The sequence below is a fragment of the Loxodonta africana genome, chromosome 21 (genome assembly GCF_030014295.1).
Source record: "Loxodonta africana isolate mLoxAfr1 chromosome 21, mLoxAfr1.hap2, whole genome shotgun sequence".
Lineage (NCBI taxonomy): Eukaryota > Metazoa > Chordata > Mammalia > Proboscidea > Elephantidae > Loxodonta > Loxodonta africana.
In genome coordinates, this window is record NC_087362.1 from 1,516,586 (window position 1) to 1,660,764 (window position 144,179).

Below are 144,179 nucleotides of genomic sequence, written 5' to 3' on the forward strand. Positions count from 1 at the left end.
GAAGGATGAAGAATTTCACATACTCCTTTTGAAGGACACGCTCGCACCTGTGTGTGTGTGTGCATATGTACATATTTTTTTTATTTAACATATTCTATTGCTTTTATTAAAAATAATAATTTTAATAAAAGCAATAGAATTTTGTATCGATGCTCCTAAAGCATTACCCTTAATTAATGAGAAATCTAATTAAATCATTTAGCGATTCAAACGCAATATCCTTTCTTTCCCGTTGTTCTCTGCCCCTTGTAACTAGTCCCCAGGGGATGATGGTACAATGGGCACAGCCTTCTCCCCTGTTCTAAGGGCTATGTGCTATCACCAGTGTTGTGATCTTTTCAGTTTATGGCCCCTAACTTCCTATCTTTGTGTCTCAGGAAAGTTTGAACTTCTTCCTTTGTGTAGAAGTCAGCCCAGTGGCTTTAATACACACGGTGGAGGCCAGAACCCCACAGACCATGAGAGTCAGCTCTAGACTAGGAGGAACTGAGAGGCGCCTGAACGCAGAGGCAGCTCTGGGAGCTTCAGTGCTCCCCCTGCTCCTGTCCCCAGACACATCCTAGCTCTCAAAGAGTTTCCACAGGAACCAGAACCCATTGCTGTCGAGTCCATTCCCACCCATAGCAACCTGCCCTCATAAATATAAGGAATAGAGCGAACTGCCTGGATTTTTTTTTTTTTTTTTAAAGCAGACTGGTCCCCAAACACTTTTTGGACTTTTAAATTCTGCTAAAATACATATTTCTCTTTTTGACAACTGTTTCTTACATAAAGATTTTAGCCTTGACAGAGAAATTTTCAAAAAGAAATCAAAATCTCAGTGTGTGACCCAAATGAATTATTTTTTAAAACTCTAGGTGTACATACAAAGAGAAAAATAATCTGAAAATCCTTACCCAATGTTGGCACCACTTACATGCCATATAAGCACTGCAATTACTCAAGGGGAAAGATTTAATTTCTGAGTCTCTACAGAACTTGCCTTAAGAAGGCACTCAGAGCTTAATTTAAGTTTCTTTAATCCATACTTTTTATTTTCATTTGGAAAATTTTTACCTCTATCACACCAAGATCACAGTGGGGAGACGTGTCATTACAGAGTGAAAGGGTTAATTTAGCACATGCTTTTAATTTGAAATATTTAATTAAAAATCTAAATAAAACTGAAAGAAAGTTTTCATTCAATGCTGCACCATGTAACCCCAACATATTCTGATATTAAGTTTACTCCCTGAGTCACTAAATTCGGAACAATTTGCTGCAGTCTGTTGTGGCTACTGCTGTACGAGGAGCATGGAGAGAGTCCTTCTTTTTTTTCTTACAAAAAGATCAAGCTGTAATTTTAAGTATGGGAAGCAATTTTTACAGAAAATGGAAAATAGAGCTCTGTTCCTGTTACAGCACAGTTAAAAACACTGTATGAATAAGTCTCCCTGATTGACCCAGAAGCCTTTTGAAGCACTGAACTCATGCATAGCAAAGTCTTGCAGAATGTTCTTTGCAGTCTGCTGAGTGTCTTCATTACTCTGTCTTTAGAAAGCTCCTTCTCCATGTTAGAATAATTGAGTGCAGAGAGAAGAGAACTAGGGAGCCATTTTTGAGGCACAGGCCTTTGAATGTGGTCTGAATAACTTGATCGGCTCCTTGGTTGGCAGTTATTGGAATCTGCATCTAAAGGCAACTTTCTGAAATCTCTCTCCACGCGCCGGGTACAGGGGTACAGGCAGTCCACTTGTGTACCGCCTAGCTATCCCGCACTGATCCATTCGGTGTAGCCGTTGTAGGCTGGTTTTTCCAGTACCAAAGCAGGGCTGTGGTCATTCTGTAAAGATGACCATTAAAAACCAAAAACAAACCCACTGCCGTCAAATTGATTCTGACTCATAGCGACCCTATAGGACAGAGTAGAACGGCCCCATAGAGTTTCCAAGGACCACCTAGGCGGATTCAAACTGCCGACCTTTTGGTTAGCAGCCGTAGCACTTAACCACTGTGCCGTCAGGGTTTCCAGATGACCATTAGGCAGGTGCAAACTTAACCAGTTCTGCTTCTCAGAATTTATAACCTGAGACACTCTCTGAAAACGAATATAAACCACCTATCTCAGAGGACAGACACATCACCTCTACTCAAAGAAGACATGATTCCGTCAGCTTGCACCATAAGGCAACAAAGAACAGAACATTTTGTCTAGAATGAGGTCAAGAACTGTTCTTCACTACCAGACCCAGGTCTAGGCTGATGGTTTCACAACTCCTTCGTTCTCTCAGGATTTGTCACTCTGGAGTGGGAGACCTGGGATTAAAACTATCCCCAGGGTAACAGGACTGGGGCAGTTGAGTAGAGAAGTCACCAAGAAGAAGCGGCAAAAGATGCAGCTGGTATCCCAGCTGGTGGTAATGGGGGCCTGAAGAAGCCACACACAAATTAGGGGAGTCAGAACTGGCTGTCTGCCTTCCACACCTGGGGTTTTTCTGATACCTCCTGTCCTCCTTCTTTTCAGATTTCTCCTGGACAGTCGATGTCCCCAGATTTTTCCCTCTATTAAATGTTAAAGAAAAAGGAAAAATAACAGTGGGGTTTCCCCAAAACCTTAAGTTCAGGGTGGCCTTGCCATTGATAGTGGTCTTGGTCAGAATTTGAAAAAGTAACACAGTTTTGCAGCACGAGTCAGAACAGCTTGATTTTGTAACTATCAGCGTTGCTCTTCTCCCACCTCCTCCCCAGCTCCCTCATACCCCAACCCTGAGCCTCCACCATTGCTCCTTCCCTACTGATGGTAGCCACCCTCAAGGGTATGGCGATGGAAGAACATCTGCTCATGGCCTTGGGAACCATGGTCTATTCATCACAAGCCACTGTTGTAATTCCTCCAAGATTTTCCTATTAGATTACGGAGAGGAAAGCTTCAAAACCTTAGCGAACAACTTAACAAATGATTTCTTCTTTGGGCTCTTGGTGTGATTTTACTTTTTGCCTTCCTTGGAACTGAGCAATTTTATTTTCACAGTCTGGATAGTCCTTAGGAGATTCTGCTCCTGGAAGGCGAATGAGGGGATCTTACCTCAAGTGCGGATTTGTGCAGTAAGTTCAACCCCCCTCTCTGCCTTGCGTGACAGGATGCTCTGTGCACGCCTGGCAGAATCCAGGACAACTTCCACGGCCTCCATTGTAAAATATGTATTTCAAACTTGATGTATCTTTCAGCTTAAGCCTTCATCAAAGCTGTAGCTGGCATCAAGAACTCCCCCAGAGGGCCTCACCCTGACACTTCCCTCTCCCACAGAGAAAGGAACCAACCTGCTCTTACCCCAAACTACATGCTCAATTGGCAGAGTGAATTTTTATCACATTAAAAGAAAAAACAAGCCCTAACCACCATTCGCTACAAACTATTACAAAAAGGTCAGCTTTAATGCAATGTTACCAAATGCATTTCAAGAAAGCCAGAGCTTGGCTAAATTATTCCTAAACTTTAATTTCATAAGACATCTTTGTAGTACCCAATCCACTTCAAATTCCAAATATATATATGGTTCTCTGAGAGAGGACCTGGTGGTGCAGCAGTTAAGAGCTCAGCTGTTAACCAAAAGATGGCAATTTGAATCCACTAGCCGCTCCTTGGAAACCCTGTGGGGCAGTTCTACTCTGTTCTATAGGGTCGCTATGAGGTTTTTTTGGTTTGGAGAGAGGGCCGTAGTGCATTGCGGGATGGCAGCCCACAGGCAGCATTCTTGCCTGTCGGAATCTAGAGGGGGATAAAAGAATGATAAATAGAATTCGCTGTGGGTACGTTTGGTGTAGAGGAAGCGTTGCTCCTTTTGTACTGTCAGAACAATCTCTATAAGTCACTACGCGCCTGAGGTGCACAGGCCTCGAGAAGCCTTACGCCCCTGAGAATGGTGGAGTTCTCATCTCCACCCAGCCACTGGACTCCTCAACGACCTCTCCGATTCCTGACCAATTAAAGGAAGAAAATAATAACATTTCATAAATTAGATTCCATTCTGCTTCACTAACAACTGCAAAACATCATGAGATTAAGTGCTCATTATATGTGTAGACACTTTCAAAATGAGAAAGTACATAGGAAATAAAATACTTACCAAAGCATTGAATGACCCAAGAGATTTACTTTCTATCCCTCAGTCCAGTAATTTCCGAACATATTTCCCACAAGAGATCTCTTGTAAGGCATTAATTGCAGTTATTTTACAGTCCATCCTTCAGTCATTATATACTGAACACACCTATAGTATGTAAGGCACCATGAAATTATTATCTGAGTTAAAGGTACTGAATGAGTCTTAAAGCTGTTATGGTAATACAATTATCTCAAAATAAAAATTTAAATTCAAAACAACAACTGAATTCCAAGATTCTAAGGAGACTCATAGCCTCATAAATCACAAATTTCATGGCAAAAATTCCTGAGGAAGATATTGTTGTTCAGTCCATCAAGTCTGTTCTGACTCATAGAGACCCTGTGTACAACAGACCAAAATCCTGCCCAGTCCTGCGCCATCCCCACAATCGTTGCTATGTTTCAGCCCATTGTTGCAGCCGCTGTGTCAGTCCATTTCATCGAGGGCTTCTTCTTTTTCGCTGACCCTCTACCAAGCATGATGTCCTTTTCCAGGGACTGGTCCCTCCTGATAGTATGTCCAAAGTATGTAAGATGTAGTCTCACCATCCTTGCTTCCAAGGAGTGTTCTGGTTGTATTTCTTCCAAGACAGATTTGTTCATTCTTCTGGCAGTCCATGATATATTTAATATTCTTTGCCAGCACCATAATTAAAATGCATCAATTCTTCTTCAGTCTTCCTTATTCATTGTCCAGCTTTCCCATGCATATGAGGTGATTGAAAATACCACGGTCTGGGTCACGCGCACCTTAGTCCTCAAAGTGATATTTTTGCTTTTTAACACTTGAAAGAGATCTTTTGCAGCAGATTTGCTCAGTGCAATACATCGTTTGATTTCTTGACTGCTGTTTCCATGGGCGTTGATTGTGGATCCAAGTAAAGTGAAATCCTTGACAACTTCAATACTTTCTCCATTTATCATGATATTGCTTATTGGTCCAGTTGCGCAGATTTTTGTTTTCTCTAAGTTGAAGTGTAATCCATACTGAAGGCTGTGGTCTTTGATCTTCCTCATAAGTGCTTCAACTCATCTTCACTTTTAGGAAGATAATGGCTCACTAATCCCTCCTTGGAAACCCTGGTGGCGTAGCTGTTAAGAGCTATGGCTGTTAACCAAAAGGTCGGCAGTTTGCATCCACCAGGCACTCCTTGGAAACCATATGGGGCAGTTCTACTCTGTCCTATGGGGTTGCTATGAGTCAGAATTGACTTGACAGCAATGGGTTAATCCCTCCTTTTTGGTATAATGCTATGCCTTGGGTTCAGCTCACTGAGCCCAAGAGATAAGATAATTAAAGCTGTGTATCATTTACCAGGCAGGTTTTATGTGGGAGTAAACCTTTGAAATGGAATGATTGCAATGACTCCCCCCAAAGGATCCCTGTTCTATATTATACACACACATGCACATGTATCTGTGTGTATATACACAAACCCATACACATGCATGTTAAGGAAAGCACACTTCTCTTAACTAAAGTTAACACATCTATTTTTTTTTTTCTGGGGTTCTGTCAGCTTGAAATTTCTAGGATTCTGCAGTGTGCTTGTCAGTGTCAAGCCTGGCCCTGAGGAAAAAGAACAAAGGAGAAGCCTTTAGAATGGAACATTCCAGAACATGAGATGCTGCTGAAGAAAAGAGCTCCAAGGAGGGAAGGCTTGAGTCAGAAAACGGACGGTCAAGTAGGAGAAGAAAACAAGCAGGGATGGTCAAGTAGGAGAAGAAAACAAGGAGGGACGGTCAAGTAGGAGAAGAAAACAAGCAGGGACGGTCAAGTAGGAGAAGAAAATAAACAGGGACGGTCAAGTAGGAGAAGAAAACAAGCAGGGACGGTCAAGTAGGAGAAGAAAAGAAACAGGAGCTGCCAAGGCAGCAAAGTCAAACTTGACCATGGCGACAGTTTTATCCAGAGCTAAGCCTATATCTGCAAAACTGGTTTTAATGCCAAAAGTGTCTGAAAAGGTGTCCAAAGAAAACAGCCTACTGACCTTCTCGGAAAAAAAACAAACACAGGATACAATGGGGTCAGTATTTGAGCCTTCATTTTAATTCCCAGAAGAATCTGCATTTACACAGTTGATTCTTCTCTACTTCAGAGTTAAACTTTTGACTTTCCTTTTGTTGAATCCTGGCAGAAAAGGAGCCAGAGGTTAATGGGCTCGGGAATCTGAGGTTCTATAATATAAGAACTGCACGTTGCATTATCACCTGAGCCTCTACACATTATCAGACTAGGTAAAGGCAGCAACACCTCACTCATCTACAATTTCACTACATAATGAATGCAAAAGTGGGAATCAGGAAAGCAGAAGAAGAGCCTCATGATGGGGCAGAGATCAGAGACATTGAAAAAAAACGTGCTTGGGTTAGAGAGAAAGGACAGAGAAACAGAGAGATGGACACAGAGAGCTGCAGCATCAGGCAGCAGCCTACATTTTGTAGAATATATTGGAAGGAAGCAAAGTCTTCTAAAGAAATCAGTTAATGAAGCTTGAATACTGCAAGACTTCGCTTTGAACAGGTACACAGAGCAGGGAATAGCGACAAGAGTCTTAAAGGAAAAGGAAAAATTCAATACAGAAAAGCCAGCAGCTGGGACAATGCAAGGAGGAGAGGCGCTCAGAACAGCAGGGACGGGGCTTGCCCTTCACTGCACTGGTGAAATGTTGCCAGCTTTTCTGCAATTAGGAGGACTTGGAAATCATTATCAATATCTAGAATTGTTTATATTCCTACCTAAAAGAGCTATAATGTTGTCTCATTTAATTAAAGGTAAGTTGGGAAATGAGACGGTGTATTGTGAGATCTCAGATGTCAAGGGCTGCCTTGACATCTCTGAGCCTCATCAGCTATGGCCCCTACCCAGTGGGAAAGCCTCCCCAGCTAGATCCCCCATCACCTGGACCAGCTGCACTCTTGCTGGTCTTTAACCTAATAGGTTTCACTTATCTGCCAACCTGTGGAATTATTCAAACAAGCCAATCATATCCTCCCACAAGAACCAGACGGCACCACAACACCCTGTTACTACAAAGGCTGCCTTCCACAGCTCTTTCTGGTTCATCTGTTTTCAAGTGTGGCCCTTCCTGGTCTCCTTCTTCACCTGACTGTGAGTTTATGTGACTGAAAACCGCTGTCCATCTCATCTGTCCAGGGTCGGATGGCGTGTGTTTGATCACCGCTTTCTAGTTATGGAAGAGATTCTTCCTTCACCAGTAGGGGAGGTCAGACAGGGAAAGGAAGGCAGCCAATAAAGGGTGCACCATCAACTGCTCACTATGTGGACAACTGGGCTTAATCCCATTGGAGAATTCTGGAAGTCAGTGTTGGGGTTATCCCACACAAGGGCAAGAGAGCTGGGGATTTTACACACCATTCCTACCAGCCAGTGGTTGAGGACTGTGTGGCTTGGAGGAGGGAGCTAATTGTTTTCCGCTTTTAGCTGGCCGTACTAGCATTCTTGGGGAGAGCAGGCTCTGGCAGCCAGAGAGAGACCTCAGGCAGTTGGAAGCACTACAGCAGTAAGGATATGGGTGGGACACCTTCATCGGCTGCTGTACTGATAACCTTATTTATTCTGAGGATAACTATCAGATAAAATAAATACTTAATATGCTGCTAAAAGAAAACAAAACCAAACCGATTGCTGTCAAGTTGATTCCAACTCAGCAACCGTACAGGGCAGAGTAGAACTGCCCACAGGGTTTCCAAGGAGTGCATGGTGTATTTGAATTACCTACCTTTTTGGTTAGCAGCTGTAGCTCTTAACCACTACACCACCAGTGCTAGGCCAACATAAATATTAGCCTGGAGTAGAAGATAAGTCAGATTTTGGAGTCAACCCAACTTGTGTTCAGTTATAAGCTCTTCTATTTACCTGCTTTGTGACCCTGAAATCATTAGTTAACTCCTCTGAGCTTCAGTTGCCTCATTTATAAAAAGATATAATGCATAAGATTGATATAAAGAATAAATATGATAGTGCCTGGCACGTAGACTAGAAAGGAAGAATTTTATGTCCCTTCCCTTCTCCTGGCTTTAAGCCAAAGCAATAAGTTACAGAATTTCAGGCACCAGTGAACCAGGAGGAATTTGTATGAAGGGCATGCACGAAAAGGAAGACAACTTTCTAGCATTCCTGACTTACAATGTGGAGAAAACGACTCTTCACACCACTTCCTGGTGTTAAACCTCAGTGCCCAGGCGAGTGGGGTACAATGTTGAGAAATGGAGAAACTGGAGAGAGAACTTGTATCAGCTCAAGGATGACTAATTAAGCAAGTCAGTCAAATATTTGGATATTTAGTGCGGAGAGGCCAAAGATCTGAACATTGTCCTAATTTATGATAAAGTATTAGGTTGACTTAAACTTTTTTAGCAAATGTATTTACTCTTTAATATAGATCACTGGAAACCCTGGTGGTGTAGTGGTTAAGAGCTATGGCTGCTAACTGAGAGGCTGGCAGTTAGAATCTACCAGGTGCTCCTTGGAAACCATATGGGACAGTTCTACTGTGTCCTACAGGGTCCCTATGAGTTGGAATTGACTCAATTGCAATGGTTTTTTTTTTTTTTTTATCACTAGATTTGGGTTAGAAAACCTGAGTTCAGACTTCAGCTGTGCCACTTATGGCAGCTGTAAATGGACAATCATTTGACTTTTGTAGGCCTCAGTTTTTCCTCACCCACAAAATAGAATTCTCTATCTCATAGGGGAATTAAATGAAAATTCCATGTAAACTATTGAGTGTTACTATAAAGACATGGAAATGATGTTAGATCATAAAGACATAAACATTGTTATTACCAGCAACATCAGAAAGTGTTTCTGAGAGATTCCAGTCAAGGCAAGACTCATGAAGCTCTCCAAATCTCCATAGCGATGTTGTTCTTGTTAGCTGCCATCAGGTTGGCTCTGGCTCATGGTGACCCCATGCACAACAGAACAAATTGTTGCCCAGTCCTACGCCATCTTCATGTTTGTTGATATGCTTGAGTTCATTATTGTGGTCACTGCGTTTTTTGAGTGCCTTCCAACCTAGGGTCATATCCCATAGAAATAGGATAGCATTATTTAAACAACCCTCAAACAATATTTTCAATAAAATTAAGTGACAGGCTTTCCCCAGAAGCTCCAGAATAAGGTAGGACCAAACCACAACAATCAATAAAATCTGTTCACAACCCCGTAGGGTTAGCAGCTGTGTGAGGAATCTAAGAGAGGAAGTAGGGAAGTTCTGATAGCACTACGGGCCAGTGATGCACTGGAAAAACTCTAAAAAAAAAAAAATCCCTGACTTGGAGCGTTTGCTGATTTCTGTGATATAAATACTCCCACTGTAGTTAATATCATTGATCGCAGATTTGGAAGAGCTACACACAATCAACTCTTGCAAGCCAGTGTAACGTGAGAGCTTTATAATCAGAGCTTTAGAGCCACCGTTGAGAGCCTTAGAACACAGACCTTGCCAATAAAAACTCACCTTCCACTCGAAAAGTAAACTGGGATGACCCAGGTCCTTAAGGACCTCACAAATACTAATAAAACTCCCTTCTAGAAGGACAAAGACTTCCCCTGAGAAAAAAACTTCCGGTAAAAAACCAAAAAAAAAACAAACCCAGTGCTGTCGGGTCAATTCCGACTCATAGAGACCCTATAGGACAGAGTAGAACTGCCCCAAAGAGTTTCCAAGGAGCGCCTGGCAGATTCGAACTGCCAACCCTTTGATTCACAGCTGTAGCACTTAACCACTACGCCACCAGGGTTTCTGGTAGTAGAACCTAAATTGATCAGGATGGGGCACTGGGTATAGAAAGAGAAAAAGTATGAAGGAAGATCTCAGAGCTGTGGAGGCAGATACAGAGAATGGCCATTTTGGCGCAGTGGTTAAAGTGCTGAATTGCTAACCAAAAAGTCGGTGGTTCAAAACCACCAGTAAGTCTGTTGGAGAAAGATGGGGCAGTCTGCTTCTGTAGAGATTTATAGCCTTGGAAACCCTATAGGGTCACTATAAGTTGGAATCGACTCGATGGCAGTGGGTTTTTTGGTTGGGTTGGGTTTTTTGAAATAACAATTGAGAAGGAAGCCCTCAAGCCAGAAAGCTGCCTTGGTCTGTCACCTATTCCCTACATGAAATTATTGTCCTAAAATTATAGGAAAACTCATCTCATATAAATATAAATGTTACCAAAGAAATATAATCAAACCTCATAAAAATATTTTTTTCTCTTCTTTTTTATTGTGCTTTAAGTGAAAGTTTACAATTCAAGTCAGTTTCTCATATAAAAACTCATACACACATTGTTATATGACCGTACGTGCTCTCCCTATAATGTGACAGCACACTCTTCCTCTCCACCCTTTATTTCCCCTGTCCATTCAACCAGCTCCTGTCCCTCTCTGCCTTCTCATCTTGCCTCTGGACTTGAGTTGCCCACATAGTCTCTTGTGTCTACTTGAGCTAAGAAGCACACTCCTTACCAGTATCATTTTATGTCTTGTAGTCCAGTCTAATCTTTGTCTGAAGAGTTGGCTTCAAGAACGGTTTTAGTTTTGGGCTAACAGAGAGTCCAAGGGCCATGTCTTCTGGGGTCCCTCCAGACACACAGTCAGACCATTAAGTCTGGGCTTTTTACTAGAATTTGAGTTCTGCATCCCACTTTTTTCCTGCTCCATCAGGGATTCTCTGCTTTGTTCCCTGTCCGGGCAGTCAGTGGTGGTAACAGGGCACCATCTAGTTCTTCTGGTCTCAGGCTGATGGAGTGTCTGGTTTATGTGGCCTTTTCTGTCTCTTAGGCTTTTATTTTCCTTGTATCTTTGGTGTTCTTCATTCTCCTTTTCTCAAGGTGGGCTGGGACCAACTGATGCATCCTAGATGGCTGCTTGCTAGCTTTTAAGAACCCAGATGCCACTCACCAAAGTGGGATGCAGAACATTTTCTTAATAACCTTTGTTATGCCAATTGACCTAGATGTCCCCCAAAACCATGGTCCCCAGACCCCCACCCCTGCTACTCTGTCCCTTGAAGTGTTTGGTTCTGTTCAGAAAACATCTTAGCTTTTGGTTTAGTCCAGTTGTGCTGACTTCCCCTGTATTGTGTTTTGACCTTCCCTTCACCTAAAATAATTCTTGTCTATTATCTAGTTAGTGAATAGCCCTTTCCCTCCCTCCCCACCCTAGTAACCATCAGAGAATGTTTTCTTCTGTGTATAAATCTTTTCTTGAGTTCTTATAACAGCTCTCATACAATATTTGTCCTTTTGCAACTGACTAATTTCCCTCTGCATAATGCCTTCTAGATTCAGCCATGTTATGAGATGTTTCACAGACTCATGGTTGTTCTTTATCATTGCATAGTATTCCACTGCGTGAATATACCATAATTTGACTACCCATTCATGAGCACCTTGGTTGTTTCCAGTTTTTGGCTATTGTAAACACTGTTGCAATGAACATAGGTGTGCATATACCTATTCATGTGAGGGCTCTTATTTCTCTAGGATACATTCCAAGGAGTGGGATTGCTGGATCGCCTATACAAACATATTTTAAGGAAAAAGATGAAACTGAACTGAATACTGTATCAACAAGAAGGTGCAACAAAAAAACATGGCCACAAGGCATATGAAAAAATGTGCCCTAATATAAAATGAACTCAAAATAATTTTTAAAACTGTAGACATAATGGAAATATAGCAAAACTAAGAAATAGAAACGTTCAGAAATGAGATAGCTAAACAACAGGAGTGTATGAAATAAGAGCTGATGAGCTCAGAAAATAAAAATTATTTTGTAGATAAGGAATAAGATAGAAGTTATAGAAGAGCAAACGGATACCACAGAAAGCATGGCAAAGGAAATGAAATTAGAAAGGAGGTAATGTTTTTAAAAATCAAATAGAAATAGAGGGGGAAAGGATTTTTAAAAGAAAGATACAGAAGCAAGGCAAGGAAAAGCCAACAATGTGTAATTGTAGTTGCTGAAGAAGGAAACCAATTGAATAAATCAAAACAAATACTAATTCAAGAAAGCTTTCCCACAATAAAAATACATTTAAACCACCTTACCTGGGCTAAAAAGGCGCTGATAAAAACATTTAAAAAAAAAAAAAGAGACAACAACAAATGTTGGCTGAGATGTGGGGAGATTGGAATCCTCATCCATTGCTGGTGGAAATGAAAATAGTAAAACCACTATGGAAAATGGCATGGAGCTTCCTCAAAAAACTAGAAATAGAGCTACCTTATGATCCAGCAATCCCACTCCTAGGTATATGCCATAGAGACCTAACAGAAGTGACACAAACAGATATACGCACACTTATGTTCATTGCAACATTATTCATGATAGCAAAAAAAAAAACGGAAACAGCCTAACGGTCCTTTGACGGATGAACAGATAAGCAGAATGTGGTACATACATGCAATGGAGCACTACACAATCATAAAGAGCCATGATGAGTCTGCGAAACATATTATAACATGAACGGATCTGGAAGACATAATGACATAATGAAATAAGTGAATCACATAAAGACAAATACTGTACGACCCCACTTTTATAAGAAGACAAGAACAGATATATATAGAGAGAAAGCAATGATGATTGGTGGTTACCAGGGATGGGTGTGGAGGAGGGGGGAAGGGGTTCGTTCTCTAGATCGCAGATATTTATTATTTTTGGTGATGGGAAAAGCAGCACAGGATGTGGATGTAATGAGCACAGCATGACCAAAGTCAACGATGCCACTAAGAAGTGCATGAAAAAAGGATGTTTGTGCTAAAGAATATGATACATATAATTTGGCAACAACACAAACAATAACCAAAAAATTGAATGTATGGTCACATATGTAGTGTATAGGCATGTATGTGTATGGGTAGGTACAGGTAAGGGTACGTATGTGTGCACAGATAGAGTATATGTACATGTACATATAGATATGTGTTTGCATGTACATATATTCATTAAGGATACAGTTACAAATACTTCTTAGACATAACCAAAGCACCTTGTGAGAATGGTTTTCTGGGATTGACGGCTTTCATGGATTGAATTGTGTCCCCCCAAAATATCTGTCAACTTGGCTGGGTCCTGATTCCCAGTATTGTATGATTGTCCACCTTTTTGTCATCTGATGTTTTTTCCCTATGTGTTGTAAATCCTATCACTATGATGTGATGAGATGGATTAGTGGCAGTTATATTGATGAGATCTACAAGATTTGTGTCTTAAGCCAATCTCCTTTGAGACATGAAAGAGAGAAGCGAGCAGAGAGACAGGGGGACCTTATACCACCAAGGAAGCAGTGCTGGAAGCAGAGCACGTCCTTTGGACCTGAGGTTCCTGTGCAGAGAAGCTTCTAGACCATGGGAAGACTGATGACAAAGACCTTCCTCAGAGCTGACAGAGAGAAGAAACCCTTCCCCTGGAGCTGGCACCCTGAATTTGGACTTCTAGCCTACTTGACTGTGAGAGAAGAAATTTCTCTTTGTTTAAGGCATCCACTTGTGGTGTTTCTGTTATAGGAGCACTAGATGACTAAGACAAAGGCTTAGGTCCTAAGTCTCATGGGACAACTCTCAGTCAACTGGCAACACAAAGTTCACGTTCAGCATCCTAGTGTGGTTAGTGTCTGGGGTCTTAACAGCTTTCAAGCTGCCATCTAAGATATTACTATTGGTCTCTACTTGTTAGGAGCAAAAAAAAAAGAAGTAGGAAACCAAAGTCTCAGAGAAGAAACTAGTCTACAGGGCTAATAGCCACAGCCTCATCTACCCTGAAATCAGAACTAAATGGTGCCTGGCTACCAGTACTGACCGTTCTGATCAGGGCCACAATAGACAGCCCCAGACAGAACAGGAGAGAAGCACGAAACAGAACTCAGATTCTTAAGTCCAGCCTTACTGGACCATTTGAGACTGGAGGACTCCCTAAGGCAATTACCCTGATCACTCTTTAAACTTTGAAACAAAACTATCCCCTGATGTTATCTTTTAGCAAAATAGCAGATTGTCACACAAAATAAAGGATATTACCAGTGAGTATAGGCTATATTAAAACACCATCTATATGAGATTAAAAGGTCAACAATTACTCTAAAGCAAAGTTGAGAAGACAAGGGGGGCAGGGAGAATAGAGTACCGGAAGTGAAACAACCAGAATACAATTAATGAGAATGTTGGTTGACACACTGTGAAAAACGTAACTAATGTCACTGAATACTTGTATAGAAATTGTCAAATGGGTAGCTAACTTGCTGTGTAAACTTTCACCAAAAAACATTAAAAAAATACACTTGAACTTACATATTAAAAGGGCACACTGTGTAGCTGGGAAAATCAACCAGATTGGTCTACATGAAGACACAGTATAGTTGTTGTTGTGCCATCAAGTCGATTCCAATTCATAGCAACCCTATAAGACAGAGTAGAATTGCTCCATGGGGTTTCTGAGGGTGTAACCTTTACAGAAGCAGATCACCAGGTCTTTCTCCTGCAGGAGTCGCAGAAAGGGTTCTAACCACTGACCTTTCATTTAGCAACTGAGCACTTACCCATTGTACCATGCGATGGTTAAGTTATGTGTCAACTTGGCCGGGCCATGATTCTCAGTGGTTTAGCAGATATTATGTAATCATCCTCCATTTTGTCATCATATGTGAACAGCCAATCAGTTTGAAGAGGAGCTTCCTTGGGGGTGTAACCTGCACCCAATTCATATGGATGTTCTGGCAAAACTTTCTCTCTCTCCATCCCACACTCGTCTCCTGGTCTGACCTCTGGTTCTTGGAGAAGCCTTCAGTTTGGATTTGCCAGTTCCCACAACCCCATGAGCCAGCAGCCTACTACCTGACCTGCAGATTTTAGGTTTGTCAGCTCCTGTAACCATGTGAGTCAGGAGAAGCCTCCAGCCTGATGCCTGGTCCACAATCCACGATCCACGGATTCGGGACTTGCCAACCTCAATAACTGCAGGAGCCATTTCCTTGAAATAAATCTCTTTCTCTATATTTATATATATGCTTCACTGGTCTTTCTGCTCTAGAGGATCCAGCCTAAAACACACCACCAGGGCTCAAGATAAAGAAAAATTATTTGGATAGCCAACTCTGGCCAAAAAAAAAACACAAAACACAATTATAATGAAAAAAAGATGAAATTTGTGTCAGACTTATGGACAACACTTCATAATAGAAGACAATGTGGCAATGCCTTCACAATACTCAAGGAAAGAAAATGTGAGCCAAGGATTTTATATTCAACCAAACTGACCATCTAGAAGAAAGGCCACAAACACTTATAAACATGCAAGACCTCAGACAATATTGTTCCCATGCACCCTTCCAAGGAATCTATGAAAACGAGCTCCAGACAACCCGCCAGAGCAACCATAAGACGCTTCAGCACAAGGTCTTTGATGAGCTTAAAATACATTTGTCTGTAGAACTAAGACAAAATGATGGTCATAAAAATGGCAGAAAGTATTTCAATATTATATACTCTGACAATATGGTATAGTACAACTAACAGAAAATGGAAGAAAGAAACAAAGTACTTGGAAAGTAAAGTAAGGTCAGAAAGTAACTCATAGATATTAACTGTGAGCAGAAGGCTGTCTCTTTAACTTGAATGACAAGGGTGAGGGAAACGAGAGGAAAGAAGTGGTTATCAGTTCATTTCATTATTACTCGTAACTGAAGAGCAGTAGACAGTACATTAAAAAAAGGGAACTAAAGGTCTTATACTAAGATACTAATACAACAATAACAATTAGAACAAAAATATAGACCTTCATAAATATTAAAATATGCCAAAAACAAAGAAAAAAAAAGCACCTTGTGCCATTAGGTGCCATTGAATCTATTCCAACTCATAAAGACCCCATGTGGCAAGTGTAGAACTGTCCCCATAGGGTTTTCTAGCTGTAATCTTTACAGGAGCAGATCTCCAGGTCTTCCTCCCACAGAGCTGCTAGGTGGCTTTGAAAAAGTTTTGGTTAGCAGCTGAGCGCTTAACTTTTGCTCCATCGGGGCTCCTTATATATGTATATACATATATATAATGTATATAAAAAAAATTATAATTCCTTGGAAACTCTATGGGGCAGTTCTACTCCATCCTATGATATTATATGATCATTAAGTAATATGATAGAACTGATAACTTTGTATAAGAAAGGATATAAATATAATCAGATAATGGCTTAAATTTGTAAAATTAAAAAAAAAAGGAAGCAATAACCAAAAACTAGTAAAGATGGTTACCTATGGAGATGTGGGGCAGAAAACTGAAGACAACTGGAATGAAAGCAACACTTGAGTGAAACTTACTGTGTTGTACAGTTTAGGCTTCAGACACATGAAATGGTTTACATAGAAAATAAAATTAAATCACGAATGAAAAGAAGGCAAAACCAAAGTATGGAAAACAAACTGAAACCTCTGAGCATAACCATGTAAAGAAAGGAATTATTCAAGTGAGACTCTGAAACAGATTTTTACTGTACATCCTTAGAGGGATATAATCTAGGGACACAAATAACCCCAAAGAAATATGAAAAAGCACTTAACAGTAGTACAGTAATATTGGTGTTTTTATTTTAAACTATTATATGTATTCTGTCAGATAAAGCAAACAAGTAATTGTGTTAATGTTGCTAGGAACTAAGATTTTCAGCATAAAAGAGAAGAGATACCACTTTAAAATTTTTTCAAAAGTAAAAACCCTGCAATCTTACATCTGAATTAGAAATACCAGCAAGAACTCATGATTTAAAAGCAAGTATAAAAAGTATTTCTGCATTTTCCTTTGGAATTTCACCTCAAAATGGATCACAGACTTAAATGTAAAATAGAAAACAATAAAACTTTTAGGAAAAAACAAGGAGAAAATCTTTGGGCTCCAGGGCTAGGCAAAGAGTTCTTAGCCTTGACACTACAAGTGTGATCCACAAAGAGAGCAACAGACAAACTAGACCTCATCAACGTGCTCTATGACCCTGTTAGAGGATGAAAGGCAGGCTGTAGGCTGGAAGATATAAACCACATATCTGACAAAGGACTTTATGTAGAATATATAAAGAAGCATCAAAATTTCCAGTTACAGAAAGGACAAAAAACATGAACAAGCATTTCATGGAAGAATATATACGGATAACATAAACAAATGAAAAGATGTTAACACCTTTTGCAATCAGGAAAATGAAATTAAAACCCCAATGAACTATCATTATACATCTGTCCAATTAAAAAAAAAACAAACCCTGTTGCTGTCAATTCTGACTCATAGCGACCCTGTAGGACAGAGCAGAACTGCCCCATAGGGTTTCCAAGGCTGTAAATCGTTACAGAAGCAGACTGCCACATTTTTCTCCCATGAAGCAGCTGGTGGATTTGAACTGCCAATCTTTTGGTTAGCAGCTGAGCACTTAACCGCTGTGCCACCAGGGCTTTGCACACACCTATCAAAATGACTAAAATAAAAAATAGTGACAATAGCAAATGGTGGCGAGGATGCAAAGAAACGAGACCACTCACACACTGCTGATGGAACTGTAAAGCGGTACAGCTACTCTGGAAACTGTTCGGCAGTTTCTTATAAAACCAAACATGCAAACATACGACCCAGCAATTGCACTCAGGAATTTACTTCAGAAAAACGAAAACTATGTTCACACAAAAACCTGTACACAAATGTTTTTAGCAGCTTTACTCATAATATTAAAAAACTAGAAACTGCCCAGATGTCCTTCAATGGTACATCCTGACCATAGAGTACTACACAACAATAAAAAGGAACAAACTATTGATACACACAACTCAGATGAATCCCCAGAGAATTAAGCTGAGGAAAAAAAAAACACCAATCCCCAAAGATTACATACTGTATGATTCCATTTACATGACGTTATTGAAATGACAAAATATAGAAATGGAGAAACCAGTGATGGTTGTCAGAAGTTAGGAACAGTGGGGGAGGTGGGGAATGCAGGATGGGAGGTGGGCATTGTTATAAAACAGCGACAGGAGAAATCCTTATCGGAAATGAATCCCTTCTGTATCTTGACCGTGGTGGTAGATACATGAACTACAAAGATAATAACATTTCATAGAACTAAACATACACGCACAAGCAAATAAAATGGGAAATCTGAATAAGATTGGTGTATTGTATCAATGTAAATTGTACATACGAGCAAATCTTTGTAAGATTTTGCCATTGGGAAAAACTGGCTAAAGAGTAAATTACATCCTTCTGCAATATTTCTTACAAATGCATGTGAATCTGTAATTATCTCAAAATAAAAAGTTTAACAAAACGTCCTTCTCTGGGCTAATCAAGGTTTTAAATCAATATTTAACACAGGGAAATTTCTCTGATTACGGTGGCTATGCTGATGCTAACTGCCATTTACTAAGCTATCACCATGGGTTCCGAGGGAGCTGGGACCTTGCCCGTCTTACTCACTAGCACACCCCAAAGAATGGAACCATGCTAGGCTCATCACTGGTACTGAACAAATATATGTTGAATAAATAAATGAATAACAATTCTGTAAGATGTCTACTATTCTCATGTTTCAGATGAGAAAACTAGAACTTAAATAGGCTTATATACTCAAAGTTCACACTACTTACAAGTAGAGAAGCCAGGACTGGTGGACCATAAAGTCTCTGCTATTAATAACTACATCACACAGGCTTCCAAAGTGCTAGTGAAGCTTCTAGTAAACCCACATGAATATTTTTCATTTTGGTAAGAATTACTTAAACTGCCTAGCATGTTTCAACTGACTCTCATGACAATTCTTACTTTGGTTCTTATTTATAGTAATGCATCATCAGCCCTCCTCCCATGCCTTATTGTTCTCCGAGCATCACTGTGAAGGGTTATTATTAGTGTCACCATCCATGGCGGGAAAGGAGAAACAGAGCTCTTTCTCGTGTGGTCAGAAAATCTACCAATGACTACATGAGAATATACTTAGGAATCTTACCGTTTGGGTGTGTATTATTTCAGTTTAAGATGGCCACATAAAATATGCAAATGGACCCACGGTCAAGCATGAGAGATTGTTTGAAAATAATAGGTTATTACTGTTTTGGGGGGAAAGACTACTTAGAAAATAAATGCTCTTGATATACAGAATAAAAACTACAAGGAAATTCTCTAGAATATTAAAGGTCTTTATCAATAGGTGTCTTATTTATCTAGTGCTGCTATAACAGAAATACCACAAGTGGATGGTTTTAACAAAGAGCAATTCATTCTCTTACAGTCTAGTAGGCTAGAAGTCCAAATTCAGGGCACCAGCTCCAAGGGGAGGCTTTCTCTCTCTGTCGGATCTGGAGGAAGGTCCTTGTCATCAATCTTTTCCTAGACTAGGAGCTTCTCAGTGCAGGGACCCCGGGTCCAAAGGACGTGCTCTACTCCTAGTGCTTCTTTATTGGTGGTATGAGGTCCCCCGTCACTCTGCTTGATTCTCTCTTTTACATCTCAAAAGAAATTGGCTCAAAACACAATCCAATCTTGTAGATTGAGTCCTGCCTCATTAACATAACTGCCACTAATCCCATTTCATCAACATCATAGAAACAGGATTTACAACATGTAGGAAAATCGTACCAGATGACGAAATGGTGGACAATCACACGATACTGGGAATCATGGCCTCGCCAAGTTGGCAGATACTCTTGGGGGACACGACTCAATCCATGACAATAGGTAGTGGGATTATAAAGCATTTTTATTTTCTTCTTTATATTCTTCTACATTTTCCAAAATTTCTACTATGAGTATATATTATCTTTGTAATATAACATAGCAAAGTAAGAAAAGGCATTATCTAGGTAAAATTTTCACACATAAATTTTTAAAAATTGAAAAAATAATTTAAACATATATTCTGTAATAAATTTAGCCTAGATTCTCTAGTAACTAGAAATAAGGACAAAGCCTTTCTGCTCATACTTCACTGCGGAAAGCAAGCTGGGCAGCTGCAGTAAGGAAAAAGGGAAGGAATGTGAGCAAATATAGGAGAGTGTGTCACTGAGCTGGTGACAGGCCCAGCTGACTTCTCAGTTTTTCAGGAGAGAGGCTGAATAAACTATGCATCTTGAAACAGGTGTGTAGGGGACAGAAGAATGTATACCCCATTGCCACCTCCCACTGGTCAAAGTCTGCCCCACAGGATGTCCACTCCTCCTCTTGGTGGGGTATCTTCAGATAGCTTTTGGGAAAGCTGGATGCCAAGACACTGGGGCAGCCACCAGCGTGAGCCAGGGCCTCTCCCCCTGCCCACCTGCTGCCTCCAGGGCCTGGCCAGGTGAGGCAGTGAGTACGAGTGGGCTCCAAGCGGTTCCCAGGGGTCTCTTGCCTCTGCTGCAACAGCGTGTGTCAAGCAGGAGTTGAGGGGCAGGCTGCAGGAGGCCAAGTACTATCTGGGGCCCGAAACTGCAGGAATGCCCATAGCACCTGCTGAGCAGGTGGAGCACCACGTGATAGTGCTGCCACCACAGGGCAGCGAAGGTCAGCAAGCCTCCTTCCAACAAAGGTGGAAGCTTCGTCTCTGGGGTTATCAGTTGTTTAGGAGTTATAGTTAGACTAGCTCCTTGTGCACTGCACCCGTACAGGCACTCAATACACGCTGTCAACAGTGGTGGCTCTTTAGTGCTTCAAAGGAGAGAACAGCTGAGTCAGAGTTCAGTGCTGTATCTCTGACTGATAATTCCAGTATGCCTTTGTTTCTGGTTTTCAATGAGAAAATAAAGCTCGTCCTACTGTTTGCTGCAGAGAAAAAAAAGAGCAAAATCTCACAGGTAGCTTTTGTTGAGATACAAAAATGATATTTGACCAGCAAGCCACAGCTCAGACTCGCTGGCGCCAGCTCCACCCACGAAGGCCATCCTCAGTGGGCACAGCAGGGGGCGCCAGTCACTAAGATCCAGTGTGAATGGGGTGGGCAACATGGCGATCCCATCCATGCCTCTTGCCATTTGTTGTATCAACACAGAGAAGACCAGGACTGCAAATGCAGGAAATAAAATCTTCTCACAAATTGAGGTTCTGGAGAAACAAATAAGAGAAGAACAGAAAAGAGGAAGGAGGATACGTTATATCTCTCAGGGCCACTCTCCCACATCTACTAGGACTGCCCTGCTGTGCTACCTTCAGGCAGGTGAGTTGATTCCCATTTTTGTAATTGGTGAAAAAGCCATATGGGACTTTCGAAGAAGTTTTGACAAAGCAAAACACTATTACTATCTGCATCATCCTTCACTTTATTAGAAGAGCCTCCCAAAGACACTATTTTCTACTGTCTCCAGACCAAGGAACTGCAGAGTTTTCATTGGGACACAGGGCACAGGAACACTCCTTGATAAAGACAAAAGATTGTTGCAAAGTGAAACAGGGCCAAACTGTCTGCAGCGTCTGACTAAACTTTTCATTCACATTTTGAAAGAAATCACTTATCCCGAAGGCACATTCCCACACTGTTGTTATTGCTGTGAGCTGTTTAGTCAGCTTCAAATCATGGCAGCCTCGTGTACAACAGAACTACATGTTGGCCAGTCCTGCGCCGTCTTCATGATCTTTGATGTGTTTGAAACCATTGTTGAAGCTATTGTGTCAATCCATCTGTTGAGGGTTTCCTTCATTTTAGCTGACCCACTTCCAAACATAATGGCCCTCTCTAGCAATCTGTCTTTACCATATGTACCAATCGGTACATTACCAAATGTCGTAGTAAATATCAAATTTACATGGAACTGTCAAGCAAAGGGAGTCAAGGGCACAGTTGTAATAACTTATGTTTTGGTTTCTGCTTTTAAATGCCTCAAGGCTTCATTTCAATGGGACATACAAACTTCTAGGGATTATATATGGCTGTGGACCTTTGGTTTTAACTTTCAGACAGGTCAATTTTTTCATGACTGACTGGATTGTTGATAGGTGAATGCAAATGTGTATGAGGTGAGGTGGGAAGGACTTATCAGGTATAGATGTAGAATTGGAGAAAAAAAGAAGAGGAAGTATAAGAAATAAGAAAGAAAAGGAAAGAGAAATCTAAAAACTGAGATAATTTCTGAACAGTAGATTTGTAGTTCATCTATACATGCAATAAATATTTACCGTACTTTCTAATGTGTCATCCCCCACATGTCTGTCTGTTTGTCGTGGGGGCTTGCATGTTGCTGTGATGCTGGAAGCTAGGCCACCAGTATTCAAAATACCAGTAGGGTCACCCATGGCAGACTGGTTTCAGCTGAGCTTCCAGACTAAGAGAGACTAGGAAGAAGGACCTGGCAGTCTACTTCTGAAAAGAATTAGCCAGTGAAAACCTTATGAATAGTAACAGAACACTGATATATTGCCAGAAGATGAACCCCTCAGGTTAGAAGGCACTCAAAATACGACTGGGGAAGAGCTGCCTCCTCAAAGTAGAACCAAAAACCAAAACCAAACCCAGGGCTGTCGAGTCAATTCCAACTCATAGCGACCCTATAGGACACAGCAGAACTGCCCTGTAGGGTTTCCAAGGAGCGTCTGGTTAGCAGCCATAGCTCTTAACCACTACGCCACCAGGGTTTCCTCAAAGTAGTCGACCTTAACGATGTGGATGGAGTCGAGCTTTTGGGATGTTCATTTGCTGATGTGGCATAACTCAAAATGGGAAGAAATAGCTGCAAACATCCACTAATAATCGGAACATACAATGTACAAAGTTTGAATCAAGGAAAATTGGAAATCATCAAAAATGAAATAGAACCCATAAATATCAATATCCTAGGCATTAGTCAGCTGAAATGGACTGGTACTGGCCATTTTTAATAGGACAACCATATGGTCTACTATGCCGGGAATGACAGCTTGAAGAGGAATGGCATCACATTCACTGTCAAAAAGAACATTTCAAAGTCTATCCTGAAGTACAAAGCTGTCAGTGACAGGATAATTGATACGCCTACAAGGAAGACCAGTTAATATGACTATTAATCAAATTTACGCACCAACCACTAGGGCCAAAGATGAAGAAATTGAAGACTTTTACCAGCTTCTGCAGCCTGAAATTGATCAAACATGCAATCAGAATGCTTTGATAATTACTGGTGATTGGAATGCGAAAGTTGGAAACAAAGGACTGATAGTGGAAAATATGGTCTTGGTGATAGAAGCGATGACGCAGACACATGATAGAATTTTGTAAGACCAACGACTTCTTCACTGCAAATACCTTTTTCAACAATGTAAACAGCAACTATACACATGAACCTTGCCAGATGGAATACACAGGAATCAAATCGACTACATACGTGGACAGAGACAATGAAAAAAAAACTCAATATCAGTCAGAACAAGGCCAGGGACTGATTGCGAAACAGGCCATCAATTGCTCACGTGCAAGTTCAAGTTGAAACTGAAGAAAATTAGCACAAGTCCACGAGAGCCAAAGTACGACCTTGAGTATATTCCACCTGAATTTAGAGACCACCTTGAGAATAGATTTGACTCACTGAACACTGAAGACCAGATGAGTTGTGGAATGACATCAAGGATATCATATATGAAGCAAGAAAGAGGTCAGTAAAAAGACAGGGAAGAAAGAAAAGACCAAAATGGATGTCAAAACAGACTCTGAAACTTGCTCTTGAATGTTGAGTAGCTAAAGCAAAAGGAAGAAATGAAGTAAACAGGCTCAACAGAAGATTTCAAAGGGCGGCCCTAGAAGACAAGGTAAAGTATTATAATGACATGTGCAAAGACCTGGAGATAGAAAACAAAAAGAAAAGAAAACACTCGGCGTTCCTCAAGCCAAAAGAACTGAGGAAAAAAATTCAAGCTTGGAGTTCTAATATTGAAGGATTCTATGGGGAAAATATTAAAGGACACAGGAAGCATCAAAAGAAGATGGAAGAAATGCTCAGAGTCACCATACGAAACAGAACTGGTCGAAGTTCAACCATTACAGGAGATAGCATATGATCAGGAACCGATGGTACTGAAGGAAGAGATCCAAGCTGCACTGAAAGCACTGGCAAAAAACAAGGCTCCAGGAATTGACAGAATACCAACTGAGATGTTTCAACAAACATATGCAGCACTGGAAGTGCTCACTCTTCTATGCCAAGAAATCTGGAAGACAACTACCTGGCTAACTGATTGGAAGAGACCTATATACATGCCTATTTCCAAGAAAGGTGATCCAACTGAACGTGGAAATTATTGAACAATATCATCAATATCACACACAAGTAAAATTTTGCTGAAGATTACCCAAAAGCACCTGCAGCAGTATATCAACAAGGAACTGCCAGAAATTCAAGCTGGATTCAAACGACAATGTGGAACCAGGGATATCATTGCTGATATCAGATGGATCCTGGCTGAAAGCAGAGAATACCAGAAAGATGTTTACCTGTATTTTATTGACTAAGCAAAGGCATTCAACTGTGTGGATCACAACAAATTACGGATAACATTGTGAAGAATAGGAATTACAGAACACTTAATTGTTCTCCTGAGAAACCTGTATATGGATCAAGAGGCAGTCATTCAGACAGAACAAGGGGATACCGCGTGGTTTAAACTCAGGAAAGGTGTGCATCAGGGTTGTATCCTTTCACGATACTTATTCAATCTGTATGCTGAGCAAATAATCCCAGAAGCTGGTCTATATGAAGAAGAACGGGGCATGAGGATTCCAGGAAGACTCATTAAGAACCTGCGTTATGCAGATGACACAACCTTGCTTGCTGAAAGTGAAGAGGACTTGAAGCACTTACTGATGAATATCAAAGACCACATCCTTCAGTATGGATTACACCTCAACATAAAGAAAACAAAAATCCTCACAACTGGACCAATGAGCAACATCATGATAAACGGAGAAACGACTGAAGTTGTCAAGGATTTCATTTCACTTGGATCTACAATTAACAGCCATGAAAGCAGCAATCAAGAAAACAAAAGACGCATTGCACTGGGTAAATCTGCTGGAAAGGACCTCTTCAAAGCGTTGAAAAGCAAAGATGTCACCTTGAAGACTAAGGTACGCCTGACCCAAGCCATTGTGTTTTCAATCACCTCCTATGCATGTGAAAGCTGGACAATGAATAAAGAAGACCAAAGAATTGACACCTTTGAATTGTGGTGTTGGAGAAGAATATTGAATATGCCAGGGATTGCCAAAAGAACAAATCTGTCTTGGAAAAAGTACAACCAGAATGCTCGTTAGAAGCAAAGATGCCAAGACTACTTCTCACATACTGTGGACATGTTATCAGGAAGGATCAGTCCCTACAGAAGGACATCATGCTTGGTAAAGTAGAGGGTCAGTGAAAAAGAGAAAGACCCTCAGTGAGATGAATTGACACAGTGGCTGCAACAATTGGCTTAAGCACAATGATCGTGAGGATGGTGCAGGACCAGGCAGTGTTTTGTTCTGTTTGTACATAGGGTCTCTATGAGTGGGAACCAACTCAATGGCACCTAACAGCAACAACATAGTGCTGGAAGATGAGCTCCCTAGGTTGGACAGCACTCAAAATACACAGTGGTTACAACGATAGACTCAAGCATGCCAACAATCATGAAAATGGCACAGGACTGAGCAGTTTCATTATATTACACACAGGGCTGCCATGAGTCGGAACCTACTCAACAGCAAATAACAACAGCAAGACTGAATCTAAAGCCTCCTTTTTAGCTAAGGCTTTGAAACTCTTTGGGTCACTTCGCATCATCCCCTAGGTCAGAAGCTTAAATCTAGATCTGCCTCCTATGTAGCAAGTAAAACCTGAGACACCTCGTAGTGTCTGCTATGAGAATTCCCCCTGGCCACACAGGACTGGGAAGAGAAGAGACTCAGTGAACTTGACAAGCAACAGATCACAGTCACCAACATTCTCAGGAATCTTCTGGAAATCCATGTGGGTGCTTCTGGGCGGCACATGGGTATCACTATGTGTACCCTGGACAGAGTGAGAGAATATGCTCAAGACGGTTTGTAACAACCATCTAGAAATCACATCCAAATATCAACGCGAGTCACAAATAGCTGACCTCTGATACACCACTATCCTATAGTCCAAAACGTTTCTAAAAGGATGGTGCAGAGATTAGGTAGATACACATGCATGAAAATGTATCCATGCTTCCCACACCACCCACAAATCACCTGTAAAAACCTGGATCTCAACGTGGCAATAGTGCAGAGAAACAATCTAGGGGAGGAGTGATGGAGTACCCACGAGAGCGTACAGGGGAGCTGGCTTCTCACCTGGCTCTGCCACTCCTCGCTGTCTGATCTTGGGCAAGTCGCTTCAGGTCTACCCAGAGTCTGACCCCTTCTCACCAGTTCCACCACTACACTCTCTCCAAGCCACTGGGAAAACTGCAACTTCCGCTTCTACCTTTGTACCCCTACAGTCGAGAATCAACACAGGGGCCAGAATGATCCTATGAAAACTGTCAGATCCTGTCACTCCTTTGCTCAAAACCCACCAATTGTTCCCTCTCTCCTCAGAGGAAAAGCCAAGTCCGAGTACCTGGAAGGTTCTACTCTCTTCCTTGCTCTTCCTGTTCCCCACACTGATTTCCTCTAAGTTCCCTGAACCTTTTTTTCTCAGCAATATACAGTGGCCATTTTCCTATGTCAAATATTCCTCTATGACCGGACCTGTATATCCTGAATGAAGGCGGTTTCACCAGTAGAAGGACCCCGCTTACCAAGCAATGTCCGTCAGGGTTTCAGGCCTCCCTGGGCGTGGGCCCTCAAGCTCCACTGCCAAACTAAACAGAGAAAGAAGAGCGAAGGGGGGATTTTGGGTGGGAAGCATTTCAGGTCAGCAAGGCTTCCCTTCTGGGAGGGGAAGTACCCCTGGAGCTGAGTTTGCGATGAGGCCATTGCAACCCTTGCTGCTCTCACCCCCTCTTCTGGAAAGCAGTTTCTCCACTTTGTTCAATTAGGCATCTGAGGGGTGGGGCGGGCGGGGGCGGGGAAGGGGTGCGACGCCTCGGACCCCAGACACCGTTGGACGGCGGTGGGCTTCTAATCTAGACAAATGGTTCCTCTTTCTGGAAAGAAAAGGCAAATTTAAAACTGCTTCGCTTCCTAGGTCGGTTTTGCAAATTCTTAAAGGGCATTTTGCATTAAGCTTCGGGAATGCGGCTGGGCCCTTGCTGAGAATCGCTGCTGTACGGATTTTCAGGAAGTTACTTCGCCTTCCTTGAAAAGGTGGCCACCAGCCTTCGAGGTGTCTGGGCCTGCGCGCCCGCGGTTCGCCCTCGCGGCAGGCGGGCTGAGGGGCGCTGGCCTGCCCACCGTGCCACGGCTGCGCCCCGGGGGACCACGGCTGAGCCCCGGGGGACCACGGCCGGGCCGGCGCACCCCGGGGCCAGGTGGCCAAGGCTCGAGGCGGCCCCGCGGGTGGGGCCAGCACACACGTGGTGGCAGAGAAGGGCACCCCGGTGGCGCAGTGTGGGGCACCCTCAACAGCACGAGTTTCTGCAGGTTTTTTCAGCTAAGTACAAGAAAACTTTTTGTTCGTCACAGCTGGGTTCCTGTTTAAAAACATAAAGGCTCATTGTCCTGAAGTCACCCAGCCTGTCGGACCACTTCGTACCTTTCAGTCCCCCGCGTTGTCCCGAGCAGCGAGACTCGGCGTTATTAATGCCCGAGGCTTCCGTCTGCGTGGCTCTCCGAACAGGCAACGTCGGTTTTGTTTGGAAAGGGAGCCGACATTTTAAAAGGTTGTGCTTAGCCAGCACTCTCCGTCACAGTGACTGTAAGAACAGGAGACACTCAACTACCTGACAGAGGAGGAGGAATACAGCAACGAGGCTGAAAAATAAAATACCGTGTTAATAGGTATAAGTGTGAAACTGTGTGTGCGCCGTGCGCAGAGGTAAGATCATCGTTCAGTGATTACCTGCTTTTTAAGAATTGGCCCAAGATTCATTTATTAAAGTCTTTCCTCAATGTTAGGCTCTTGCACTGATTTCTAAAAGTAATCATTTCTGACATCATCAATTAACTCTGATTTAATTGTATGGTTTATAAAGGTTAGTGGAAGTGAATGTCTGGTATCAGTTAGTAGACGTTGTCTTACTGATTTCACCGTTACAGCCGAAGATTTGGTGTGAACAAGCGGACATACGTGCAGCCCCCATTCAGCTGAAGCAACGTGAAGGGCAGTGGGCCTCTTTTAGAGAGCTGCTATCAAAAATAACTACGGACCTTGATTTTATTATTTTAGAAGAGTGGGAGGAGGGAGCTAAAGGTCTCGAACAACATTAGAGATAGCTGGGGCACGGACTCATTACTCTGAAAATTATAAATAGAAAATAATTTAATAACAATTCTCTCTTTTCTACAGGAACTAGATTTCAGCATAATTAAAGACTTAAGAAATGAGGGAAAAAAGCTTTTATACAGAAGAATTCCAGTCAATAAATGCAAAGTAGCATTTTAAAATCGTAACTTCTAATGAAATAACTGATTCGGACCATTATTATTAACGGGTGTTTAGCTGAATAAAAGGATACACTGTCACCTCCTAAAACCACTGATCAGTCTTAGCACAACTAAAAGTGAAAGTACCAGACATTATGTGTGCAGATAGGAAGCGTACCACCCTACCTATGAGAGAATCTTCCAAAGAGAGAGGGACCTTGAATACAAGCAAGGCTTTAGTGCTAACATCCAGTCTATAGAAAATACAGAGCAAAGAGGAACAAGTTACATGACACCTGGTTAAGCAATCAGCCAAATCCAGAATGTGGCATATTTCACAAGACTATTGACCCCATGGAAACCCTGGTGGTGTAGTGGTTAAGTGCTATGGCTGCTAACCAAGAGGTCGGCAGTTTGAATCCGCCAGGCACTCCTTGGAAACTATCAGGCAGTTCTACGTTGTCCTATAGGGTCACTATGAGTCGGATTGGACTCAAGGGCAGTGGGTTTGGTTTTTTTGGATTAACCCCATATATAGTATAAGAGAAAAAAAAAAACAATTATCTTACTTTGATTTTAAGGGGTTTTTCTTACCCACAAGGCCAAAAATTAACCTTAAAAAAGTCTGACCCAAAGTTCAAAAGTATTGATTTGTTGTTTTCACCAGAAACTGCTCTGCAGTATTGTAAATTTGTCTTTTCTGGCTAGAAAAGGGTAGTCAGTAACAAACTCATTACTTTGTTTTAATGAAAAAGGCTGTGTGCTTCCTTGAGTTTCAAGAGGTCTCGTAGCTAGAGATGGGTAAACGGCCAAATTTTCAGGAGTTATTTTTTAATGTTCATTTAATAACCATTAAGTACTTCGTCACCATGGAAACTCGTATGTATTAAGAAAAGTACATTTAAGCTCCTGTCAAATCTCCAGCCCTCAGGAGCATGTTTTCCCCTTCATTTTTTTTTTTTTTTTCATTCAGGGGGACTCATGCTTCTCCAATTTGCAATTGTTTATTAAATCCTGAAAAAATCAAATATTACCTTATCGTTTTGAGCTAATTCAAAGGTTCATTTTTTAACATTTGTAACTAGCCCATTTTAAGCCACTTGTTTTTAGAAACAAAATGATCTCCCTGCATGAGTATAGATAGGATGGCTGCTTGGAATAAACCTTGTGTTTCAGTCTTTGTGTGTTTCAGTTATTTTTAACAATAGAAAGGGAGAACGGAGGAGCAGCCAACCAGGGGGAGGGAAATTGTTCTGCATTAAATGAAACTGAATTCAAAGACTTAAGAGACGGAACAACCACATCACACGCTAGACCTTGTCTAGATCCCGATTCAAACAAACCAACTGTAAGAAGGCTTCTTGGTCAGTTTTCAGGAATTGTTGTTCACCAAACCAAAAAACCAAACCCGGTACCATTGAGTCAATCCTGACTCATAGCGACCCTATAGAACAGAGTAGAACTGCCCCATAGAGTTTCCAAGGAGCACCTGGCAGATTCGAACTGCCGACCCTTTGGTTCGCAGGTGTAGCACTTAACCACTACGCCACCAGGGTTTCCTTCATCAGGTGCAATAATGCATTATGGTGATGTTGTTAAAGAAGTCCTGTTACTTGTGGGTGAACTGAGAGGATAGGTGATGGACAGCAGAATGTTAATGGCTGTTGAAGCTGAACTGAGAGTCTGCTTGACTAGAGAATACACTGTTGTGTAAGTTGGGAAATTTTCACAATAAAAAAATAAAATGAAATAAAGGATGTCAGTCAGAAGTGGAGAAGATATTGTAGTCTGACCAGCTGGTGGTCACCTCTGATAAAAAATGAGTCATTATGGCACTCCTCCCATCCTGTACTTAAATCAGTCAGTATTTCATCCCGAGTAGGGGCTTCTTTTCTTTTCCTGTTAAATTTGGCATTTGGGATTCCAGAGGCAAGCAGTTGTAGAATCATCTATGATCATTTTCCAAACCAAAATTTTTCAATCTGATAACCATTAAAAAGCTAAAAAGAACATAAGCCTGTCCTCAAATCCTTGAATTCCACAAGAAGTAGCAGAGGTGGCAGCAACAAGCCCTCTTTCAGTTTTTCCCTTAATTCTCGTATCACTGAATATAAACCTCTAAGGGAGGAAGAACAAGGCCACCTTTACTTTACACTGGCCAGGTTGGTCTGTGTTAAAAGCACTTGGCTGGGCGCTCTGCAGGGGTGGATGCCAGCACACCTTTTCATCACCTGGAAAAGCTCTTCCCTGATGTGTTTATTTTGCAAACTTATTTGTCCTCCCCAACTCAGCTCATGTGCCATTATGTTCATGGATGATCGAAATGCATCCCCATGCCTCCAAAGACAGTAATTTTATTATGAACATGAAAACACCATTTCAGTGTGGCTCTTGGGGGATGCCCTCCCTGGCAGCTGCTTCCCCACTCACACCCTATAATCACCTCTCCGTGGTTCCTCTTTCCCTTTTAACGGAAATTCTCAAACATACCGAAAAGCAGAACAGGTATCCATCAGCCAGGTACCCATGACCCATCATTAACAATTATCAACATTTGCAAATCTTGTTTTATCCATTTCTTCCGTACTCAGTGTTTTGCTTTTGTTTTCTGGAGTATGTTAAAGCAAATCCCAGACATGCCATCAGCTTACCAGTAGCTGTGCAGGTAGTGTAGTGATAAAGCATGCCGGCTCTGTAGGCAGGCTGCCTGGATTTGAAGCCCAGCTCTTCTGACCACTTGCTAGCTGTGTCACTGGGTGTGCCAGGTTCAAAAGAGAGTTCTGACAATATCTCCTGTTCCTCATGGTCTTCTAGGATGTAACCATTCCCCTAAGAAGAGGTAGAGTTATATTCCCTCCCCTAGAATCTGGATGGTTTGTGACCTCAGCAGAAGTGGTGTCATGTGATACCCAGGCAAGGTCATAAAGGCAATGCAACTTCCTCCTTCCCGGCTAGACCACACACTGGTGCTCTGCGCTACCACGGAAGCAGCCTGACCGCCCTGAGACTGCCATGCTGTGCCAAAGATCACGTGCAAAGTCTAAATGAAGACGGGTGCTTGGCTAGCCCTGAGCTGCTTCAGCTCCTCCTGTTCTAACAGACCCCACGACTCTAACTCCAGCTACCCTCTGACTACAACTACATGGGTGCCCCAAAGTCAAAACTGTCTGGATGAACCCTTCATGAAACCCTGACCAACTGAAATTGTAAGAGATAATAAAATGATTGCTTCTTTAAGCTACTGAGTATTGGCTGATTTTTTTTGCAGCAGTAGGTAACCAGAATATTGGGCAAGTTAATTATCTCTGTGCTCAGATTCCACATCTTTAAAATGGGATTGGTAACAGTACCTACACCATTTAACCCTTTATGAGGATTAAATCAGACAAGAATATAACAGTGTCTGACGCTTAACAGTACTCAATAAATGTTAGCAATTATCACTGGGAAAGATACGTAGTTTAGAAATTCTGACCAACCCAACAAGGATAATTTTTGCAGCTCCCATTTGCCATGTGATTTTGGATAAGGATGTATTCCATAGGCAAAAAACCGACTTTAAGATCGCTGTGAGCCTTTTGTTCTTTTAATGATTGAGGAGAAAAAAGAATTTAAAAATTGCTCAGGTATTGTTTGCATGGTGTATATACCCTGAAATGCCGAGTGCCTGGCAGTTTTGACTTTGGTCCTAATTTCCCCTCTGGTAAAACATGCTTCAGAAAGCAGAAACAATAAGGCCTTGTGACCACCGTGTCTGTCATGCTCCGTGTAAGTAAATTGAGTAAAAGGGCAAGTTTTGATCTTTGAAAAGAATCTGAATATAATTAAACTATGAATTTCTACTTTCATGAAAATATGGGGTTTTACACTCACTAGATCCCACGGTGAGTGGATTAATAGATGTCACTGGGAATGGCATTCTTTGCTAAAATAAAGGGAAGAAAATTGTTGTGGGACTTACCAAAGAATGGCATGAGTTTCAAAATAGGCAATAGTGGCCACAGGTGGACATGACGATGAACACATTTAATGTCACTGAACTGCACATGCAAACACTGTTGAAATGGCAAATGTTTTGTTATCTACATATTCACCACAATAATCATTTTTAAAAAGGTAAATAGATAAGTTCCAAGTAGAATTCAGAATAAGGATGTCCGGGAAAGATTCTAAATAAGATCAAGGACAAGCACAGCCTGTTTGGTACACATTCTCAGTAACATACCCCCGCCAAAATAACCAAACCCACTGCAATCGAGTAGATTCTGACTCACAGTGATCCTATAGGACAGAGTAGAACTGCCCCATAGGGCTTCCAAGGAGCAGCCAGTGGATTCAAACTGCTGACCTTGTGGTTAGCAGCCACGCGCTTAACCACTGAGCCATGAGGGCTCCCTACATCCCATCAGTGGATAATAAAATCAATTTAGCAAGTAACAGCCAGGGAACAGAACAATACATGTTGTTGTTATGGGCCACTGAGTCGATTCCGACTTGTAGCGACCCTATATGGCAGAGCAGAACTGCCCTATAGGGTTTCCAAGGCTGTAGTCTTTACTGAACCAACTGTCACATCTTTCTCTGGTGGGTTCAAATTGCCAGCCTTCTGGTTAACAGCTGAGCACTTAACCACTGCACCACCAGAACCCCTTATAAGAATGCACAGCATGTAGTATTCCATGAAACTTGTTTGTAGTTTCATCTATTTCCACACATACGGTAGGTGTGCACGTGTATGATGTCTGTACGCTCTGTGAACACAGACCCCTCAGCAGATGCACACAGTCTCTGCAGCCTTCCCGTAACAGGTAATGACACACCAATGACACTGTGTGAGCAGCAACTCTGGGTCAGGCACTGCTCCACGTTCCTCTCAGGTATTAACCTATATAATCCGCGTAGCAAGCTTATGAGATAGATGTTTATCGTTCTCTACATCTTAAAGATAGAAAACTGAGATACACGGAAGGTAAGTAACTTCAACAGCCACCTGGCTAGGAAGCAGCAGAACTAGGATTTGGTCTGAGACAGTCCACTCCCGGGTCTTGCCCCTGTGGCGTCACCTGAGCGGCTGTGATCACGCGTCTCATCACCTCCCAAGGCAGCCTCTTCCATTGTCTGAAGACCCCTGGAAGTGAGCAGAGCCATTCTAGGACACAGATCTCCCAACTTCCAATCCTGGAGAGCACTCCCTGCTTTCAGTGTTGTTGCTGGTGTTGTATGTATGTGTGCGTGTAGGTGTGTGTGCTATGTACACACATGTATGTGTAAGCACAGGTCTCTGACATTCAGGGTGGGAATGGAATGAATGCTCTCCATTATACTTCCTGGAACAATGTTCTCAGTTACAAGGTATTTCAGGAACCTGGAATCAAGAAAGCTCAAAATAAATAAAAGACAGACACAAGAAAATCTGAAAGAGGATATATTTATTTACATCACTATTTCCTTTTTACAAGTCCTGCACTTTAAATAATAAAAGTTTCCAGGTGCTTTTTAAATTATTAAGGTATTTGAACGAAGAAAAAATTCAAAATGTGATTTTATCTACATGAATTAAGAATTAAAAAAAATTTTTTAAACTGCACATCACAACCAAAAGCTCTTAGACCTTGTATCTTTTTAGAAAACTTTTAGTTTAGAGAATTATGCTCATAATCCGATCCTTTGAGATCAGAGTTTTGTTAACACACACGTGAGCTGCACCAGGATGCCGTGACCCTGGCTGTGAGCTGAGCCATCTGACGGGCTGTGGGGGGAAGCCATGCTGACAACTTACTTACACCACCTTGCTGAAAGCTTCCTGGACATTTTCTGTACCAGTCACACACAGTCCACAAAACGTTCTGTGTATATTCTCACCACACCTTATATTTATGAGGATGGATTTATTTCCAATTTAGCTAACTCTGAAAACAGACTCACAGGGGACTCAGAACTTGACTGGGGCAAATTTAGTGCATTTTCCTCTCCTTGTCCAGTCATTTTTGGGATGCTTAATTTTTCTCTTGATACTGTACGTGCAAATTGCTTATGTTTCAGAGAATATACTATTCATAAAATAACTTTCAATAATAACGGACTGATACTCTTTCCTGTAGCACTGACAGATTTCAAGTATTTATTAATGAAAATATAAGAGAGGATAGATTTTCCTAATACTTTAAGCATGAGTTCCTCTGAATAGCTGGTATAATACTCATTAAAAAATAGAAAAGATTAACACTTTACCATGAGCAGAGCTACAATTCACAATGAAAAACCTATATAGTTCTGATCAGCTTTGCGCACAGTCAAGGTCCGTCTTGAACATCAAGCAGCAGCAATTGAGTTCTCATCCGCAAGTCGACCCTGTGGCTGTAAAGTGGGAAAACAGGTTTACAAAGCGGTATCAACAAAAAAGCCCTATTAGCTGGAAAGGTTTTGAAACTCTTGGAAGTGTTTTACGTGAACAAAGTAGGTGTGCACAAGTACCAAATACAAGCAATTCTCTCTCCACCTGCACTCTCCCTTCACCTTCCCCTGGGATGGCGCTGCGCTGCAGGGGCTGCCGCTCTTCCTGCCACCATGGCCAGTGTCACCTGCAGTCATTCCTCATGACTCAGTCCCAATGCTCCTGAACTTGTGTTCTAGCAGCTACTGCCAATCTATCACTGGACGCACAGGAAATGAACCTACTGACCGCTCCTGCCTAACTCAGAGAGCTTTATCCTCTCTCTCACACTCAGCGCCCTATGTGTCTCAAGCTTTAAGTGGGCCAAAAAGCTGGCTTGACAGGAAAATCCCTTTTAAGGGATTCAAGGTCTCCCAATCTCCCTTTTCGGAAAAAAGATTTCCAGTGGACTGTGGTATCTCCCAGTGAACACTGCAAGGGGAAAAACAACAAATGCCCTTTCTCCAAGGTCATGACCAGAAAATGCAAAATAGCACATCAGAAAAGCCAAGGTCTCGCAATTATCTTTAGGTGTAAAATTCCTAACAGGTTAGCAACATCCCGGAGTTACCTAGTAACTAGAGAGTGAAATTCTTTAAAAGTATTATACAGCTGTACAACCGCAGAGGCTTATGGGGAAATAGAGATGGTGGTCAGGAAATCAAATGGAATAGTGTTACAACTTGACAAACAAAATCCATCTGCTGTGTTTGAAGCAGTGTAATTCCTGGGAGAATCCTGGGAAGAGACCACTCCCTGCTTCCAGTTCCGTGGCTGTAGGGAGTGTCTGTGTGCGTGTGCATGTGTGTGTGTGTGTGTGTATGGGTGCACGTATGTACATACAGGAATAGATCTGACATTCAGGCCAGGAATGGAGTGAATCAAGAATAGGTTCCCAGTCTTTACTTTTATACTTCATGTAATTTTTTGCCTTGATGAAGAATATTCAGTTTTAGAGTAAGAGTAATGGCTTGGCCTGGTTAATTCCTTGTCAAGCATAGTTTTACAAGTAGGGGCAGAAGGTGAGTACAATATGCAGTTAGAAAACTGAATTCTTTCATTCAGAGGAAAATACTGATCCCACCTTGTTCTAGAGCAGCAGACTTTCTGTGATGAGGAAAGTGTTGTACAGCAGCTTTGTCCAATATAGAGCCACTAGCCTCACGTGGGCATTGAGCACTTCAAATGCAGCCAAGGGCAACTAGTGAATGAATTTTTACATTTTATTCAATTTTAACTTAAATCTCAATAGCCGTATGTGGCTGTGACTACCACAACGGACAGCACCGCGCTAAAGTTTAATAACAGTGTGGCAGAACATAAAATTTCCGTCAGTGACTGCTCAGTAAGTGGTAATTTTTATCCACCTTACTTACTATATGAGTACAAAATTTTAATTATAAGTTTCCCCAGCTGATAAAGGAGATGGTTCTGAGGATTCTAGTTAGCTTTCTTGTCAACAGTTAAGTTACTGAAAGGTAGTACCTGCATTTAGAGAAAAGGGTCATCGCAGTTAAAAAAGGGCACGATCATTATGTTAAAACCAAACCGGCCGCTGTTGGATGTGTCAGGGCAGAACTGTGCTCCTCAGGCTTTTCAGTGGCTGATTTTTTGGAAGTAGACTGCCAGGCCTTTCTTCCAAAGTGCCTCTGGGTGGACTCCAACCTCCAACCTTTTAGTTAGAAGCTGAATGCATTAACTGTTTGCACCGACCAGGGAGTCCACAATGAAGAAAAATTATCATCTATCTGCAGGAATAAAAATCTCTGAAATCAGAGTCAATAAAATAATCGTAACTTTACAGAAATGAAAAGCAATATTGCCAAATTAATGTAAGTCCAAATTATCATTGTTACTTTCAAAATATTAGTGAAGTTTAAACAAAAGAAAGTTTTCTTTTGTTTGTTTTTAAGGCAATGATTTAAAAAGCACACCATTTCTATACCTTACCTTTACAAAAATACTGGTAGGTATGAAACGCCTCAGCAGCTGATTGGTGAAGCTTGGAAACCTCAGCAAGTTGATGTTCAGAGATGGGAGCTGCTGGTATCCGGCCATTAGGGGATAGAAATTATATAACATTTCCTGTTCGGTGCCAGGGAGGATACGTAATCGAATCTAAATCATAAAAAGTTACAGAAAAGGTGATTGTTCACACATACTTGCAATATCCACATGTTGGTATCACTCAATGATTTTTAAATGACTGTACATCCAACTCTTTCTGGTGAAACACTCGCTCTTCCTTCTGTTCCACTTCCCAGACAGATCCTAAATTGCAGGGCTGAATTAGCGTAAGGCTAGGATCAGGCAGAGAGTAAATGTGGAATACATGTATGTACAATTTCTCACTTTTTACCAAGATCTCAAAGGCAATTTGTATCGGCTTAAGAATGAGAAAGCTACACGGGTCGTTATTTTCCGTGTCTTAGAGCAGGGAGATTTCACATTCACAGTATGTTACGGCGTCATTTGTAGAAAAGATTCCATTTGTAACCACCATGTCCATACAATACGAACTAGTTATTTCTGGTGTTTTAGAAATTTTGCCTGCTTCATGCTGAAGTTAACTTTAGGGGAAAAAAAAGATGTTTGAAAATCTTTGGCAATGCTTTAGAAAAGAACATAAACTGTTAAGATTTTGTTATTTTATTTTCTAACTATTTATAAGTCAAGAAGCTCGAGAAAAGCTTACTCGTTTGCAAATGCATACACATATACGCACAGGACGTGTCAAAGGAAACATACGCATGTGTACACCAGCATATTATAGCCGGCATATTCAGTGTCATAGCTCATAAATTAAAAATACCACATAGAGCTACAGTAGTTTCACAGACAGTTCTATTTCACATTTAACAACAAACATAGCCCTTAGAATATGCACAGCACAGCTGGCTGATCAGGGTAAGTACTTCTAGTTGTTAATACAGGTTTGAGCCTCTAACTATGCCCCTGTTAATAAAGGATTTACTGACAATGAGTGCTGTCTGCTATCATCGTGACAGTAGAGGACAGTGCCCAGATTTTGCCTAACAGCATTAGGTTTGTTCACTAAAAACCTGATAAATTTTTCTACCTGTTTAAATAGATGAATCAAAAAACCCGAACAACCTATTCTAAACATACAAAACCTGTTGCCATCAAATCAATTCTGACTCATAGCAACCCTGTAAGACAGCGTAGAGCTGCCCCACAGTGTTTCCAAGGCTATAATCTTCACAGGAGCAGAGTGCCATATCCCTCTCCAATAGAGCAGCTGGTGGGTTCAAACCGCCGACCTTTTGGTTAGCAGCCGAGCACTTACCCACCACACCACCAGGGCTCCTTCATACCAAAGGTAAATAAATTCTATGCAGAATTAAAATCTATAAAAAATTTTCATTAATAGTTCAGAAGAAAAGCAGGCTTTAATACTGGTATAGCCATACCTCCAGGCCACAAAATAAAATCTAGAAGAATTTCTAAGTTTTTAATAAAAAACAAACAAAAAAATCAAACCCATTGCCATCAAGTCAATTCTGACTCATAGCGACCCTACAGGACAGAGTAGAACTGCCCCATAGGGTTTCCAAGGAGCACCTGGTGGATTTGAACTGCCAGCCTTTTGGTTAGCAGTCATAGCCCTTAACCACTATGTCACCAGGGTCTCCAGTTTTTATAATAATTCTAACATAATATAGCCCATGGACAAGTGAACTTATGCTTCACAGGGAGTAAAAACCTGTATGTCTGGTATCAGTGATGCGAAAAGAGGGCTGCCTATTTAATCTACCTCTACAGGAAATTGTATTTAACCATTAAATGTTACTAAAAATTCACTATTATCAAACCATAGGGACTGCAGTCAGCCTTACTCAGTTCATCTATAAAAAACAAACGGTCAACCCTCTATTTCCTGGCCACACTACTTGCCTCTGCAAGCAATTCCATGTACCTGCTTAAGCCCTGAGAACATGAAGGCATCGCTGGGTTCCACGGAAACTTCCACATCCTGCACTAAGCTCGTCTTGTTCTGCAGGTGGTACCTGACAGGCAACGACTCTCTGACACGCCCGAATGAAGGCAGGTCTGCAGAGCAAGGTGACACATTTTTCTTGGTTAAAAATAGCTCACCACTTACAGATTCCTTTTGTAAATGTACCCAATTCTATAAACATGGAATTATTTATATTCGTGAGATTACCGCATTCTTGCCAAATAGGAAAATTCTATGATTGGACAATTTCCATGTGTCTATGATAAAACAGGCTAAGAAAATCAGGCTCTTTATGAAAATAATTGACTTAAAAAGGGTCTTAGCTATCAGGAGCTGAATTATGTTTTAGTAACAGTTTTTTAAAAAATTTTTATTTTGTTGTTGTTTTTGAGAAAACATACACCTGCAGTTCAACTGCTCCTACACGTACAAATCAGTGACATTACATTCTTCCAGTTGTGCAACTGTTCTCACCCTCATTTTCTGAGTTGTTCCCCTCCCTTTAACATGAACTCACTGCCCACTAAGGTTCCTAGCCAATCTTCCGAGTTGCTGTTGTCACTTTGATCCCATATACGTAGTTCTTAAACAAGTACGATGTGTAAGGCAAACATTTTTTACTAGTTGAGCTAAACTATTGTTTGATTTCAAGAAGACTTCAGGGGATATTTTTGGTTTAAGGTTTAAAGATTATCTCAGGGCAATAGTTTCAGGGGTTCATCCACCTTCCATGGCTCCAGAAAAGTCTGCAGTCCATGAAAATTTGAAATTATGTTCAGCATTTTCCCCCTTTTGATCAGGATTCTGCCACAGAATCTCTAATCAAGATGTTCAGGAATAATTGATCTCAACCCACCTGGACCAAAGGAGAATGAAGAATACCAAGGATACAAGGTGATTATGAGCCCAAGAGACAGGAAGGGCCACAAAAACCAGAGACTACACATCCTGAGACCAGAAGAGCTAGATGGTGCCCGGCCACAATCGATGACTGCCCTGACAGGGAACACAACAGAGAACCCCTGAGGGGGCAGGAAAACAGTGGGATGCAGACCCCAAATTCTCATAAAAAGACCAGACTTAATGGTCTGACTGAGACTAGAAGGACCCCAGTGGTCATGGCCCCCAGGCCTTCTGTTGGCCTAGGACAGGAACCATTCCCAAAGCCAACTCTTCAGACAGAGACTGGACTGGACAATGGGGTTGAGAGGGATGCTGGTGAGGAGTGAGCTTCTTGGATCAGGTGGACACTTGAGACTGTGTTGGCATTTCCTCCCTGGAGGGGAGATAAAAGGGTAGAGGGGGTTAGAAGCTGATGAAATGGACATGAAAAGAGAATGTGGAGGGAGGGAGCGGGCTGTCTCATTAAGGGGAGAGGAATTGGGAGTACGCAGCAAGGTGTATGTAAGTTTTTGTGTGAGAGACTGACTTGATTTGTAAACTTTCACTTAAAGCACAGAAATTAAAAAAAAAGATGTTCAGTAATGATAGCTGGGCATCATCCATTTCTACTGGTCTCATGGTAAAGGAGGCAGTTGTTCGTGCAGGCAATTAGCCATACATCTACATCCTCCTCCTATTCCTTCCTCGTTGCTACAGGCAAATAAAGAACAAGTGTCGTGCCTTGGATGGCCACTTGCAAGCTTTTAAGAATCCAGGCACTATGCAATGAACTAGGAACTACAACAGAAGCACTGAACACATAATTAGGCCAATTAAATGGGATGTTTTATGAAACCATGGCCCTAAATCTCCAAACCAGGGAACCAAATCTCCTGAGGTGTTTGGTTGTACCTAAGCAGCCTTTTCAGCTATTTTTTTTTTTTTTTTTGGTCATTGTAAATATATCACACAACTTTCTACAGGTGTGTATAACTTAATGACAGCAATTGCAATAAGAGACTGTGCAACCTTACCCTTAATCAATGTGAATTTTCCATCACCATTAACACCCCTTCCACCTCCTTCCTGCCCCAGTAACCACTAATAAACTTCGACCTCTACACTTCTTTTTATGTAACTGTGAGGTCATACAATATTTGTCCCCCTGTGACTCACTGATTTCACAGTGTAATATCTTCAAGCTCCATTCATACCGCAGCATGTAACTTCATTTCTCCTGTTGGCTGAGTGATGTTCCATTGTGCGTCTGCACCACATTCTGTTTATCCATCTGCCTGCTGAAGGGCATTTAGGCTGCTTCCAGCCTTTGGCTACTGTGACTAGTGCTGCAGTGAACACTGCTGTGCACGTCTGCTTCAGTCTCTGCTTTCAAGTCTTTTGGGTCATGTACCCAGGAGTGGAATTGCTGGGTCAGATGGTAGTTCTATTTTTAGTTTTCTGAGGAACCACCACACTGTTTTTCACAATGGCTGTACCATTTTGCATTCCCACCACCATGGATAAGGGTTCCAATTTCCCCACATCCTCACCAAAATATTATTTTTCTGAGTTTTTTTTTTAAATCTTAGCTACCTCAATGGAGTGAAATGGTATCTCGCTGTGGTTTGGATTTCCATTTCTCTGATGGCTAATGATGAGGAATGGCTTTTCATGTATTTGATGTACAGTTTCTGATATTCTCCTATCTTGGTAAAGTCTTTATTTTATTGTGTTTTATGTGAAAGTTTACAGCACAAGTTAGTTTTCCATTCAAAAATTTATACACAAATTCTTTTGTGACATTGACTGCAATCCCTGCAATGTGTCAGTACTCTCCCCCTTTCCCTTTCCACCTGGGTTCCCTGTGTCTATTCATCCTGTTTTCTGTCCCTTGCTGCCTTCTCGTTGCTTTTGAACAGGTGTTGCCTATTTGGTCTTGTATACTTGACTGAGTTAAGAAGCACGTTCCTCACGTGTTACTCTTTGTTTCACAGGCCTGTCGAATCTTTGGCTGAAAGGTGGCTTCCGTTCTGAGTTAGCTAGTTGTCCAGGGTCCATAGTCTCAGGGGTTTCTCCAGTCTCTGTCAGACCAGTAAGTCTGGTCTTTTTTGTGAATTTGAATTTTGTTCTACATTTTTCTCCCACTCTGTCTAGGACCCTCTATTGTGACCCCTGTCAGAGCTGTCGGGGTGGTAACCGGGCACCATCTAGTTCTGGGCTCAGGCTGGTGGAGGATGTGGTTCACATGGTCCATTAGCCCTCTGGACGAATATTTCCCTTGTGTCTCTGGTCTTCTTCATTCTCCTTTGCTCCAAATGTGATGGGACCAATAGATGCATCTCAGATAGCCACTAAAGTCTTTTGATGAGCAGAAGTTTTTAATTTTTACGAGGTCCCATTTATTTATTGTGTTTTCTTGCTGTTTGTGCTTTTGTTATTATGTTAGATAATTCAGTTAAAAGGTAGACCCAAATGCATTGCCCCTGCAGTTTCTTCTAAGAATTTTATGGTTTTAGTTTGCACATTTAGGTCCTTAATCCATTTTGAATTTGTTTTTTAAAAATCTACAAAAAACTTCCCTAAATTTTGATTGGGTTTCCTAAACTAAAATAAACAAATGTTTTAATGAAACTATAAGTAAAACGTTTGTTTTTTTCCCCAAAATTATTATAGATACCTTGGTATCCGAACAATTGATAAAGGGAAGTTTCTCTTCATAAAAGTATTCCAGTAAATAAAAAAGAAATGGTAGACTTTATTTCCCTCCTGATGAGAGTACACACTATCAACTATTAAAGTATTCTTGCCAAAAACCTCAACCTGAATCTGATCACCAATTTACAGGGATAGGGAAACTTTTAAAATACATCATGCAGTCAGCAAAGCCTGTGGGAAGCTCTACAGGAAAAAACTCGGTTTATTCAGCAGATACACAGCAAGGGAGATGGGGGAGGCGGAGCTAGAGGTGGAGGAGGGAGAAGGGGAGGGAGGGAGAAGGGGTCAGAAGAGAGTGAGCAGGTGGGAGAAGAAAGGAAGGGGGAGGGATAAAAGGGAAAGTGGGAGGAAGGGAGGTAGAAAAAGAAGGGAATCTGCCTGTCTTTAGATTAAAAAGTATAAGAGATTTACCTGTCAATTTCAACATATAGACCTTATTTTCATCCTAATTCAAACAATTTAAAGTCAACTGGGAGGAATCTGAACACTGGAATTTGATGATATTAAGAAATTATTGCTAATTTTTAAAGTCACGATAATGGTATTATGACTGTATTTAGAAAAAGAGTAGTTATTTTTTAAAAAGATAACCCATTGCAGTTGAGTTGATTCCGACTCACAGCGACTGTATAGGACAGAGTAGAACCACCCCATAGGGTTTCCAAGGAGCAGCTGGTAGATTCGAACTGTGGACCTTTTGGTTAGCAGATGAGCTCTTAACCACTGTGCCGTCACGGCTCAAGATACCTACTGAATATTTATGGATGAAGTGGTATCTGGAATTTGCTATAAAATAACAGGGGCAGAAGGAGCATGATGAGGTACAGAGGTACATGTTAGAAAATTTTCATACTAAAACATTAAAAAATAAAAACTTTTTAGAAGTGAAAATAAAAATTATTATGAGATTGCTCTTCTCAAGTAAAATCTGAGTTCCTGTTACCTGCGTTCACATGGAGAGGGATGTTTTCTATGATCACGTGTGGCAGAGTGATGACAGTGCTTATGACAGGGGTGTCTCCCATGGCTGAAGTTCTACGGAGAAAAGGTCACCTTTCAAACTCACATTTTACGTAAGGAGTGAATAAATACAAACCAAACAGGAACACGTATATCCGCCAAATAGTTTCAAAAGAAGGAGAAGTAGTTATCCATTTCCCAAACCTTTATTAAGGGATAAAGTAGTTTTGTGAAGCAAGAGTTTTTAGAATCCCACTTTTGTTTTACCCCAGTGTTGCTGTTTGTCAGCAGTGGGTGATTTACGAACTAAGGAGCCGTGCTAGACTGTCAACCAACTGTCACGGAGCATGCCATTTTAATACAGCGTTCTGGCAGCAAGACTTCCTCAGTGCAGGAAGTGCTGTGGGGACTTACACTGTGACGCAGACTCCTTAATGCACTGAGGACGTGCACAGACAGGCAGCAGGCTTCAGACTCTGAAGAGTGCTGTTGCCACTAAAACTCTAAGTACACAGCAGAAACTGAGGAACTAAAAACACTTCACTGTCAATATGCAGTGGTGTCTCAATGGTGACTGATCGAGTAACATTAGGAAACTCACATACGTCCTCTTTACTCCAGGGAGAGTGGGAAGCAGAGGGTGGCCGGCCCTGCATCTGTGGGGGATCAGCTGAACTAGTGAGAACTCTCACAGACCCAGAGCAGCAGGTGAAGACATCGAAGCCTCCAACATTAATAAATCAATGTGTGTCTTTAGGGTTTTAAGGTTGCATGATGCAGTCATTAAGCAGTTCCTTCAAAATGCTGTTTTACTCTGATATAAACGTATAAATTAAACTAAAAAGTAAATACAGAATTAAACCCAGACCCAGTGCCGTCGAGTCGATTCCAACTCATAGCGACTCTATGGAAAATACAGAATTACACACGGAAAACTCAGAAGTGGGGAAAAGAAACGTAATTAAGTTTTTTCTTAATATAATTACACTATTTTTCTTTCATATTTTCAAATAAAATTATACTCCCTGTTTTAAAATTTATTATGAAATTACGAAGACATACAAAAAGAGTAACACAACAGATGCCACCCGTCTGCCTCCTAGCCTGAGAAGGGAACTCCACAAGCACAGCTGAACTTCCCCGTGTACCCCTTCCTGCCTGCACCACCCACCCTCCTCTCCAGAGGTAACCATGAGCCGCAACTATCCCCTACTATTCCCATGGATTTTGCCACTTTTCTGAATTAGATGCATAGCCCTAACCAACTTATAGTATTTTTTGTGTGTTCTCTAATTTTATATACATAGAATCTGTTCATATTCTCATCTGCACCTTGCTCTGTTCACTTGGCATTAAAGTGCCGATAGGTGTAGCTCTGGTCATTTTCATTGATACACAGTATCCCATTGTCTGAATGTGTCATATTCATTCTATCAATGGAGAGTTTCCAATTTTTTAACATTACAGTTGGTGCTGCTATGAACATCCTTATAAATATTTCCTTTGTGTACATGTCCGTGATCTTTTTCTAGGACTGTAGGATACAGGTATCTTCAATTTACCTGGGCTGCTGCATAGAGTTCAGAATCAACTGTTCTAACTTTGGCATTGTTAAATCTTTCTATTTTTTGAAACCAGTGGGAATAGACCTGAATCTCAGCATGGCTTTAAAATCTGTCATTCCCAATCACTAGTAAGCTATCTGGTCTCCTTTGGTAATTTAAGTTACCCACTCAAGTATCTTACTCAACTTTCTGTTAGGTGATCTGTCTTATAATTGTAGAAGTTCCTGATATGAACACTAATCCTTTGTCAGTTATATATGTATGTTATGAATATCTTTTCCCAGGTTTTTTTTTTTTAAAGCCATTTCTATGGTGTTTTTAAATGAAATCAAATATTTAATTTTAAGAAATCTATTTCAAAAATTTTAGCGGCTGGATGGATTGATGCAATGGTTGCAACAATGGGTTCAAACACAGCAACGATTGTGAGGATGATGCAGGACTGGAGAACGATGTTTCGTTCCATTATACGTAAGGTTGCTGAGTCAGAGCTAACTCAATGGCACCTAACAATCACAGACGACTGGAACTTTTTTTCTTGTTGCTTAATGAAATTCTTCCCCACTCCAAAGTTATAAAGTAATTCAGTTATATTTTCTATTAAAGTTCCAGTTTTGCTTGTTAACAATTAGCCTTTGTCACATCTTTAATCTTTAAGATATGTGGAATTACTCTTCATATACAGCGTACAAACTAGGGATCGGTTTACCAATTGTTCAGAAGCAATTCCAAAACAGTTCATCTTTTTCCAACTGATCCACCATGCTACTGCTGTAAGATACTGTCTCTATGGATGTGTAGATCCCTGAATCCGTTTCTAGACTCTCTTCTGTTCCACTGGCTTATTCAAACACTCCCACGGCAGCACCATCATGTCTGACTACCACAGCTCCACACTCAGTCCTGGAATCTGGAAGGATGAATACCCTTGCCTAGTTCTTCTGCAAGTGTTCTTTTGGCCTTTCCAAATACATTTTAGAATTAGAGCACCAAGTTCCACAAAAGAAAACAAGATAAAATAGAACAAAAAAACTGCTGCCATTTGGACGGAAACTGCATTGAATCTACAGATCAATTTGTGTATGTCTTCCATTTATCTAGGTATTCCTTGAAGGTTCTGAAGTTTAATAATTTTCTCTATAAACTTACTGTACTCCTCTCTTAGATACGTTCCTAGACATCTTATATTTTGTTGCTATGTACATGGTATCTACACTAAAAGTACCAGACATCTTATATTTTGTTACTCTGTACATGGTATCTGCACTAAAAGTACACTGTCCAGGGGTTTATTACTCATATACAGAAATGCAACTGATTTTTATATACTTGATGTCAGATCCTGCAACTTTGGTGAACTCTAGATTAATTCTAATAATTTGTTGATTTCCTTTGGTCTTCTAAATAGACAATCCTACTGATTGAACCTAAGGACATTTTTCTCTCTACTAACGTAGAAACTTATTCTTCAGATTTAGTTTTGCTAAAATTTCCTCAGCTTATAGGTCACAAATGTGAAAAACACAAATAAAAGTTTAATCGTCATTTTTAGTTTTTGTGTTTTAGACATATGGTTCACATATCCACTGGGCAGAATAGTGACTTCTGGTCTGCTCTCCAGAATGACAGAAGCTCTATTTAATGACAATGGCGAACACTGAAAGTACTAGAATAGCAAAGACATTAAAGAAAAGGTAGGACTGACATCACATTTACCTCTTCCAGGAGATAATATAACGCCCGGTTGCAACTCCACCTTCAACATTTCCAACAGATGGGCACCGAAGACAGAAGCATTCGCTAGCACTCTCTCCAGTCTGCAAGACAACTACAAGAAAGAATCTTTATCACCTTCATGCAATGGTTTCATCTTGGAAAGGAGAGTTTCGCATCCAGACAATGTCAGAAAAACAGACACCTTATCATTTATGCGTATATTATTTCTAGAGACTTGGAAACTAAAGCTCGAGGCAGGTAAGTGAGGCCACAAAACTGGTATGTGCTTGAGGGGATGAACCAGCTTCTCTCAGTTCTCTGGTCAGTTTTTTCTAACATATCAATATTTCATTATTATTTAAAAAAAAAAAAAACTAAACCAAAAAAACAGGTGAGTCATCTATATGTCTACAGCAAGTTCCTACTGAAAAGAATGAATAGAAGAAGTCTGAAGACAAAATAATACCATATGCTGATTATTTTTCTTTCTCCAAGTGAAAACATTTCAGGGTAGAAAAAAAGAACAAAAACTTTGGTTATCCCTTCAGGTTGCACAGGTACGTTCTCTAAATAAACGTATTTTATTACTGATGTCCCTCAATTACAAAGATAACACATATTGCCTCGTTACTGCCTAAGGTGGCTTCTTGCACAAGGATGCCTTCCTCTTGCCAGCTTTACAGTAAATTCCCTCATGACGGGATAACTGCTCGTCTAAACCAAGCCTTCCCTCCCTCCCCTTCGGCACTGCACGACCTGCGATGCCACTTCTTTAAATACAAGGGAGCAGCTGTGCCCATCTAGTGCCAACCCCAGCAAAGCCTCCAAGCATCTGGCAGTTGTTTTCCAGTGAAGAAGTCTGTGACAGATTAACAAAGGTCTGTTACCAGCAGGGAAAGGGAAAAAAGTAGGTCAATTATTACTTTAATTAATTACTTTTAAGTAGCTGGAAGGACTACAAAATGACAGTGTAGTCCAATAGGTGAAACTCACTTGAAGGAAAAAAAAATTATCAATTTAAAGCACTTGAGACAGCTTTTTAAAAAACCTGAACCATGCATATTAAAACTACCCAAAGTTCTCTCTACTTCTGGGAAGCTGACCAAAATGACCATGTTAATGAACAATTAATGTTAGGGTCAAATTTATGATACAAAAAAAATCTGTATTTCTTATTCTATAGTGCATTGTACTCCTGGAGATTCAAATCAGAGCACATTCATTAATAAACATTTATTAATGAGCTATTATGGTGCTGGCAGGTCCCTAGGTGAGGCAAACGGTTTGCACTCAACTGCTAACCTAAAGGTTGGTGGTTCAAACCCCCCCAGCAGCACCATGGAAGAAAAGGCCTGGCAATCTGCTCGCATTAAGATTAAAACCCAAAAACCAAACCCACTGCTGTTAGGTCGATTCCGACTCAGAGCGACCCTGTAGGACAGAGTAGAACTGCCCCATAGAGTTTCCAAGGAGCACCTGGTGGATTTGAACTGCTGACCTCTTGGTTAGCAGCCATAGCACTTAACCACTATGCCACCAGGGTTTCCTCCATTAAGATTACAGCCAAGAAAACCCTACAGAGCAGTTGTGCTCTGTAACATGGAGTCGCCATGAGTCAGGGCTGACTCCACAGTACTTAAAAACAAATGCAACGACATGATGTTGGCAATACAGAGATAAGTGACAGCTCTGGCTTTAAGGAGCAAATGGTCTTGTAGGGGAGCCAAATCTATAAATAATTACAGTATGATGGGACAGGTGTTACGGAAGAAAAAAGTATGTAAAAAAATACCACGGGAACAAGGAAGGAAGAGTGCTTAGCCCTGCTTGGCAGGATCAACACATCAAAGCTTATGTGAACCCTAAAGAGCAAGCAAGAGTTCTAAAATGAGGAGGGAGAGGATCTCAGACAAAAGCAGACGGGAGCAGTGCTCGGTGAATGCAAGAAGTTCAGCAAGGCCAAAGGCTGCGAACAAGCACAGGGAAGCAGAAAGACTGGTGAAGAGGAGACTGGAAGGCAAGCTGGAGTCTGACCGGGAAAGTCAGCTATGTCATGATGTTTTATTTTGTCCCTTTAATCATTATATAGTGTCCTTCCTTATCCTTTATGATGGATTTAACTTTAAAGTCTATTTTGTCAGAAATTAATATTGCCACTCCTGCTCTTTTTTGGTTGTTGTTTGCTTGATATTTTTTTTTTTCCATCCTTTGAGTTTTAGTTTGTGTCTCTAAGTCTAAGGTGTGTCTCCTGTAGGCAGCATATACACGGATCGTGTTTTTTAATCCATTCTGCCACTATCTCTTTATTGGTACATTTACTCCATTTACATTCAGCATAATCATGGATAGGTATGAATTTAGTGTTATCATTTTGATGTCTTTTTTTGTGTGTTGTTAACAGCTTCTTTCTTCCACTTGTTTTTATGTGCTGAGTAGATTATCTTTATATATTGACCTCTCCTCATATTTGTTGTTGTTGATTTTGTTTCTGCTGAGTCTCTATTTTTTTCCTTGTATTTTATTTTGATGTGTAGAACAGTTTGCCTCCTTTGTGGTTACCTTATTATTTTATTTACCCCTATTTTTCTAAATTTAAACCTAACTTTTATTTCTTTGTATTGCCTTATCTTCCTCTCCATATGGAAGAGGTATGACATTTCTTAGTCCCTCTTTATCGTTTTAATGTTGTCTTCTTTTACAGAATAACATCGCTGTTACCCTGTTTTGGGCTTTTTTTTTTTTTTTAATAAACTTGCTTTGTTTTTTTTATTTCCCTGTCTGGGTTGACTTCTGTTTGCTCTGCCCAGTGTTCTAGTCTTGGGTTGATACCTGATATTATTGATTTTCTAACCAAAGAACTCCCTTTAGTATTTCTTGTAGTTTTGGTTTGGATTTTACGAATTCTCTCAATTTCTGTTTATCTGGAAATGTCCTAATTTCACCTTCATATTTAAGGGACAGTTTTGATAGAGACATGATTCTTGGCTGGCAATTTTTTTCCTTTAATTTTTTATATAAGTCACCCTATTGCCTTCTTGCCTGCATAGTTTTTGCTGAGTAGTATGCCCTTATTCTTATTGACTCTCCTTTGTAGGTGACTTTTCGTTTATCCCTCGCTGCTCTTAAAATTCTCTCTTTATATCTTTGGTTTTGGCAAGTTTCATTATAACATGTCTTGGTGACTTTAAAATTTACCTCATGTGAAGTTCTATGAGCATCTTGGATAGATATCTTCTCATCTTGCACTGTATCAGGGAAGTTTTCAGCCAACAAATTTTCAACAATTCTATCTGTATTTTCTGTTATCCCTCCCTGTTATGGTACTCCAATCACTTGTAGGTTATTTCTCTTGATACAGTCCCACATGATTCTGAACTTTTCTTCATTTTTTAAAATTCTTTTATCTGATTTTTCTTCAAATATATTAGTGCCAAGTGCTTTATCTTCCAGTTCAGAAATTCTGGCTTCTACTTGCTCAATTCTGCTCCTCCGACTTTCTATTGAGTTGTCTACTTCTGTAATTTTATTGTTAATCTTCTGAATTTCTGATTGCTGCCTGTCTATGGATTTTTCCAGCTTATTAAATTTTTCATTATGTTCCTGAATAATCTTTCTAATTTCTTCAATTGCTTTATCTGTGTGTTCCTTGGCTTGTTCCACGTACTGCCTCATTTCCTTCCGGATATCTTGAAGGTTTCTGTATATTAAACTTCTGCATTCTGCCTCTGGCAATTCCAGGAATGCACTTTCATCTAGAAGATCCCTTGATTCTTTGAGAGCCTGTTGAGGTGATCGTGGTCTGTTTCTTTATGTGACTTGATATTGACTGTTGTCTCTGAGTCATCTATAAGTTATTGTACTAGTTTATGCTTGCTTACTGTGTCGTAGCTTCTTGGTTTTTGCTTTGTTTTGATATACCCAAATGGGTTCCTTGAGTGAGCTAGCCTGATTATTTTCACCTTTGGAGCTCTGACGTCCTGTCTCCAGATGGCTAGAGCTGTTATCAGGTATATCTATTAGTCCATTCAGTTTTCTTGTATGAATTCAGCTCAGGTGCCCAGGTAGCTGATCATCAAGTGTGCAGTTCAGGCTCTGTCCTATAGTCTTAGAGGGGCAGAGGTGATTGGTGTAGGTACCAGCATCTGGTTGCAGCAGGGAGTCACACTCTGAAGAAGGCAGGGGGCTGAGAGTCATCCCCCATGTGTCTCTGAGGAAAGCGTGTCCCTGTTCTCTAGAGTGTACAGGTGGGTGGGCTCTGCAGAGGGACCAGAGGCACCCAATGTTTTTGTTTGTAAGGACTGGGAGGTACCAGTTACCCTTGGACCCCTCTCACAGGTGGCTGGGTGACCTGAGTGGAGCTACCAGTCCTTAGGCCCCTGATGTGGGTAGGTGAGGACCCTGTTTAGTAGGCAAAGCAATGTCAAACATCAAACACCCACCTCTCCGCCACACAGCTTAAATGGTTGGAGTCTGCCAACAAGTGCCTATTCTCCCGAAATAGGCCCACAAAGGTCCATGCAGAGGGGAAAGGTACTCAATGTCCATGGACTGTTTATGCCTGGACAGAAGCCGCTTCTGTCCTGAGCTCCCTCGGTTAGTGGAGCTGACAAATAATTGCAAATTTACTCCTTCTCCAAGGCCTGGAGAATGGCTCTAGGTGCTCAACCGGGCCTGTCTCAGGTCCAGGGGAATGAACAGCCCCTGAAGCGAGAGCACCATTCTTCTCTGGTTCCGGAGGTGTGAGTAGGCTGTGTGGCTAGCTGCTTCTCCCTGAGGAAACTGCGGCTGAATGCTAATACCAGCCCACCGCCGCTGCTCTGGGAATGGTGCCTGAGGGCTCCCCACGATTCAGGTCCGGTAACTCCTCTCCGCTTCTAAACCGCCTCTTCCTCCCCCTACCCTTCAGTTCATTTTCTCAGCTTGCCTTTGATGTTCAGGGGTCCTAGCTTGTCATAAATATACTCGTTTCACTTGTTTTTTCGGGTTTTTGTTATAAAGAGGGCTCGCCAGAAGCATCTGTCTATTCTGCCATCTTGGCTCCACCTCTCGCCATGATTTTTTTTAAGGAATGAAAAGTTCTGATGAATTTTTTTGAGGTCAAACTCTAGCAGCAATATGACTGGTAAGGAAACCAGTTAAGACGACTTTATAGGCCAGGTGAGAAGTGATGAGGACAGCAGAGAGTACCACGATAAGCTGGATCCAAGAGATGTTTAGCAAGCAGAACTGGTGTCAGGCTGAGTGCAGGTCTGAAGAAGCAGTTTAGTTTTTCTCTGCATTTCTAGCTTAGAGTAAGTAGGTTTACAGTGACTCCTCTAACTGGATGAGGAAATGCAGACAGTCTAAAGTTACGGGGTTCCCAGGTGGTACAAATGGTTACCATACTGGGCTGCTAACTGAAAGGTCGGAGGTTGGAGTCCACCCAGAGGTGCCTACTTCTGAAAAATCAGCCACTGAAAACCCTACGGGGTACAGTTCTACTCTTGACACACATGGGGTCACCATGAGTCGGAGTCAACTCAACAGCAATTGGTGCTAAGGTTATGAGGCAGCTGAAAACAGATGGAGGATGGAAAGGGGGACCAAAGACAGGACCTAGAAAACGGCCAATACTTAAAGGGCGGAAGAAGGAATCAGCAAACAATGGACAGATAACCAGCTTTGAGTGAGCACCTGTTAAAAGATGAGCATTGGGCTAAGATATCTCACACACATTATTTCACGTATACTACCTACTTTTTATCTACTTTAACTGAGAAGTGATGAAACAAGATGAACCATCCTGAGGAGCATGAGATGGAACAAACTGAGAAGTAAATTCCATCCAGTCTGACTCTAAACTTCATGATTGTTCCAAATTAGCACAGTGAAAACACGAGGAAGTAGAGGACAGAGGAAAGCAGAAGGAGAGGCACTGATGTCCAAACACACAAGAGAAGGTCAAGCTTGTAGAGTGAGAACCACCGAAACTTATGAAGGCATTCTGAAACCATGTTTTTTGTTATTATTATACAGGATGTGAAACGTTTCTAGCATTTAAATATTAGAGAAGAGGCCCTGGGTGGTGAAGCACTTGATGACTAGCTGAAAAGTTGGTACTTCAGACCTACCCAGAGGTGCCTCAGGAAAAAGGATTGGCAATACCCTTCCAAAAGGTTACAGGTATGAAAACCCTATGGAGGAGTTCTGCCCTGCAACACATGGGGTCCCTGTAAGTCAGGGTCGATTTGAGCATGCTTCATTTTTATCTACTGATCTTACTCAAAGATTTGATGCCAAGATCTTATGGGAGAACCCAACTACACTACTATTCCAATGGAAAATGATAACCTGAAATGCACAGAAGTGAAGCCCAGAAGCTGCCTCATCTTTTGGTGTTTTCTTGGGAGCCTAGGTTGATGCTTTTTGGAAAAGCACTTGATAAATATTTATTATTTATCAACAGACATTGAAACTTATTCTTAGAGCAGATGAAAATTCTAAATATATTTGCTTTTGTGAGAGCAAGTCTCAAGTTCTCTCACTTAGCAAAGAGTGAACTCTGCCTTACACTGCAGACTTAGACCAACACACACCCTCTCCTGCTAATTCAGCGGCAATGTCCCAGTTCTCACCTCTGTCCACCTGGGACTCTAGCTGATCCACTGGGGTCACAGACGGAGCAAGCTGCAGCTCACTGGACACAACAGTGAGGGCCCACGGAGAGGCACTTAAAATGTCTGCCATCAACAGAAAGGGGATGTCAGCACAGACCCGTTCTAGGTGCTCAAACTGTCACAGAGAGAGACAAAAAGTCTGTCAGGACCTGCATTCAGTCCATTTCATTTTTCTGTGTGTGTCAATTTCTATAACCTAAATGATTTCCAGTATTCTTCTTAGGGACATACCTTTGTAGAAACAAATTTAACTGCAACATCAAATGGAAAGACAGTTTCTATTGTTACAGTTTCATCCTGTAAGGAAAATTTAAGAGTACATTCAATGTCTTTTCTAAATTTTAATAGTAAACAAAGTTTTAAAAATATAAGGCATACAACATTTATTGATTATTACTAATTCATAAATAATCCCAATTTAGATGGTAGGGTCTTTACCTTAGATAATATTTGTAAAAATCTACATAGAGAGCTCTAACTACTATTTCTAAGAAATTACCTTGCATTATTAAAACAGTTCACACTACAAAGTCCTTCTTATACATTATTTATCTCAGGATCTAGGGAGCACGCAAGGCAGGCATTACCACCATTTTCCCAAAGGTTAAGAAAGATCAAGTGACTTGCCTTGTTACTATGTAACTAGTGCCTTATACAGGCTAATACATTTAAAGGTAGTAACAATCCACTGGGATAGTTTCCATTACCCGTTTTATAGATAAGGTTAGTATTTTCAGCTGGGTCAGAGTCAGTAAGTCGCAGACCAAGGTCCCAGAGTTCATAAGGAGATTTAAACCCGGGTCTCCATCACTCCAAAGCTGATTTCCTGTGTATACCATTCCACTTTCCTTAACACTGTGTACATCTCTTCTCTCTCCTGTACAAAAGAGTTCCTATCTACAGCTCTAATATTAAAAACATTACAGTACCCTGCAACCTATGCAGACTCAAATACCGTGAAGAAGCACGCCACACTCCCCAGTAAAAGACTCTAATAGCGGACATTACACTGAACTTCTGGGATGCTAACATTTCTTCCCCATATGTTAGAGCTGGTTTTTCCTCTCTTAGGTAAGACAGTTTTTCTTTTTTTTCTATACTCATCATTTCTATAGCAGCTTTTCTCAGCTGGGGTTTCTCGAGAGAAGTAAGCCCTAGTGTCCGATGGGACCCTATTGTGTGGAATGACTTCTCTCCAATGCAACCAGCATGTGCTATCCCTGAAGGAACTGGAGGAAAGAAAAAGGCACTCATATCATTGTCTGCGTTCTGTGGCTGAAATGAAGAACCAGGTTGAGAAAGGCTGCTAGAGTGCTCCCTAGCTGTCCTTCTTTGGCCTGGATGAGTAGCCTTTGTCCTGCCAAAAAAATGCCTTCCGAATAACACTACAGCCTGTAAGACAGTCTATGAGAAAAATGCTTCTTCATAAAGTCAGTTTGAAGGATGACCACTCTGGCCATTTGGGAAGATTCTTCATACACATCAGCAATTTAAATGTTCTGCTAAGCTCTACAGTAACAGTGCTTGTTCAACATCTTTTAATCCAGTTTTTTACCAAACATATATGACCAATTATTTCCTTTCTGTGTAACATCTATTTCTATCCCTCAGACCTAGTTCCCTCAAAAATGCATCTTGGGAATGAGCTGACTGATGTTGTTGTTGTTGTTAGGTGCCGTCGAGTCGGTTCCAACTCATAGCGACCCTATGCATAACAGAACAAAACACTGCCCGGTCCTGCGCCATCCTTAAAATCGTTGCTATGCTTGAGCTCATTGTTGCAGCCACTGTGTCAATCCACCTCGTTGAGGGTCTTCCTCTTTTCCGCTGACCCTGTATTCTGCCAAGCATGACGTCCTTCTCCAGGGACTAATCCCTCCTGACAACATGTCCAAATTATGTAAGACGCAGTCTCGCCATCCTTGCCGCTAAGGAGCATTCTGGCTGCACTTCATCTAAGACAGATTTGTTCATTCTTTTGGCAGTCCATGGTATATTCAATATTCTTCTCCAACACCACAATTCAAAGGTGTCAACTCTTCTTCGGTCTTCCTTATTCACTGTCCAGCTTTCACATGCATATGATGCAATTGAAAATACCATGACTTCGATCAGGGGCACCTTATTCTTCAGGGTGACATCTTTGCTCTTCAACACTTTGAAGAGGTCCTTTGCAGCAGATTTACCCAATGCAATGCGGCTTTTGATTTCTTGACTGCTGCTTCCATGGCTGTTGATTGTGGATCCAAGTAAAATGAAATCCTTGAACAACTTCAATCTTTTCTCCATTTATCATGATGTTGCTCATTGGTCCAGTTATGAGGATTTTTGTTTTCTTTCTGTTGAGGTGTAATCCATAGTGAAGGCTGTAGTCTTTGATCTTCATTAGTAAGTGCTCGAAGTCCTCTTCACTTTCAGCAAGCAATGTTGTACCATCTGCATAACGCAGGTTGTTAATGAGTCTTCCTCCAACCCTGATGCCCCATTCTTCTTCATATAGTCCAGCTTCTCGGGTTATTTGCTCAGCATACAGATTGAATAGGTACGATGAGCGGATACAACCCTGACGCATGGCTTTCCTGACTTTAAACCAATCAGTATCCCCTTGTTCTGTCTGAACAACTGCCTCTTGATCTATGTAAGGGTTCCTCATGAGCACAGTTAAGTGTTCTGGAATTCCCACTCTTCACATTGTTATCCATAGTTTGTTATGATCCACACAATCAAATGCCTTTGCGTAGTCAATAAAACACAGGTAAACGTCCTTCTGGTATTCTCTGTTTTCAGCCAGAATCCATCTGACATCAGCAGTGATATCCCTGGTTCCACGTCCCCTTCTGAAACCAGCCTGAATTCCTGGCAGTTCCTTGTCGATGTACTGCTGCAGCCGTTTTTGAATGATCTTCAGTAAAATTTTGCTTGCGTGTGATATTAATGATATTGTTCCATAATTTCCACATTTGGTTGGATCACCTTTCTTGGGAATAGGCATAAATATGGATCTGTTCCAGTCAGTTGACCAGGAAGCTGTCTTCCATATTTCTTGGCATAGACAAGTGAGCACTTCCAGCGCTGCATCTGTTTGCTGAAACATCTCAATTGATATTCCATCAATTTCTGGAGCCTTGTTTTTCGCCAATGCCTTCAGAGAAGCTTGGACTTCTTCCTTCAGTACCATCGGTTCCTGATCATATGCCACCTCTTGAAATGGTTGAATATCAACTAATTCTTTTTGGTACAATGACTTTGTGCATTCCTTCCATCTTCTTTTGATGCTTCCTGCGTTGTTTAATATTTTCCCCATGGAATCCTTCACTATTGCAACTCCAGGCTGGAATTTTTTCTTCAGTTCTTTCAGCTTGAAAAATGCTGAGCGTGTTCTTCCCTTTTGGTTTTCCATCTCCAGCTCTTTGCGCATGTCATTATAATACTTCACTTTGTCTTCCCACGACGGTCTTTGAAGTCTTCTGTTCAGTTCTTTTACTTCATCAATTCTTCCTTTTGCTTTAGCTGCTCTATGTTCAAAAGCAAGTTTTAGAGTTTCCTCTGACATTCATCTTGGTCTTTTCTTCCTTTCCTGTCTTTTCAGTGACCCCTTGCTTTCTTCATGGATGATGTCCTTCATGTCATTCCACAACTCGTCTGGTCTTTGGTCAGCAGCGTTCAATGTGTCAAATCTCTTCTTCAGATGGTCTCTAAATTTAAGTGCAATATACTCAAGGTCATATTTTGGCTCTCGTGGACTTTCTCTGATTTTCTTCAGCTTCAGCTTGAACTTGCATATTAGCAATTGATGGTCTGTTCCACAGTCGGCCCCCGGCCATGTTCTGACTGATTGTGTTGAGCTTTTCCATCATCTCTTTCTACAGATGTAGTCAATTTGATTTCTGTGTGTTCCATCTGGCAAGGTCCATTTGTGTATATTGTCGCTGTTCACGTTGGTGAAAGAAGGTATTTGCAATGAAGAAGTCGTTAGTCTTGCAAAATTCTATCATTTGATCTCCAGCATTGTTTCTATCACTAAGGCCACATTTTCCAACTACTGATCCTCCTTCTTTGTTTCCAACATTCGCATTCCAATTGCCAGTAATTATCAACGCATCTTGAGTGCATGTTTGATCAATTTCAGACTGCAGCAGTTCATAAAAATCTTCTATTTCTTCATCTTTGGCCCTAGTGGTTGGCGCATAAATTTGAATAATAGTCGTATTAACTGGTCTTCCTTGTAGGCGTATGGATATGTTCCTATCATTGACAGTGTTGTACTTCAGGATAGATCTTGAAACATTCTTTTTCATGATGAACGCAACACCATTCTTCTTCGAGTTGTCATTCCCAGCATAGTAGACTATATGACTGTCCGATTCAAAATGGCCAATACCAGTCCATTTCAGCTCACTAATGCCTAGAATATTGATGTTTATGCATTCCATTTCATTTTTGATGATTTCCAATTTTCCTAGATTCATACTTCGTACATTCCAGGTTCCGATTATTAATGGATGTTTGCAGCTATTTCTTCTCATTTTGAGTTGTGCCATATCTGCAAATGAAGGTTCCGAAAACTTTACTCCATCCACGTCATTAAGGTCGACTCTACTTTGAGAAGGCAGCTCTTCCCCAGTCATCTTTTGAGTGCCTTCCAACCTGGGGGCTCATCTTTCAGCACTATATCAGAGAATGTTCCGCTGCTATTCATAAGGTTTTCACTGGCAAATGCTTTTCAGAAGTAGACTGCCAGGTCCTTCTTCCTAGTCTGTCTTAGTCTGGAAGCTCAGCTGAAACCTGTCCTCCATGGGTGACCCTGCTGGTATCTGAATACCGGTGGCATAGCTTCCAGCATCACAGCCGCACGCAAGCCCCCATAGTATGACACATTGATACAAACATAAATACATCCTTCTGAAGTAAAAGCGGCCTGTACCTTAATAGTATCACTGAGGAGCCCTGAGGGGAAGAGAACATCGCTCAAAGACAGAGCGGCAGGCTGCTTCAGCTTTATTCCAGGGTGGTTACCAGGCAGCAAACCACTATCACAGGAAGGTACATCCCAAGTCTTTCACGAACCTCACTGTCGTGAGTAGAAATGATCCTCAAGGCTTAGAACTGTACAACTGCAAAGAACTTTACATTCTTATCTTATGGATGAAGAAACTGAGGCCAAAAGAAGTTCCCTGATTTGCCCAAATTCACAGGGCTGGGGGTAGTGCTGAGGTTAGCACCCTTATCTATTTCCTATTCACCATCTTAAAAAAAAAAAAAATGAAACCCGTTGTTGTCAAGTCAATTACAACTCAGAGTGACCCTACGGGACAGAGAACTGCCCCATAGGGTTTCCAAGGAGCAGCTGGTGGATTCAAACTGCTTATCTTTTGGTTAGCAACTGGGCTCTTAACCACTGCACCATCAGGACTCCATTCACCATCTAGGGCTCTTTTTATTATACCAGGCTAAATGAAATTTCTGACAGTATCAGACCTGCCTTCCTTCCTCCCACTTGGGAACACTCCTAACTCTCTTGGGATGGGTTGTCCCTCCCAATAACCTGTGAACAACCCAAGGCTAGGCTCTGAGGAGTACCCAAGCCTCAAAGCACCAAACCGCCAGACCTTCTTCTCTGCTGGAATGGGGACTGAATTCCTAAGAAGAGCCTGAGACAACACTGTACAGAACTAAGAAGATTTAAAATATACTAACTTTGCACTGAAAAAAGAGGGAACGAGCATTACATACAACATTATTAAATCTATATAAATATGTGCTTAAAAAATCCTATAAATAGAAAAGAGACCAATAAGAAGCAGAGTTAATGGCAGCTGCCTTTGAGTTGTTGAATTGTGCTGTACTAGCTTTCCTATTTTCACTCCCTTCTATGTGTGCTCACCAAAAAAAAAAAAATTTTAAAGCATCTTTTTCAATAATAAAAAGATATTTCAAAAAGGGAGACCTCCCTTCCTCCATAATCTTCTGCCAACTTACAGATTTCATCTAATGTGTGATTTCGTAAAGAAGTAGATTTAGAGTCTGAAGTATCTCACAGGTTTGCATGAGATCTCAAACCTGTTCATTCTATACACAACAAACCACGTCGGCTAATTTCACAGTCTAATGTTGGCGTAATGAATGCCAGGCTAAACAAATCTAAATATAAATGAGAAAAAAAGCAACAGATGTTTAATTAAAACTTATAACAAACTATAAGCACCTAAGCTGCTTATTTTACAAGTAAACTAAAATAACACAAAGTAAGGGAACGCTCTATACATGGAAGCTTTGTGATGTAGCTAAAAAATAAAAAAATACCTTGTGACACTTGCAAACAATCTCTTTTCCTTCAACAGTTGTATTGATCAGGTAAGAAACATAGACCAGAAACATTCTTGAACCCACCGTTCCACAGCGAACATACAACATTTTCTCCAGCTGTAACAAAATAAAAGTTCCAATATAACAACGATTTCCTCCTGAGATATGCTCTAGAATAATGTTCCCACATTTCACGAGTTTACTGCACCAACTGGTTAGATTCTTTCAACCCTTTTTTAGGCTGCTGTGCGTAACTAATCAAAGATCCCACCATGGAAAATACCCTGAGTATATTCCTGCCACCGCATAAGAATGGGTTATTATTATCCCATTTTTTTTTTCATCATTCTCAACTTCCCAAGATTTCTTTGTGTTTGATCTGGAAATAAAAGCTGACTGAGAGGTTATTTCACTGAGTTATGAACAACTGTTATTTTCTCAGGCAACTAATTCTTCATATTAGGATCATTTGTTCTTAAAATCTCTTTTGTAAAAATTGCTTAAAACATTTTTTACATTCTTATGTGTTAAATGTTCATTAATGAAGCCACTTTTTTTAGTCCCAGGACAGGAAGCTGTTTACAACACACATTTAAAACCACAGGCTGACAGAGTTCCTCTCCAGCCACCGCTGCCCGAGCTCACCTGTTCCCCTGGGTGCAGCTCTCCAACAGGAACATCCGTGAGTAAAGCGGGCTGAGACTCATCGCACAGCTCTGCTCCGTGAAGAGTCACGTGAGTTTTCTGAGTTAAATTGGCATCCTGTCCTGAAAAGGTTAACATTTGTGTTTTAAAATACAGAGGATTCAGACATTAGGATGACAATCAATACTTTATTTTAAACAAACGTCCTGTAATTTACACCTCTGTTGTTACATGTGAATTAACACTGATTAACCTTGAAGAACGCGCACCTGGTTTTAAGCCAGCAGTGAGCTTCACATCTCTGATTTGGATCTCTTCATGGGACTCAACAGTCACCACCAAGCAATACATTTCATTGGTCAGGGCGGGAGGTTCATGTCGCAGATGTACAGAAATGTTTGGAACTCTGGATATGATCCTTTGAAAAGAAACCTTGGCTAAGTAACTGATTTTTTAAGAAAACAAGGAAGTTATTTAAACACAGTATTTAAAGAACAAAGCAGATGACCTTCAACAATCTGCCTGGCAAGACAGACTTACATTGTGCTTGCCTGAATGACTATGCTGTCCCAGTGAGGCTCGTTGTCAGGTAGCTTAGGTCGCCTTTTGAAGGAACGGGATGCCTGTAATGCTTCCTGGGAGGAAGCAGCATCTCCTCCTCCTCCCTGCCAGTTTAAAACCACACATCTTCCCGTCTCATGGCCTAGAATCAGATCCACTGAAGTAATCTAGAAGAAAAAGGCCTGTCAGAAAGGCCATCTCATATTTGTCTGTCATCATCCCCTCTCAAAAAAATTACACCTTAGATTGCTAGCTGACAGGGTTAATCCAGAGAACCACACTGCAACAAGTCGAACACCTGCTTTCTGAGTCTTGTTCTGGTCACCCGCTACCTGTGACATTGGCTAAATGTACTCTGGGTTTCAACTTCTTCATCTCAAAAGCAGGGATAATAACCTTCCTAATCTAAGGGATTACAATCTACAGCAGAGAACACTGTTCTGATTTTAGCACCTGGCATTGTGCCTGACATAATGGATACTCAATTAGTGGTTGCTAATGAAATTTTTTTTTTTTGGTGGATGTTTTAATGACAATGTATTTTTACCCTAGTTCCTAATTCCCCACAAATATTCTTCCTGAAAACATTTAGAGTATTAGCAATGAAATGCTTTATTAATTAAAGAAATGTTTTCCTCAATTAGATTCCTTAACAAATAGATCCCACATAGGATTATTAATTATGATTTCTGTCTGGCAGGCTTGCTCAAGTACCACATAAAGAATAAAATACGCAATTAAGGATTTACACAAAAGGAATTAGCACAAAACTCCAGATTCTGGTTCATATTAAAATCAATAGATTCACAGAAGTTATTATTGGAATATTGGTATAACCACCTTGTATTTCTATCTTAGAAATAATCCAATGATAGTTTATAATAGCTAATCTTTTCCATTCAGGTCATAGAAAACAAGTTTACATGCTTTGTGCTAATCACTACTCTAAGCAATTTACAGTTAACTGATTTATTCTTCGCAGAACTTTATGAGGTAGGTACTATTACTCTCCCTATTTTACAGATAAATAAACTGGAACATGAAGAGGTTAAACGACTGCCTAGGGTCACAAGCTAGTAAGCTGAAAAATTGGAATTTAAACTCATGTATTTGGCTCCAGAATTTATACTCAATAAAAATATTTTCATCACATATTTCTGAAAGCCATTTTAATTATCTATATTAAATCAAACTTTAACAATATTTATCTTCATTTTTCTCTAAAAATTCAAAATGTAGCAATGTTTAAACATCAAAAAATAGATTTGTGGTTTGAATTGTTATAAAAAATATTTAATGTATATCATTCAAAATGCCATAATTGATTACGTACAGTCATTAAAAATGAGATTACTCTTATGTACTTACATGAAATGACTTCTAATATACACTACTCAGTGAAAAAAAGCCAGTTACAGAATATTATGTATAGTATACTCTCAATTCTTCTAATTGAAAAATTTCAAACCTATAAATATGTTCATTGAAAAATGTCTGGAATGGACGGCTTCTCTTCGGAATTCCAGCTGGATGATTTTATTTTTCGCTTAAACTTCTGTGTTATTTGAATCTTTTCTGACATAAACATACTACTTTTATAAATAGAAATATTTTTTAAACAAGTTGCATAACTAACCTCAATTTTCTTTCCCACGTCTTCAGTTTTTGCAACAAATTTAAACAAATATTTTCTTGTTTTACCAGGAACAAAGCACATTTTCTCCTGATTCAAATTTTCTAGAACTTCACCTGCTTTGGATGCTTCTTCTATTACACAGAACTGGTTGTATTCCTTAAGAAAGAGTTTAGTGAGGGTTACAGTTTATAAATTGTCAATGTCAGATCTTCTAACACTAAATACCAAGTGGTTTGGAGCTTGTTACTCCACTTAAATTTTCAGCAAAAAACGAAAGCATTGTGAAGGGTTACTGATAAAATGAAGTATTTGCACAGCAATTAAAAAAAACCATTTGCATCGAGTTGATTCCGACTCAGGGTGACCCTCTAGGACAGAGCAGAACTGTCCCACAGGGTTTCCTGGAACCCAGGTGGTAGATCCAACTGCCAGCCTTTTGGTCAGCAGCTGTAGCTCTCAGCCACCGCACCACCAGGACTCCAATTAGAAGTGCTCATCAACTCAGCTGGAAACCCTGGCGGCGTAGGGCTTAAGTGCTACGGCTGCTAACCAGAGTCAGTAGTTCGAATCTGCCAGGCACTCCTTGGAAACTCTATGGGGCAGTTCTACTCTGTCCTATAGGGTCGCTATGAGTCGGAATCGACTCGATGGCACTGGGTTTGGTTTTAGTTTTTTTAATCAACTCAGTGCTGTCATCAGACAAGGCGGCTTCTGAAAACGTGCTCAGAGGGGGAAACAAAGGTCTGCTCTTTGTTCCACTGGATCGTGCTATCACCCCCTTCTCTTGAAGCGCTCTTGTTCTACTCAGTGCCTGTGACTCTATAGTAGATCCTGTCCTGTTTCTCAGCCTCCTTGGCTACTTACTATTTTTCCATCAAAGGATCTTTTTCTTCTTCCTGTTCCCTTAATTTAGAGGTTTCAGCCCTCAGCCTTCTATTCTTTTCTCTTTGTGGTGGTCACTCACTGGAAAGTTTATCCATTTCCACATATTCAGCACCTCTGTGCTATCTCCCACATAAGAACTTTAATTTTGTCCTTTTCCTTAAGTATAAGCTGATCTCCACAATTGTTGGGAGGACATTTTCACCGTCACCTCAAACTTGACCGTGTCTACCTTCCAGAAGAGTGCACTCCTTACAAATGAATAAACGAAGGCAGCTTGCACGTACGAATCTACAGGATCACCATTCTCGCCCGTTCAGTGAACAGTGAGAGCTTTCCAAGAGTTATCTTCTATACCAGCAGATGAATTACTGTCATACAAAATTCTCATACAGCTCAAATTTTAGAATCCCTCTAATTTTCATTTCCATTCCATGCTGATAAAACCTAAGTACTCTCTATTTTTTACTTGCATATCAAATGATATATTCAGAATAAATACAATTTTTAAAATTAGCTGCTTTATATCCTTTTATCATTTTATTTTTTAATTATAAAAGTAGTATATGTTTGTTGGAAAAAAAAAAAGGATAGTAGGATATGAAGGGAAGAGTAAATGTAACGACCCTCTAATTCCAGACTTAGAGCATTTCATGGTGAGCAAAAAAATGACCTGTCTGCATGGAGCTTAGATCCTCGTAAGGAAAACAAGCCATCTACCAGACAATCAGACACAGGCGAGTACACAGCGGTGCTAAGTGCTACGCAGGGAGTCGGCCCTGGCCCTGGCCCTCCGAACGCTTACATTTTAATGGGATTACATTGCTGCTTATTTTCTCAGGTTCACCATCATGCTACAAACATTTTAACTCTTAATAAATGCTTGTTGGTTAAAGGCTCAACATACCTTCTGGAAACCAGAAGATGAGTATTTATTAAGTGAGCTTAAAATTCCAAGAGTTGGATATAACCCAGTTTTTTGGTACTTGACTATACCACACTTCAAAAATGTAACAATGCAGAAAATACCGTATGATCCCAATTCTGCAGGAAAAAAAATGTTGCTTATATACGCTTGCACGGGGTAGTGGTGGTTCAGTGGTGGAATTCTTGCCTGCCACGTGGGAGACCCGTGTTTAACTCCTGGTCAACACATCTCATGGACAGCCACCACTCGTCTGTCAGCGAAGGTTTGTCTGCATGTTGCCATGACGCTGAATGGTTCTCAGAGGAGCTTCCAGACAGATGGATTAGGAAGAAGGTCTGGCAATCTACTTCCAAAAATCAGCCAAGAAAATGCTACGCATCACCACAGGGTCTGTTCAGTAGTGCACGGGGTCACCCTGAGTCAGGGGACTTGACAGCAGCTTGTAACGACGATATATGCTCGCACAACAGATGTCTAGAGTGCTCAAGAGTTAGTGATGAGGGCCTCTTGGAGAGTGGAATTGGGAGATCACATGTTTACTTTTCACCTCATATCCACTTTAGTATCACACTTTTATAATCAAATGCTAATAAAAATGTTAAAATAGAATACAAAGCCAGTGATTTTTAAAATCAGAATATATTTATTCTGAATACATCCTATTTAAAATTCAAGTTATAAAAATATATACAGAGTTCTTAGATATCACAAGCATGGAATGAAAACAAAAATTAGAGTAGGAAAAGCACACATCTGAATTACTGGTATAGAAGTTCAGAAATATAAAGACATTTACATTTAAGTAGGCCTTACCAAAATTTATTTTCTACTATGAAACCATCAAGACCTAAATTCCCTACGTTCGTTCTACCTAGTTTATATACCCATGGTAAAAACACATTAAAAGGTACCATTACCTGATTATTAAAGCTGACACGGAGCTTGGAAAACCGAATGGGATGTGGACAATCAGCCTTCAGATAAACATCAAACTGAACAGGAACATCAACATGAAAGCTCGGGGCGTGAAACCTGGCTTTGCATTGTACTAGAAGTAAAACGAAAACGCCTGAGTTACTACCAGGTACTTCAGGTGCACGTACGTTATTCTCTTAGAAGTAAAACGAAAACGCCTGAGTTACTACCAGGTACTTCAGGTGCACGTACGTTATTCTCTTAGAAGTAAAACGAAAACACCTGAGTTACTACCAGGTACTTCAGGTGCACGTACGTTATTCTCTTAGAAGGAAAACGAAAACGCCTGAGTTACTACCAGGTACTTCAGGTGCACGTACGTTATTCTCTTAGAAGGAAAACGAAAACGCCTGAGTTACTACCAGGTACTTCAGGTGCACGTACGTTATTCTCTTAGAAGGAAAACGAAAACGCCTGAGTTACTACCAGGTACTTCAGGTGCACGTACGTTATTCTCTTAGAAGTAAAACGAAAACACCTGAGTTACTACCAGGTACTTCAGGTGCACGTACGTTATTCTCTTAGAAGGAAAACGAAAACACCTGAGTTACTACCAGGTACTTCAGGTGCACGTACGTTATTCTCTTAGAAGGAAAACGAAAACGCCTGAGTTACTACCAGGTACTTCAGGTGCATGTACGTTATTCTCTTAGAAGGAAAACGAAAACGCCTGAGTTACTACCAGGTACTTCAGATGCACATACGTTATTCTCTTAGAAGTAAAACGAAAACGCCTGAGTTACTACCAGGTACTTCAGATGCACCTACGTTATTCTCTTAGAAGTAAAACGAAAACGCCTGAGTTACTACCAGGTACTTCAGGTGCATGTACGTTATTCTCTTAGAAGGAAAACGAAAACGCCTGAGTTACTACCAGGTACTTCAGATGCACATACGTTATTCTCTTAGAAGTAAAACGAAAACGCCTGAGTTACTACCAGGTACTTCAGATGCACATACGTTATTCTCTTAGAAGTAAAACGAAAACGCCTGAGTTACTACCAGGTACTTCAGATGCACATACGTTATTCTCTTAGAAGTAAAACGAAAACGCCTGAGTTACTACCAGGTACTTCAGATGCACATACGTTATTCTCTTAGAAGTAAAACGAAAACGCCTGAGTTACTACCAGGTACTTCAGATGCACCTACGTTATTCTCTTAGAGGTAAAACAAAAATGCCTGAGTTACTACCAGGTACTTCAGATGCACATATGTTATTCTCTTAGAAGTAAAACGAAAACGCCTGAGTTACTACCAGGTACTTCAGGTGCATGTACGTTATTCTCTTAGAAGGAAAATGAAAACACCTGAGTTACTACCGGGTACTTCAGGTGCACATATGTTATTCTGTTAGAAGTAAAACGAAAACACCTGAGTTACTACCAGGTACTTCAGATGCACCTACGTTATTCTCTTAGTAGTAAAACGCAAACGCCTGAGTTACTACCAGGTACTTCAGATGCACATATGTTATTCTGTTAGAAGTAAAACGAAAACACCTGAGTTACTACCAGGTACTTCAGATGCACATATGTTATTCTCTTAGAAGTAAAACGAAAACACCTGAGTTACTACCAGGTACTTCAGATGCACATATGTTATTCTCTTAGAAGTAAAACGAAAACACCTGAGTTACTACCAGGTACTTCAGATGCACATATGTTATTCTCTTAGAAGTAAAACGAAAACACCTGAGTTACTACCAGGTACTTCAGATGCACCTACGTTATTCTCTTAGTAGTAAAACGCAAACGCCTGAGTTACTACCAGGTACTTCAGATGCACATATGTTATTCTGTTAGAAGTAAAACGAAAACACCTGAGTTACTACCAGGTGCTTCAGATGCACATATGTTATTCTCTTAGAAGTAAAACGAAAACACCTGAGTTACTACCAGGTACTTCAGATGCACATATGTTATTCTCTTAGAAGTAAAACGAAAACACCTGAGTTACTACCAGGTACTTCAGATGCACATATGTTATTCTCTTAGAAGTAAAACGAAAACACCTGAGTTACTACCAGGTACTTCAGATGCACATATGTTATTCTCTTAGAAGTAAAACGAAAACACCTGAGTTACTACCAGGTGCTTCAGATGCACATATGTTATTCTCTTAGAAGTAAAACGAAAACACCTGAGTTACTACCAGGTACTTCAGATGCACATATGTTATTCTCTTAGAAGTAAAACGAAAACACCTGAGTTACTACCAGGTACTTCAGATGCACATATGTTATTCTCTTAGAAGTAAAACGAAAACACCTGAGTTACTACCAGGTACTTCAGATGCACATATGTTATTCTCTTAGAAGTAAAACGAAAACACCTGAGTTACTACCAGGTACTTCAGATGCACCTACGTTATTCTCTTAGTAGTAAAACGCAAACGCCTGAGTTACTACCAGGTACTTCAGATGCACATATGTTATTCTCTTAGAAGTAAAACGAAAACACCTGAGTTACTACCAGGTACTTCAGATGCACATATGTTATTCTCTTAGAAGTAAAACGAAAACGCCTGAGTTACTACCAGGTACTTCAGATGCACATATGTTATTCTCTTAGAAGTAAAATGCAAACGCCTGAGTTACTACCAGGTACTTCAGATGCACCTACGTTATTCTCTTAGAAGTAAAATGCAAACGCCTGAGTTACTACCAGGTACTTCAGATGCACATATGTTATTCTCTTAGAAGTAAAACGAAAACACCTGAGTTACTACCAGGTACTTCAGATGCACATATGTTATTCTCTTAGAAGTAAAACGAAAACACCTGAGTTACTACCAGGTACTTCAGATGCACATATGTTATTCTCTTAGAAGTAAAATGCAAACGCCTGAGTTACTACCAGGTACTTCAGATGCACATATGTTATTCTCTTAGAAGTAAAATGCAAACGCCTGAGTTACTACCAGGTACTTCAGATGCACATATGTTATTCTCTTAGAAGTAAAACGAAAACACCTGAGTTACTACCAGGTACTTCAGATGCACCTACGTTATTCTCTTAGTAGTAAAATGCAAACGCCTGAGTTACTACCAGGTACTTCAGATGCACATATGTTATTCTCTTAGAAGTAAAACGAAAACACCTGAGTTACTACCAGGTGCTTCAGATGCATCTACGTTATTCTCTTAGTAGTAAAATGCAAACGCCTGAGTTACTACCAGGTACTTCAGATGCACATATGTTATTCTCTTAGAAGTAAAACGAAAACACCTGAGTTACTACCAGGTACTTCAGATGCACCTACGTTATTCTCTTAGTAGTAAAATGCAAACGCCTGAGTTACTACCAGGTACTTCAGATGCACATATGTTATTCTCTTAGAAGTAAAACGAAAACACCTGAGTTACTACCAGGTACTTCAGATGCACCTACGTTATTCTCTTAGTAGTAAAATGCAAACGCCTGAGTTACTACCAGGTACTTCAGATGCACATACGTTATTCTCTGAACCACATTTACTCTTCAGAAAGAACGCAGCTATGTTGGTCATTCTTACTGACTTCTGCACTTGCATTTCAAAAGATGTAAATGTAGCTCATTTATTAAAAACAAACAAAATTCAAATATAACTCCCAAACCATCTTTAATTTTAAAAGAATAGTGCTCCACCACGTAAAAGATGGTCAACACCATTAGCCATGGGAGAGATGCAAATCAAAACCACAGTGAAATACCATTTCATTCCCACTAGGATGGCTAAAAGAACAGAAAATAACAAATGTTGGTGAAGATGTGGGGAAACTGGAACCCTTATCCATTGCTGGTGGGAATGCAGAATGGTATAGCTGTTATGGAAAACAGTATGGTGGTTCCTCAAAAAACAAAAAATGGAACTATCACATGACCCAGCAATTCCACTCCTAATTATATACCCAAAAGACTTGAGAGCAGAGACTCAAAAAAGAGACTTGTACACCAGTGTTCACTGCAGCACTATTTACAACAGCCAAAAGGTGGAATAAACCTAAATGCCCATCAACAGATGAATGATAAACAAAATGAGGAACATACATACAATGGAATACCACTCAGCCAGTAGGACAAATGACATCTTGCTGCATGCTGCATGACGGCATTATGCCGAGTGACATAAGCCAACTCCAAAGGACAGATATTGTATGACCTCACTTATACAAGAAGACAAGAAAAAGCAAGCATATAGAGACCAAAGCTTATTAGTGGTTATCATGGGCAGGGGGATGGTGGAAAATAGGAGTTAATGGTGATGGAAAAATCACAATAATTAAGGTCAGGGTTGCACAGCCGATTATTATAATTGCTGTCAACAGGTCGTACACCTGTAAAAAGTTGTGTAATAGATATATTCACAATGACAAAAAAAAAGAGTAGCTCCAGAGGCTGCTTATGTACAACCAAATACCTCATGGGATTTGGTTGCCTGGTTTCCTGGGACATCGCAGTTAATTGGCCAAGTAACATCTTTAGTGCTTTTGTTCTACCTGCTAAGTTCATTACATAGTGCCTGGGGTCTTAAAAGCTTGCAAGCAGCCATCCAAGACACAACTGGTCTCTATTTGCCTGAAACAACAGAGGAAGAAACAGAGTCAGGAATAGGAGGAGGGTATGGAGTGTGTGGCTAAGTGCCTCCATAAACAACTGCCTCCTTTGTCATGGGACCAGAAGAACCGGATGGTACCTGGCTACCATACTAAACATTTTGATCAAAGATTCCATAGAAGACTCCTGATCAAAAGCAGGAAAATGCAGGACATAATTTCAAATTCTCATGGACTCCAGACTTTCTGGAGCTATGGTAGATATAGGAACCTCTGGAACTACTGTCCTGAGATAATCTTTAAATCTTAAGCTAAAAATATTCCCTGAAGTCTTCTTAAAATCAAACAATAGTTTAGCTTAACTAGTAAAAAATGTCTGCCCTGAGCACTGTGTTCTTTTAAGAACTATCTATATGGAATCAAAGTGACAAAAGCAACTGCAAAGATTGGATAGGAACCTTAGGGGGCAGTGAGTTATGCCAATGGGGAGGAACAACTCAGAAAAGGAGGGTGAGAATGGCTGCACAACTCGAAGAACACAATCAATGTCACTGAGTTGTCCATGTAGAAACTGCTGGATTGCTGTACGTTTTGCCGTGTATGTTCTCAGCAACGAAATAAATAAAATTCAGGAGGAAAAAAAAAAAAAAAGCACAGTACCCCTATGTAGGTGACACAGGATTTTAAAAAGGATAAAGAATCATTTCGTTATTTTTAACTTATTTAAATATATCTGCCTAGACATTAAAGCATAAATCTTTTAAATAACTGATATTTTAACTGCATTTCAAATAATACCTGAACTACAATGAACAAAGTACATTTTAAACCATAAAACAAATTATTTAAGATCTTGATCATCTTTTTAAGTCAAGTGAGGAGCAAGGAAAAACAAAAGGCAAGTTATCCATAAAATGATTATACTTTGAAAGTTCTTTGGCTTTTACATTTATTATTCCACATCTATTCAATTTGTGGAAATAAGGGTGATTTCTCTGAAATACTTTAAATGTTGGCTACCCACCAAATGGCACAAAGTCTTGTACTCCTATTGTGAAAACATTGCTGCCAGCTAGAGAAACACGGTCCGCCCAAAGCTTCTGAGCAGTTTTCACAGCTAAGACATCACAGTCAGGTTCAGGTTCGGGGCTTTCATTCTGCACCAACACAGAGTTAAATATTTGTTCAATTAGTTTAAACAGCGTTCATACACACACACACACACACACACACACACAAATACACAAGCACACACACACACATTTCTAATCTAGGTATATATAATCCTAGAAAATATTTCATAAAAGGAATTTCAGCCTACCATTAAAACATTTATGAGGTTCTTTTCTATTCTTGATTTTTGTTCATCTTTCAGAGTTGAAGCTAATATGAAGAAGGAAAAAAAATTAGAACTATAAGATAAGCAAATAAGTTCACGTCTCCATTTAATGTTTTTAAAATATTAAAGAATAAACATGTCCTGTACGATAGTTAACTACAATTTCAAAAAATTTACAGATAGCATGAATTTCTAAAAGTAAGCCCCAACACCTTATATACTTGCATTTGAATCCTATGTGAAAAAATATTTTATGCCACATTGAAAGAAATAAAGCAAAAACTTTTGACCTTCATAAGGGTGTGGATACCTTTACCAGCACAGTGACCTGCACGTGGTGAGAAATGTTAACTATTTCAGAGAATGAATTATTCTTCACACTTTAAAAAGCTTAAAGATGCTAAATTATTTTACAGATTCAGAATTTCATGGAATAAAAAAATCAAGTTACCTCTTCCAAGGAGTTCTAGGGAATATGTAATGTAACCCTTTAACTGGGCCATGAGGTAGGCACACTTCAGGGCTGTGGTCAGTATAGATGTGAGCAGAGTCCACCACCCTTCACTGCGGTAATCACACATCACGTAGTCCAGCAACCTAAAAGAAGGCAGAAGCATCCGACATACTGAAGCGGCTTCACAGAAAAGGGCTTGAAGAGCTTAGGGAGAAAAAATAAAGAGCTTTCCTCATTTTATATAAACTTGAGCAAATCTTACTGAGATAGGTGAACAGGTGCTTTCAGATTTATCAAGTTTCCTAAGACCTTGAAAAAAATTGGGCCAGCAGATGGCACTTCAAAAAAAATACCACAAAAATGGAGTTTAGTGTAAGTACAAATAAATACGGTAACGATAAATCATTTGGTACAAATTTCTATTCTAAGGTAATCAGAACGCTTACAAAAATAGTGAATAAGACTCACTTCAAAGCTTTGGTATAATCCTTTGCATAATAATATTCCTCTCCCATTTGAACCACTATAAAGAGAAAAAAATATTTTATTAACATAATTTAACATTATTCAAAGTTGTATGAAATTATGGCATGTCATGAGTACATACTCAGATGACTTTTCATTCTTGGACACTTATACTTCTTAAATTGTGCAACGGCATTACTCAGAAGAGTTATTATTATTTCCTGTTAGAAAAGATAAAACTCTTAAACATTCGAATATTTCTTGAATATTATTAAAAGAAACATTTAATGCTGGGAAAAAAAACTCACAGAGTGAACAATACTTCTCTCCTTCAGCTGAATGGCAAGAACTCCCACCTTCTCTTTTTCAGGGTCAGAAAGATCAAAACCTGTATAAGACAAGACACAACCCATTTTAGATAGCTCATTGAACACAAATCCTTCACATCAACGTTGTATGTGTATACTCCTTGACTACACTTTAATGTATTTAAGATTTTCAAACATTCTAGAATCTTAAAGATTCTAAGAGACAGCTTTACTAACATGGAAACTTCTCTGAGATTCCTATTCTGACGAAAACATTACTGAGCTCAATGTTTTTTTTACATAGTGGAATCAACCACCTGAAGAATAATGTCAATATCTGTCTCTATACAGAATACACCCCTTAGAGAGTAAATAATTCATTAACACTTAAGGTCCAATTGTCAGAGAAGAGCCTTAAATTAAAATGTTGTTGTTAGGTACCATCAAGTAGATTTCAACACATAAGAATCCCATGTGACAAAGCAGAACTGCCCTATAGGATTTTCTTGGCTGTAATCTTGATAAACGGAGAAAATGCTGACATCGGCAAGGATTTCATTTTACTTGGATCCATAATCAACACCCATGGAAGCAGCAGTCAAGAAATCAAACAACATATTGCATTGGGCAAATCTGCTGCAAAAGACTCTTTAAAGTGTTAAAAAGCAAGGATGTCACTTTGAGGACTAAGGTGAGCCTGACCCAAGCCACAGTATTTTCAATTGCCCCATATGCATGTGAAAGCTGGACAATGTATAAGGAAAAGTGAAGCAGAGTTGATGCATTTGAATTATGGTGTTGGGGAAGAACACTGAATAAACCATGGACTGCCAGAAGAATGAACAAATCTGTCTTGGCAGAAGTACAGCCAGAATGCTCCTTAGAAGCAAGGATGACGAGACTTTTTCTCACATACTTTAGACATGTTATCAGGAGAGACCAGTCCCTGGAGAAGGACATCATGCTTGGTAAGGTAGAAGAGGGCCAGTGAAAAAGAGGAAGACCTTCAACAAGATGGACAGACAGTGGCTGCAACAATGAGCTCAAACACAGCAACGATTGTGAGGATGGCACAGGACTGGGCACCGTTTCGTTGTTGTTCATGAGTCGCTATAAGTCAGAACCAACTCGATGGCACCTAACAACAATAATCTTTAAGGAGGAGCGCTGATGGCACAGTGCTTAAGCACTTGGCTGCTAACTGAAAGGATGGTGGTTCAAACCCACCGGCCGCTCTGCAGGAGAAACAGATCACAACCTTGGAAACCCTACGGGGCAGTTCTACTCCGTCCTACAGGATCACTGTGAGTTGGAACTGACTCAAAAGCAATGGGTTTGGTTTTGTTTTTAATCTTTACAGGAGCAGGTCTCCATGTCTTTATTCTATGGAGCCAATGCGTAGATTTGAAGCTCCAACCTTTCGGTTAGCAATTGAGCAATTAACCAATTAATCGTTTGCACCACCAGGCCTCCTTCAAATTAAAATAAGTACGTACAAAACACAAAAAAAAAATGCAGAGAAATTATTTTTGAGGAAATAAAATTTAATGATGTTTTAAGATGTCAGCTGTAATAAATTATTCACGTTAAATGGAATTAAAATATTTAAATAAACCACCAAAACCCACTGCCGTCGAGTTGATTCCAACTCTTAGCGACCCTACAGGACAGAGTAGAACTGCCCGTTGCACTTCCAGGGCTGTAAATCTTTATGGAAGCGGACAGCCACATCTTTCCCCCTCAGAGCGGCTGGTGGCTTTGAACTCTGACCTTTCAGTAAGCAGCAGAGCACTTTAACCACTACGCCACCAGGGCTCCAAATAAACCACAAAGACATATGTATTTTGTTGTTTAAGACAAGAGATGTCCAAATATTTTAAACACATCCACATCTTTAACTGTAGCACTATCCTCGGACGTAGTCATACAAACAAAACATTCTCAAAAACTAAAGAAACTGCAAATCTTAAAACAGAAGTTTAAAAAGCATGCATTTTTACCTCACATTTTTTATGCCTAATGCAACCAATGGAAAAATTATGGTAGCTACCTTTACCCTTACTCCTTCAGATGAAAAGACAAGAAATGGGGAAGAAGCTATTTACTTAACACTCCTTGCCGCCAGGATCTTTGTCCATAAAAGTCAAGAACACCCGTTTGTGTTTCTAAGGGATCAGGACTGGGATATATCACAGTAGCCTGCAAATTAGAAACAGTGCCAATAAGAGTTTATGTAACACATGACAAATCAACTCTCCCCAAATCTTTGATTAAAGTTTTCATAAATACAAACCACATACATTCATATATCATAACTGAATATTTAACATAAAATTAAATTTTAACAAAAATTAAACTAAAAACGTCATCTCATATTTAAATGGTAGTCTCATAAAAATTAAATTGAATAAATCAACTTGATTCTGAAAAATATTTTACAGTACCTAACTTCTTTATATTTTCTTTTTTACATTCGCTATAACAAACCAGCACAAATATAAATTATACTTGATATTTATTCCCTATCCGTAAGTGCTCTTTGGGTAACTAAAGCAGTGTTACATGGAGTTTGGAAGAGAAGATGTGATTTGTCTCCTTTACTGACGCTGTGTAAGGCGTGGAGTTTTTGGAGCAGGGGTATGTTTCTGACACCAGAACTTCTACTGCTTTTTCTTCTTAGTAACTTTTTCCTTTGACATCAAAATATAATTGCAGTTGAGAAATACCCCAAAGCAAAAAGATAAAAATTTAAAGTACCTATAAGCCTACTGGAAGCCTGGTGGCACAGTGGTTAAGTGCTACGGCTGCTAACCAGAGGGTCAGCAGTTTGAATCTGCCAGGCGCTCCTTGGAAACTCTAAGGGGCAGTTCTACTCTGCCCTATAGGGTCGCTCTGAGTCGGAATCGACTTGACGGCCCTGGGTTTGGTTTTTGGTTTGGTATAAACCTACTACCACTGCTAACGATGGTAAACATTATCCTTCCAGATTTGCACGCAATTTATTTGTTACCAATTGGGATAATTTTTCACCCTTTTTTTATTTAAATATATCCTGTACATTTCACCATTATCATTAAATATGCTTCTAAAATACTATTTTTCACGCTGCCTGCTGTTCCATGTTTTAACAAATTCCCTGTATTTGTTCATCTCATTACTTTCCTCTTACATTACAACTGGTAAGTTCTGGTACTTATCGGCCTCAGGATTCCTGAACATAATATTTGGGGTTGAAAGACATGCACACTTCCACGGCTTCCAAAATTATTTGGCAGAAATATTATCTTAAATTCCCACCAACAATATTTGTTAATGCTGTTTCCTCATATATTTATAAAACCTAATTTTAATCACCTTTTAAAATACTGTGTTCAAATTACAATATGCCAACCTTTAAAAAAAATATAATACATGTAATGGAGTTATAATAATATACATAGTCAAAAATAATTCAGTTATATTATCATTTTAAAAAAAAAGCCACGCATTTAAAATACTAATATACACTCTATTTGTTTTTGGAAACAACTTTTTAAAATAGTTCTAGTGAAAATATTCACCTATCTTCACAGAAAGAGACTACAGATTTTAGGTGAAAAAAAAAAACTGATGGAACTTTATGAATAAAATGAACTTAGAAATACATACCGTGGTCTTATTTTAAGGTGCTATGGGGAAACTGGTACCTAAACGTAATCATTCAATAGGAAGGCAAAATGAAATGTCAAGTTTAAGAAACTACACAATTAACACTATGCCTCAGACAGATTCTACAGTGATTTCCATGGAGGAAATCTTTCATTTCCCCAGGAAGTGAAAGAAGTCAAAAGTTGTCCTCCTGGGTGGGTCAAAATTCTCACAGCAGTGAGCACAGAAACAAAACAGTGACTTTAGAGTACGGCAAATATTAACACGTGGTTCTTATTTTCTCCTGTCTGAATCATTAACTTATTACCAATTATAAATCATGTCTTCAAAAAAAATTCTGCTTAGTTCACAAACAAAATGGAGTACTCAGGCAAAAACTAAAAATAATCATAATTCCTGAAAACATAAAAGATAAAAGTTGATTAAACTCAAGAACGTAGGAAAAATTAACATCACCAATCAATCCCATTTTCTTTCAAGATGACTTAATTGCATACAGGCTAGGACACCCAGTAGTCAGGAACTCACTTCATGGTCACACAGGGTTTCTGTAAGCTGTTTCCGCTCCTGGGCGTAGTACGCTGCCTGCTGGTAATAGAAGCCAGGATTCTGAGTTTGAATGGCCGTCAAACCCAATTTAATAGCTTCATCGAATAAATCTCCAAAAGCCTGAAATCTTAAAAAAAAAAAAAAAGGAAAGGTTACTTCTAATTATTCATCCTGGGAGCCATAACCTCAGCAGACTATAATAAAATAATGCTATTGATGAACAATTTAATATTCGTCGCAATTTCACACTAATTTTGGATTACAGGTAAATTCTGAATTTAAATCAACTCTCCTGTGTTTAAAAAAAGTCTTTAAAATACACCATTGAACAAGATGTCAACATAGTTCTTATCTTCCACATAAATCCACGTTCCTGGAAACAGTGTCATTTTAGCGTTTTTTTTAAACATCAGTCTCCAGCAGTAAGTTCTATGACAGCAGGAATTTTGTTTTATACACTGCTGTATTCTTGGTACCTAGAGACACGGTGGAAACTAAACAAATATATGTTAAGTGAAAGAGATGGTACCATGAACTTAACAGCTTTCTAATAAGGAAACGTGAATCAGTATCTACTGTTATTGGAAAATGCTAGATCATTAAAAATCTATTACTGACCAAAAACTTAGTTCAACTTAGAACCAAAGTCCACGCTAACTCCTTCTTCCAAATCCCATGTGCTGTTTTTTAAACATACTAAAAGTACAACTTAAAACATACTGTTTCGACATCCACGCAGCATGCTCAAAAGACAACTCCGCGCTTCCGATTCTTTTCTTACATAAGTCGATGTGTTTTCGGAACTGAGCGATTGCATCCAATGGGGTGTTGTGCTGAAAACACAGCCTACAAATCTGTCACACGGAAAATCAATTCCAAAAGAAAGAAAAGGAAATCAGTGCTAAAAGGCATATTCATTTAAAAACGTGCAAAATTTAAGAATAACTTAGAAAAAAAAAAGACTATAGAATTTCCTTCTCTGAAATTCTTTATAACAGAACTGATTCTCCCCACCAGAATGGTTATGTTAAAGCCAAAGCTTATGGTCCTTCTGAAAAGTGAAATAAAGCCATTTACTATTTGTACTGAATTTATTCTACACCTTAAAAAAGCTTTTTCAAAAACGTAGGATAGAAATAAAAAAAGAATTATACATAATGAAGAACATGAAGATGTGCTAAAATATCTCCAATTATATTCTCCAACTGAGAAATGACAAATTAAGCCTCAATTTTACAACTGCCAAAGAGTTAAAGATTTTCTGCAGCACAGTGAGAGCACAGTAATAAGACAGTGAACTAGGAAGGGCGAAGAACTGACGCCTTTGAATTGTGGCACTGGCGAAGAATACTGGATGTACCACGGACGGCCAGAAGAACAAATCTTTCTCGAAGAAGTACAATTAGAGTGCTCTTTAGAAGAGAGGATGGTGAGACTTTGTCTCACGTACTCTGGACATGTTATCAGGAGAGACCATTCCCTAGAGAAGGACATCACACTTGGTAAGGTAGAGGGTCAGCGAAAAAAGAGGAAGACTCTCAGTGAGATGAATCGACACAGTGGCTGCAACACTGGGCTCGAGCATAACAACAATTGTAAGGATGGTGCAAGACTGGGCAGTGTTTCGTTCTGTTATACACAGGGTCACTATAACAAAGAATACGAGGATGGCGCAGGACTGGCAGTGTTTCATTCTGTTACACATAGAGTTGCTATGAGTAGGAACTGACTCGAAGGCACTTAACAACAACAACCTCTGTATCAAACAAGGATTTCAGAAATCTTCAAAAGCTTTTTGTCTGGGATGCTGTTTCAACAGTAATGATCTATATATATTTGAGGTAAAAGGAAAAACAAAAGGCACGAAGCCTAATTTACTTCTATATGCTTATTAAAATTTTTTATCTCATTTTATTTTTTAGGTACAAAGAGATATATACCATGAAAAGTAAGTTTCTTAACCATCCCCGCTCTTCACCCATCCAATTTTCCTTCCTAGAGGCAACCAGTTTCCGGTATATCTTTTCTGACACATTCTACACAAAGACAAGAATGTGTGTGTCGTTTATATATAAACTATTATTTTTTTATGCAAATATCTCACTAAATATGCTGCTTTACACCTTATTTTTTTCACCCAACAATGTATCTTGGATGTCACGCCATATCAATATCAAAGCTCCTTCATTCTTAATAACTACGCAGTACTCCCGTGTGGAGTTATCATTTATAACTTATTATTATAAAGTCACTTACTCCTGGGATGTCCCTAATCTTTTGCTAGTACAAGACATAATAAATATCCTCATATATGTGATTCGCAAGTGCTAGCATTTATGTCAGATAAATTTCCTGAAATGGAATTGACAGGTCAAGGCAACAAGCATTTTGTATTTGTATAGTCACTGCAAAATTATTCACCACTCACAGCCACAATGAATTAAGGGTCTGTCTGCCCACATGTCACCACCCGGTGCCAGACACCTTTAAGAGATGAGTGTAGGAAGATCACAGGCAAACCGAACCACCCGCACTTGCCTTCGGCAGCACCTACATCTACCATGTGTTGATGATGCTGTTGTTGTATGCCCTTGAATCGATTCTGACTCCTAGCGATCCCACATGACAGAGCAGAAATGTCCCACAGGGTTTTCTTGGCTGTAATCTTTACAGAAGCAGTCTTAAAATAAAACTCTCAAACAGAAGATATAAACGTTTCCTCTAAGGTGAACAGATAAGCCTCCTTTTTTATGGCTGTTTCGTTACAAGGCAGGCTTGCGTAGTTCTAACAATGGTACGTTTGCAAATTCCGTTTTCTACTCACTCTCTCCTGATCCCACTTAAAAATAAACTAAAGGAGTTTTCTAAAAGAAAAAATGTTCTAAGAAAGAACCCTGGGACCAATAAACTGAAATTCCAGCCAATACAATTAGGCTGCTAAGAGCCAAGGCCCTTCTTCAGAGACAGAAGATAAAAGGGAGAGCGTAATTGATCAAATACCAACTTTTCAGAGGAAGTAATTGATTTTAATTTTGAAATATTAAAAACAATTTCATATTGAATACAACCCCCCTGGACTTAGAAGTAAAACTCTTACCTTGTAGTTTATAAATCCTGCCATAGTCTTAATTTCCAGAATATTAGTTTCATGGGCTCTCAATTCATGTACAAGATTATAGGCAGTCCTGTAATTCCTGACGTAAACATGGGAAGGTGGTTAATGATGATATTAACTAATCTGAAGAAAAGATTCCTAAGGACAAACTTATTAAAAATAATAGAGACAATATTACTCAGCCCTTCCTAGTACTAAACAGCTCAACAATACATATCCATCTCCGATTTCCTGAAAAAGATGAACTGATTAATAACACGCCTGAGGAGGAATCAATGACTCTAAGTGCAGAACCACCACACGTGCACTGTTCTCTCTATCGTTAACACCTGGCAGTAACTGACAGAAAACAAATTGAAAAAAAAAGTAAACTGGACAACTGTCCAGAATTACAATGAAAAATTCAGTCTCCTAAGAAAAGTTATTTTCTTAAGTACCATTACGTGCTTCTCTAGTAACTTTTCTAGAGAAAATGTATTAGAATACAATGAAGCTGATATGAAGACAGGGCCCAGGTCAACAACTTTCTAATCCCAAGTATCTCTACAAGTCAAGTGGTTATCACCAATCTCAGGTACGGGCTGACAAGGAAGGAAAAATGTTCTTGGGGCGACCAGCACTCAGAGAGAGGGGCCCCAACAACAGCAGCAATGGCTACCTCACCAGCCGCTTTGCTGACTACCCTCAAGATGGAAGGTAACAGCAAAACCTCAGAACAGGCTTCACCACAGATAAATGTTTGCTCTTAACTTCCCCAAGTAAATTTTTTTCTTTTCAGAATTATTTTTGAGCAGAACTGGTATTGAAGGTTTCTAACTATTAAAAGCAAAAAACCAGAGCCATTGCTATCAAGTCGATTCCCACTCATAGTGACCCTACAGGACAGAGCAGAACTGCCCACATGGTTTCCAAGGCTGTAAATCCTTACGGAAGCAGACTGCCACAACTTTCTCCCACAGAGCAGCTAGTGAGTTCAAACCACCGACCTTTCGGTTAGCAGCTGAGTACTTTAACCATTGTGCAACCAAGGGATACTAACAGGCATTATAAACTAAAAAATACACATCAAAGTAAAAATAAAATTACAATTGAATTGAATAAATGCACTATAAACTTTTAAAAATACATAATCTGGTTTAGATAATGCTTAATACATATTATACTTTGGAAATCAGTCTCTTAACAAAAGGATTATGCTGAATATACAAACAAAAAGGACAAAAGGACAGAAAATATTTTAATACTGTATTTCCTCAGATCATGAAATTTTAATTAAATTAGCCAAACTAGAAAGCCTTATATGACAAACTAGAAAGACACTATGAAATTTACTTTGTTGTTGTTGCTGCTGTTAGGTGTCGTCGAGTCGGTTCCGACTCGTAGCAACCCTGTGCACGAGAGAATGAAACACTGCCCAGTCCTGAGCCATCCTTAAAATCGTCGTTATGCTTGAGCTCATTGTTGCAGCCACTGTGTCAATCCACCTCATTGAGGGTCTTCCTATTTTCCGCTGACCCTGATGTCCTTCTCCAGGGACTGATCCCTCTGACAATATGTCCACAGTATGTAAGACGCAGTCTCACCATCCTTGCTTCTAAGGAACATTCTGGTTGTACTTCTTCTAAGACAGATTTGTTCGTTCTTTTGGCAGTCCATGGTATATTCAATATTCTTCGCCAACACAATTCAAAGGTGTCAATTCTTCTTCGGTCTTCCTTATTCATTGTCCAGCTCTCACATGCATATGATGCGGCTGAAAGTACCATGGCTTGGGTCAGGCGCACCTTAGTTCTCAAGGTGCCATCTTTGCTCTTCAACACTTTAAAGAGGTCCTTTGCAATTTGAAATTTACTTTAGATTATAAAAAAGAATTTTAAAAAATCCCCAAATATTATACTCTATTCATCTCTGGCCAAAACTAAAGAAAATCTTAAATACCTGAATCTAATCAACATTTTTTTTTTTTAATCAACATAAAAAAAAAAAATTTTTTTTAATCAACATAAGCACATAAAAATTAAAGTTTTGTTGAGATTCAGAAGTTGCCATTAATGTTGTTATTCTTAACATAAATAAAATAAAATTTTAATTTGACAACCGTTAGAAACTTACTTCAAAGCATTTTGTGTATCCTGTTTTAACTCACTGAAGAAAGCTATTTTGAACTGATGTCTAACAAATAAAAGCTGAAAAAAAAAGAAGAAACTATTATACATATTTCCCTTAAAAATATGGAAATTATGATAATGTTTATGAAGAGGAGACATAAAAGTATGAAAAAAATATTCAAAAGAAAAGTAAAAGAATTGTTCTAGCCACCAATGATACAGTTAAGGCTATAAAAACCTATCTTTAAGAACTTTAAAGGCAAAAATTAAGGGATACTTTTAACAAACGTTAAAACAAAAGTTTAAAAACTTATCTCTATTTTTAACAAGAGTTAAAAATACAGAGATAAACTAGTTTTTAAAAGCTTAAAAAATACTTTAAAAGTATTGAAGCCATTCAAAAACATCAAAGCGTTAAAGACATTCAGTAATCTCCTCAAATATAGTCAATGATGAATAATCTCCTCTAAAATGCTTATAACCAAAAAAACCAAACCTAGTGCTGCCGAGTCGGTTCCGACTCATAGCGACCCTATAGGACAGAGTAGAACTGCCCCATAGAGTTTCCAAGGAGCGCCTGGTGGATTCGAATGGCCAACCCTCTGGTTAGCAGCTGTAGCATTTAACCACTATGCCACCAGGGCTTCCAGAATCCTTATATCATTTCCTTATTTAGGAAAAAACATATACCTGGTGTGTTGTTTTATTCAAAAATTCCTTATGGGATTTCACTCTTCTGATCTCAGTGTAGTAGTAAGTCTGTGCATGTTCATAAAAGGCATTTTCTAATCTGTAAAAAAACAAAAAGCCAGTATTTGAATACTAAAGTTATTTTAAGCCAAACAGTTTCCAAGAATCACATCTGTGAGGCCTGGAAGTAAAATCCTGACAGAAAATATCTGTTTTACCTCATGACTAAGATAAAAAGTGAAGCAAAATATAAACTGAATTCCTAGGTAAGATGTCTAAAAATAAGAACCCCAAAGCCATTTAAAACTGCTTACAATCTGAGGTATAGCTGACAAAAATAACTCTTTCTAATCAATGTAATCTATCCCACAAATAAAAAACCACCTGATTTTACCAATTGATGCAGAAAAGGCACTGACAAACTCCAATGCCCACTCACGGTAAAAACCACCCACAAAACAGGAACAGAAGTGAAATTCCCTGACATAATAAAGAGCATTTACACAAAGCCAACACCTAACATCATCCTAAATGGAGAGAATCTGAAAGCACTCCCCTTAAGAACAGGAATCAGACAAGGATGTCCTTTATCACCACTCTTATTTGACGTTGTGCTGGAGGTCCTAGCAGGAGCAATAAGGCAAGAATAAGAAATAAAGGGCATCTAAATAGGTAACGAAGAAGTATCCATATTCGCAGATGATATGATCTTATACACAGAAAACCCCAAAGAATTCACAAGAAAAATACTGGAACTAATAGAAGACTTCAGCAAAGTAACAGGATACAAGACAAACATGAAAAAATCAGTTTGATTCCTCTACACCAACAAAGAGAACTTCAAAGAGGAAATCACCTAATCAATACCATTTATCATAGCCCCCAAGAAAACAAAGTACTTACGAATAAACCTAACCAGAGATGTAAAAGACCTATACAAAGAAAACTACAAGGCACTACGGCAAGAAACCAAAAGAGACCTACATAAGTGGAAAAACATACCATGCTCATGGATAGGAAGATCCAACATTGTGAAATGTCAATTCTACCCAAAGTGATCTACAGATACAACGAAATCCCGATCCAAATTCCAATGGCATTTTTTAATGAGATGGAGAAAAAAATCACCAACTTCATATGGAAAGGGAAGAGGCCCCAGATAAGTAAAGCATTACTGAGGAGGAAAAAAAGTTGAAGGCCTCACACTAGCTGATTTAAGAACCTACTATACCGCCACCATAGACAAAACAGCCTGGTACCCATGCAACAACAGATACAGAGACCTACGGAACAGAATTGAGAACTCAGACATAAATTCATTCACTTATGGCAGCTGGGAAACCCTGGTGTTGTAGTGGTTAAGTGTTTGGCCACTAACCAAAAGGTTGGCAGTTCAAACCCACTGGGTGCTCCTTGGAAACCCTATGGGGCAGTTCCACTCTATCCTATAGGATTGCCATGAGTCAGAATTGACTCAACAGCAATGTTTTTTTTTTTTTTTTTTATGAGCAGTTGATATTTGATAAAGGCCCAAAGTCTATTAAATGGGGAAAAGACAGTTTTTTAAACAAATGGTGCTGGTATAACTGGATGTCCATCTGCAAAAAAATGAAACAAGACCCATACCTCACACCATGTAAAAAAAAAACCAATTCAAAATGGATCAAAGATCTAAACATAAAATCTAAAACTATAAAGATCATGGAAATAAAAATAGGGACACTAGGAGCCCTATTATATGGCATAAATAGTATACAAACCATAACTAACAATGCACAAACACCACAAGAGAAACTAGGTAACTGGGAGCTCCTAAAAATCAAGCACTTATGTTCACCAAAAGAGTAAAAAGAGAACCTACAGGCTGGGAAAAAAATTTTGGCTATGACATATCTGATAAGGGTCTAATCTCTAAAATTTACAAGATACTGCAACATTTAAAGGACAAATAACACAAAAAGATGAATATCCCAATTAAAAAATGGGCAAAAGATAGGAACAGACACTTCACCAAAGAAGACATTCAGGTGGTTAACAGATACATGAGAAATTCTCACAATCATTAGCCATTAGAGAAATGCAAATCAAAACTACAATAAGATACCACCCCATCCCATCAAGGCTGACACTAATCCAAAAAACAAAAAATAAATTTTGGAGAGGTTGTGGAGAGACCAGAACGCTTATGCATTGCTGGTGGGGATGTAAAGTGGTACAATCACTTTGGAAAATGATTTGGCACTACTTTAAAAAACTAGAAATAGAGGTAGTATATGATCTAGCAAACACGCTCCTTGAGATATATCTTAGAGAATTAAGAGCCGTCACACAAATATATATAAATGCACACCCACGTTCACTGCAGCACTGTTCACATCAGCAAAAAGATGGAAATAGCCTAGGTGCCCATCAACAGACAAATGGATAAACAAACTATGGTACATACACCCAATGGAAGACTACGCATCGATAAAGAACAATGATGAATCTGCAAAATATCTCACAATATGGATGAACCTGGAGGGCATTATGTTGAGTGAAACTAGTCGCAAAAGGACAAATACTGTATGAGACCACTATTAAAAGACCTCAAGAAAGGTTTAAACACAGAAGCATGCATTCTTCGACGGTTACAAGGGTGTGGAGGGAGGGAGAGAGGAATTCACTCACTAAAGAGCAGACAAGAATTACTGCAGGTAAACGGAAGGACAACACACAGTACAGTGGAAGTCAGCACAACCGAAACCAAAGCAAAAGCTAAGAAGTCTCCTGAATACAACCAAATACTTTAACGGACAGAGTAGCTCGGGCTAGGGCCTGGGGACAATAGTTTTGGGAAACATCTAGGTCCACTGGCGTAACAAAGTTTATTAAGAAAATTGTTTTGCGTCCCACCTCAGTATGTGGCATTTGAGGTCTTAAAAGCTTGCGAGTGGCCATCTAAGGTGCATCAATTACTCCCAATGTACTTGGAACAAAGCAGAATGAAGAATACCAAAGACACAAGGAAAATATTAGCCCAAGAGACAAAAGGTCCACATAAAGCAGAGACTCCATAAGCCTGAGACCAGAAAAACTAGATGGTGCCCGGCTACCACCAATGACAGCCCTGGCAGGGAACACAATAGAGAGTCCTGGACAGAGCAGGAGAAAAATGCGGAGCAGAACTCAAATTTGTGTAAAAAGACCAGACTTAACAGTCTGACAGAGATGAGGAACCCCTGAAATTGTGGCCCCTGGATGCTCTGCTAATCCAGAACTAAAACCATTCCCGAAGCCCATTCTTCAGACAAAGATTAGACTGGACTATAAAACAAAAAATACTCGTGAGGAGTGTACTTCTTAGTTCAATCACACACACAAGAACGAATGGGTGACTCCTGCCTGGAGGCAGGATGAGAAGGCAGGAAGGGACAGGAACTGGTTGAATGGACACAAGAAACCCAGGGTAGAAAGGGGGAGTGTGCTGTCACGTTGTAGGGACTGCAAATAGTGTCGCCTAACAATGTGTGTATAAATTTTTGTATGAGAGACTGACTTGAGCTGTAAACTTTCACCTAAAGCAAAATTAAAACACACACACACACACTTTTTTTTAGGTGTCTCTAAGATTATTTCCAGAAACCGTGGTGGCGTAGTGGTTAAGTGCTATGGCTCTAACTAAGAGGTCGGCAGTTCAAATGCACCAGGCGGTCCTTGGAAACTCTATGGAGCAGGTCTACTCTGTCCTCTAGGGTCGGTATGAGTTGGAATCGACTCGACGGCAGTGGATTTGGTTTTTTTTGTAAGATTATTTCCACCTCTACAATTTTATAAAAGGTCTCAAAAAATAGATATCCAATACTCAAATAGGTTTTACTATTTTTATATTTTAATATTTAGGGTTTAAAGGATAAGAAAACTAATGGGAAAAGGACCAAAAATGAGAACAGGCAAATGAGATAAAAATAACAATTACATGATATAAATCCTGCTTCATTCCGTAACTTTGAGTTTACACAAGAACAAAGAAAATCTGACCAGCGATGGATAAACAACTCAGAGGTTCTTTTGCGAAAATTAGTACAAATTAGGAGAATCTGCCTGGGGTAGGGCAGAAAGCTGAAATTCGTCAGATAAAGGCTGAACTTCAAAGTTCTTTTCTCCACAAAATAAATCAGAACTTTTGAAAGGTTTAAATATATGCAAAGAAAAAAAAAGAATAAGTAAAATTTTTCAGAATTACATGTATTTTAAATCTGATCTTCTAGGTTAAGATTTTCTATTTTCAAAGCTACAGGTTTTAAAAAATTTTTAAATACGAAAACCGCTAAAATTAAATTCTAGCCTTCAACAATATATTTTAAAGAATGTATTAACATAATCTGCCCTTTAAAGACTTTCATTTTTTAATTCATACACTTCTATACTATTTGATGGGGGTTTTAAAGAAAAAATACATAATCAATTTCAAAACTGTAAATAAATGACTGATAGTGAAAAGACTAATTATTTTAGCAGCTATTCTGAAATTATGCCTTAAAGGTAATATCAAACAATCAAACAAGGTGAGCTTTTTTGGGGAAGCTGACCTTGAATTTTCTTTGTTCCATTATAGGGAATCCAACTAATTCAGTCTTCCCATGCAGTGATTTAAACTAGCTGAATTTTAAATGTCCCTGCTTTTTCACTGTATTCTCCCCACCTCCCAAATAATCACTAATTCCTTCCCACTAATCTAACCCCTCACAGCTTATTTACCATTCTTCCTCTTCCTTAAAGCCTTCCCAGGCCACATCTATCTGTTTGCGCTCTGAAATCCTACAGGACTTACAAACTGTAACACAGGATTTACACTTGTGAGTAGGGGTATTTAACATGGATGTTTTCAGTCTCATCAATTAAGGTCGTTCCTCCATGAAGGCAGGAACCTGATCTGTTTGTTGTGAACCAGGCAAGACACACACACACACACACTCTCTCTCTCACACAAATACACACAGAGGTATACACCAAATCAAACTTACTGCTGTTGAGTTGATTCTGACTCATAGCAACCCTGTAAGACAGAGCAAACTGCCCCATAGGATTTCCAAGAAGAGGCTGGTGGATTAAACTAAACTGCCCACCTTTTTGGTTAGCAGCTGTAGCTTTTACCCACTGTGCTATCAGGGCTCCACACAGGTATGTACATAATAAATTCATTATCTGACCCATCCCAAAATAAACTTTACCTTATTCTATAATACAGATTAAAAATTTGACTATAGGGACCAGGGGACATCTAAGTCAATTGGCATAATAAAATCTATTAAGAAAACATTCTGCATCCCACTTTGAAGAGTGGCGTCTGGGGTCTTAAACGCTAGCAAGCAGCCATCTAAGATGCATCAATTGGTCTCAACCCACCTGGATCAAAAGAAAATAAAGAACACCAAGGACACAAGGCAATCGCAAGCCCAAAGGACAGAAAGGGCCACATGAACCAGCGACTACATCATCCGGAGACCAGAAGAACTAGATGGTGCCCAGCTATAACCGAGGACCGCCCTGACAGGGAACACAACAGAGAATCCCTGAAGGAGCAGGAGAGCAGTGGGGTGCAGACCCAAATTATCATAAGACCAGATTTAATGGTCTGACTGAGACTGGAAGGACCACGGTGGTCACGGCCCCCAGACCTTCTGTTGCCCCGGGACAGGGACCATTCCCGAAGCCAACTCTTCAGACATGGATTGGACTGGACAATGGGTTGGAGAGGGATGCTGGTGAGGAGTGAGCTTCTTGGATCAGGTGGACACTTGAGACTATGCTGGCATCTCCTGCCTGGAGGGGAGATGAGAGGGTGGAGGGGGTTAGAAGCTGGCAAAAAGGACACAAAAAGAGAGAGTGGAGGGAGACAGCAGGCTGTCTCATTAGGGGGAGAGTAACTGGGAGCGTATAGCAAGGTGTGTACAGGTTTTTGTGTGAGACTGACTCGATATGTAAACTTTCACTTAAAAAAAAAAAAAAGAAAAAAAAATTTTTTTTTTTTTTAAGAGCACAATAAAAATTATTAAAAAAAAAAGAGAGACAGAAAGGGACACATGGAGACAGAGAGAAGAACCTATGAAGATGGAAACAGAGATTGAAGTGATGCAGCCACAAGCCAAGGAACATCTGGGGCCACCAGAAGCTGGAAAAGGCAAGGAAAGATTCTTCCCTAGAGCTTTCAGCAGCAGAATGGCCCTGCTGCCATCTTGATTTTCGTCTTAGTGTCCAGAATAGTGAGAGAAAAAATTTCTGTTGTTTTAAGCCAAAAAAAATTGACTATAAGCAGCTCTCTACTTATTTAACATGGTATTCACTCTTCGCAAAATTCATAAAGATTATCTAAAGTCCATTTCCTGCTACCAGTGCACTAGCACATCAATTAGACACACTTACTATTAGATTGTACAAACGTGTATCTTAGCAGCTGAACTTTGAAAAGCTCTGACTAACTCTAGGAAACAGAGCTACCAGTGTTCTGATGGAGAACATTCAAGCTTCCATACCATAAAAAACCCAAACCCATTGCTGTTGATTCCAACTCATAGTGACCCTATAGATGTAGATTTAAGTCTTAAGAGGCTCTCTTGGATCTTAGGAACTATGTAAGAGGCAAAAATGGTCATACAACTTTGGTGGGCAAAGGAAGGAACTACTGTGTACTTAAAAGGAATTACTGTTAGAACTAGATGGTGCCCGGCTACCACCAGTGATCACCCTGATGTAACACAACAGAGTCCCTGATGCAGCAGGAGAAAAGTGGGGTGCAGAACTCAAATTCTAGGAAGAAGACCAGACTTTATGGTCTGAGTCTAAAGGAACCCCAGAAGACACAGCCCCTGGACTCTCGTTAACCCAGAACTAAAACCATTCCCAAAGCCAACTGTTCAGACAAAGACAAGACTGGACTATAAAACATAAAATAATACTCAGGATGAGTGTACTTTGTAGTTCAAGTAGATACACGAGACCAAACATGCAGCTTCTGTCCAGGGGTGGGATGAGAGAGCAGAAAGGAATAGAAGCTGGTGGAACAGACATGGGAAACCTGGGGTGGAAACGGGGAATGTGCTGTCGCATTACAGGGACTGCAATTAGGGTCATATAAAAATATGTGTATAAATTTTTATATGAGAAATTAACTTGAACTATAAACTTTCACCTAAAATACAATTTAAAAAAAAAAAGGAAATTATTGTTGAAGGTAGAGTCTGGGACAAAGACAAAAAATAAAGTAAGAACAGCAAAAGCAAGAGTAGCAAATAAATCCTGCTACTTATACCCTTTTTCTCTTTTTCCCCTATAGGGCTTAAGTAAAGGTGACTGCCCCACCAATCAAATACACTTACAGCAGCCCAATATTTACTTGTTGGAAAGGCAAACAAATCAGAGACCCACAATTTAACTGCACGGATCTGTACACTGGTATATGTTTGTTGGTTTACATTTTTAACAAGTAAGTTCAGACGTACTGAAACTCCTTGTCTGAGTTTTAAACTAGTTAAGAAAGTATTTCCAAGTTTTTCCAGAGTGCTGCTGCTGATCACAGGGACAGCAAACATGCATACAGATCACACATTTAAACTGGTTTCAGAAAAAAAATCACAACGATGAAATGTTTCCAATTATTTTCAAAACGTTCTGTCCACAGTACAACTTTGCTTTGAAAAGCAGTTGCTTTCTTACTCATTATTAAAACGTCACCTGTTTTGAAGGGCAAAGTGCTGCAACTGCTAGTTAGCATGCCGTCAGCCTGCTGTCCAAAACAGAAAAGGTCTGAAAATTTGGAACGCATCTTTTGTAAAATGCTTACCCGTTAAGTCTGACAACTCATTTAAATATTTTGCCTTAAGATGATCAATGAGCCTCTGCAGTAGAAAAATCTTCACAGTCACTCCCTGATGTGTTACAAATGCTTTCTACACATTCTATCACTTCAACATTAAAAGACTAGCCGAACACCGACACCCGTAGCGCATATACTTAATACGTCCAAATGCTCGGAAAGCGCTGACAGACATCATCAGGACTCTGCTGCTTCCCTTTCAGATCAGAGAGCTAACAGGCAGGGAGCTCTCCCGACGGCAACTCTACTCTCTCAATTAAGACAAACAGAGATACTAAGAAAGGCTTTAAGAATGTCTTTCTCGTCTCCAATGGACTGTTACAGGCAGGTCATCTCCACATTCTGGAGGCCACAGGTCCAGAGCACTTGCTCTTGACATTAGTCATTTTGACACTGTATTCTTTATTTAAATGTCTCAGTATCCCCAGTAAGACTGTATGGGCTTACGGAAAGAAACCATGTCTTCTATTTCTCTTGGGTCCATGACAGTACTAAATCTGAAAGCTGAAGAGGGCAGGACCACTAATGGTTAAGGGTGGCTTTCTCTACCTGGGCACTGCTGACAGTTTGGACCAGGTAATCCTTTGATGTGAGGTGCTGTCCTGCACACTGCAGATCCCTGGCCTCCACCCACTAGATGCCAGAACAGCAACCCCCTCAGTAGTGGCATTCACAGATGTTCCCTGGAGGACAAAAATCCCTCCCAGTTGAGAATCATTTGGTCGATGCATAGCATAGAGGGCACTCACTAGCTTCATCAAGAAAGCTTCATGTAAACTAAGCCTTAAAAGATGAGGAAGAAAAGAGCCCAGAAAAGGGGAGCTGGACGGTAAAAGCTAGCATGAAAGCAAGACAAAAATGACAAGAAAGAGCGTAAGGACGTGCTAGAGTGCAAAGTACGAGGATGAACTGTAAAAAGCTTGGGGAGGTAGTCAGTGGCCAACTGCATTCTGTGAAAAGAAGCACAGCCTCAGTGTGCTCCTAGTTAACTATGTACTGCCCTGTATCCTCCACACTCCCTACTGGTCATACATAGACTCACGTTTACAAAACAAAACTGATTATCCTTCTCCTCTGCATTCTGGGCGATCAGCTGAGCTTTATCCTCGCACCACTCACTTGGTTTTCAGCAGTGTCAATTCTACTATTTACTGCTTCCCAAGTGGAGTTTCACTTTGCTAATTGCATTTAAGTTTTCTTCCAGTCCACCTTTTCATCTGACCCTGTTGCCTTTTCATGCTCTCTCCTCTGAATTTACGCTTCTCTTTCTAGGAAGGCATGTCATTTATATGCCAGTGACCACGTCAGATAACTTCCCGTAGTGGATCATTTTCAGAGCTTTGCTTCTGAGAAAGAGGTAAGAACAAATGCAAGAGAAGCAATAATCAAAGATAAACTGAAGTGTCCTTGAGTTTAAGGAGCAGAACTTATGCAAAATTAAAGGGCAAATCATTTTACAGTAAAAAATCAATGAGAATACTCATATCTAAATATGCCCTGCCAAAAAAATTTAATATAAATTGTAAAATTCAAGCATTCACACAGAAAAATATTAGATTAACAGAACACTACAAAGTTGGGCTAATTGGCTTAAAACTTCTCTACAACACTCAATGTTAGAAAACAAAGGATAATGGTCACATAATTTCTAAGATAATCTTGTATTGCCAGGGAATTGTTCCTTGATACGTGAAGGTTTTATAACAATACTTAAGATTTGGTGAGGCTCAGACTCTTCTTAGAAAATTATTTAAATATACACATCAACATAACAAGAATGAAGCAAAAGAGGCCAGAAATGGAGATGCCGTCACATAAAAAAACGAATGTATCATAAAAGGGTATACAATTGAAAGGTATAATGGAATAACATTTGACCATTGAAAAAAATTAAAGTTGACCTGGATACACAAATGGAAAGCTGTCAGTGAGGTAATGTTAAGTAGCAGATCTGAATGTAATACATGATCACATTTATTTGTGTATGATTATATATACATACACGTACTCTAAAGATACGTATTTGTTCATATATTAAAAAAAACTATTTTGGAAGCAAATTTTAGAAACTGTTGATAGTGGTCACCTCAAGAAATTAGAGAGTACTCAAGAGCTGATGAAGGAGACTTACTTTTCACTTTATATTCTTTAAACCATTTGAGAGTTTTTTTTCTATGAACATTAAATAAGTGGGTCTAAGCCACCCATTTCTCAATGCCTAACGAATTACCTAAACAAAAATTTTAAGACTTTTAATTACCTTATAATATAGCCCACCAGGTGGTCAGTGTGAGGCAGTACAAACAAAGACTTTCCTGATAGTTCACAAGCGTTACATAAAGCTGCAGCCCTTTCTGAAGCAATGACATCTTCTCCTGTTGATAAGCCCCATAAAGATAAAGAGGAAAATAAAATAATTAATGTGTTTTTCTAAATGAGTATCTCCTCAAATACAAACAATGTAATTAAGAATAAAAACCCAAACCACTTTTCACCATGCCAACAAGCCTCCTAGGTAAGCCCTTGGAGGAGAGGGGTCAAGTAGAAACATCCTGTAGTTCTAGAAGCATGTTCTATGGGCTTTATTCTGTGAGTCCATGAGAGGTCTGTGGGGCTCTGCAAGTTACCTGGTACATGACTGCTAGAAATACACTTTGGAACTTTCTACTGAACCAGGATCGTCAGGCCAAGTAACACCAGAAGACATGCCTCAGAACTATTTTAAAAAAACCATAACTTAAAAATGGAAGCAGTAATTCATAAAAGGGGTTTCTAAAACCATTTAGGATGCTACAAGTTTCCACATAGAAATGAAAAATATTTTGAACTATGAAAGTCTGGGAAGGTAAAAGAAATAGACATTTGAGGCTAAGACATTTGGCTCCCAGAGAAAATTTATAAATCCCACAGCACTTTTCGGAGCCCTGATGGCACAGTGATTAAGAGCTCGGGTGCTAACCAAAAGGTCAGCAGTTTAAACCGACCAGCCTCTCCTTGGAAATCATATGGGGAGTTCTAGTCTGTCCTACAGGGTGGCTATGAGTCGGAATCAACTCGAAGGCAATGGGTTTGGTTTTTCGGTTACAGCGTTTTTCAACTCATTAAGAAAAAATTACTATGTAAGGAGTATAATTTTAAATAGGTCTGAGATAAGTAAATAACATTCTTTTTTAAAGATCAAGTGACTATTTTATCAACTGACACATGTCCCCACGGGGAGGTAAACAGAATTGTGGGAGAAGGCCTTAAGATGTATATTTTCCGCCATTCTGAAATTTTTTACAAAAAGCATCTATTACCAGTACTTTTAAAAGTTGATACACCATCAGCCCATAACTGAATGTATATAAGATTTAAACATTAAAAATTATACCTCGGGGAAATAAGAATCAGAGGCATAAGGCAATTAATTAATTAACCTTTTAATACCTGGGGGTAAAGGGGTTTTCTTCTGAATCAAAACCACAGCAACTTTTGTGTTTCTCCCTTGTAAACTCTGCCTGCAATGGAAAAATAATAACAAAATTAAATTTTTTTTTTTTTAACAACAACAACAAAAAAGTATTCAAGCAGCACTTTCCATAATATCCAAAAGGTGGGAACGGCCAAAATGCCCATCAACACATGAACAGATAGACAAACAGACACAAAATGGACTATTACTCAGCCATAAAGAGAAATGAAGTCCTGATGCCCTATCGCAACAGAGATGAACCTTGAAAACATGGTACTGAGCGAAGTAAGTCAGTAGCAAAAGGACAAATACTGTATGCTCGCACTTACATGAAATAAGAAAATATATAGACACCAAAATTAGTTACCAGGATAGGAGGGAACGAATTCTTGCTCGAAGGACATTGGGTTTATGCTAATGTTGGTGGAATAACTGGGAAAAGGATGGTTGTACAACTAGAAGAATGTAATCTATGTCACTGACATACATGTAGAAATTGTTGAGTTGGCATATGGTTTGCTGTGTATATTTTCACCACAATTAAAAAACAGGCATTCGAGATTTTATAAACAGAAGTAGTTTATACAACTAAATAGTAAACTACTAAATCTCAAAAAAATATAATAAATATGAACAAAAAAAAGCATTTGGAAATTCAGACCAATTTTCTTCTAAATTTCTTCACATACCCTAGCTTTACACACAGTAAATACTTATGCTACCTACCTATTAGGAATTGAACAGGTTTTACTGGAGGTGAGCAACCTCCAAAGTGACTGCTACGGTCTGAAAAGAACTTAGCTGCCTCAGGTAAACGTTAGTAAATACCAGATACGTGCAACTCCCACAGTCAGCCTGATACACGGAAACGATCATACCTGACTATTTCCACTCTGGTAGCACACTCGGACTGCTTTTCTTTCCACTGAGGCTCATCCCAGTCCAGTTCATAGAATACAACCACAAGGGCCGGCACCAAATTCAGGTGTTTATTCATCCAGCCAGTCTTCAAAATTCCTTTCGGAATGTACCATTCATAGGAAGTCCTCTGCAAATGTTGGCAAAAGTTGAAGAAAGTTATTCGATACGAACAGCAGCAGAAACTACCTATTATTGGGAGTCAGGTAGCATTTTACATGCATTTATCTCACTAAATACACATGTAACCCATTTTTAAGATGAAGAAATTCAGGCTTTGGGAGATTAAGAACTAGCAAGTGATGGAGGCAGAATCCTCAGCCTAGAGCCCATTTAAAGAATGATCAAAGCCGAAGAGTTTCTAACGACCTCACCTCTCAATACTGTGAAGTATCCATCCCTTTTCTAGGTAAACTAATTACTCATCCTTTCAGTTTCTATTTTCATAAAAGCTGTTCATATAAAATATTATTCAAAATCAATATGCCTTTATTTGTTTCAAAGACATTTTGTTATAATACTATTTCATCTTTCCTGGGGACGAAGTACAAAAATGAAGGGCAGTTCTTAAACACAGAAGCACACTAGCGGTCACCTGGTGTCAGCACTGAGTATCAGGTGGCAGGAAGAGGATGTAGGAGATGAGCATCCCGGCATCTACGGTCAAATTACTGCCAAATCGCCTGCACTGACTCAGGCTGCTCAACTCAGGTAAGGGAGGACAAGGACAGTAAGGAAGCTGGACACAAAATAACTTGGGGGCTCAGGGAAGAACAGAGTAGGGAACTGAAAAGCAATCAAAACTGGAGAATTAAGGGAGGAGTAAAAGGGGTTAGTTGTGCTGGGTCATTGGCCTTCCTTGACACAAACAACACATTAAAAAATGTGCAAGGGCCAGGAGTGCATTACTTGCATAACTTCAGACATAGCGCAGTTTCTAGGGCTGGGTATATGAAACTGGGTCTCCAGAGTGTGGTTCTCAAATGCATGAACAAAAGAATCTGCTGGGGACCAAATGGAAAAAGGCAGAAAATGCAGGCTGACAGGGTAGAAAGTTTTATCAAGTGTTCCACTGGGATTTAAAAAAATGACTTACTACACATACACGTGGGTGTGTAGCATACATTAAAATGTCTAAGGTTTTCTCTATGCACCACTGTAAGCTCAGATGGTTTTAGCACAGACAATAAGAAAAAGAAAGATGTGCGTATACATATATTTATGTACATACATACACACACACGGATACACACACACGTTCACAGATGCACGTAATCATATCATTACCTTTGGTCTACATTTGGGATATTCATGGTCACCTGGGAGCACCTTGAAAGAAATTGGTACCCGATCAGCTCTCCGATTGGCACAGAAAGCATCCCACACAGCTCGATGAACAGCATTGTAAACTACGTCCAGGCCCGTAAGGGTAACGAAAGCCATAGGGCGACAACATAATTCCACAGGGAAGTCCCACTGTGTGGGGCTCATGTTCAACGCTTCACAAAAAATCTGAAATACAAATGTACACACATTCACAACTAATTTTTAAAAAGCCCACATATATATAAACCTCCACCATTTAAAAGATGTTACAAAAAAAGGTTTTGAGTGTCTGCAAATCGTCAAGGAAATACAAAAGAACGAACGTGAAGACTTTAATAGAACCTATTAAAATTTAATTAACCATTTACATTAAATTTAGAAAATTCACATTAAAAAATTGCAGTCAACTCAGTATCTTCAGTAACACCTCAAAATGCTCATACAACTTCGGGTTAGCAGACCAAGAAAGCAGGAAGGTGATCAAATTCAAATAGGTTCTATGTGATATAGTTACATACTAAAAGAAAAATTACTGGCTACTTATTTGAAAGAATCCAACTTCTTCTAATTTCTATAATCGCTAACATCTAGTTTTTGAATTCCTAAAATATTACTCATACAATATTAAAATAAAACAATATGCTGATTATCTAATAGCTGTATTTTCTCATTTCTCCACAATTAATATAAATTTTACCATTTAAAAGAAATCGTATAAGGGAAAAGCAAATGAAGAAAGCAAACTTCTAGAAAGACATACTTTGTGTCCTTTAGCTGAGAATTCATCAATAATAAATTTGAGTATGCACTGACCTTAGAAAAGCAATTATATGTGTTTATTTTAAACAATTATATTTTAAAAATAATTTCTCACAAAAATATGGATCATGACGTTCTTTTAAAAGGCTATCTCCCCCAGAATATTGTACAGAACTTAAATGCAATATATGTGAAAAGTGAGGGACACCTATACCACCACTTGATACCCAAAACATGTAATATTTTTAACTGAAAGGTTAATTTAGGAAAGACTTCTCATGTTTAAGTACCGAAAAAACCATGGGTACCTTTGAATAAATGATATGGAAAGCCGACCAGAAATGATAAATGTCTACAACAGATAAGCATTTTAGAATTGTATAAACAATTTTAGAATGGGATTAAGCTATCGTGGCAAAAATAAATTCTATTTTATTTTATTCTAGAGAACTGTTAGAGGAAAACAAACAAAGACGTGGTCAGCACACACCTTGGGAACCTTTGCTTGATACCAACAGGTCAAGTAGAGCCCAAAGGCCCGTGTCCCCTTAACAACTCCAGGCTCAAAAAACTGCTGTGGTCTTTGAATACAGAGTTGGATTAAGGGCAACTAAAAATGACGTATAATGCACAGTGCTGTCAAAAGGAAATATAATTTGAGCCACATAAATAATTTTAAACTTCTAGTAGCCACGTTAAAAAGATTAAAAAAAAAAAAACACCGGTAAAACCAATTGCAATTATGTATTTTATTTAACCGAGTGTGTCCAAAATATTATCATTTCAACATTAACACGCTCCTGATGAGATTTTCTCCCCCTGTACCAGCTCTTCAAAATTCAGCGTGTATTTTACACTCGCAGCGCATCTCAACCCAGACCTGCCTTATTTCAAAAGCTCAGCAGCCCCGCGTGGCTGCTGGCTTGAGTACTGGACAGGACAGCTTTAAATGCCGGCCAGTCTGTCCCGGAGTCAGTAAAGCTGCATCAGAAACTCTTCTTGGACGCCCCTGGAGACGGGAGGCCCCGGAGACGGGAGGCCCCCGGAGACGGGAGGCCATGAGGGCCAGGGGAGCGAGCCCGCGGCTGGCGCGGAAGGCACTGAAGCCTTGGAAAGGCTGCTCCTCCACTTGCAGGACACGCTCCCTGCAGGCAGCCTGTCATAGCGGCAGGTAGAACGGCAAGGCGGTCGTCATCGTCCCGCTAAAGGCACCTCAGGGCGCACGAGCAAGGCTGCGAGGCCGGGGTCCGGGGCACCTCGGGGCGCACGAGCAAGGCTGCGAGGCCGGGGTCCGGGGCCGCCCGACGACCGAGCGGGGAGGCAGCCCGGGGCCGGACGGGGAAAGGACGCCGACAGCACGGAGCGCCGCCGCGGTCGCAGGGTCCTGTCCTGGAGGCCCCGACGGGGGAGGACAAGGAGCCCTGCACGCACAGAGGTGGCCCGATCCTGCCCCTCCCCGGCACCCCGAACTCCGGGGCCCCGAAACGGTCCGCCCTTTCTTCGGGGGCTGAAAGGAAGGCCGGCGCTGCTCCCGCTGAGGCCGGGGAAAACGAGGGCCCCCGGACCGGCACCAACACGACCCCGCAGGTCTCCGGGCCCGGACTCACCCAGGCCGCACGCCCCGCGCTCGGGCAGCCGTGACCGGACGCCGCCAAGCGGGGAAGACGAGGGAGTCAGGCGAGAGCGTCAAAGAACAGCTGACCAGCCTCTACAGCCGCAGGCCCGGATCCGGTTCCTGCAGGAACACTTCCTGTCCCCCACCGCCGAGGGCACCGGAAGCACTTCCGGGCCTGAGTGACAGCCCTCTACACCAGTCGTTGTCTCCGAGCTGGGCGCTGATCCACAAAGCGTAGGGAGGACCTTCCGTTTCCTAGTGGAGAAGGTTGGGGGCGGGGACAGACGGAGCCAATAGGGAAGCGAGGAGGTGGAGCCTGTGCCATTACCGCCCCGCGCCCTACCCCCGGACACCCGGGCGCCCCTCCTGCGGCGGCTGCGGGTTCCCGCCTACAGGCGCTTGCCGGCGGCTCGGCCCTGCCGGGGCTTCGGGGCCTCGCGTGACTCCCGTCTGCGGGTGTGGAGGGTGTGACCGCAGCCGAGGGCGCGAAAGGGGACGTCAGGGCCTCGGGCCACCCGCCGCCTGCCTGGGAGACGCCCCGTGGCCGGCGCCATGAGTGCCAACGAGGACCAGGAGGTGAGTCCGCCGGGCCGGACGCCCCTTCTCCCTCGTGTCGGCGGCGCCCGGCGAGACCCGGCGTCGGGACAGGTGTGCGCGCACGTGCCCTGGTGGACCGGCGGGCGAGACCCGGCGTCGGGACAGGTGTGCGCACGGGGGACGAGACCCGGCGTCGGGACAGGTGCGCCCTGGTGGACCGGCGGGCGAGACCCGGCGTCGGGACAGGTGTGCGCGCACGGTCCCTGGTAGGCCGGCGGGCGAGACCCGGCGTCGGGACAGGTGTGCCCTGGTGGACCGGCGGGCGAGACCCGGCGTCGGGACAGGTGTCGCGCACGGGGGACTAGACCCGGCGTCGGGACAGGTGTGCGCGCACGGTCCCTGGTGGACCCGTGGGCGAGACCCGGCGTCCGGACAGGTGTCGCGCACGTGCCCTGCGAGGGGAGGCCTCGTTTCTGCAGACCCAGGGGCGCCCCAGGTCCTGAACAGGGGCGAGTGGCCTCGGTCCACGGCCCGCGTACGCTCGGCTCCTTTCCAGTCCCGTGTGTACCTCAGCGCTGGTGTACTGGGTTATGTGCGTTTGGAACCCAACCACTTGTAAATTTTGAAATCTCTTGGGTGGTAGAGAAAACCAAAACCCGTTGGCATCCAGTAGAACTGTCCTGTAAGGTTTCCATGGAGCGGCTGGTGGTTAGCTGCAGAGCTCTTAACCACTGCGCCACCAGGACTGGTAAAAAAAAAAAAAAAAAGGTAGAGCACCCTTAAATTTCTGGTGGAGGAAAGTGACATTGCTTTCTTCGTTCCTGTTAATATTGTTTGGTGGAAATAATTGATCCCTCTGATAGTTGTCTGCTGGACCCGAAGTCTGTTTTGAGCACACGCATATCCCCTGAACTGTAGGGTTATTGCTCAGATAATTTCTTGTAGAAGACAACTTTGAAATCGAATCCTGTAAGAGTGGCAGGGTAGGCTGCAGGTCATCTGTAGGAGAGCTTTCTAGTCAGTAACAGTACAGGAGAGGAAAAGCGACTACGGAGACAACGGTGACTTGCCCAGAGCTGCACAGTGAGTATGCCGTAGAATCAGGACTAGAGCCCAGGTCTGCGGAGTACGTGGTAGTTGTTCACTGTTTATTCGGAATATGTTGGTTGAAGGATAGCACTTTTACATGATAGACTTAATACGGTCTCTGGATTGAAAATTATCTTTAAAAGACCCAGAGTCCAAAAAACTAGTTAATATCTGAGTCCCTTCGAATTTTTTTTTTTTTTCCAGGTGAGTTTCTTAGCCAAGGCTAGCAGTTCTGGCTCCCTGGGAAACCTGAGGCATATTGTGTGATGTTTCTCAAAGTATAACCCGTGGGCCCTGATTTAGATCCACTTGGGTGGTTATTAGAAAAACGTAACTGCGCTCCACTCCAGACCCACTGAATCGAAGTTTCTGTAGTGGAGCCCAGGGATTTCCATTTTTACAAGAAAATTTCATTCCTCTTCCACATGACTGATGTTCAGATCACTGAAGACGATTTCCCTACCCAGTTTTCGATACCTCTTCTCAGGCTAAATGCTTTCTTTTAGCTTTTCTTCTCAGATCCACTGTTTTTAGTTTTTTTGCTATTCTGGAATTGTATCTGTGGATAGGTCATAAGTTTATTTATATCCTGTTTTACAGTTGTGGCATCACACTGTTTTCTGCAGTTAGATATACCCTTTAAGTGTTTTATACACACGCTGTTGCAGTGTACTGTCTTTCATTCCCTGTTTGTATATTTAGGTATCTGAGTACACGTTCTTCTGCTTACTCTGTTGAATTTCATCTCGTTAGATGTTTTTCAAGCACCTGTCCAAATCGTTAATTAAAAGGTGGGAAAGGCTTAAGGACAGAAGAACTAGCAGTACTTTTTCAGTAAGGTTATTTGTTCCAGTCTAATCTTAACTGTTCTTGAATGCAGTTTGAATTCCTGTATTTTTTTTTTTCTTTTCCCGCAGAGGTAGCAAGAGGAGCCCCACGGAGCCTTGCTGAAATCCAGACAGTGTTTTGTGCCTTTTCCTAATGTATCAATCAAGTTACCCTTTCCAAGAAGGGCATGGATTGTTTAGATATATCTTATTTTCCATGCTTAGGGAACCTTGTTTTCCAAGGTGTTAGGGATTACTCCTTACTCTTCCAGGTGCTCACAAACCATTTCTTTATTAATCCACTCTAAATTTTGTCCATCTTTCTTTTTTTAAATTTTGTCCGCATGGGTCAAGCTCACCCGTCTTTAGTGTGTAGCATTCATGACATACATCTTTTTGAAGACTATCTGCTCAAGCACAGTCAGCTTTTGCTTCTTTTCTCGGTGATCTTCAGAGGTCACAAGCAGTGACTGAGATTCCTCATTTGTAAGCCCAGAATGTTCTAAGAAATATCTCCAGGCAAAGTATACTAGTTACATTTTCTCTTGCAATCTCTTCTCCCATCTTGGGTAGACCGTTGTCAACCTTTCTGTCGTTTTTTTAAAGTTCTCTTTATTATCCTTAATTGTTTTTTCAAGATTTGATCACCTGTGAGAAGGATTACAAATGTTCCCTCACAATAATGGGAAATTATCGTGCTTCACATTTCTCATTTCCAAGTTCAATGCTCTTTCTACCCCAGGTTGCTCTTTAGCAGAGTGACAAAGGGCACGTGCTCTAGAGTTGTTTTAAATTGTATCTCGTGGCTCATTCTGTTTCCTGGAATAAAGAAGAAAAGAGTAGGATTTTCTTCACAGGATTGATGTGAGGATTAAGTGAGATAATACAATGTAAAGTGTTTAGCAGTGGCTGGCACGTAATTTTAAAGTAAGCATTATTATAATGTGTTGGTATTTACAAATATAAGCATCCTACGCCAAATAAATGACCCAAGTTTTACATAGTTGACTGGGCTTAAATCAGAAACTGAAGACCCTTCATTTCTAACCTGAGTATACTACTAAACCAAACTCATTTGATTCATTTCTTTCAGATGGAGCTAGAAGCATTACGTTCTATTTATGAAGGAGATGAAAGTTTCCGAGAATTAAGTCCAGTTTCATTTCAATACAGGGTAAGACACGGCATGAATGGGAGTAACTATTACTTTGCTAGAAAAAACCAAAGTTGCTAAAAATGGTGATTTTGCTTGTTAAAGCTAGTGGGTTATTTTTAACTTACGTCTTTGGATTTTTAGACATATTAAAATGAAAACTCATCACCCTGACATCAATTATTTTTAACCTTTAAAAGGTTAGTTCAGAAACTTTTAAAAAACCAAGATAAACTTGTTTTTAACAGAATTATAAAATACTAGAAATGGAAGAAACATGGTTTTGCCTTCTTAAAGATAACTTCTCTCAGTCATAGCTTTCTCAGTAACTTGGTCCCAAGTTTCCACAGCTAACATTGACATATATTAGGATTAAAATACAGTCTCTGTATTCCAACTCCGTTGTTCTTTTTATTACCCTGTGATATGGTCGAGAAAAGTTGATATTTTCTTCATTCTGCACTCAAAATTTAAGATGAAATGTGAGCTTTTGTTTAAAATGGAGTTGCTAATCTGTCTTGAACATAAAACAGTACCAGTATTTTATTTGATAAAAAATTATATAAATCATTTTTCCAAATGATTTTAAGTAGTGGTGAAATGGGAAAGTTTTTTGGTAAAAGACTATGGTTATCATTAACATCGTCACCATTTAAAATGTATGACAGATGATTCTTTGCACGATTATTATAAACTGTGACAATCAGTAAATTTACAATTAGTTCCTTTAGATACTCTCCTCTCTGCTTACCTCTCCTCAATTCCCTTTGCACTCAGTAGTCCTAACACTGTCTCCATGGGTATAACAATCAAGGACTTTCAATGACCCAAGTTAAAGATGGAGTTAACTCTGAGGCCCTTCTGTTTGAAAGCAGCTGCCTCAGACTTTGCCAACAACTGCCACCCTCTCCTTAGCTAATGGGAAATTGTCTGCATTAACAATAGCAGTTATTTATTGAGCACAATATACGGAAAGCTCTAGGACGTGTGTGTCCTGTAGGATGGACAGTCTGATGTGACCCTAGGGTGGATTTAAGAGGACTGAATTTAGGAGACAGTGTTGAGAGTCGAAGGGCCTAGGGTACAGTTCTGTGTCCTTGTCAGACCCCTCATTGCTTGTGCAGAATAGCTAGCCTTCTAAATGATTTCCCTATTTTCAGTTCTTTCTTCAGCTTCCCCCTACGCTCCACCGTTGGTCCTCCTACAGACTGCTGGCCAGTTCTCTAAAACACATAAGTAGTCATCTCATTCTCCTGTTTAAAGAGGTTTTTCCATGGTTTTCTCTAGCCTGTGGAATGAGGGCTAGATTCCTTAGCTTGACACTTTGAGTCTAACTGCCTCTTCGGATTTTCCAACTACTGCCACCCATTAGTCATAGCAGATTACTAAATATTTCCCTCATGTTTTTATTACATTGCGTGCCTTTGGGTACGGTGTTCATTCTTTCCCTCACCTTCATCCGTCATCCATCCTGCTGCTCCGTTAAGGCCTAACACAGTTTTGCCCATGACGGATTTAGGCCATCTCTCCTGTCTCTAGGGAGCCCTGGTGGTACAGTGGTTAAAGCGCTCAGGTGCTAACTGAAAGATCAGTGGTTTGAACCCATTAGCCACTCCATGGGAGAAAGATGTGGCAATCTGCCCTACGGGACAGTTCTACTCTGTCCTGTAGGGTCACTGTGAGTCGGAATTGACTCCATAGTGGCAGGCTCTCCTCTCTCTCCAAATCATTCACTATTTCTTCGTACTTTGTCCTCTCACTTTTGAACAGTCAATCATCTGGCATTTTAGTGAGTCCTCTAGATGTCTGACTCCCTTTAGGGTGAGAACAGCCTTGCCTATCCCAGGGCCTAGCACAGTGGGGCACATGTGGCAGCTTGTTGCTAGGTGCATGTTGAGTAACAGCTTAGCAATTGCATAAAGCAGGTAAGTGGACTCTTTGTTCTAAATACATGAAAGGAAAAAAAAGTCTGGGAACTGTTAAAAAGAGAATAAACGGACATGACAGCCAAATGCAATCCATGGTCCTTCACTGGGTTATTATTGGGGGAGGGAACTCTAACAAAGGACACTTTAGATATGATTGGGGGGCTTTTAATGTAGATTGTATATTAGGTAATGTTTTTGTATCAATGTTGCATTTCTTGGGCGAGATAATAACGTGCTTATAAAGGAGAATGTGCTTATTAGGAAATACTTTACACCTAAATATTTGAGCATGTGTTGTGATATCTGGAATTTACTTTCATATGGTTCAATAAAAACCAAAGCAAAAAGTCATACATGTAAAAGGGTGGGGTTGGTAATAGGGGTGCCCCTGTAGTAGAGAGGGAGAGAAAGATAAGGTAAGTGTGGTAGAAAGTTGGTATTTGGTGAAGAAGGTAAATGCCAAAGAGCATTCGTTGCTATTTCAGTTTTTCTGTAAGATTAAAATTTTTCAAAATTAAAAAGTTGAGGAAGAAAAGAAACAAAAGATCTTTAAATTATTTAGGTGTTGACTCTCCAGCCTATGGTACCCCTTTTCCTTATCTCTGTACTTTTTCCTTTTTTCTCTCTAAATCTTACATTTAATATTCAGATTTCTTGAGATTGTGCTGATGTGTATCAGTTTGCTTGCTCGTAATATCTCTTCTTACAGATTAACAGTTGGAATTCAATAATTGTTATACTATCTCTGTGGATATAATGATCTAGGACTTGTAATGACCCGAGTTAATGATGGAGTTAAGTCTAAGGCCCTTCTATTTGAAAGCTCCTCAGACTTTGCCGAATTCGTGAATTATCTTTGTCTATTCTTTTCTTGTCCCCCACAGTTGATATATTGCCTTGATTCTCAGAAAACTGTGGTCAAATAAACAGAAAAAATAGAAGACATAGTCTCGGTGCTGCAAAAGCTTCTGGAGGTTGGAGAAATGGGCCGTGGGCATGAACTAGACGTGTTAAGACAGACTAGGAGTAAATTAAAAGTCAGAGTGTCTTTATACTCCGCTCATCCCCTGCCCCGTTCGCTCAACCTTAGCCTGTACCCTGAACTTTCCAAAATATTACATTTCTGATCTACAAACATGCATTGGAAAGAATTCATCATTTTAAAGATCATAGTTGAGCACTCTGTTTCTGCCTCGCTTTTTACAGCCTAAGATTTCCCTTTTCTCCAGATAGGTGAAAATGGTGATCCCAAAGCCTTCTTAATAGAGATTTCCTGGACAGAAACATACCCTCAGACACCTCCAGTTATATCTATGAACGCTTTTTTTAACAACACCATGTGAGTAGTACTTCATTTTCGTTGTTTTCACTTCGCTCTCCCTGTGGCCTCCTTCCTAGCACTCTCTGTGTTGTGCCTTCCAGATCACCGGCTGTAAAGCAGAGCATATTAGCCAAGCTACAGGAAGCAGTCGAAGCGAACCTTGGAACTGCTATGACCTACACGCTCTTTGAGTATGCCAAGGACAATAAGGAACAGTTCATGGAAAATCACCGTCCCGTGAATTCTGCAGTGAGTGTATGATTATGTTTTGGTTTTGCTCTGCCAGTAGTTACCTTTTGCTTAAAAAAAATTGGAAGACGACTTTGTATTAGATTTAACGTGACAGTTACATCTGAGTTAAATAAGAGTAACAAACTTTAGATTTCTTAGCTTTTATGTCACTTAGGAAATGAAACTGTATTTTTTAGACTATTTAATGGGTCTATCAAAACTGAGACCTTATAGAACCTAGCATTTTAATATTTATTTAATCTCTTCATAAAGCTTAGGTGGCTGAAGATTTCTTAGGTGTTTCTAAAATATGCATGAAATTGCCTTCTCTATGTTTATTTCATTGAAAATTGTCTTACTACAGTTCAATTTGAAGGTATTGCAACATAAGGAGACTTTATTGAATAGAAAAAGATAATATTAATTCCTTTATTTATAGAATGGTTTTAGGAAATAGCTTTTATGACTTTAAGCATCTTTGCACCAAGTCATGACCTAACAGACTTTCAGTGGTCAGTGTTTATTTAGTTTTGTCTTGTGACCAGACTGTAAGCTTTTTGACAGCAAAGGCCATGTCTTCTACTTGAGTGGCTCTGGCTCCCACATTTCCAACAAGACACAGAAGAACATAGGACACAGAAAAAGCCACCACTGGAGGAGCAGTAGAGGGTAATAGTTAAGACCAGGAGCTCTGGGTCAGATCAATGGGATTCAAACTCACTGCACCACTTACTAATCGTGTGACACTGGGCAACGTTTTAATCTCCAAATTCTCGGTTTTCTCGTCTGTAAATGGGAATTATAATAGTATCTACCTTATAAGATTGTTAGTACAAATCAAGAGAGTAATATATGTAAAACATTTAAGACAATGTTTGGCACCTAGTGAGCATTCTAAATCTTGGTTATCATAAACATTGGCTATATGAACTCAAATGTTTTAAAGATTTTTTTTTTTTATTTCCCCAGGGAACCAGAATGTTCTAGGCAGGCACATTTGATTTTTCTAAAGACATGTTTAGATTCCCAAATTATAGCAAATTAACTGAATTGTAAAACTAGTTTGGAACCTCAGAGCCTCAGCATAATGCTGGTATTAGATCTGGCATCCCAGGGACTTGGTTATAACAATTGCAGTTATATTATAGCCTTCATTGTGAACTTTTACAAGAGTGAAACCAACAGTGTGCTGAGGTTACCTGATTTCATAAATGAGTAATAATAACATAGTACTTCAAAAATCTAAAAATTATCCCATTTCAGGAAATAGCTATGTTTAGCGTAATTCGGTAAGTGTTACATCGTAAGTCTAAGAAGTGTGTATTTTTTCTAGACATCCATAAGTAATATCATCTCAGTTGAAACTCCTAATACAGCCCCATCAACTAAGAAAAGAGACAAAAAAGAACAACTTTCAAAAGCCCAGAAACGTAAGCTGGCAGATAAAACAGGTTTGTTTTATTTTTTTTATTTTGCAGCGTAGATAAATAGGTTGCTATTTCGTGTGATATGTGTGTGTAATTGGAGCCCTGGTGGCACAATGGCTAAACACTTGGCTACTAACCCAAAGGTCTGCCATTTGAACCCAACAGCTGCTCCACCAGCCACTCCAGGGGAAAACAGACCTGGCAACTTGTTCCATAAAGATTATAGCCTAGGAAACCCTATGGGACAGTTTTACTGTGCCATATAGGGTTGCTATGAGTTGGAATTGACTTGATGGTACACAATAATAAATGCTTATTAAATATATTTTGATTTAGAAGATTAGGTCTCCATTTTTGGAACATCTGGGTCAGACATGGTCTTGAATCACGGATGTATATTGAAAAGACTTGCCACTACTTCATCGCAAGAGATAGCCATTTGAGAAGAAGGTACTGAGTGACATGGTACTATAAAAATGACTCCTGAGATTGAGGAACGTTAGAAAAGTATACACAAATTTCTTTGTCTCACTTGTATGTTTTATAACATGTTTGGGATTTTCCTATTTGTTTACCTCTATGGCAGGTGTGTGTTATTGAAAATTTTTTGAAGTATACCTTTCATCTGAGATGAATTCTGATATGCCATTAGATTTTAGCACAATAAATAATTGGATGTTTTCTTCTGTAGTTTACTTATTTATGCAACAGTAAGATTTAAGAATAAAATTCTTATGCATCCTGAATGGAAAAAAAACCCAAACCCATTGCCATTGAGTCGATTCCGACTGATATCGACCCTCTAGGACGTAGTAGAACTGCCCCATAGGGTTTTCAGGAAGCGGCTGGTGGATTCAAACTGCCAACCTTTTGGCTGGCAGCCGAGCTCTTGGACTCTGCGTGTGTCCTAAACCAGGGTCTTTTGTATGGGCCGTTAGAGGAGGAGTAGTAACTCTGGATCACGTCAGCAATAATGTTTGACCCCTTTACTTTACTTAACCTGAAAACTTGAAAATTGATAGCAGTCTATAAACTTTTTCCCAGTCAGGGAAAACAAGGACACTATCTTATGCAAGCAGACATTTACATACATATACGCAAGTGTGTGTGTCACTGTGTAAAGTACACATTTATATACATACACGCAAGTGTGTGTGTGTATCACTGTGTAAAGTACACATTTATATACATGTACGCAAGTGTGTATGTGTCACTGTAAAGTACACATTTATATATATGTACGCAAGTGTGTGTATGTCACTGTATAAAGTACACATTTATACACATATGCAAGTGTGTGTATGTGTCACTGTGTAAAGTACACATTTATACATATATACGCGAGTGTGTGTGTCACTGTGTAAAGTACACATTTATATACATACACACAAGTGTGTGTATGTACCCTTAGGTGGGTGTGTGTGTGTGTCACTGTGTAAAGTTACAAGCTGCCCTTTACTGGAAAGAACTGACTTTAGGGAAGAAGGTTAAAGTGCCCTTTGTTTTATAAGGTAGTGTTTTGGTTATGTTTTGTTTAATATGATTGTGACAAAATAAAAAGATAGCAACCTGGTGTTGAAATTTTAATGGTTTGTGAGACAGACAATCTAGGAATCCATTATACTTAAAGTAAAAGCAGAATTAGAGTATAAACAACTGAAACAATAAATTTTTAACCTTTATTCAGTCTGTTTTACAGAATTTTGCTGAATCTCTTTTTAGTATGTTTTAGCATCTATGTCTGAACTTAAACTTGGAAGTAAACATCTTCTAATGTTGCTTACTTAGTTACCTGATGCTTTCACGTAGTTACATAATGTCTTGTGATCACTCCCTTTCATTAATATCTCTCTATCTCCATCTCCTTGATAGTGCCCACCTAAAGTCATTAACTTCCTGTAACTCAGTTATAGGAGTTTGTAATAACTTGGAGCTTTAATTCTAAATGAAACTTTGATGGCACAGGTATGGCACTATGGGTAAATGTTTTAGTTCCCAAAATTGGTGATCTGCCCCCGTGCCCCTCGTAACCAGTAACCAGTAGGATAAGATTCTTACTTAAAGGAGAAAAGAACCATTAACATCTCAAATTGAGCTCCAGTAATATTGCTTAAGAATTGTGGGGAAAATGGACATATGTCAAATATAAAGGAAATGAAGCCATTTTAAATGAAGGATTTTAAATTATGTTTATTAAACTGCTCTTTAGATTTGATTAAAAGAGTGAAAGCACTTTGTAAACTGTAAATTCTTACATAAAAGATCGAGCTTATTTTCAAGCGCTTGGAATGATTAAAGCCCTTTTTTAAAGAATGTTAAAGAATGAATATTTGACAAAGCGCAACAGTAAGTTCACTCCTCTTCGTCTTGAGGCGAAACGTTTGTCCGTAAGACGTCCTGTCTCTAAGTCTAGTTTCTTGGTGTGAACTGTGAACTCGAGATAGTATACTGACTGTTTCTTACTTAATAAGCAGTGACTTTTTAAAGGAGTAAAATTGTATAGCACATGCAGCTTATAAATTAATTAGCTCCTCTCCGCTGACATTATCAACCACCTCCATATTTTTTCCTTGTTACCAGGTTTCGTCTTGAATGGAAATAGGGTAAATTTAAATGGAAAACATTGCAGATATCCCCCGAAGAATTGTACTGTCAGTTCATGATGGTGATAGACTTTTTCCAGCTTAGTAATATGTATTTAAATTTTATCTATTTATTGTGTAAAATAGTAAATATAAGCTTATTTACTAGAATATTAATTTAAAACTAGCTGATTGGCTGTAGAAATAAAGTTCTTATTTTTTTAATCCTCTAGATCACAAAGGGGAACTTCCTCGGGGCTGGAACTGGGTTGATGTGGTGAAGGTATGTGATATTTATATTCTTGTTTTCCAAAAAATTGTTATTATTGTCATCAAATAATGAAATTTATATCTTCCCTTTTTTCTCCTCCACAACCTTTGGATTTTACTGGGATGTCTCTTTCCTTCTTTACATTCAGCATGTAAGTACTTTTGAAATGTTCTTCACGTTCTTCTTTTCCCTATGCCCTCAATTGTAGATTTCCTTTTTTTAACTAATGGAAAATTTGTGCAAGTAATGTGTAACCATACTAAAATACACCTGCTTATATAAATACATCTTAAAAATGGACAAGCTTAAATATAATTACCAATAATAGGGATAATGGGGAAAACTAGGCATAGAAAGGAATGTCTTGATTGCCTAAAAAAAATTTAAAAAACCAGTTTTTTTTTTTTAAGGGGCAGACTTCAGATGTAGCTGCCCATCTTTGGAAAAAAGATGTCTTCTTGTTATTGTTTAAAATTGCTTATTTTCCATTTTGAATTTCCTGCCATCTTCTCTCAAAATCTTTCTTGCATTATTTGTGATTTGAAACATATGAACGGATACTTAGTGCAGTGAATTAATTCTGTCTGCAGGACATCCTAAAATACCTTGTGCATGCCGGGTAGTGCCACAGCTGCTGTGAGAACTGATCGATATGCTCTGAGGGCAGCTAAAGATTAAGATTTTAGGGAGGACACACAAACATGGGTAATTTGCAAGTGGCATAGTCTTAAAGTTTATTTTAAAGTCAGCTATTTGGGCTATGGAATGCATTTTCTATAGAAACTGTTTAAAATAGTCTTTGTGCTTCTAGAATCTAGTACTAAAATATTGCCTGGCTTTAAGAAGCCATCAGCTACAATTGAAATAATCGGTATTTCAGCTGAAAGTGAGAAGAGAAATAATCTCATTGATCTAAGGCCCATAGTGCTCCTTCTTCCCTAGCTCTAGAAGTTGTTTTTTTTTTTTATTCTTTTTAAGAGAGTCCCTGTTAATATAAATTAGAATTTCAAGCCGTTAAAAAGGTAAAATTTAAATATCCAGTCATCTTCAGAAATAGGAGACAATATTTTAAAGAAAGAAATGATGTAGTCTGAGAACCCGTTACCTTAAGCCATTTTCCCCAAAGTGTGTGGAACCCTGGGAGGTCCCAGAGAGCCTCTCAGGGGGTCTGCAAGGTCAGAACTGTTGTCATTAGAGCACGAAGACCTTGTTTACCTTTTTCCCTCATTTTCCCGTGAGTGTACAGTGGTGTTTCCAGAGGTTGCATGATGTGATGATGTCGTCAGTAATACTTTATACGGCACTAATAGAATGTATGCATTTGTATATTCTGTGTTTTCCAGAATTTTCTAAGGTCGTAGGTTTAGGATCTAAGTATGTGCATTTCTTCTTAATTTTGACTCAGTTTGTTCTCAGTACATCTACTGTGTTCTTGTTAGCTGTCTTCTGCTGTATTGGCTGTACTATAGAAGCAAATTTGTGAGAATCCAGCTGTCTTTTATTGGGCTAGGTAATAAAGAGATTTGTATGCTTAAAGTTTTGTTTAAGAAAATGTAGTTACCATTCATTAAGAAAAAATGTTCCTAGGTATAATGGGTTTATTATGAAATGAATTCAATTTCTCAGTTTTAATTTCAAATACAGTAGGTATAACCCACATAAACAAAAGTTCTTTGTGGTCTTCAGCTTTTAAGGGTATGAGAGGTTCTGGGGCCAAAATGTGTGAGAGCCACCATGTTACCCTTGCCAGTTTCTGCTTCTCAGAGCTCCCCACATTCTTTGGAGTCCTCCGGGTTGTTGGGTGAGGTGGAAATTTATCTCCATCTTTATTCTGGTCAGAATTTCCTTTATATTCTTTGGGAATTTTATCTGGCCCCCACCCCAGAATTTGTCAACCCCTGCTCTAGAGTCTTAATCAGAAAAGTTGTCATTTGGGATCAGCACACTTTCAAAACTATTTTAAGCATTTGTCGTCGTTCATTTGTAAATGCCACTTTCTTTTTGTATATTCTTGTTTCCAATTTATTTCTTACAAAGCTTAAAGGGATTTTTCCCCCCTTATTCTGTTGAGGTCATGTTTTTAAAGATTCCCGTTTGAGCCTAGAGTTGAAAATTAGTTACATGTGGTAAAAGCAGTGTTGTTGGGTGCTGTCGATTCGAACTCATAGCAACCCCGTGTGAGGGTGCAGAACTGCCCTATAGAGTTTTCTTGGCTGTAATCTTTATGGAAGCAGATGGCCAGATCCTTCTGCAGAACCACTGGGCGGGTTCAAACCACCAACCTTTCAGTTAGCAATCGAGCACTTAACCGTTGGGCCACCAGGGATTCTTGGTAAAAGCTATAGATGGTTGAAGTTATTGAGTCTTGGTGCCTATTGTTCTGTTAACTATAAACGTTTAATTTTCATAGTAAGTAGAAATAATTAACTCAAATAATAGCTTAAACTTGATTTTTTTTTTTTATAGTTAAGCAAAACCGGTTCTAAAGATGATGAATAACACTTGGAATTGGAACCAAGGAGAGTGCATCCTTTAAAAAAGTAAATGGGGTTCAGAATCTTTCATTACTTTTTTCTGTTATTGAAGTGGCTTTTTGTAAGATAATTTTTTGTATGTTTCTTACATTAAAAATGTAAGCTAAAAGTTCATGAAGAGATCTGGTTGTATTATCTTCACAAACTTGCCTTAATCAAAGGTGAAAACGTTACTGTTTAGTATACGTTGCAGAGCCCGTCAAGCATTGTTAATGGACAGATACGAGGAGTAGTAAATACTCAGTGTTAAATGTATGTGATCTTATTCTAGTGGTTGTGATAAAGGAGTCTGAAGCCCTTTTCAAACCCTCATCTGAGTGGAGTAAAATAACTGAGTCAACTATTATTTGTCAGCATGATCCATATTGATAGGCCTCTTCTCTTAATTACTGAAGCATGAGTTGCTTCAGAGAAATTTAAATACTGGCATTTGAACTTTATACATAATACTCTTTGTAGTTCCTTTTTGTATTTTTCATGGGTGAACTGCTTCTGTTTAATAAGTGAGTATCTGTTTATACTTTTGGTTTTGGTCAAAATATGTAATCATGAGAGCTTTCAATGGTATGTGGAATAAGAATATTTAAAAAAAAAAAAAATTGCCAAATAATTAGAAAGCATTTTAAATAGAAGTGCTGACTCTTATTTGACACATTTTCTCTTTGCTACATATACCATGATGGAGTTAAAGATACCTTAATATTTCATTTTTTTTTTATTGTAGGAAACAATGACTTTAAAAAAATTCTTATTTATCTTCTATTGTGTGCTTTTAGTTGTATGATAATTGAGGTCTTCTAAATGATTTAACATAAAACACATTCAAAGTTTTCTTTTCGAAGTGTCTTTTCATGTATACATATTTCTCAACCTCAGCATCTTTGTCCTAATAGACATGAAAGTCTTTCAAATACTAAGCTGCAGTACATGCTTGATTTTTTAAAGTAATTAATAGAGGAAACTCTTCGTGTAGTTTTAACATCAGGAAAAGCTATCGATGTGCATTGTATATAGTGATTCTGTATACACCTCCCAGCTTTAAAAACACTTACAATTAACCCTCTGGTATCAGGAAGGGTAAAAATGTTTGTTCCTCAATTTATACCTGTGAAGCTTGGATCTGACTTCTTAAAGAATAATTGATTTCTAAGGAAGTTACCTTAGCATAAGAGGAGGTTTCTGAATTGTATGTTTGGTTTTTACTGGGCTAATAACATTGGCTTCAATTAAATCTTTTTAATTATAAAGTATAATAACACTGAAGGAGTTTAATCGCATTTGCGAAAGCTGAATCACATTTTATTTCTTGAATTAACATGAAAGAGAGAAGCATTAAAATTCAAGACCACTGGAATATGCCAACTTTGTTTTGGGGTTGTATGTTTGTACTTTGTTGTTGTGTGAATTTGTTTGCTTTCTTGTTTTCTAAATAAACTGAAACTGCTAGATCTGCTAGTGAACGTTCCAGAATTGATCAGACTTAGTGTGGTTCGTCTATTACAAAGAATCCTACTTAAATGCCAGTGAAGTAGTTTTACTCTTTTTATATGAAGTGTAGGGATTTCTGGAGGTGGGGGCGGCAGTGGTGCCTCTCATTACCTTATGTAAACACTTGAACATTTTCATCAGTATTGCTGTCGTCTATTTAACGTTGCCAGTGTATTTTCTCAAAGTGTTTACTCAGCAATTGTGTGGAATGACAAAATAAGCAATAAACTTGGAATTGCACACAATGATTTTTCCACATTTTATTTTGAATCACTTGAGAAACTTTGAATATATAAATCTGCATAGCTTTGTGGTATGAGATAGAGAAACTATTAACTAGAAAATATTAAAAATGTTGGATTAAGGGAGGCAGGGCCAAGATGGCAGAGTACTCAGATGCTTACAGTGATCGCTCTTACAACAAACATCCAAAAAAACAAGGGAAACGATTATATTTATGACAAGCCAGGAGCCCTGAACATCAAAGGCGAAGTTAGAAACCAGACTAAGCAGCAGAGGGAGGAAGAGATGGTTCAGAAGCAGAGAGGAGTTGCTGGACCTGAATTGCGAGAACCCTCAGGCACCATTTGCAGGAGTGACTGCAGCGAGCTGGTCGTAGCATCCGGCCATGATTTCCACAGGGAGAAACAGCCAGCCACACAAGCTACTCACACCTCTGGAACCAGAGAAGAACAGTGCTCTCGGCAAAGGCTAAGTAGTTGTGTATGTCTTACCATGCCCCTAGCCCCCAAGCCAGCTTCAGTGGCTCTCGATTTCCCTGGGCCTGAGATAGGCCCTGTTGAGCGCCCTGAGGCATTCTGACCTTGGAGAAGGAATAAATTCACAATTGGGATAAAGATAACATGCCAGCTCCACTAAACTTGGGAGCTCAGAACAGAAGCAGCTCCTGTCCAGACATAAATCGTCCATGGACTTTGAATACCTTTCCCCCCTGCGTGGACCTGTGTGGATGTATTCAGGAGAATAGGCCATTGTTGGCAGACTACAACTGTTTCAGCTGTGTGGTGGAGAGGTGGGCGTTTGATGTTTCACACGGCTTTACCTATTAAACAGGGTCCTCACCTACCCACATTAGGGGCCTAAGGACTCGTGGCTCCACTCAGGTCACCCAGCCACGCGTGACAGAGGTCCAAGGATAACTGCTACCTCCCAGTCCTTACAACTAAAAGCATTAAGTATCTATGATCCATCTGCAGAACCCACCCACCTGTGCACTGTAGGGAACAGGGACACACTTTCCTCACAGACACTCGGGGGACAGTTGTCAGCCCCTTGCCTTGTTCAGACCATGACCCCCTGCTGCAACCAGATACCAGTACCTACACTAATCACCCCTGCCCCCTCTCAGGCTGTAGGACAGAACCTGAACCACACACTTGATGACCAACTACCTGGGTACCTGAGCTGAATCCATACAAGAAAAGTGAATTGACTCTTAGGCTCATACGCCTGATACACCTCTAGCCATCTGGTAACAGGATGTTAGAGCTTCAAAGGGGAAAATAATCAAGCTAGCTCACTCAAGCAACCTATTTGGGCATATCAAAACAAAGCAAAACATTAGGATACAGTAAGCAAGCAAACTCATATAGTAACGTATAGATGCCTTGGAGAAAACAGTCAATATCAAATCACAGACCATGATCGCTTCAACAAGCCCTCAAAACACAGAATCAAGGAATCTTCTGGATGAAGGTGCATTCCTGGAATCACCAGTTGCAGAATACAAAAGATTAATATACAGAACTCTTCAAGGCATGAGGAAAGAGAAGAGGCAATATGCAGAGTAATCCAAGGAACACACAGATAAAGCAGTTGAAGAAATTAAAAAGGTTATTTGAGAACATAATGAAAAATTTAATAAACTGCAAGAATCCGTAGAGAGACAGCAGTCAGAGATTCAGAAGATTAAAAATAAAAGTATAGAATTAGACAACTCAGTAGGAAGTCAGGGGACCAAAACTGTGGAAGTGGAAGGCAGAATTTGTGAGACTAAAGATAAAACATTTGGCACCAATATATTTGAAGAAGAATCAGATAGAAGAATTAAAAAAATGAAACCCTATGAATCATGTGGGACTCTATCAAGAGAAATAACCTGTGAGTGATTGGAATACCAGAACAGGCAGGGATAAGAGAAAATACAGAGAGAATTGTTGGCGGAAAACTTCCCTGATGTTGTTAAAGATGAGAAGATACCCATCCAAGATGCTCATTGAACTCCACATAAGGTAGATCTTAAAAGAAAGTCACAAAGAGATAATCAAACTTGCCAAAACCAAAGATAAAGAAAAATTTTAAGAGCAGCTAGGGATAAACGAAAAATCACCTACAAAGAAGAGTCACTTAAAATAAGCTTGGAGTACTCACCAGAAACCATGCAGGCAAGAAGGCAATGAGATGACTTATATAAAGCATTGAAGGAAAAAAATTGCCAGAAAAGAATCATATATCCAGCAAAACTGTCTCTCAAATATGAACATGAAATTAGGACATTTCCACATAAAGAGAAGTTTAGGGAATTCATAAAAACCAAACCAAAACTACAAGAAATACTAAACGGAGTTCTGTGGTTAGAAAATCAATAATATCAAATATAAACCCAAGACTAGAACACAGGACAGAGCAACCAGATGTGAACCCAGATAGGGAAATAAAAAAAAAAAAATCAAGATTAAAAAAACACTCAAAACAGTGAAACAGTGATGTCATTATGTAAAAGAAAAAAAACATTAAAACAATAGAGACTAAGAAATATAGTCGTACGTGATTTATATGGAGAGGAAGACAAACCGATATAACAAAATAAAAGATTTAAACTTTGAAAAATAGGGGTAGATATTAAGGTAACCACAAAGGAGACTAACAATCCTACTCATCAAAATACAGTATGAGAAAAAACTAGAGACTCAGCAGAAATGAAATTAACAATGAATAAGATGAAGAGACAATATATAAACTACTCAGCACAAAAAATTAAGTGGGGAAAAGAATCTGTCAACAACACACAAAAAAAGACATCAAAATGGCAGCACCAAACTCATACGTATGCATGATTACGCTGAATGTAAATAGACTCAGTACACCAATAAAGAGAGAGTTGGAGAATGGATTAAAAAAAACACAGTCCGTCTATATGCTGCCTACAAGAGACACACATTGCACTTAGAAACACAAACTCAAAGGATGGAAAAAAATACATCAAAGAACAATCAAAAAAGAGCAGGAGTGGCAATATTAATTTCTGAAAAAAATAGACTTTAAAGTTAAATCCACAAAGGATAAGGAAAGACACTATATAATGATTAAAGGGACAATATGCCAGGAGGATAGAACCATATTAAATATTTATGCATCCAATGACAGGGCTGCAAGATACATAAAACAAACAGCATTGAAAAGTGAGGTAGCTCCAAAATTATAGTAGGAGACTTCAACACACCACTTTTGGTGAAGGACAGAACATCCCCAGAAAGAAGCTCAATAAAGACACGGAAGATCTACATGCCACAATCAACCAACTTGACCTCATAGACATATACAGAACACTCCATCCAACAGCAGCCAAGGATACTTTTTTTCTAGTGCACATGGAACGTTCTCTAGAATACACCACATAAAGCAAGCCTTAGCAGAATACAAAACATCAAAATATTGGAAAGCATCTCCTCTGGCCGTAAGACTAGAAATCAGTAACAGAAAAAGCAGGAAAAACAAATCAAATACTTGGAAACTGAACAATACCCTGCTCAAAAATGACTTACAGAAGACATTCAGGATGGAATAAAGAAATTCATAGGATCCGATGAGAATGAAAACACTTCCAATCAGAACCTTTGGGACACAGTGAAAGCAGTGCTCAGAGGTCAATTAATATCAATAAATGCACACATACGAAAAGAAGAAAGGGCCAAAATCAAGGAATTATCACTACAACTTGAACAAATACAAACAGAACAACAAAAGAAGCCTTCCGGCACCAGAAGAAAGCAAATAATTAAAATTAGAGCAGAATTAAAGAGAGAACAGAAAAAACAATTGAAAGAGTTAAAAAGACCAAAAGCTGGTTCTTAGACAAAATTGATAAACCACTGGCCAAACAAAACAAAAACAGGAGAGGAAGCAAATAACCTGAATAAGAAATGACATGGGTGATATTACAACAGACCCAACTGAAATTCAAAGGATCATATCAGATTACTATGAAAAATTGTACTCTAACAAATTTGAATACCTAGAGGAAATGGATAAGTTTCTAGGAACACACTACCAACCTAAACTAACACAAACAGAGGTAGAACAACTAAATAAACCCATAACAAAAGAAGAGATTGGGAAGGTAATTTAAAGACTTTCCACAAAAAAGGCCCTGGCCCTAATGGCTTCACTAGAGAGTTCTACCAAACTTTCAGAGAAGAGTTAACACCACTACTACTACAGGTATTTCAGAGCATAGAAAAGGAGGGAATACTCAAGAAACACATTCTATGAAGCCAGCATATCCCTGATACCAAAACCAGGTAACCAAACCAAAAAAAAAAAAAAAAGAAAATCACACACCTATATCCCCCATTCAAAAATTCTCAACAAAATTCTGGCCAATAGAATTCGATAACATATCAAAACATAATTTACCATGACCAAGTAGGATTCATACCAGGTATACAGGAATGGTCCAACATTAGAAAAACAATGTAACACATCGTATAAATAAAATCAAAGACAAGAACCACATGATGTGATCGCTTCATGCAGAAAAGGCATTTGACAAAGTTCAACACCCATTCATGATACAATCAATCAGCAAAATAGGAATAGAAGGGAAATTCCTCAACATAATAAAGGGCATTTATACAAAGCCAACAGCCAACATCATCCTAAATGGAGAGAGTCTGAAACCATTCCCCTTGAGATCAGGAACCAAGCAAGGTTGCCCTTTATCACCACTCTTATTCTTTATAAAGAAATAAAGAGCATCCGGATTGGTAAGGAAGAAGTGAAAGTATCTCTGTTTGCAGATGACATGATCTTATACACAGAAAAACCTAAAGAATCCTCAAGAAAATGACTGAAACTTCAGAGTTCATCAGAGTATCAGGATACAAGATAAAAAAAATCAGTTGGATTCCTCTACACCAACAAAAAAAAACATAGAAGAGGAAGTCACCAAATCAATACCATTTACAGTAGCCCCGAAGAAGATAAAATACCTAGGAATAAATCTTACCAGAGATGTAAAAGACTTATACAAAGAAAACTACAAGACGCTACTGCACGAAACCAAAGGAGACCTACATAAGTGGAAAAACATACCTTGCTCACAGATAGGAAGACTTAACTTTGTAAAAATATGTGTCCTACCAAAACCAATCTATAGATACAATGCAATTCCGATCCAAGTTCCAACGACGTTTTTCAATGAGATGGAGAAAAAAATCACAAACTTCATATGGAAGGAAAAGAGGCCCCGGAGAAGTATAACATTACTGAAAAAGAACAAAGTGGGAGGCCTAACTCTACGTGAGTTTAGAACCTATTATACCACCACAGTAGTCAAAACAGCCTGGTACTGGTACAAGAGATACATAGACCAATGAAACAGAATTGAGAATCCAGACATAAATGCATCCACATACAAGCAGCTGATATTTGACAAAGGCCCAAAGTCAGTTAAGTGGGGAAAAGAGAGTCTCTTTAACAACCGGTGCTGGCATAAGTGGTTATCCATCTGCAAAAAAATGAAATGAGACGCATACCTCACACCATGCACAAAAATTAATTCCAAATGGATCAAAGACCTACTTATAAAATCTAAAATGATAATGATCGTGGAATAACAAATAGGGACAACATTAGGAGACCTACTACATGGCATAAACCATAGACAAAACACTATGAATGCACAAACGTCTGAAGAGAAACTAACGGAGCTCCTAAAAATCAAACACCTATGCTCATCAAAAAACTTCACCAAAAGAGTAAAAAGATTACCTACAGACTGGGAAAAAATTTTTAGCTATGACATTTCCGATCAGCACCTGATCTCTAAAATCTACATGATACTGCAAAAGCTCAATGACAAAAAGAACCCAATTAGTAAATGGGCAAAGGATATGAACAGGCACTTCACTAAAGAAGACATTCAGGCAGCAAACAGATACTTGATGAAATGCTGACAATCATTAGCCATTAGAGAAATGCAAATCAAAACTACAATGAGATTCCATCTCACTCCAACAAGTCTGGCATTAATCCAAAAAACACAAAATAATAAATGTTGGAGAGGTTGTGGAGAGACTGGAACACTTATACACTGCTGGTGGGAATGTAAAATGGTACAACCACTTTGGAAATGGATTTGGCGCTTTCTTAAAAAGCTAGAAATGGGGGGGGCCAAGATGGCTGACTAGGTAGACGCTACCTTGGATCCCTCTTGCAACAAAGACTCCGAAAAACAAGTGGATCGATCACATACATGACAATCTACGAACGCTGAACAACAAACAACAGATTTAAAGAGTTGACCTGAGTGACAGAGACGGAGAACGAACAACTACGGGGAAGCAGCGACTGTTTTCGGAGCCTGGAGCCAGCGTCCCAGTCAGGTAACCTTGGCGCTGGGCTTAGGACTGGGCGCAGGGGAGCTGAACACGACATCTGTGACAGTGCAAACATGGGGCGCAGCCCTACCCCCCTGAACTGACCCCGGGAGGGGGCCCAGCCCGTCCGCTCAGGCGGCACGGCCACGCGGCTGGTGGGAGAAGTCCCCGGGAGGCAGTGACTGGTTTTGGAGCCAGGAGTGCAGCATCCCAGCCGGGGAACCTTGGTGCCGGGCTTTGGACTGGGCACAGGGGAGCTGAACGCGGCATCTGGTCACGGCGCAAACATGGGGCGCAGCCCTACTCCCCTGAACTAACCCCGGGAGGGGGCCTATCCAGTCCGCGGGGGCGGCGCGGCGACGCGGCTGGTGGGACGAGAAGTCCCTGGGAGGCAGCAACTGATTTTGGAGCCCAGAGTGCAGCATCCCAGCAGGGGAACCTTGACGCTGGGCTTTGGACTGGCAGCGGAGGATCTGACCGCGGCGGATCTGACCGCGGCTTCAGAGGGCCAGACCCTCGCGGACAATCTCCACACAGCCAGCACACATAGGCGACACGCCTCTCGGGAATCTCAGATAAAATAGTCATCCCAAGCAAGATAAGCAACTTTGGCTATATTCTGGGGTGCTACTCTCTGCTGTTTTTCTGAACCCTCCCCTCCCCTTCCCAGGCAGCTTCATTAACATTGGAATTTCCTGAGCCAGAGGGAGAACGGCTCCGGCTCCACAACTTTGCTTGTCTCCTTTTTTTTTTTTTTTTTTGGTCTTTTCCTAACCCATTCTTCTAGCCTGAGAGAAGCAACCACAAAAAACCCAGGGACCAAAAATCCTTCCCTAATTGGACTAAAAACACAGAACCAGCTCCAGCCAAGCATATATGATCCAAATCTTGGGCTTCCATCCTTAAAGGGAACAAGGTGGCTGTTATAATACAGAGGCAGTTCTGATAGGGATCTGACTGCATTTTTTTTTAGAGGATTTACTGGAAAAACAAGTTTCCCAGGTCTGATATCTCTGCTTATTCAACAGAGCCCTAACTGACCCACAACAGGGAACTGAGGGCTGAAGCTCCCCCCAGACCACCTAGCCTCTTGCCTTAGGGGTCTAAGGAGGGTGATACCTACCAATCAGTAGAGGTATTTGCATTGGGGGCCTAAGGTACAGCTGCAGAGCCCTCCCACCAAGGTGCTATAGGAATAGAGACACACCTACCTCACTGACACTTGGGGGAAGCCTGTCAGCATCCTGCACGCCCTGGAGTGTGAACCCCAGCTGCTAATAGAATCTGGTGCACACAACTATCACCACTGCTTCTCAAGGTGGATAGGTGTTAGGGTGCAGCACACACTTGATGACCCAAAATCAGATTCTACTCAAGAATAGTGAATAGACTCAGGCATATATATCTGGCAACAGCCCAAACCAGCTGGTAATAGGTCATAAGTAAGTTAAGGGCTACAACAAACAAGACAGCACAATCTAGTAGCCCATCCACATATATTGAAAGAAAACAAAACAAGATAAGACTCAGTGAGCAAATATAGAATAAATCACTACTATATCTTTTTTTTTATCTTAGTGATGGCTCGGAGACAGCAGTCGATATCAAACCACATAAAGAAGCAGACCATGACAGCTTCTACAACCCCCCAAACAAAAGAATCAAAATCTTTCCCAAATGAAGATACAATCCTGGAATTATCAGATACAGAATATAAAAAACTAATTTACAGAATGCTTCAAGACATCAGGGATGACCTCAGAAATGAAATAAGGCAAACTGCAGAAAAAGCCAAGGAACACACTGATAAAACAGTTGAAGAACTCAAAAAGATTATTCAAGAACATAGTGGAAAAATTAATAAGTTGCAAGAATCCATAGAGAGACAGCATGCAGAAATCCAAAAGATTAACAATAAAATTACAGAATTAGACAACACAATAGGAAGTCAGAGGAGCAGACTCGAGCAATTAGAATGCAGAGTGGGAAATCTGGAGGACCAGGGAATTAACACCAACATAGCTGAAAAAAAAGCAGATAGAAGAATTAAAAAAAAAAAAATGAAGAAACCCTAAGAATCATGTGGGACTCTATCAAGAAGGATAACTTGCATGTGATTGGAGTCCCAGAACAGGGAGGGAGGACAGAAAACACAGAGAAAATAGTTGAAGATCTGCTGACAGAAAACTTCCCTGACATCATGAAAGACGAAAGGAAATCTATCCAAGATGCTCATCGAACCCCATTTAAAATTGATCCAAAAAGAAAAACACCAAGACATATTATCATCAAACTTTCCAAAACCAAACATAAAGAGAAAATTTTAAAAGCAGCCAGGGATAAAAGAAAGGTCTCCTTCAAGGGAGAATCAATAAGAATAAGTTCAGACTACTCAGCAGAAACCATGCAGGCAAGAAGGCAATGGGATGACATATACAGAACACTGAAGGAGAAAAACTGCCAGCCAAGGATCATATATCCAGCAAAACTCTCTCTGAAATATGAAGGCAAAATTAAGATATTTACACATAAACACAAGCTTAGAGAATTTGCCAAAACCAAACCAAAGCTACAAGAAATACTAAAGAAAATTGTTTGGTCAGAAAACCAATAATATCAGATACCAGCACAACACGAGGTCACAAAACAGAACATCCTGATGTCAACTCAAATAGGGAAATCACAAAAACAAATTAAGATTAATTAAAAAAAAAAATGCTCAAAACAGGGAATCATTGAAGTCAATATGTAAAAGATCACAATAATCAAAAAGAGGGATTAAATACAGGTGGCATAGAACTGCCATATGGAGAGGGATACAAGGTGATATAGGACAATACAAGTTAGGTTTTTACTTAGAAAAATAGGGGTAAATATTAAGGTAACCACAAAGAGGTATAACAACTCCATAACTCAAAATAAAAGCCAAGAAAAACGTAACGACTCAACAAACAAAGTCAAATACTATGAAAGTGAGGATCTCACAATTTACAAAGAAAAACGTCTCAGCACACAAAAGTAAGTGGAAAAATAAAATTGTCAACAACCCACATAAAAAGGCATCAAAATGACAACACTAAACACTTATCTATAATTACCCTGAATGTAAAGGGACTAAATGCACCAATAAAGAGACAGAGAGTCTCGGACTGGATAAAGAAACACGATCCATCTATATGCTGCCTACAAGAGACACACCTTAGACTTAGAGACACAAACAAACTAAAACTCAAAGGATGGAAAAAAATATATCAAGCAAACAATAAGCAAAAAAGAAGAGGAGTAGCAATATTAATTTCTGACAAAATAGACTTTAATCTTAAATCCACCATAAAGGATAAAGAAGGACACTACATAATGATAAAAGGGACAATTGATCAGGAAGATATAACCATATTAAATATTTATGCACCCAATGACAGGGCTGCAAGATACATAAATCTAATTTTAACAGAACTGAAAAGTGAGATAGACACCTCCACAATTATAGTAGGAGACTTCAACACACCACTTTCGGAGGACAGGACATCCAGGAAGAAGCTCAGTAGAGACACGGAAGACCTAATTACAACAATCAACCAACTTGACCTCATTGACTTATACAGAACTCTCCACCCAACTGCTGCAAAGTATACTTTTTTTTCTAGCGCACATGGAACATTCTCTAGAATAGACCACGTATTAGGTCATAAAACAAACCTTTGCAGAGTCCAGAACATCGAAATATTACAAAGCATCTTCTCAGACCACAAGGCAATAAAACTAGAAATCAATAACAGAAAAACTAGGGAAAAGAAATCAAATACTCGGAAACTGAACAATACCCTCCTGAAAAAAAACTGGGTTATAGAAGACATTAAGGAGGGAATAAGGAAATTCATAGAAAGCAACGAGAATGAAAATACTTCCTATCAAAACCTCTGGGACACAGCAAAAGCAGTGCTCAGAGGCCAATTTATATCGATAAATGCACACATACAAAAAGAAGAAAGAGCCAAAATCAAAGAACTGTCCCTACAACTTGAACAAATAGAAAGTGAGCAACAAAAGAATCCATCAGGCACCAGAAGAAAACAAATAATAAAAATTAGAGCTGAACTAAATGAATTTGAGAACAGAAAAACAATTGAAAGAATTAACAAAGCCAAAAGCTGGTTCTTTGTAAAAATTAACAAAATCGATAAACCATTGGCCAGACTGACTAAAGAAATACAGGAAAGGAAACAAATAACCCAAATAAGAAACAAGAAGGGCCACATCACAACAAACCCAACTGAAATTAAAAGAATCATATCAGATTATTATGAAAAACTGTACTCTAACAAATTTGAAAACCTAGAAGAAATGGATGAATTCCTGGAAAAATACTACCTACCTAAACTAACACAATCAGAAGTAGAACAACTAAGTAGACCCACAACAAAAAAAGAAATTGAAATGGTAATCAAAAAACTCCCAACAAAAAAAAGCCCTGGCCCAGATGGCTTTACTGCAGAGTTCTACCAAACTTTCAGAGAAGAGGTAACACCACTACTACTAAAGGTATTTCAAAGCATAGAAAATGACAGAATACTACCCAACTCATTCTATGAAGCCACCATCTCCCTGATACGAAAACCAGGTAAAGACATCGCAAAAAAAGAAAATTACAGACCTATATCCCTCATGAACATAGATGCAAAAATCCTCAACAAAATTCTAGCCAATAGAATTCAACAACATATCAAAAAAATAATCCACCACGACCAAGTGGGATTTATACCAGGTAGGCAAGGCTGGTTTAATATTAGAAAAACGATTAATGTAATCCACCATATAAATAAAACAAAAGACAAAAACCACATGATCTTATCAATTGATGCAGAAAAGGCATTTGACAAAGTCCAACACCCGTTTTTGATAAAAACTCTCACCAAAATAAGAATTGAAGGAAAATCCCTCAACTATACAAAGCCAACAGCCAACATCACTCTAAATGGAGGGAGCCTGAAAGCATTTCCCTTGAGAACGGGAACCAGACAAGGATGCCCTTTATCACCGCTCTTATTCAACATTGTGCTAGAAGTCCTAGCCAGAGCAATTAGGCTAGACAAGGAAATAAAGGGCATCCAGATTGGCAAAGAGGAAGTAAAATTATCTCTATTTGCAGATGACATGATCTTATACACAGAAAACCCCAAGGAATCCTCCAGAAAACTACTGAAACTAATAGAAGAGTTTGGCAGAGTCTCAGGTTATAAGATAAACATACACAAATCACTTGGATTCCTCTACATCAACAAAAAGAACACCGAAGAGGAAATAACCAAATCAATACCATTCACAGTAGCCACCAAGAAGATAAAATACTTAGGAATAAATCTTACCAAGGATGTAAAAGACTTATAGAAAGAAAACTATAAAGCTCTACTACAAGAAATTAAAAAGGACATACTTAAGTGGAAAAACATACCTTGCTCATGGAGAGGAAGACTTAACATACTAAAAATGTCTATTCTTCCAAAAGCCATCTATACATACAGTGCACTTCCGATCCAAACTCCAATGTCATTTTTTAAGGTGATAGAGAAACAAATCACCAACTTCATATGGAAGGGAAAGAAGCCTCGGATAAGCAAAGCATTACTGAAAAAGAAGAAGAAAGTGGGAGGCCTCACTCTACCTGATTTCAGAAGCTATTATACAGCCACAGTAGTCAAAACAGCCTGGTACTGGTACAACAACAGACACATAGACCAGTGGAACAGAATTGAGAACCCAGATATAAATCCATCCACATATGAGCAGCTGATATTTGACAAAGGCCCAGTGTCAGTTAATTGGGGAAAAGATAGTCTTTTTAACAAATGGTGCTGGCATAACTGGATATCCATTTGCAAAAAAATGAAACAGGACCCATACCTCACACCATGCACGAAAACTAACTCCAAGTGGATCAAAGACCTAAACATAAAGACTAAAACGATAAAGATCATGGAAGAAAAAGTAGGGACAACCTTAGGAGCCCTAATACAAGGCATAAACAGAATACAAAACATTACCAAAAATGACGAAGAGAAACCAGATAACTGGGAGCTCCTAAAAATCAAACACCTATGCTCATCTAAAGACTTCACCAAAAGAGTAAAAAGACCACCTACAGATTGGGAAAGAATTTTCAGCTATGACATCTCCGACCAGCATCTGATCTCTAAAATCTATATGATTCTGTCAAAACTCAACCACAAAAAGACAAACAACCCAATCAAGAAGTGGGCAAAGGATATGAACACACACTTCACTAAAGAAGATATTCAGGCAGCTAACAGATACCTGAGAAAATGCTCTCGATCATTAGCCATTAGAGAAATGCAAATTAAAACTACGATGATATTCCGTATAACCCCAACAAGGCTGGTATTAATCCAAAAAACACAAAATAATAAATGTTGGAGAGGCTGCGGAGAGATTGGAACTCTTCTACACTGCTGGTGGGAATGTAAAATGGTACAACCACTTTGGAAATCTATCTGGTGTTATCTTAAACAGTTAGAAATAGAACTACCATACAACCCAGAAATCCCACTCCTCAGAATATACCCTAGAGAAGTAAGAGCCTTCACACAAACAGATATATGCACACCCATGTTTATTGCAGCTCTGTTTACAATAGCAAAAAGCTGGAAGCAACCAAGGTGTCCATCAACGGATGAATGGTTAAATAAATTGTGGTATATTCACACAATGGAATACTACGCATCGATAAAGAACAGTGACGAATCTGGGAAACATTTCATAACATGGAGGAACCTGGAAGGCATTATGCTGAGCGAAATTAGTCAGAGGCAAAAGGACAAATATTGTGTAAGACCACTATTATAAGATCTTGAGAAATAGGATAAATTGAGAAGAACACATACTTTTGTGGTTACGGGGGGGGGAGGGAGGGTGGGAGAGGGTTTTTAACTGATTAATTAGTAGATAAGAACTGCTTTAGGTGAAGGGAAGGTCAATACTCAATACATGGAAGGTCAGCTCAACTGGACTGGACCAAAAGCAAAGAAGTTTCTGGGATAAACTGAATGCTTCAAAGGTCAGCGGAGCAAGGGCAGGGGTTTGGGGACCATGGTTTAAGGGGACTTCTAAGTCAATTGGCAAAATAATTCTATTATGAAAACATTCTGCATCCCACTTTGAAATGTGGCGTCTGGGGTCTTAAATGCTAACAAGCGGCCATCTAAGATGCATCAATTGGTCTCAACCCACGTGGAGAAAAGGAGAATGAAGAACACCAAGGTCACACGATAACTAAGAGCCCAAGAGACAGAAAGGGCCACATGACCCAGAGACCTACTTCATCCTGAGACCAGAAGAACTAGTTGGTGCCCGGCCACAATCGATGACTGCCCTGACAGGGAGCACAACAGAGAACCCCTGAGGGAGCAGGAGATCAGTGGGATGCAGACCCCAAATTCTCACAAAAAGACCAGACTTAATGGTCTGACTGAGACTAGAGGAATCCCAGCGGTCATGGTCCCCAAACCTTCTGTTGGCACAGGACAGGAACCATTCCCGAAGACAACTCATCAGACATGAAAAGGACTGGACAGTGGGTAGGAGAGAGATGCTGATGAAGAGTGAGCTAATTATATCAGGTGGACACTTGAGAATGTGTTGGCATCTCCTGTCTGGAGGGGGGATGGGAGGATAGAGAGAGTTGGAAGCTGGCAAAATTGTCGAGAAAGGAGAAACTGGAAGGGCTGACTCATTAGGGGGAGAGCAAGAGGGAGTTCGGAGTAAGGTGTATATAAACTTATATGTGACAGTCTGACTTGATTTGTAAACGTTCACTTGAAGCTCAATAAAAGTTAATTAAAAAAAAAAAGCTAGAAATAGAACCACCATATGATCCAGCAGTCCCACTCCTTGGAATACATCCTAGAGAAATAAAAGGCTTTGCACAAACAGATATACTCACACCGATGTTCATTGCAGCACTGTTTACAATGATAAGATGGGAGCAACCAAGGTGCCCATCAAGAGATGGATTAATAAATTATGGTGTGTTCACACAACGGAATACTAATTGATAAAGAACAATGATAAATCCATGAAACATTTCGTAACATGGAGGAATCTGGAAGGCGTTATGCTGAGTGACATTAGTTTCAAAAGGGCAAATATTGTATGAGAGCCCTAGTATAAGAACTCAAGGAATAGTTTCAACAGAGAAGAAAATATTCTTTGATGGTTAGGAGAGTGGGGAGGGAGGGAGGGAGGGAGCGAGAGGGGTATTCACTAATTAGACAGTAGACAAGAAATATTTTAGGCTAAGGGGAAGACAACACAGTACAGGAGAGGTCAGCACTACTGGAATAAACCAATAGCAAAGAAGTTTCCTGAATAAACTGAATGCTTCGAAGCCCAGCGTAGCAGGGGCGGGGGTTTAGGGACCATGGTTTCAGGGGACATCTAGGTCAATTGGCATAATCAAATCTGTTAAGAAAACATTCTGCATCCCACTTTGGAGATTGGCATTTGGGGTTTTAAAGGCTAACAAGTGCCCATCTAAGATGCATCAATTAGTCTCAACCCACCTGGAGAAAAGGAGAATGAAGAACACCAAAGACACAAGGTAATTATGAGCCCACGAGACAGAAAGGGCCACATAAATCAGAGTACATCAGCCCAAGACCAGAAGAACTAGATGGTGCCCAGCCACAACCATTGACTGCACTGACAGGGAACACAACAGAGAACCCATTAGGGAGCAGAGCAGTGGGATGCAGACCCCAATTTCTCATAAAAAGACCAGTCTTAATGGTTAGAATGGGACTGGAAGGACTCTAGAAGCCATTTTTCTGCAGACCTTCTGTTAGCCCAAGCAGGAACCATTCCCAAAGCCAACTTTTCAGAAAAGGATTGGACTGGACTATGGGATAGAAAATGATACTGGTGAGGAGTTAGCTTCTTGGCTCAGGTAGACGCACTAGACTGTGTGGGCAGCTCCTTTCTGGAGGAGGGGGTCAGAAGCTGGCCAGATGGACACGAAAATAGAGAGTGAAGTGGTGTTCTGTCTTATTAGGGGGAGAGCAACTAGGAGTATATAGCAATGTGTATATAAATTTTTGTATGAGAGACTGACTCGATTTGTAAACTTTCACTTAAAGCACAATAAAAATTTTAAAAAATACTCCAAGAAATTGCCACAGTCACCCCAATCTTCAACAACCGACACCTGATCAGTTAGCAGCCATCAACATCAATAAAAGACACTCCACCAGCAGAGATAATCCAACTCATTAAAGGCTCAGATGATGGTTAGCATTTTTTAGCAATAAAGTATTCTTTAACTAAAAAAAAAAAAAGACATCAAATGATAGCACTAAACTCATACCTATCCATAATTACTGTCATAGATTGAATTATGTTCCCCCAAAGAACATGTGTATCAGCTTGGTTAGGCCATGATTCCCAGTTTTCTGTGCTTCTCCTCCATTGTGTGATTGTAATTTTATGTTAAAAGGATTGGGTAGGATTGTAATGCCACCCTTACCCAGGTCACCTCCGTGATCCAAGGTAAAGGGAGTTTCCCTGGGGTGTGGCCTATACCACCTTTTATCTCTCAAGAGATGAAAGGGAAGCAAGTAGAGAGTCGGGGACCTCATACCAGCAAGAAAACAGCACCAGGAGCAGCTCACATCCTTTGGACTTGGGGTCCCTGTGCCCAAGAAGCTCCTTGACCAGGGGAAGACGGAGGATGAGAAAGGCCTTCCTCCAGAGCCGACAGAGAGAGAAAGCCTTCCCTTGAGCTGATGCCTTGAATTGAGATGGGCAATATTACAACAGACTCAACTGAAATTAAAAGAATTATATCAGATTACTACGAAAAATTGTACTCTAACAAATCTGAAAACCTAGAGGAAATGGATGAATTTCTGGAAACGCACTACCAACCTAAACTAACACAGAGGTAGAACAACTAAATAAACCCATAACAAGAGATTGAAAAGGTAATTTAAAAACTCCCAACCTACTAGACCGTGAGAAAATAAATTTCTCTTTGTTAAAGCCATCCATTTGTGGTATTTCTGCTATAGCAGCACTAGATAGCTAAGACAATTATGATGAATGTAAATGGACTAAATGCACCAATAAAGAGACAGAGTGGCAGAATGGATGAAAAACAACGGGATCAGTCTATATGCTGCCTGCAAGAGACACCACTTAGACTTAAAGACACAAACTAAAACTCAAAGCCTGGAAAAAGATGTATCAAGCAAACAACAATCAAAAAAGAGCAGGAATTACAATAATAATTTCTGACAAAATAGACTTTAAAGTTAAATCCACCATAAAGGACAAGGATGGACGCTATATAATGATTAAAGGGACAATATACCAGGAGGACATAAGCATATTAAATATGCACCCAAAGACAGGGCTTCAAGGTACATGAATTCAAACAGCATTGAAAAGTGAGATAGACAGCTCCACAATAATAGTAGGAGACTTAAAGACACCACTTTCGGTGAAGGACAGAACATCCAGAAAGAAGCTCAATAAAGACACAGAAGATCTAAATGCCACAGTCAACTAACTTGATCTCATACACATATATGGAACACTCCACCCAACAGCAGCCAAGTATACTTTCTTTTCCAATGCACATGGAACATTCTCTAGAATAGACCACTTATTAGGTCATAAAGCAAGCCTTAACATAATCTAGAACATCTAAATATTACAAAGCCTCTTCTCTGATCTAAAGTCATAAAAGTAGAAATCAATAACAAAAAAAACACGGAAAAGAAATCAAACACTTGGAAACTGGACAACACACTGCTCAAAAACGACTGGATTGTGGAAGAAATTAAAGATGGAATAAAGAAATTCATAGAATCCAATGAGAATGAAAAGAATTCCTATCAGAACCTTTGGAACACAGCTAGAGCAGTGCTCAGAGATCAATTTATAGCAATAAATGCAAACATCCAAAAAGAAGAAAGGGAAAAAATCAAAGAATTATCCCTACAACTTGAACAAACAGAAAGACAGCAACAAAAGAAACCCTCCAGCACCAGAAGAAAGCAAATAATCAAAATTAGAGCAGAATTAAATGAAGGAACTGAAAAACAATTGAAAGAGTTAACAAGACCAAAAGCTGGTTCTTTGAAAAAATTAACAAAATTGATAAACCATTGGCCAAACTGACAAAATAAGAACAGGAGAGGAAGCAAATTACCCAAATAAGAAATGAGATGGGTGATATTACAACAGATTCAACTGAAATTAAAAGAATCATATCAGATTATTATGAAAAATTGCACCCTAACAAATCTGAAAACCTAGAGGAAATGGACGAATTTCTGGAAACGCATTACCAACCTAAACTAACACAATCAGAAGTAGAACAACTAAATAGACCCATAACAAAAAAAGAGATTGAAAAGGTAATCAAAAAACTCCCAACAAAAAAAATCCCTGGCCCAGACGGCTTCACTGCAGAGTTCTACCAAACTTTCAGGGAAGAGTTAACACTACTACTACTAAAGGTATTTCAGAGCAGAGCAAAGGGTGGACTATTCCCAAACTCATTCTATGAAGCCAGCATATCCCTGATACAAAAACCAGGTAAAGACACCACAAAAAAAAAAGAAAATTACAGACTTATATCCATCGTGAACTTAAATGCAAAAATCCTCAACAAAATTCTAGCCAATAGAATTCAACAACATATCAAAAAATAATTCACCATGACCAAGTGGGATTCATACCAGGTATGCAGGAATGGTTCAACTTTAGAAAAACAATTAATGTAATCCATCACATAAATAAAACAAAAGACAGGAACCACGTGATCTTATCAATTGATGCAGAAAAGGCATTTGACAAAGTTCAACACTGATTCATCATAAAAACTCTCGGCAAAATGGGAATAGAAGGAAAACTCCTCAACATAATAAAGGGGATTTATGCAAAGCCAATAGCCAACATCATTCTAAATGGAGAGTCTGAAGCATTCCTCTTGAGAAGGGAATCAGACAAGAATGCCCTTTATTACCCCCCTTATTTGAAATTGTTCTGGAGGTCCTAGCCAGAGCAATTACGCTAGATAAAGAAATACAGGGCATGTAAATTGGTAAGGAAGGAAGAAGTAAATTATCTCTATCTGCAGATGACATGATCTTATACACAGAAAACCCTAAAGAATTCTCAGAAAATGACTGAAACTAATATAAGAGTTCAGCAGAGCATCAGCGTACAAGATAAAGACACAAAAATCAGTTGGATTCATCAACACCAACAAAGAGAACATCAAAGAGGAAATCACCAAATCAATACCATTTACCATAGCCTCCAAGAAGATAAAATACTTAAGAATAAATCTAACCAGAGACATAAATGACCTATACAAAGAAAACTACAAGACAGTACTGCAGGAAACCAAAAGAAAATACATAATTGGAAAAACATACCTTGCTCATGCATAGGAAGACTTAACATTGTAAAAATGTGTATTCTACCAAAAGCGATCTACCAAAAGCGATCTATAGATACAATGAAATTCCAGTCCAAATTTCAACATTTTTTAACGAGATGGAGAAACAAATCACGAACTTCATATGGAAGGGAAAGAGGCCCTTGATAAGTAAAGCATTACTGAAAAAGAAGAACAATGCGGGAGGCCTTACTTTACCTGATTTTAGAACCTATTATACCACCACAGTAGTCAAAACAGCCTGGTACTGGTACAACAACAGACACATAGACCAATGGAACAGAATTGAGAATCTAGCATAAATGCATCCACATACGAGCAGCTGATATTTGACAAAGGCCCAAAGTCAGTTAAATGGGGAAAAGACAGTCTCTTTAACAAATGGTGCTGGCATAGCTGGATATCCATCTGCAAAAAAATGAAATAAGACCCATACCTCACACCATGCACAAAAACGAACTCAAAGCGAATCAAAGACTTAAATATAAAATCTGAAACTATAAAAGTCATGGGAGAAAAAATAGGGACAATGTTAGGAGCCCTAATACATGGCATAAATAGTATACAAGACATTACTAACAACGCAGAACAGAAACCAAATAACTGGGAGCTCCTAAGAATCAAACACCTATGCTCATCCAAAGACTTCAGCAAAATAGTAAAAAGATTACCTACAGACTGGGAAAAAGTTTTTAGCTGTCGACTCAACGGTACTGGGTTTATGACATTTCTGATCAGCGCCTGATCTCTAAAATCCACATGATACTGCAAAAAGTCAACAACAAAAAGACAAGGCAATTTAAAAATGGGCAAATGATATGAACAGGCACTTCACCAAAGAAGACATCCAGGTAGCTAAGAGATAAATGAGGAAATGCTCACGATCATTAGCCATTAGAGAAATGCAGTCAAATCTACCATGAGGTACCATCTCACTCCAACAAGGCTGGCATTAATCCAAAAAACACAAAATAATAAATGTTGGGTAGGTGGAGAGACTGGAACACTTACACACTGTTGGTGGGAATGTGAAATGGTACAATCAATTTGGAATCGATTTGGTCTTTCCTTAAAAAACACTAGAAATAGAACTACCATATGATCCAGCAATCCCACTCCTTGGAATATATCCTAGAGAAATAAGAGCCTTTACATGAACAGATATATGCATACCCATGTTCATTGCAGCACTGTTTACAATAGCAAAAAGATGGAGGCAGTAAAGGTGCCCATCAACAGATGAATGGATAAATAAATTATGGTATATTCACACATCGGAATACTGCACACTGATAAAGAACAATGATGAATCCATGAAACATTTCATAACACGGAGGAATCTGGAAGGCATTATGCTGAGTGAAATTAGTCAGTTGCAAAAGGACAAATATTGTATGAGACCACTATTATAAGAACTCAAGAAAGAGTTTAAACACAGAAGAAAATATTCTTTGATTGTTACAAGGGCGGGGAGGGAGGGAGGGAGATGGGTATTCACTAATTAGATAGTAGACAAGAACTATTTTAGGTGAAGGGAATGACAACACATAATGCAGGAGAGGTCAGCACAGCTGGACTAAAGCAAAAGCAAAGAAGTTTCCTGAATAAACTGGATGCTTTGAAGGCTGGACTAGCAGGGATGGGGGTTTAGGGACCATGGTTTCAGGGGACATCTAGGTCAATTGGCATAATAAAATCTATTAAGAACATTCTGCATTACACTTTGGAGAGTGGCACCTGGGGTCTTAAACGCTAGCAAGTGGCCATCTAAGATGCGTCAATGGGTCTCGACCTACCTGGAGCAAAGGAGAATGAAGAACACCAAAGACACAAGGTAATTATGAGCCCAAGAGACAAAAAGGGGCACATAAATCAGAGACTACATCAGCCTGAGACCAGAAGAACTAGATGGTACCTGGCTATAATTGATGACTGCCCTAACAGGGAACACAACAGAGAATCCCTGATGGAGCAGGAGAGCAGTGAGATGCAGACCTCAAATTCTTGTAAAAAGACTAGACTTAATGGTCTGACTGAGACTAGAAGGACTCTGAAGGTCATGGTCCCCAGACCTTCTGTTAGCCCAAACTAGGACCATTTCCAAAGCCAACTCTTCAGACAGGGATTGGACTGGAGTATAAAATAGAAGATGATGCTGGTGAGGAGTGAGCTTCTTGGCTCAAGAAGACACATGAGACTGTGTGGGCAGCTCCTGTCTGGAGGGGAGATGAGAAGGCAGAGGGGGAGAGAAGCTGGCTGAATGGACACGGGAAATACAGGGTGGAGAGAAGGAGTGTGCTGTCTCATTAGGGAGAGAGCAACTAGGAGTATATAACCCCAAACCAAACCCAGTTCCATCGAGTCGATTCTGACTCATAGCAACCCTATAGGACAGAGTAGAACTGTCCCACAGAGTTTCCAAGGAGCACCTGGCGGATTCGAACTGCTGACCCTCTGGTTAGCAACCATAGCACTTAACCACTACGCCACCAGAGTTTCCAGGAGTACATCCAAACGCACTCCCACTGCCGTCGAGTCGATTCCAACTCATAGCGACCCTATAGGACAGAGTAGAACTGCCCCATAGAGTTTCCAAGGAGCACCTGGCAGATTTGAACTGCCGACCTCTTGGTTAGCAGCCGTAGCACTTAACCACTACACCACCAGGGTTTCTGAGGAGTACATAGCAAGGTGTATATAAAGTTTTGTTTGAGAGACTGACTTGACTAGTAAACTTTAAACACAATAAAAAAAATTTTTCTTTCTTTTAGGACATGTTTCGTTTATAATTCATAGCATTTATTATAAAACAAGTATCAAAATTAAAGTATGAGTCATTTAAAGCAAAATTGGTGAAAGGCAATTTTTCAATGTGGGAGATCAACAGAATTTTCCACTGATTTATGAAACAAGTTTACTAGCTCATTTTCTTTGTTGTAGAATATTTGTAATATTCTTTTTGTAGAAAATGTGGTATATGGTAAAAGTCTCACTATCCCGCTTCCACTGAAATTAGGTAGCCCATTTCATCTCATTCTGCTGAAATGGCGTACGCCACGTTTGCATTCAATTGCTATTATTATAGTCACGTTTTAAAAAGTTACATCACACACACACGTAATTTATATAGCCTGTCGAAATGCTTGAGTAAGCAGAGGAGGGGACACCACAGATTATCAGCGGTTAAGGCCCTCACATGCTATGATCCGGCCCTGCCTTCAACCCAGGCTCCAAAGAAATCCCACATACAGAATTCATGTGATGTGAGCTTACAGTAAAAAAAAAAAAAAAAAAAACCACAATACACAGAAGCAAGGCACCATGAGAATCTGCCAAAAAGAAAATTTGGAGAATAAGAACCACACAGAGATCATATTGATATCACACAGCCCTCTAAATTAAGAAACGAGAGAATTGAGTAAGGAACAAAAAGTTTAAAAATCATCAAGCGGGTTTGAAACAGACCCAAATATAGTTCTCAAAATGAAAATACAGTAATTGAAAGTTCATGAGGAAGGAACAGTGGTCACAGATGAAGACAAATATTGTTTGGCAAATCTTAAGTGTGTAAATACTCTGTAGAATGAAATAGATACTAAATTTTCATTCTGGGTTTTCTCTCTCTTCGATTGCAGCGTTAGAATCTCAGTCATCCCACGTCGTTCTTTACAGCCCAGAATGTTGTAGGTGAATGATTCCAGCCTCCACCAAGCCCTTCCCGGTACTACAGATATTCCCACTCTGGATCTTGTTTCCAACAAAAACAATTATGACAAGAATTTGATCAGTGGTTTCAGAGCTTTAAGAATAATTGATAAAATATGTAGTAACAGTTTTGGTGGGCTTTTTTTATTTGGTTGTTTTACCATTGGATCTTCTGCAGAGTAAAAACAACAAGAGTGATTATCTGTAGGTAACACCATGTATCAGTTACGTGACAAAATAACAAGGACGTGATGTGTGATCCAGAGTGTTTTCAAAACTGCAGTTCCAGATCCATTAACAAGGCAGGAAACTGAGGATTTTTGAAAGTATTTTTTTTTTTAATGGAATAGAAAATTCGAGCATGTACTACGTGTTGTACCAGCACGTATCTTACATGTGTAAAACTTGTCTTGGTTTTGGGTGTGTATGTGTGGTATGGAGTCGCTATGTAAAAAGTATTTCTTAAAGCGAGTAGTAGCCATAGTTTGAAAACCACTGGTCAGAGCATGGCTTTAGTAATAATTCTGTACGAAAACTGCTCGTTTTTGAAATACAAAATGAGGATTTCAAAGTGCTAAGGACTTCTGTCATTAATTTTGCATAATTTCTAAAAACCAATTAAGTAAAGCTACACTGTAAGTTAAGGTGATTTAGAGTAAGATCTGTAAATGTGTAATAATGAAAATTCTTGAATGGCAACTTTTGCTTATCAGAAGAACTGAAGAGAACATTTTAAGAGGTAATGGCTGGATAAATAAATACAGAAATAATTTCAGTACCTTTATTTTCTTACTGGGTTTCCCGTATAAACCTAGTTTCCAAAATAAATTGTCAGAATAGGCTGATGGCGGTGATAAAACAGACAGGAGACATCCCACCCCTGCACCGTTTTCCCAGGTTTGTTACTCCTGGCACAGGGTAAGTTTCACTCAGGGCTTCCAACTGGCTTGAACCCCTGCTGAGAATTTGCCTTTCTAACATGTTCCCAGGCGATTACCAATGCTGCCAGGTAGGGACCAATTCTGAGAACCAATTCTGAGAACCAACAGCAGAGCAGTGGTTCTCAGAATGTATCATATATGAGAATCAGCTGGGTTCTCGTTAAAATGTAGATTCTGATTCAGTATATCTGGGGTGGAAATGCCAGTTCTCAGCAGGGACTTGTATTGGAACGAACTGATTCAAAGCCCTGATTTTACTTGATTTTGCATTTCTCTGCAGCCTTCTGTAGCTGTAGCATGGCCTGTTCTGTGCCTTCTACAAATATTTGGCCTATTGGGAAAGTCTTTTTGATATTTTAAGCAACAAACAATCTTAGTGCCCTGTTCTTTTTCCTTCCATTAGTAAAAGAGAATGCAACTTATAAAAGATGTCCACAGAAAAGTAATGAAGAGCAAAACATTTTTTTCATAATTAAATGGCTAATATCTAACCATGAACTTTTTTTTTTTTTTTTGACACTTTAGGAGAAACTTTACAGAGCAAATTATTTTCTCATTCAACAATTTATACACAAATTGTTTTGTGACGTTGGTTGCAGTCCCCGCCATGTGTCAGCATTCTCCTCTTTCACAGCCCAATTCCCTGTTTCCATCCATCCATCCATTTTTCTTGTCCCTTCCTGGCTTCTTGTCACTTCTCTAGGGCAGGTGTTGCCCTTTTATTTCTTGTATACATGCTTGAGCTAAAAAGCACGTTCCTTACGTGTGTTATTGTTTGTTTTATGTTGCTGTTAGTTTGTTAGGTGCTTTCAAGTCGGTTCTGGCTCGTAGTGACCCTACGTACAACAGAATGAAACAGCTCCCGGTCCTGCACCATCCTCACAACTGCTATGCTTGAGCCCATTGTAGCACCTACTGTGTCAATCCACCTTGTTGTGGGTCCTCCTCTTTTTCGTTGACCTTCTGCTTTACCAAGCATGATGTCCCTTTCCAGGGACTGGTCCCTCCTGACAAAATATCCAAAGTATGGAAGATGAAGTCTTGCCATTCTTGCTTCTAATGAGAATTCTGGCTGTACTTCTTCCAAGACAGATTTGTTCATTCTTCCAGCAGTCCGTGGTATATTCAGTTTTCTTCGCCAACACCATAACTCAAAGACATTAATTTTCAGTCTTCCTTATTCATTGTCCAGCTTTCACATGCATATGAGGCAATTGAAAACAACATAGCTTGGCTCAGTAGCACCTTAGTCCTTAAAGTGACATCTTTGCTTTTTAATACTTTAAAGAAGTCTTTTGCAGCACATTTGCCCAATGCAATGCATTGTTTGATTTCTTGACTGCTGCTTCCATGGACATTGATTGTTGACCCAAGTAAAATAAAATCCTTGAAATGACAATCTCTTCTCTGTTTATCAGGATGTTGCTTATTGGTCCAGTGGTAAGGATTTTGTTTGCTTTACGTTGAGGTGTAATCCATACTGAAGGCTGTGGTCTTTCGTCCTCATCAGTAAGTGCTTCAAGTCCTCTTCACTTTCACCAAGCAAGGTTGTGTCATCTGCGTATTGCAGGTTCTTAATGAGTCTTCCTCCAATCCTATCGTTCATGTAGTCCAGTTTCTTGGATTATTTGATGAGCATACAGATTGAATAAGTATGATGAAAGGATACAACCCTGATGCACACCTTTCTTGACTTCAAAACACGAAATATCCCCATGTTCTGTTCACATAACTCCCTCTTGGTCTATGTGTAGGCTCCTCATGAGCATAATTAAGTGTCCTGCAACTCCCATTCTTTGTAACGTTATTTATAATTTGTTACGGCCCACACAGATGCCTTTGCATGGTCAATAAAACACAGATAAACATCTTTCTGGTAGTCTCTTAGCCATAACCCATCTGACATCAGCAATGGATCATCTTTCTTTGGAATGGGTACAGATATGGATCTCTTACAGTTAGTTAGCTGTCTTCCAAATTTATGGGCATAGAAGAGTGAGTGCTTCCAGCACTGCACTGATTTGTTGAAACATTTCAATTGGTATTCCATCAACTCCTGGAGCCTTGTTTTTCACCAGTGCCTTCAGTGCAGCTTGGACCTCTTCCTTCAGCATCATTGTTTCTCGATCATATGCTACCTCCTGAAATGGTTGAACGTCAACCAGTTGTTTTTGGTACCACGACTCTGTATATTCCTTTCATCTTCTTTTGATGCTTCCTGCATAGATTCCTTCAGTATTGCAACTTGAGGCTTGAATTTTTTCTTCAGTTTGAGATATGCTGAGCATGTTCTTCCCTTTGACTTTCTATCTGCAGGTCTTTGCACATTTCATTATAATACTTTACTTTGTCTTCTCGAGCCACACTTTGAAATCTTCTGTTTAGCTCTTTTACTTCATCGTTTCTTCCTTTTGCTTTAGCTACTCTATATTCAAGAGTAAGCTTCAGAGACTATTTTGACATCCATTTTGGTCTTTTCTTTCTTTCCTGTCTTTTTAATGGCATCTTGTTTTCATCATGTATGATGTCCTTGCACAATTCGTCTGGTCTTCAGTCATTAGTGTTCAATGCATGAAGTCTGTTCGTGAGATGATCTATAAATTCACGTGGGATATACTCAAGGTTGTACTTTGACTCTCCTGGACTTGTCTTCTTTTCTTCAACTTCAGCTTTAATGTGCATATGAGCAATTGATGGTCTGTTCTGCAGTTGGCCCCTGGCCTTGTTCTGACTGATGATATTGAGCTTTTTCATCGTCTCTTTCCAACATGTGTCTGCAGTTTGTTGTACTGTGGTGGCTTGCATGTTGATGTAATACTGGACTCTTAAAAAAAAAAATTTTTTTTTTATTAGCCACTAGTATTTCAAATACCAGCACAGTCACCCTTGGTGGGCAGGTTTCAGCAGAGTTTCAAGACTAAGACAGAATAGGCAAAAGGACCTGGCGGTCTACTTCTGAAAAAACTGGCCAGTGAAGACCTTATGAATAGCAGCAGAGTGTTTTCTAATATGTTGCCAGAAGATGAGCCCCTCAGGTTGGAAGGAGCTCAAAATACGACTGGGGAAGAGCTGCCTTCTCAAAGTAGAGTTGACCTTAAAGACATGATTGGAGTCAAGCTTTTGGGATTTTCATTTGTTAATGTAGCACAACTGTAAATGAAAAGAAACGGGTGCAAACATCTGTTAATAAGTGGAATGTGGAAAGTACAAAGTATGAATCTAGGATAATTGGAAGTCATAGAAAATGAAATGGAATACATAAAGCTCAATATCCTTGGAATTAGCGGACTGTTATTGGCTATTTTGAATCAGAGAATCATATGGCCTGCTATACCAGGAATGACAGATTGAAGATGAGTGATGTCTTATTCATCACCAAAAAGAACATTTCAAGATCTATCCTGAAATACAGTGCTGTTAGTGATAGGATAATATCCATATGCCTATAAGGAAGACCAGTTAATATGACCATTATTCAAATTTACAAATCAACCACTGAGGCCAAAGATGAAGAAATTGAAGATTACTACCAACTTCTGCAGTCTGAAATTGATCAAACATGCAATCAAGATACATTGATAATTACCGATGTTTGGCATGTGAAAGTTGGAAACAAAGAAGGAGAATTGGTAGTTGGAAAATATGGCCTTGGTGATAGAAATGATGCCAGAGATTACATGATAGAATTTTGCAAGACCAGCAACTTTTTCATTATGTTTTTCGACAATATAAATGGCAACTATACACATGGACCTTGCCAATTGGGATACACAGGAATCAAATCGACTACATCTGTGGAAAGAGACAATGGAAAAGCTCAACATCATCAGTCAGTTTGTTTTATAGGCCTGTCTAATCTTTGGCTGAAGGGTGAATCAGGAGTGGCTTTAGTTGGGAAATAAAAGGGCGTTGGGGGCCAGAGTCTCAGAGGCTCTTCCAGTCTCTGTCAGAGTAGGAAGTCTTGGTCTTTTTTTGTGAATTTGAATTTTGTTCTACATTTTTCTCCCGCTCTGTCTGGGACCCTCTATTGTGATTCCTATCAGAGCGATTGGTGGTGGTAACCCGGCACTATCCAGCTCTTTTGGGCTAAGGCTGGTGGAGGCGGTGATACTTGTGGTCCATTAGCCCTTTGGACTAATAGTTCCTTTGTGTCTTTGGTTTTCTTCATTCCCCTTTGCTCTGGATGGAATGAGACCAGTAGATGTATCTTAGATGGCCACTCGTGAGCTCTTAAGACCCCAGACGCTACTAACCATAGTCAGATATAGAACATTTGTTTATGAACTTTGTTATGCCAGTTGACCTAGATGTCCCCCTTGGAAAGTTTTAATATCACGACAGTTTTTAGAGTACAGAAATGGAGATAGGAAGGCTTTCGTTTAGTATGAATGTGGAATCTACTTAGAAGAGTGACCGGGGGTGAGCCCCACTGTGGGTGGACTGAAGATTTCCCCGTATGTGCCCCAGCCTTTCATTCTCCTGCTCTTGCTGCATGGTGAAGACCATGGCATTCACTTGTTTTCACAGAGAGCAGTAGATATTCTGAATAAGTGCCCACCTCATTTCTGAAGGAGCATATATAGGTTTAGAGGCTTCTTAGGTAGGAGTGAACACTTTAATTCCCACGTTCTTTTCACTGTTTTATATTCTTAAAATCACACTGTTTTCAAAATCTACCCGATAGTATGATTTTTAACATGAAAAACTACCATTTTCGTTGTCAGAAAATGGATTCTTTAAATTTTCATTTTTTTAATTTAGAGCAGAATCATGCATTTTATTTAAGCCCACTATTTCTTTAATAAGCTCCTGAATTAGTTCGTTGTGCATTGTTTTCCACTTGAACTGTACCTCTGAGTCATTGTGACCAAGTCATGCTTTATGACAGAACATCTACTTTACTACTGCGTTGAGTCAGTGATGAAAAACCAAAATATATACTCAATTTCTGCAGCCATGTTGTGACTATTTCAAGCAAAAGAAGAATGTCACTCTGAATAATCTGATAATCAGCTTAAAACTCCCTTTCCCATCTTTCTAAGTTTCATCCTTAAATCACTTCCTTTTTCTACCTTCAGTGATTTTACTTATATTTGAAAGAAATGTTGGGTGGCAGTGTTTAGGTTGGGAAGGCCTGTCTGGCATCTCCACTTAGACAGTGGACTCAGGCCTGGCTGGCAAAGTAAACACTTGAATCCGTGTCAATCCCTGGCTTCATGGGTCATTGTCTTTTAGGCCACTGGGCCAAGGCACCTTCCCTATCAATTGTCTTAACTCACATCCTTGGTGGATTTACAGTTTATATCAGGAGTAGGAAATATATGGGCACTTATGTAAAAAATCCTGGTGAATGTTCTTTAGCCCAAAACTTTGAGTAGTACTATAGACACCCTAAGTAGAACTACAAAGCGAGAAATTTTTTTTCCCACCTCTTTTCTGGTGTCACCCCTTCTTTGTACCCCCACCCTGTTCCATAGACACTCAGAGCCCACATGCTGTTGTGAAACACTAAAGTTCCCACTTCGTACCCTCACCCTCTTACCTGTCCCTCTTGAGCATATCCTAAATTCCTTCTCTCCTTTCTCCATGAAAACTCCTGTTAAGGCCTCACGATTCAATGCCACTCCGTGTGTGGAGGAAAACTACTTGCTTCCTGTAACTCATTCTCCCACCAGCATAGCTACCACCCTGGCTACAAACCAAAAAAACCTAAACCCATTGCCATCAAGTCAAATGTGACTCCTAGCAACCCTATTGGACAGAGTAGAACCGTCCCATAAGGTCCCAAAGCTGTAAATCTTTACGGGAGCAGACTGCCACATCTTTCTCCCACAGAGCAGCTGGTGGGTTTAAACGGTCAACCTTTTGGTTAGCAGCTGAGTGCTTTAACCACTGCAGCACCAGGGCTCCTCGACAAGTGTGCTTCTACAAGTGTACCTTGCAGCTGTTCCCTGATGCACTGAGGGAAACGCCTCTGCCCGTATCCAAGACCCGCCTCTCCACTTGTTCTCATGGACTTCTGCGTTCTCTACTTTCTCTCTTGCATCACCAGTTTCTGTCTACTGGATCCTTCTCTTCGGTAAACAAGAATACTCTAGTTATCTCCTCTCAAACAAGAAAAGCAAAAGCACTTCTTTGACCTCCCACCCATCTCCAGCTACTGCCCCGTCTCTCTGCTTACTGCACAGCGAGTGTCTCCTTTATAACTGATCTTTATTGAGTGCTCATTAAGTGTCTGGACTGCTTAAACTCCCCATACGCTACCTTGGAAAACCTGGTGGTGTAGTGATTAAGAACTATGGCTACTAACCAAAAGGTTGGCAGTTCAAATCCACCAGGTGCTGTTTGGAAACTCTAGGGGCAGTTCCACTCTGACCTATGGAGTCACTATGTGTTGGAATCAACTCAACACCAAGGGTTTTTTTTTATAGACTACCTCATTTAATCCTCTCATCAACCAT

General features: G+C 39.8%; 2 protein-coding genes across 7 annotated transcripts; one reads left to right on the plus strand and one right to left on the minus strand.

The window, feature by feature from the left end:
* Window positions 1-28,966: 28,966 nt before the first annotated feature.
* Window positions 28,967-98,707, minus strand: TRAPPC11 (trafficking protein particle complex subunit 11). 5 transcript variants are annotated; one of them, XM_064273541.1, is made up of 31 exons: window positions 98,576-98,707; window positions 96,171-96,395; window positions 94,844-95,013; window positions 93,941-94,011; window positions 92,772-92,886; window positions 82,657-82,756; window positions 81,971-82,044; window positions 79,841-79,937; window positions 77,464-77,597; window positions 76,723-76,870; window positions 74,652-74,745; window positions 72,547-72,626; window positions 72,381-72,459; window positions 72,242-72,296; window positions 71,771-71,916; window positions 71,302-71,363; window positions 71,005-71,137; window positions 65,386-65,516; window positions 62,659-62,814; window positions 61,002-61,189; window positions 60,731-60,879; window positions 60,462-60,583; window positions 59,814-59,933; window positions 53,742-53,807; window positions 53,469-53,625; window positions 46,855-46,966; window positions 43,557-43,648; window positions 38,975-39,108; window positions 36,988-37,155; window positions 36,122-36,238; window positions 28,967-34,961 (listed from the first exon to the last, which is right to left on the minus strand). In XM_064273541.1, the coding sequence occupies exons 2-30, from the start codon at window positions 96,372-96,374 to the stop codon at window positions 36,128-36,130; spliced, it is 3,468 nt and encodes a 1,155-aa protein (XP_064129611.1). In that variant the 5' UTR covers window positions 96,375-96,395; window positions 98,576-98,707; the 3' UTR covers window positions 28,967-34,961; window positions 36,122-36,127. The 5 variants fall into 5 exon arrangements, with proteins under 5 accessions (XP_064129611.1, XP_064129612.1, XP_003415879.2 ...); XM_064273542.1 differs by lacking the exon at window positions 98,576-98,707 and adding an exon at window positions 97,459-98,217; XM_003415831.4 differs by lacking the exon at window positions 36,122-36,238.
* A 284-nt stretch (window positions 98,708-98,991) lies between these two features.
* On the plus strand, window positions 98,992-116,733 carry RWDD4 (RWD domain containing 4). Of its 2 annotated transcripts, none has more exons than XM_064273544.1 (7): window positions 98,992-99,159; window positions 102,130-102,210; window positions 105,347-105,456; window positions 105,540-105,693; window positions 107,003-107,120; window positions 109,912-109,961; window positions 112,416-116,733. In XM_064273544.1, exons 1-7 carry the CDS (start codon window positions 99,136-99,138, stop codon window positions 112,446-112,448), a joined length of 570 nt encoding a protein of 189 aa, XP_064129614.1. In that variant the 5' UTR covers window positions 98,992-99,135; the 3' UTR covers window positions 112,449-116,733. The 2 variants fall into 2 exon arrangements, with proteins under 2 accessions (XP_064129614.1, XP_064129615.1); XM_064273545.1 differs by having other exon boundaries at window positions 99,002-99,159; window positions 105,540-105,687.
* The last annotated feature ends 27,446 nt before the right edge of the window (window positions 116,734-144,179 follow it).

Excerpts from the sequence above, each read along its gene's own strand:
- TRAPPC11 (XM_064273541.1), bottom strand. The coding sequence starts at position 96,374 with ATGAGCCCCACACAGTGGGACTTCCCTGTGGAATTATGTTGTCGCCCT. Across the intron at positions 94,012-94,843 it reads ACCAGAGTGGAAATAGTCAG|GCAGAGTTTACAAGGGAGAA; the intron begins GTATGATCGTTT and ends TTTCCATTGCAG. Across the intron at positions 53,626-53,741 it reads TTAAATTTGTTTCTACAAAG|TTTGAGCACCTAGAACGGGT; the intron begins GTATGTCCCTAA and ends TCTCTGTGACAG.
- RWDD4 (XM_064273544.1), top strand. The coding sequence starts at position 99,136 with ATGAGTGCCAACGAGGACCAGGAG. Across the intron at positions 105,457-105,539 it reads GCTTTTTTTAACAACACCAT|ATCACCGGCTGTAAAGCAGA; the intron begins GTGAGTAGTACT and ends TGTGCCTTCCAG. Across the intron at positions 107,121-109,911 it reads TAAGCTGGCAGATAAAACAG|ATCACAAAGGGGAACTTCCT; the intron begins GTTTGTTTTATT and ends TTAATCCTCTAG.